Below are 144,179 nucleotides of genomic sequence, written 5' to 3'. Positions count from 1 at the left end.
AAAAAAAAACCCTGACCAAAGCGAATTGCTTAATGCCTGCAAATACTATACAGCTGTAAGGGTCTCAACCTCAAAGAATTTAATGGGCCTGAAAATGTTAACATCAGTGAATGCTACAAAGGATATAATAGGAAATATTAAGGTAACCATTAAAAAAAGTCTCCCTTACTTCCCCTACTTCTCTCACACCGTGATCCCCCAAGAACCTTCCAGGCTCAGATTCCTTCACAGATGAATTCTACCTAATATTTAAGGAATACGTAAAACTAGTTCTTCACAAACTCTCAGACTATAAGACAGGAAGAAATATTTCTCAACTCATTTTATAAGGCCAGAATTATCCTAATCTTAAAACCAAACAAACAGATGATAAGAAAACTACACACCAATATTCTTCATGAAAATAGATGTAAAAATCTTTAACAAAATATTAGCAAATAAAATTCAGCAATATATATAAAGACAATATAATTTGACAGCTGGTGTCTATCCCAGGAATGTAGAATATTAAGAAACTAAAAAAAAAAAAAAAAATCACACGATCATCTTAATAAATACAGAAAAAGGATTTTATAAAATGCAAACTTATTTCTGATTTACAATTCTCACCAAAGAATCAAAGGAAATTTCTTAATGTAACATAATGCTCAATGGTGAAAAATTGAATATTTCGCCCCTAGGATTCCAACAAGGCAAACATATGTACTTTCACTCTTATATTCAACACTATACTCAAAGTCCTAAGCAGTGCAATAAGGTGAGAAAAAGAACTAAATGACCCATAAATTGGAAATGAAGAAATAAAACTGTCATTATTCACAGACACTATGATTGCCTAAAAAATCTTAAACTATCTGCAAAAGAGGTGTTAGAACTAATAAATGAATTTAGCAAGGTTGGAGGATACAAGGTTAATAAAGAAATCAATTATAATCTATTCATTAGCAAAGAACACTTAGAAACTAAAATTTAATTTTAATAACATATGCAATAACATAAAAAACCATGAAAACTTAGGGGTAAATTTAATAATAATGTTCAAGGCAAGTCACACTGAAATCTATAAACCATTGTTAATAAAAAGAAATGAATCCCTAAGTAAATGGGGAGATAGACTATATCCATGGATCAGAAAGTGTAATTTTGTTAAGGTGTCAAGTCCCCCTAAATTGATCTGTAGATTGAATCTCAAAATCCTAGCAGGCTTTTTGTTGCTGAAATTGACAAGCTGATTCTATAACTAATATGGCAATAAAAATGAAGAATAAAGTTGAAGGGCTTTTGCTGGTATAAAGGCAAACATATAGAAAAAAAAAGAACAGACAGAATCCATATATGGGCTCACACACATATGAACAATTGATTTTTGACAAATATTTGGAGGCAACTCAAGAGATTGAGATAAATTTTTCAACAAATGGTGCTGGAACAACTGGATAGCCATATGCAAAAAAAAAAAAAAAAGAACCTTGATTGCTACTTAAAAGCATATACAAAAATTATTGTATCATAAATTAATGTATCATAAATTAAAACATAAAAGCTGAAACTATCACACTTCTAAAAGAAAACATAAGAGAAAATCTGCACAGCATTCGTTTAGGCAAAGATTTCCTACTTAAGATTTGAAAAACACAAACTATAAAAGATTTTAAAAAATCAATAATTTCAACTTCATCAAAATTTTTAAAACCTTTGCTTCTTAAGACATTGGTGAGGTGCCTGGGTAGCTCAGTCAGGCATCTGACTTGGTTTCAGCTCAAGTCATGATCTCAGGGTTGTGAGACTGAGCCCCACATCAGGCTTCATGCTCAGTGCAGAGTCTGCCTGAGGGTCTCTTCTTTTCCCTCTCCACCTCTCCCTCCTCACACCACTGTCTCTCTCTCTCTCTCTTTCGTTCAAATAAATAAGTAAATAAGATCTTCCAAAAATTAAAATTAAAATACATTGGCAAGCTTCTTGTCCAGACAAAACGGCATAGACTCATTTCTCACTACTCCTCAACTATAAACCATACACCTTACAACTATAAACATTGAAATAACACAAGAGGCAACCAAAGGAGAAATCTGGAAGATAGTAAGGGAAACCAGTTTGGGATCCCAGGATTGGAGAATGATGCAGGGGAAGGGCATCTTACCTCTCTTCCTGACCAACAGAAGAAGGCAATCAAGATATGGTGTTTCCCAGCTCCCAACCTAGCAAAAGAAGACAGCCCAAGTGAGCCTTTCCCAAACCAAGACTGAAATGAAGTCTAGATGAGCCTGGTACTACAGATGAAGAGGATAAATTCCAGAGCCCTGTTCATAATAATTGGTCAAGGAAGCACCTTCTTCCCCTCCAGGCCCCAAACTTCTCTTCTATAACTAGGTAAGTCAGAGTAGCAAAGAGCCTCGGCAGGAAGAACCTGCCACAACAAATTGTCCAGGCCTGGAAGCCTCTTTGTCTTGCCGACCTGAGATGCCCTTTTCCTACGAGGAGACATCAGCACCAGTAGAGACCAGTGTGAGTCCCAGATAAACCAGAAAGAACAAAATAACACCACGGAGTGCCGAAAATTGAACTGTCACTGGAACCACAGCCCACGAAAGTAGCCTGTGATCTGGATTCTAAACCCAAAGCCTGCTGAGAGAAAAATCTCAAAGGACATTTTAAAAACACAGAGAATTGAGTGAAAATGCAGCATATCAAATATGTAGAATGCAGCTAAAGCAGTGACGAGAAGGAAATTTGTTCCACTCAATGTTTACATTAGCAATAGGAAAAGGATTCAAATTAATCATCTAAGTTCCTACACAAAGAAACTAGAAAAATGAAAGCAAAATAAACCAAAAGCGAAGGATGGGAATATTAAAGCATGACTAGAAATCAATAGAATTGGCCATAGGAAATGGGCAGAGAAAAATCAATGAAACAAAACGGAGTTCTTTAAAAAATTTCAATAAAATTGATAAACTTCTAGCAAGACTGACAAGAATCAAAAGGGAAAACACAAATTGCCAGTCTCAGTCTCAGGAATGAAACAAGCATTCCACTACAGGTCTTGAAGCTGTTACAAAGCATAGGAAGGGAATACTGCAAGCAACTCTTCTATTCACATATTCACATACTCAAAAACTTAAAAGAAATGGACCAATTTCCTCAAGAATCACAAACTACCAAAGCTCAACCTAGAGGAAATAGTTTAATTTATTTTTGAATCATTAGGTTAATGTATTTGTAATTAAAAGACTTTCAAGAAAAGAACTCTCCAAGCTCAGATGGTTTCACCACAGAATTCTTCCAAACATTTAAAGAATTAACACCAATTTTACATGATTTCTTCCCGAACAGAGAAGAACAGGAAACACCTTCCAGCCTATTTTATGGGCTCAGTATTACCCTACTACCAAAGCCAGACAAAGAGAGTGCAAAACAAACAAACAAACAAACAACTAAGAACTTAAATTTAAAAAAAAAATCCTCATCAAAAAATTAACAAACCAGGGGCATCTGGGTGGTTCTGTGGGTTAAAGCCTCTGCCTTCGGCTCAGTTCATGATCCCAGGGTCCTGGGATCGAGCCCTGCATCGGGCTCTCTGCTCAGCAGGGAGCCTGCTTCCTCCTCTCTCTCTGCCTGCCTCTCTGCCTATTTGTGATCTCTGTCTGTCAAATAAATAAATAAAATATTTAAAAAAATTTAACAAACCAAATACAATAATATATGAAAAAGAGTTATGCGCCATGACTAAACGAAATTTATTTCAGGTATTCAAGCCTGGTTCAATATTCAGAAATCAATTGATGTAATTCATCATATCAACAGTAAGTATCTTTACTTACTATCCTTCCTTAATTATCCAGTTATAGGTAAAGGAGAATTATCTCAACCTGATTGAAAGCATCTACAAAAAAATCAATAGCTAGGGGTGCCTGGGTGGCTCAGTTGGTTGAACTTCCTACTCTTGATTTCAGCTCAGGTAATGATCTCGGGGTCATGAGGTTGAGCCCTGAGTCAGGTTCCATGCTGGGCAGGGAGGGAGTCTTCTTAAGATTCTCTCTCCCTCTCCCTTGCCCCTCCACCAGCTCACACTCTCCCTCTTTCTCTCAAATAAGTAAGTAAATATATGTTTTTTAAAAACCTACAGCTAACAGCTTACTTAATGGTAAAAAACAACACTTGCAGACAAGGCTATGACATTTACTCTTACTACAATATCTTACTCGTTGTACTACTAGAAGTTCTAGTCACTGAAAGAAGACAAAAAGCGGAAATGAAAGACAAACAGAACGGAACACGAGAAATTAAACTATATTTGCAGATAACAGGACTATCTAGAACTAATAAGTGAGTTTATCAAGGTTCTAGGATGCAAGATAAACACACACACACACAAACAAATACATATTTAACATTGAACATGCAAAAACTGTACCACAATACCCTTTATTGTTGCTTCAAAGAAAATGAAACACCTAGGTGTATATTTAAAACATATACAGGATCTGTGTGTTGAAAATTACAAAATGGTGATGAAAGAAATCAAAGACCTAAATAAATAATATATTGTGTTCATGAATTGGATGTCTCAATATAGTGTAGTTTCAATTATCCTCAAAGTGTTCTATAGATTTGATGCAATTCCTATTAATACTAGCACATTTTTCTGTAGACATAGACAAACTTATTCTAAAACTTATATGGAAAGGCACAGGCCCTAGAATTGCTAAAGCAATTTTGACAGAGAAAAATAAAGTGAGAGGAATCATTCTATTCAATATGAAGTTTTACCAATTATCTACAGTAATCAAGATAATGTGTTGGTGGAGGGATAGGCCATAGGTCAATAGAACACAATAGAGAACCCAAAAGTAGACTCACTCAAACATGCTTCACTGATTTTTGGCAAAGACACAAGAACAACTAAATGGAGGAAGGATAAACTTTTCAACAACTAGGCATTCACAGGCAAAAGAAAAAAAAATCTCAAACTAAGCCACATAGCCATACAAAAATTAACTCAAAATGGGTCATCGACTTAAACGTAAAACATAAAACTATAAAACTTTTAGAAAATAAAGGGAAAATCTTTGGAATCTAGCATGAGGCAAGAGTTCTTAGGCTTGACACCAAGGAGCATAATCCATAAAAGGAAAAATCCATAAATTAAACTTTAAGAAAATTTAAAACTTTTGCTTTCTGAAAGACTATGTGAAGAGAAAGAACAGACATGCTGCACAACAGGAAAAAAATATTTGCAAACCACATGTCCAAGAAGTGACTGGCATCTAGAATACATAAAAAAACTACAAAATTTAGCAGTAAATCAATAGCCCAACTAGAAAATAAGCAAATGACATGAACAGACATTTCATTGAAGAGAATGTACAGATGACAATTAACACATGAAAAGGTCTTCAACATTATTAGCTCCCAGGAAGGTGCAAATTAAAACTATATCACTACACACCTATCAGGATGACTAAAATAAAAAATAGTGACAAAACCACATGCTGGTGAGAATGTAGAAAAACCAGACCACCCCACCCATGCACTGGCAAGAATGTAAGGTGGTACAACCATTCTGGAAAGTAGCCTGACCGTTTCTCATAAGACTAAACATGCAATTACCATATAACCCAGCAATTACACTTTTGGTGTTTATCCCAGAGAAATAAAAACTATATCCATATAAAAATCTGTACAGAAATGTTCAAATCAGCTTTCTTTCTTTTCTTTCTTTTTCTTTTTCTTTGACTGGGATTATGACCTGAGTTGAAGGCAGACACTTAACTGACTGAGCCACACAGGCAACCCTCAGATTTATTTCTAATAACCAAAAACTTATTCTAAAGTGTCCTTCAATGGGTGAATGGTTAAAATAACTATGGTATAAGCATTTTATGGGAAAAAACCTCAGCATTTGAAAGAAACAAATTATTGATATATACCAAGCTTTAGAGAATTAGGATGAGTGAAAAATAAATCTCAAAAGGTAACATATTGTATAAACCCATTCATATAACATTTTGAAATGACCAATGTTAGTAGCTGTCAGGGGCTAGGAGGGATGGGTAAGGGCAGGGGCATCTTATAAAAGAGCAACACCAGCAATCTCTATGGTGACAGAAGTACTCTGATCTTTTTTTTTTTTTTTTTTAAGATTTTATTTATTTATTTGAGAGACAGAGAGAGAGCACAAGCAGGTGGGAGGGGTAAAGGGAGAAGCAGACTCACAACCGAGCGGGAAGCCTGATGCTGGGCTTGATCCCAGGACCCTGAGATCATAACCCGAGCTGAAGGCAGATGCTTAACTTCATCAGAGCACCTGAAGTGCTCTGATCTTGACTATGGTAGATATCGGAACCTAGACACAAGAGAACTAAACATTATAGAGTTATCACACACAAATACACACACATGTACACGCATACGCACACAAAAATACATACAGTAAGAAAAGAGAGGAGAAAAGGGTGGGGGGCTAATTTCAAGTCACGGTTTGAAATAAAGTTTGGGATAGAGCCATCTCTTTGTAGGTTAAATAAGAGAGAGAGAACGCTGGGGGGAAAATGGAAAAGGAAGTCATGGAGAGTGAGACAATACTTCCAAAGCAATATCTGATAAGAGATGTATCTAAAATGTATTTCAAAATTGTAATAATGGAAAATAACAAACTCCATTATAAAATGGACAAAGAGGATGAAGGATTAACCAAAGAAGATAACACCTGGTCAGTTCTACATCATAATGCATCATTGAAATGCAAAATAAAACCACAACGAGGGACCATTACACACTCAAAGGAATGGCTAAATTAAAAATGGTTCACAATATGAAATTCTGCCAAAGATGTAGAGCAACTGAAATATTCATACATTTCTGATGAGAATGCAAAATTGTGCATCACTTTTGAAAACAGTTTAGCAGTTTCTTATCAAATTAAACAACACCACATGATCTAGAAATCTCCCTTCCAGGTAGGATCTCATTTCATTACCCAGTGATTTTTTCTTTGCAGTGAAAACTATGTCTCAACGATCTGAATAAGGTACTCAGAGGAAGTAGTAGTTGTGATTGCATACAATGCCAGCAATTGTAGTTTTCACGTTTGGGTGAGCCTGGTGGTGGGTATTACGGAGAGCATGTATTGCATGGAGCATTGGGTGTGCTACGTGAACAACAAATTTTGGAAAACCAAAAAGAAATAAAATAAAATAAAATGAAAAAAAAAACCAGGAAACATTAAATGTGAGATTATTAAAAACCCTGCTTTTGTAAGTTAAAATAATGTATACGTAAATATTTGTGTAATAGTTGAGTAAAATAGAATGGTTAAAACTGTTATTGTGCTCTATTTTTTAAAAAAAAGAAAGAAAGCTGTTGAATAGTGAATTTTACCACATCTTCAAAAAAATTCGTATCAGTGAGAAACAGGTATTAAGAAAAAACACCAGACTGAACAAGATAATAGAGTGACTCTTGAATGGGGCTTCTTTGAATTCAAATGTCTGCTTATTAAAATCTAAGGAATAAAGTTAGCGATCCGTCCATATTACAGTGTTTTGCATACAGTCGATACTCATTTAATGTATATTTGGGGAATTAAACCAAAGTGGTTCAAGCCCCACTCTTTCTTCAAATCCAATTGAATTTCCACTTTTTACATGAGAGTCTTGCTGATTTCTTCCCCTACCACTAACCAGTCCTCTTTTCTTTTGGTGGAAAGAAACTGACTTTCCACCAAACTGACTTCTTACTCCTCTAAATTCCATGATTTCTTGCACTGTTTCACCTATATGGAATTTCATATATAGCATGTATTTATGATCCATTCATACACATGTATCTGGCACATCTCCCCAGCTAGGCTGTAGGTCCAGTATGCCCCATGATGCCTGAAAGAATAAGTTCATCTCTTTCATGCTCCAGGTGCAATCTGATTACCGTAACCAAGGAGACATTTTGTTTGTTTGTTGTTTGTTTTCATATGTACTCATCTTCCATTGATTTTTTTTTTTTAAAGAGAGATCTTTTTTAGGAGGTTTAGATTTACAGAAAAATTAAGAAGATTGTATATGTAGTTCTACTATACCCTTACCCAACTTCCCCCATTATAACATTTTAAATTAGTATGGTACACTTGTTAGAACTGATCAACCAGAGGTACCCGGGAAGCTCAGTTGTTAAGTGTCTGCCTTTGGCTCAGGTCCTGAGTTAAGCATCGGCCTTCAGGGCTCCTGGAATTGAGCTCCGCATTGGGCTCTCTGCTCAGCGGGGAGCCTGCTTCCTCCTTTCTCTCTGCCTGCCTCTCTGCCTACTTGTGATCTCTGTCTGTCAAATAAATAAATAAAAATCTTTTTTAAAAATCTTCTTTAAAATATTGATACATTCTTATTAACTAAAGCCCATAGTTTTTCCAGATTTCTTAATTTTTACTTAATACCTTTTCACTGCTCAAGGATCCCATCCAGAATATCACATTACATATATTTGTCAAATCTCCTAAGGCTCTTCTTTGCTGTGACAGTTTTTTGGACTTCTCCAGGGAAGCCTTTTCAGAAATTTTCATCATGAGGTAACTTTTCTCTTAAGAATCACCCCGGGGCGCCTGGGTAGCTCAAATGGTTAAGCATCTGCTTTTGGCTCAGGTCGTGATCTCCAGGTTCTGGAGCCCCATAGCTGGCTCCCAGCTCAAGGGGGAGTCTGCTTCTTCCTCTGCCTCTTCCCCTGCTTGTCCTCTCTCTGTCATCTCTCTCTCTCTCAAATGAATAAATAAAATCTTTTTTAAAAAGTCACCTAAAACATGTAGTTTCTTTTTGTAGCCTTTTATCTTTGTGGACTGTATCATAATTCTAATGGAGAAAACCAGATAAGAAGTTCACATGGTACATCAAGCTGCCATTTATTACCCTACATAGTCATTCCCCAAAACACATGAGGGCAAAAAAAAACTAGTGCATTGAAACTTACTTCCAGACATGTCTCTTCCAGGCACAGACTTGGCTCTTCCTTCCACTCTTCACTTCCACACTCAAGGTCACTACACGTGGTTGGACAAGCCTGTTTACTGCACAGAGGCACCCAGACAAAGGAGGGGATCAAATCTAAATCTATTCTCCTAAACTATCAACCCAACCCATGCCTTGCCTCTTCCTGTAAGAAATGCTTTTGTCTAATTTTCACAGAGGTGCTGTTCAGGCCAAAGAAGTTTGGGGTGTCCAAGTATAGTAGGTTCTACCACCTATTGTCTCTTAAATTGACCAGTTTTTTAAATTGTCCAGAAAAACTCCAATGGCCAAGTCAGTATCTTTTCATCTCCTACCCAAACTCCTAAAATAGCCTTCTTTTTTAAAAAAACTTTTTAAAATTTTTTATTCACATATAATGTATTATTAGCCCCAGGGGTACAGGTCTGTGACTTAAATAACCTTCTGATTGCAATGCCTTTATACAAATTCTTTAGCATAACAAATAAAATCTTTACTATCTGATCTCAGTTTACCCTACTGGTCCTATCTGCCTTTGCTATCCAACATGCCGGCTGTGATTTAGCCTCACAGGGGTATTTAAACATAACCAGCTCTCCCATGCTTCTAGAAAATAAAGACAAAAGAAGCCCAAGGATGATCTGGAGAATATGAGGTCAAAGGGACCTATGACCCAGTTCCTAGATAAAACCAATGCAAGCATCAAGACACCGGCACAAAAATGAATGTTCGATGTGCCTAATCATATACGGCAGTCCATGTCCTTCCAGGAACAGCACAATGTCTGGGAAGGCAACAGAATAGCTGAGAGAGAGGCAGACATGAAGAAATCCTGTGCGTGGAAATGAGAGCAGATTCATCAGTGACCCGTGGGAGCCAAAGTTCAAAAAACTGACAGAAACAAAATCATGTCCCATATGACTGGGGAAGAACAGCAACTGGGAACGCTGGATAGGGATGGCTCTCACCAGCTAAACCCCAGAGCTCAGACCTAACCGGGCAAGGGGTGCAGGGGCACTAAAGTGACTGAGATCAAGTCTTCATCACCAAACAAAACGGAGGTTTAATATAGACAGTAATTATGTTATAGGAAAGTAAGGTTAGAATTCTTGGATATCTCGGTTTGTAGACTCAACTACAAATAATTCTTAACTAACCTAGAACTTATTAATGTTCTCCGTGTGTAGCAAGTCCTCAGTGAGTGTTTATTGCTAGCGTGAATAAAACTCATAATAATTATTTTAAGCCATCCCCAAGTTCTGAAATTCTTTCAATTTTTTCCCCAAAATGCTCCAGTTACCCACTAGGTGGCGTCCATTAGCTGGAGATCTTTACTTCCTGGCTTGTTAACAGGGTGGTTCTTCCCCGCTGGACCCATGGTTCCTTGTTTGCAGCTGGCAGAGATGTTTCCAAGGACCTTACTAGAGACTTAAACTTTTTCTTCTAATGCAAAACTACTTGGATTTCCCCCTATGATCTTTCCTAGGCCGTCTCTGTAACTGCTGAGGAAAAAGACTGAAGAATCTAGCCACAGCTCATGTAAATACGAGAGCAGCTGTGGAAAACACATCCATTTCGCTATCTTAATTGTGTCCCCCACCCCTCTTTCTCCATGATAAGTAATATTCTATTTTAACTTAAATATATTTGTTAAAGCTTTCTATTTAAAACTGTCTGAATTTGAAAAAGAACATGAGAAAACAGCTATGAGAAATGCCAAAGCAGCTTAGGAAAACTTACTTAGGAAACAAGCTTCTCAAAAAGTAACTTTAAATTTTTGAACATTGGCAGTTTCACCCTCTGAAAAATAAAGAAAAATCTCAGTTACTTGAAGGTGAATAAGTGAGGAACTAGAAAGAGGTGTGAAAGACCCTGGAAAAGGAAGAGTGAAAAACAAAAGCTTTAATATGTTTAATTTTCCTGGCCTGGACTTGGGAGAACACTAAATCATTGTCCATGAGCTTTGGGGAATTGTGTTGTTTTGGGGGGGCATCTTGTCCTCTTTCTGGGCTACTCAGTACAGTGAGGCATCAGCCCAGGCAGATTTATTATCACCCACAGATTCCAGGATGGGAAGGCTATTCCTTGCTGACTTCCAGCCATTTCACCAGACCAGCACTCATTCCCCAGCTACAAGACAACCTAGTGTGTACCTCCACCTCCTGGGGAGCCATAATTCCGTAAGTCCAAAGCTTGCCTCTACCACCACCACCACTGCTCCCTTATAAGCCTTAACGGGACAATGACATCACCATCCATTCAAGACAGACATGGGAATTCCCCTCCAGCCTCCTGATTCATCAATCACGTGGTCCTGTCATTTGGATCTACTCTGCAATTTCCTGTTTCCTTCCTTTCCACTCGATTCCTAATATCCTTCTCTTGGTTTAGCCCTGGTCAGCTCTACTTGGAGTAATGCTTCGAACTCTTAGCACATTTCCCTGCCTTGCCACGCCCCTCAGCTCCTCACTCACCGTGCCCAGATTGGTCTTTCCCCAACACAAGTGTGACCATGCAACTAACTCCTGTTTAAACCCTGTTCTGTCTCTAGAATACAAGTCCAAACTCACTGGAAAGCCCTTCCTCCTTATATGGGGCAGCCCTCGTCTCCTGTAATATCATCCACCACTCCTCCTGACCTGAACCCTGCATTCCAATCTTCTAAACCACTGACGTCCACAAAGGGGCCCTCCTCCTCCGTGCCCCATGCTTTAATTAGTGCTCAGGCTACATCCCTTCTCTGTAATGTCCTTCTACCTCCTCCCTCATTCATCTAGAAAACTCATCATTCTTCAAGACCCAGATCATCCCCCAAATGGATCATTCTTTTCTCTGTCCTGTCTTGGTACCTTGTATATAAATCTATCAGAGGGGTGTTGTCCTTTAATGCCAATACTATGAGTTCCCTAACACCAGGGATTGCTCCTTAGTTTTGTGTTCTTCAGTGATGATTCCTGTGCTTAGCCCTACTGAGTACTCAGCATACCTCGAACAATGAATCAATGAAGAGGCAGGATATTAATGATCAAAATTTACTGACTGCATAATGAGATAAGCACTTTGCTAAACTTTATAAACATCATCTCATTTAATTCAGTAGCTCGATGAAGTAACGTCTATAATTATTCTGGTTGGCAGATGATAAGTTTCAGGAAGTCAAGAAATACATGCAAAAACAATATATGCAAAAGAGGGGCTCAGAGTCTTTGTTTAGTTTGCTTCACCAGAGCTGAATCTCTTCACTCAAATCTATTTTGCTTCCCCAAAAACTGAATATGAGGAAATACTATTCTGACTTTCAAAACATTTTCTTTAAGAAAGGTCATGGATTCTGTAAGCTAATCCCTTGAGAACTTGAATGATTCCAGAAAAAGGGCAAGGGTGACTTTTAAGCCTGGTGTGTGAACACTTAGTGAGGGAGTCTCACTGACACCCCTGGGCATTGCCAGGAAGCAGCATGGTTTTTCTAGGAATAAGCAGTTCTCAACAAGCTTTCTTCCTCTCTGGGAGACAGGATGATGTGAACTTCAATCAGGGAACTAGAGTACGTATGTGGGGGTGTGTGTGACTCCCCAGCATCCTCCCGGGCCCTGTCCTGCTACACAGCAGCCATGCCATGTTCGGCGTTGATGGCATGTCCTGGGCGTTCAGGGGTGAGGACTGTTAGGTATAAATGAGTGTTTCTCCAAGTGGTCTGTACAGCTACCATCTGCACACTTGATAATAATCAATTTCTTGCGGCACCTGCCTATCTCAGTTGGAAGAACACGTGACTCTTGACCTCGGGATCAGGAGTTCAAGCCACACATTGGGTGTAGAGATCCCTTGAATAAATGAAACTAAAAAAAAAAAAAAAAAAAAAAATTCTTTATTTCGGTGCTCAGAGATTCTAAATCAGTAGGTCTAAGTGTCCAGGAATCTTTTCCCAGGGGAATCAATACAGGTAGGCCAGAGCCACAGTCCAGAACTTCAGAAACATGTCTGGAAACCAAACATGAGATCCCACCCCCTTGCTGGGAGCCGCAGTTTACGCCTGTCAGAATCAGATTTTATCCTGGTAATGGTTCCTGGTCTAGGTCTAAGTGTCAGGGTGACCAACTGTCCATGTTTGCTCAGGATTTTCTTGGTTTCTTGGTTTTGGTGCTGAAATTGCACATCCCAGAATACCCCCCATTTCCAAGGAAATCAGGTTTATTGGTCATGTTAGAGGCGATCTAGGAGGTTGTCCCAAACTGAAAAAACAGTTCTTCTGTTCACACTTTCTTCCCTTCTCACCCCCGCTCTGGACACAAACAAGGCAGCATGTTGTCCCTACTGCTGTTGGCAGCCATCTTACAACCACAAGGGAAGCTGGCCCGAGGACAACACACGGGAGAAGGTAGAACAAACTACAAACAGCAGAATAGAGCCACGGTCCTGGTTGTACATGCCTGGGGCCCTCCCTACCTCTGTGCACTAATAAATGTCCTTATTGTTTACTCCAGGTTGATTTAGAGTTCCACCCTTGCATGCAAAAACATTCTAACCAATGCAGTTTGGTAAAACAGGGTGTTGGGAAGAAATATGACAAAGCCTCTTTCAGACAAAATGAAGATGTGGATTAAGAAATAGGACAGTAGAGTAAATCTGTCACTTTTGAATGTGCATAAGAAATTCTTCTGGGTTCTGTCTTATTGAAAGTTATGGGGAAATGTGTAGGAAAACCTGAGCTAATATGTAAAGTATTCTATGAAAGCTGGCATAATGACCTAAATGTAATAAGATGAAATTTAATAACCATAAATGTAAAGCCCTACTTTTAGGCCCAAAACAGTAATTAATTTCACAAGTGCAAGATGGCGGAAGCATTGCTTAAGAGCAGCACGTGTGAAAGATTTAGGGATTTTGGTTGACTATAAACTCAATATAAGCCAACGGTGTGATGTGGTTGCCAAAAATGTTAATGCTATTGTAGGCTGCCTTACTAGAAGTGTAACAAAGATCTCCCTCGGGCCACGTGAGCCATAATAACCTTTTACAAAACAGGATTTTTCTACTTTTACAACCACCTGTGTTCTCCTGTTTAGCCCATGGGAATTCTACATAACCTCCCCCACCAACTCTTCCTGAGAATCCTTTGGAGTCTTATTGTGAGCTTGTCTCTTCACTTTCTTTTTAGAAACTATCTCAACCATGGATTAAGCTAGCTGTCTGCTTTTTTTCCATTCCATATTCAAGCTACCACTGATAAATGACAGCACTACAAACTCGCCGTCATTATCCCAAGCTACGCCCCTCCATACTATTCAACAATCTTTCATTATCCCAAGACAGGACTCTGTCCTCTTCCCCATTTACTTTAACTGGTCTTCTTAAGATCCACACTTCATTTCTCTCTGTAGACCTAACCTCTTTCTTCATGAAAATGTAATCTGAATTAATATAGTCCTTGCCTTCATCTCCCTCAAGAGCTCAGCCTCCTGATTTTCTGGACACCCTCAGGAAGTTTCCACCTCAAACTGAGATATATGTAGAGGCCAACAAACATCTCCAACGGGGCATCCTCAGAGGACCTCCTTGTTTTTCATGAATCCCTTTGGTCCCAAAACCTCAGTCATTGCAGAACAAACAACCAAAATGCCAGGGTCCTCTAGGTGACAGGTAGAACTGTGCTCCATCCAACACTATTACCTAATGCCAGCTGGTGCCTCCACATGTCAAGAAAAACAGATCCTTCAGCTTTTGCTTGTGGAGTCCCTTCAAAGGGGCTGGAAATTAATGTGTCTTCTCTTTTTTATCAAACCTACCTTCATCGCCCCAATCCCACACTCACCCTGAACAACCAAAACCACCTTCTTCATCATTTCACCAAATGATAAAGTTTCCCTGGAAACTGGCATACATAACTGACCACACCACAGGGTCTGTTTCTCAAATTATGCATCATGCCTAGGCATGCCTCAGCCTAGCCAGAAGCACAACCTAGGCCCAAGAGGAATCTCTTCTACGTGGAAAACTAGAGGTCAATGAATAAGAAGTCAAATTCCAACTAAGCACATCTGAGCTTCTCCTCCCTGCCCCCTCCCAAGCCCTCAGAAATGTTCTCTCCCTATTTTCACCACTGCTCTGTGCCTGACACCTCACACCTGTTCAGAGCCCATTTCTCTCCAGAATCTTCGTCCTCTTGTGGGGAGGGTGGGATTTTTCTCTTTGTGCATATATATATGTATATACATATATATATGCAAGTCTTGCCAAACCTCTAAGAAATAATAGAACAAGAAAAAATATTTTCAATCTCTTGACCCAGTGGCATAAACTAATAAAAATGTGTCCTGGAGTAGAATCTGATGTAAATCCTCCTCCATAAATAAGCTCACATCTCTCTTTCTCCTTTGAGTATTAAAAGTAGAATTGACAGCAGTCTTTTTTTTTTTTAAGGGTTTAATGTGAGGAATATAGTAAAGTGAACAGAGATAGAAGCCAACTGCATATTTTTCACCCTCTCCCTCTCCTTCTACAGTATTGGGGTGGAACTACAAAAGAAGAGAATGCAGGGTCAGTTTCCTGAGCCTGAGTGCTCTAGGACTGCAGCTCATGGTGGGCTCTGAGCTGGCCGAGACTGACCAGTCCCTTCTATCTGTTCCAGTGGGGCTTAGCACGGACAGACCTTTGTCCTCTTCAGTTCCAGCTCTCTGGCCTCCTCAGAATGGCCACACCTCCCCAGCAAGTCCCGGATTCACACCAGCTCTACTGTCACTTTGTTTTGCCAACGTTGCCACAATATGGCCCTCATTAGCTTCCCAATGCCTCCACCTCTTTTCTCTTAAGCCAATTTCACATTTCAACTCTTGCCCTCATTTATAGGAACCTCTGTTGCTGGGGTCCCCAATGATGACCTTGTTGCAAATTTCACTAACATTCTCCAATCCCTTTCTTACTTGAATTCTCTACAATATCTGTTGCTGGTTTCTATTGATCTTTTCTTGAATGTTTTCTTCCTTGCCTCCCATGAAATCACTGGTTTTAGTTGTTATTTCTGTCCCCAGGTCATTCAGTCTGTGTCCCTAGTTATCATCTCTTATCTTCTCAAGTATTAGTGTTCCCCAAGATTCTGGTCTTTTTCCTCTCCTCTTCTCTCCTTGCCCCACTTTTGAGAAATTGCATCCCCTCACATGGGGTGTCCAACTAGCCCGTAAAGACTACCAACTTCCAAAGTCATACATTTAGCTCCCATCTCTCTTCTGAGTTCCTAACCAATCCCCTCCCCCAAATATATGTTAGATATCCAGTAAGAGACTTCAAACCCAACATGTTCAAAATTGAACCCCAAATCACACTCCTCCATGCCAACCCCAGGCCTTCTTCCCCTGTGATTTTTTTTTAAAGATTTTTATTTATTTATTTGACAGAGAGAAATCACAAGTAGGCAGAGAGGCAGGCAGAGAGAGAGAGGAGGAAGCAGGCTCCCTGCTGAGCAGAAAGCCCGATGCGGGGCTCGAACCCAGGACCTGGGATCATGACCTGAGCCGAAGGCAGCGGCTTAACCCACTGAGCCACCCAGGCGCCCCTTCCCCTGTGATCTTTACCTCTGTTAATGCTATGTTCACACACCTGGGGGTATCAGGAACTTCTCCCATTCCCTTATTCTCTCACACTTCTTCTATGGGTTAAAACCTTATCCCTTCTCTAGAGGCCCAGTGTCTACTGATTTAGTTCAGGTTTTTATTGTCTGGGTGATGGCAACATCGCTCTAAAAGATCTCTTTCACCTGGGTCCCATGTCCCATCCCCTCCCCACTGCCTGTCTATTCTCCTCACTATTACCAGATAACTGTTTTTTCTAATGATATGATCATCCCATTCCCTTGCTTAATCTTCTTCAGTAGTGCCTTCTGAGAGACTTCACGACAAATGCCAAATTCTTTACCAAGAACTAAGGCCATTATTATTTGCTCCTGCCTTACCAGCCTCTTACCAGCACTCTCCAACTCAGTCCTCATGTGGTAACCACAGGAGTCACAGTCTCAGTCTCGTGAGAATATTCTGCAGCACATAAGACTAAGTATATCAACAAATAGCAGACAGCAATGCCTTTCTTCCCTTAAAAACCATCAGTTTAGTTCCAAACATCATTGTCCATTGTGTACCTATAGGTTTCTCCCCACACTAGATTGTATGGTCCCTAAAGGCAGTAGTGGAATTTTGTTCATATTTTTATTTCTAATGCTTAGCATGGTGCCTGGCCAATTACATCGTTCAATAAATGCTATGGGAGCAAAAACCAAACAGAGAGGGGTAGGAATGAGAGAAAATATAAAGGAAAAGGTGCAAGAGAAAAAAAGAGAAAAGAAAAAGAAACCGAATGAAAATTAAGAAAAGGAAAGGCACGAAGAAAGAAAAGGAAGAGGGGAGGGAGGAACAGAAGTGGGAGGGGAAGAAAGGAGGAAAGATGGAAGGAAGAAGGAGGGAAGGAAGGAAAGAAGGAAGGACGAACTGTCCTTAATGGCACTATTTTACAATCTTTTCAAACCACATTCTGCTCTTGGCCTGTCTCAGTGTGTCTGACAAACACATTGCAGCACCCAAAGCTTACCATATAATTTTTTTTTAAAGATTTTATTTATTTATTTGACAGAGAGAAATCACAAGTAAGCAGAGAGGCAGGCAGAGAGAGAGGAGGAAGCAGGCTCCCCGCTGAGCAGAAAGCCCGATGTGGGGCTCGAACCCAGGACCTAGGATCATGACCTGAGCCGAAGGCAGCGGCTCAACCCACTGAGCCACCCAGGCGCCCCACCATATAATTTTTTAATTAAAAAACCTAATAAAAGAATTTTTATTTGAGACATAGAAAGAATATTTGTCCTAAAGCATCAGAGAATCTTGTTGGAGAGCAAGCATCTAAGCAACTGCAAACAACCGAGGATTTTTTGAAGAAAAGGAGAAATGTTAGGAATTGAACAGAATTATTAACTTGGTGTCTCATTAATATTTAATCCTAGGTATATCTTTAGAAAACAGAAGAGAGAATATTAAAGTTCCACTGTCCTCTAATTGGATATTCTAAGTATCCTCAACTCTCAATGTAGACAAAATCAGGAGCCTGGAGTAATAATAACTCTTCCAAGATTAAATAACATTAAATCCCTCTCTTCCTGTTTTCTAATACATAACTGACACCAAGTGCTAGCCCTTCCCTTCATCTGAAGTGCTCTACCTCTCTCCCAGCAAATATGTGAGACCTAGAATGTCCTGGATAACGGTCCCATCAGGTGAGGCTGGACATGGGGGAAGGGGTTTGTGCTAAGGTATCCAGGAAGCCCCTCCCCGCCATTGCTAAAAACACTGTCATAACAGGCCCACAGCTCATGCAAAGATCAGAGGGACTGCCCAGGACAAATTCACGGGCTAAGGTGAAAAGCCTTGGAATCGAGACAAAGTGTATTCTCTTTTCCAATAGCAGTCATATAATTTGGGAGCCCATGAGCTGATGTTGAGAGGGAAAATATTACATTTTTGACCTTTAAAGCCTTGGCCAGAAATGCATACTTTCAAGGGATTTGATTTCCTGTGTTCCTTATCTCTAGTCTCTGAGGAAGAAATAGAAAGATGAAATTTCATGAATGGCTCCGTGGGCTGTAGTCAGTGTGATGGAAGATGGCTTCAGATTTCATGTCCAAAAATGAGTGACCGAAGTGGAAGAGGCAAAATGTTGTCAGGAGCCAGGCTGTCTTCCCTGGCTGGCTAGGATTTGGGACTTGACTCTGCAGGCAATGAGAAACCATTCATTGAAAGGTTTTAAGCTCAACAGTGAAACAGATCTGGTTTTAGGAAGGAGATGTGGGGGATGCTTGGGTGGCTCAGTTGGTTAAGCATCTACCGTTAGTTTGGGCGATGATCCCCGGGTCCTGGGATGGAGTCTGGCATCAGTCTCCTTGCTCAGTGGGAAGCCTGCTTCTCCCTCTGCCTCCTGCTCCCCCTGCTTGTACCTGATCTCGAGCGCTTTCTCTGACAAATAAATAAAAAAAATCTTTAAAAAAGAAAAAGGAAGGAGATTTGGGCAGCAGGTAGAAGAGAGAAAATAAAGACCTGGTGAACAGTTGGGACATTTTGGCAAACATCCAGAGTAGACACGAGACTCCAAATTTAGGCAGCAGGAAGGAAGGGTTTGGTGGTGAAAAGATCAATGAGAGAAAAGAAGAAACTAAGTAAGAGGAATGGTAGTGGTAGTAGGAGACCTTTCTTCCCTAGTTCACCTGACTCCAACCAGGTGGTCTAAATTCACTAGCTGCTCCCTAACCTGACAAGCACGCAGTGTAGGACATCTTTAATGTGCTCTACACATCCAACCATTTAAAGGAGAACTTCTCACCAGTGTTGTCTCTCAGCAGCATCTACGGAGCTTTTTAGTGTTAATGCCTCATGGGCACCATGCCACACTCTTCCTGCTGTCAGTTCTGTTGGGTACTCTTGGTCAACAAAATCGCCGCTTTCAAATGAAATCACACCATTCAGCAGATGCTCCACACATTAAAAAGATAAGCTTTCCTTAACTCTTCAGAGGCCTCACCACACCATGCATTTCTTATTTCTTTTATTTATTTTTATTACTATTTTTTAAGATTTTATTTATTTATTTGACAAAGGGAGAGAGACAGCAAGAGAGGGAACACAGCAGACGGAGTGTGAGAGGGTGAGGGAGGCTTCCTGCAGAACAGGGAACCCGATGCAGGGCTCAATCCCAGGACCCTGGGATCATGACCTGAGCTGAAGACAGACACATAATGACTGAGCCACCCAGGCACCCCCACACCATGCTTTTTTTTTAAATGTCCAACATAAAAATGAGCAAGCAACCTATTTTCCTGTCCAAATATTTGAAACGTACTTCTTGTTTTATGGCTATTTATAGTGGTCCACTGACTGCTTATGACATGTTTTCTTTGGGATATAATTAAAAGAAGAATTAGCAAAAAGTAATGAAAAACATAAACTTGCCAGATTAATAAAATGATTTCAGATAAAATAATATCCTTGTTCAGTCACCCTCCCACCTGATGTCCATCAGAATTACATCAGGTGGGTGTTGAATACTCACCTTCTGGGGTCTCCCGACATTCTTAGTAAAATTAGAGAAGGAGCTAGAAACTGAATTGTACTTAGCTTCCCCAGGGATTTCATGTAGGTAGTCCAGGAGCCATGCTTTGGGAAACACTCTTTTGTACGTGGTTATTAGTGTATCCAATAAAATGTCTCTGACTTTTGCCTCATCTACCAAGATTTTTCATTCCTTCTTCACTGAATTTAGTTTGGAAATCATGCTTACCAAAACTGTAAAGGAAAATCTTTCGTCGTTTTATTTACTTTGGGGAGAAAATTATGACCTCAAACACTGTGGGTAGAGCTGCAGACTATTAAATTCCAGGAGGTCTTCTGCCCCAGTTGCCTTTGTTATAGCTAACTACCCTGATGGGGACTGGCCCTCCCTACCCATGGCCCTCCTCGCATGAAGGGATTTGCAGAAAGAGTAAACCATGCTTACAGAGGTTACAAGAACGTGGCATTTTCCATCAGATTTAGTGCAGGTTCTAACAGACAAAAAAATGAGATTAGTGAAAAGAGTGGCTTTCAAGTCTGGGGCAGAAGGCTGGGTTAGGAACCAGAAGAAACCGTCAGAAGATACAGACAGTTAAGAGGGAAACCAGGCAGGTGCAAGAGAACTAGAATGGTCTTGAGTGGACTCTAGGATCACCTGCAGGACGCAAACATCAACAACAGCAACAACAAAATGATACTAGTGCACAGGTCCCAGGTGAACTATACTAGTAACTCTGGAAGTGAACCCAAGGACAGGCATTCTAAAAGTTCTCCAGGTGATTCTATGCGAAGCCAACGTTGAGAGCTTCTCCTCTAAATACCTCCTTTCTCTGAACAGTTTGTTGCCCTGACTCATGACATTCATACCTAATTGCAAATGCAAATCATCAAATTCCAGTACCTTTGTTCAGATCTTATTGATCTTTCTAGACACGGCTCCGATATTACATTTGTAATGATGTCTTTCCTGATCCCCACTGAACCTCTTTCATCCTGTACGCTCTGATTTCCTGCATATAAATGGTTTCATCACAGTCCCTGTAAACTCCATGCACTTACCTGTCTCCTTCACGGGGATCCCCAAGGGCATGATTTATATGCCTTCATATCCCCATCCCACTTGGCATATTGTCTGGGAGGGAACAGACTCTCAATAAAAGTTTATTGAATTCTTAAGGACCCAACAAATATTTATTTATTCTTAAATACATATTTAACCACTATATAATTCATTTTCCACATTTATAAAAAAATAAGATTGAACTATATTGTCTCTAAATCTTAATCCCTTTGAGATCCAAAATTCTGTGATTTTTTTTTCTCTTCATATCACATAAAATATACACGTATGATTCCAGAAACAATGCTTTAGGCCTGTATTTCCAGAGGTAATAGGCACTCTACCTACCTGGGATCTTGTTAAAATGCAACTTATAATTGGACAGGTCTGTGATGAGCCCTGAACTTCTGTACTTTTAATAAGCTCCCGGGTAATGTCGTTGTATCTGGTCAAGGAAGAGACTGCGGAGCATGATCTTAGAGGATGGAGGCAGAATCCTAGCCTTCCCTGAGTTCACATCATACACCATAAGGCAGATAAGGTACTCTTTAGCACCAGACTACCTCAGTCAGATCCTGTCGCTGACACTTCTATTAAGACAATGAGTCATATTAACATATTTGTGCCTCTACTTCCTCAACAGTAACAGAAGGGTAACGATAGGGGTTTTTGTGAAATTAACAAGTTAATTCGTGTGCAAGCCTTACAATGGTGTTTCACATATAATAAGCACAATACACATTAACACGATACATATATACACTCCTTCTCAGTTGACTTATTTGAGCAGTGATCAGTTCTATTTGTCAGAAGCACTGATTTTTCTTTTTAAATCTTGAAAACGGTAAAGGGAGGATATTTTTCCTTCTTTAGTCTGAAAAGCAAATACTGGATCCATAGACCAAGAAAACCTCAGAAGAGAGAAAAAATTCAGCTTGTCACTCTCCAGTCCTATCATTCTCTGCTTTTTCATCCCAGCGCTGCTCTATTGCAACATTGAAAATACCTAATGTTACCATGTCAGAAAGAGTAAATTGCAAGGATTAAAACCCACAATAAAAAGAAACTCTGGGGATGCCTGGGTGGCTCAGTGGGTTAAAACCTCTGCCTTCAGCTCAGGTCATGATCCCAGGGTCCTGGGATCGAGCCCCGCGTTGGGCTCTCTGCTCAGCGGGGAGCCTGCTTCCTCCTCTCTCTCTGCCTGCCTCTCTGCCTACTTGTGAGCTCTGTCAAAGAAATAAATAAAATCTTTAAAAAAAAAAAAAAACTCTGGCCAGAATATACAAATTGACAGTGCAGCATAAATATCAGCACAAAATCACACTATTCTTTTAATAATAAGATTCCAAGCTTATTTCCTGACATTAAGATACCAGTTCTTTGGCGAGCTAATTGTTTTTCACTGAGGTGTATCAAAATCTTGGCATATAGTCAGAATGCAAGGAAGATCGCCCTAATCTGAAATAGTTTCATAGCAAGCGCTGGGCTCAGGTTCAAAGAAGGAGGAAGAGAACCAACAGAGAATAGAAAAAAAAACAACACAAACAAACAAACAAAATATGACATTATTAGGAGCCTTGTTTACCTTAAATAGGAGAACAAGACGGGCACCTGGCTGGCTCAGTAGGAAGAGCATGCAACTCTTGATCTCAGGGGTCATGAGTTCAAGTCCCACAATGGGTGTAGAGATTACTTAAATAAACTATTATTTTAACAAAAAAGAAGAAAGGGAGGAGGAGGAAAAAAAAGAAAGAGGTTAAAAAAAAATCATTTTTGAGTCCTTACTACGTGCCAATGGCTTCAACTACATTGGGGTGGTAAACATCCCATAACACTCTCTTCGGAAGGGGTTTTGAATCACACTTTGCAGTTGAGGAACCTGAGAGGGGTGTGGTACTTGCCAGACCCAGACTTGGCAGGCTGGGATTTGCATCTCCTGCCAGTGTACATTGTGTAACTCGTTAGTCCCATCCCCTGAAACAAACTTCCAGAGAACCTCCAGATCCGAGCTTTCTCTCAGGTCATATAATAAATAACAAGCCAAGACAATGAATATATAAAACAGCTGAAGTTGTGCAAAGACTCATTTCACCTTTTCACAGTTTTCATTGAGAGAGTAAATCCTGGGACGCAAACCAGTTAGTTGGGCTTGTTACCGTCCTGCAGGCTCGATTCCAGCCAGCGGCTCTACGGTCTGCTGCCTCCCTTCTTTTGTTTTAAGGTATATTTGGAGAAGAATGCCTGTCCTGCTGGATGATATGAAGTGCAAAACTCACCAATAGCTTGGATTCTGCCCCTGGCTTCTTCTGGACTAAACTCGAGGTTGCTTGGGTTGCCGGTACTGCTTTGATTAGTGGGGAAAATGAGTTCAGGGGCTGGAAAGATGGTTGATTTAACAGTCAGAGTTTAGTTAACCTAAAGTTCAACCTATTTCCTTACTCATGTCTAAGCAAAACAGAAGAGAAAACCCCGCCTGTTGGTTTAATCTCTATCTCATTATGCCGTGAGGCCCTCTTCATGTCCCGATTTATGTAATTCACTGCTTACATTACCTACTTTTAATGCTGAACCTAACATGTTCTCTCAGTTTGGCTACAATGAAAAAAAAATTCTTTATCCCTAGTTACAATTTTTAGAAAGTGTATTTTTCACACTTGGAAAAGTCCCACTATTTCTTATTCGGTTATAAATTCCTGTGTTAGAAGAAAGAAAATCACTAACAATGATAATCTTAAGGGGAACAAATAACTTGACAATGTTTCATCATTTTGGGTTTTCCTAAACAGAAAACTTTTTTTATTTGAACTTTAGGCTTTCCACAGAATATGAATAAGAAAAAACTAAAAGACACATTCTTTAATTAGTATGCCAAGAATTTTCAAAATACTGTAAAGAAGTACGTGAAATGGAAAATGACTGCACATTTCAGGTTTGTTTGTGGTTTGTTTTTTTTTAACATCGTGTAGGAATAAGGTATTCTGATAAATAGGTTATTGTCTATATTATATATAGATTAAATACTTCCAAAGAATTAGAATTTCCTGGACAGTCAAGTGCCTTTGAGAATAATAATTTAATCTTTCTTTGATAAATCAGAAGATATGTTAAAATCTTATACATTTTCAGGTTCACCATAATAAACACCAGTTAATCCAATGTAACTTGTTACTGCCAAAACACAAATGTCATTTTTAAGAGAAATGCCAGATGAATAGAGTGACCAATAAACCATAGTTTATTGTAACACATAACATTTAGGGAGATAGGTCTACTGTTTGTATTTTTATTTAAGTATATATTGAGGAATAACTATGTTAATGTTTGTGAACCTCCACACTCCACAGCTAATCAAAATGCAATTGCATAGGATCTCTTTGCCCCCTGCATACAATCATCACAAAAGTGGGGTTTGGCATGACAAATATTGCCTCATTGGAATCCCATGTAACATTAAGAGCCAAACAGGAGGGGCACCTGGGTGGCTCAGTGGGTTAAAGCCTCTGCCTTTGGCTCAGGTGATGATCCCAGGGTCCTGGGATTGAGTCCCACATGGGGCGGGGCGGGGGAGGGGGCTCCCAGTAGGGAGCCTTCTTTCTCCTCTCTCTCTCTGCCTGCCTCTCTGCCTACTTGTGATCTCTGTCTGTCAAATAAATAAATAAAATCTTAAAAAAAAAAAAAAAAGAGCCAAACAGGAGCAGTGTTTCAAGTATACAAAAGCAAATCTGAGAATTTAATATTTTCTCATAAACTGATTCTCAATCTAAGTAGAGGAAACTTCACATTCAACATAAAATTGGTAAGGAATTAACCAATCATTCTATATAAACTGGAAACAAAAAACATAAACTTTTAAAACTATTTGAGGCCATTTTGAGTCTTGAGAGAAATGTGTTTCTGCAATATTATGAAAGAAAGCTTAACTTTCTCACTTGAAGGATTATGGAGGTTTTATCTGGTAACTAATACTGCTATATCAACTACAAATTACAGCTGTTTTTTCAAGTGTACTGGATTGATGCAATTGGTAGCATTCATTAAGTGCATTAAACATCCAAAAAGCTTTAAAACAGAAATATTGACTGAACCATGTGCATTCATTATGTTGATAATAAAAACAGGCATATTCTTAACATTTCAGTCATAGAGCAATTTCTAAAATGTTAAATTCCTTTGTAATAAAAAAAATAATTAGATGGGAAACTGATTTGAGGGTGGAGAATAATAAGGGCCGCCTGCCCATGAACTAGGGAAAAACTCAAAAAACCACAACTTTGGGGACATCTGGCTGGCTCAGGCAGTAGAGAATGGACTCTTGATCTCAGGGTCCTGAGTTCAAGCCCCACATTGGGCATAGAGATTATTTAAACACACACACACACACACACACACACACAAAACACCTTTTTAATTGTAGAACAATGATGACAAAAATCAAAATTGCCGCAAAATTGTGGAAGAACTTCATGAAACTAGGTTCCTGGGAAGTAGTTTTGTAACTCCGCTTTCAGCAAGTTAAATTAAATTAAAATAATTTAATTACGTTATTTGTGTACTAGTTATAGACAATTCTTGCTATTGTCACATAAGCTACATATTTCTACTGGAGTTTCTCAAAACCTGCCTTCAAAATACATTTTTGTTAAAATATGTTTATAATTTCAAAAACATTATTTTAAGAGAATCATAATGATTATATAATCAACTTGAAGAGATGTATTGGTTAATCAAAAGTTAAAAACAAAACTTATGAGTATTACCATTTTTCTTTTTTTTTTTTGCTCTTCATTTTATTTTTGAATAGGTAATTTATTTACATAGTATGAAATTCAGAAGCTGGTAACATTTTACAAACTTCTATATATTATTGAGACACATGACTATGCCCCAAGCAAGTCCTAAAATTAGCAAACATCCATCAATATCATGTCTTGTCTCTTCCACATCTTGTTAAAATATTTCAGTCCTCTAGTTTTAACTGTGTGTGTAGCTTCGGTATTTTGAGGCATAGCTTTAACCAATATGCAGAATGTCATTATGACATACTTTACAAACTCTGTAGCATTTAAATTTATATTTATAGACTTATGCCATCTCTATTCTAATGTGTCATCGTTTCTAGGCACCAAAATGATGACTAAAATAGGTTGCTTTTCCCTCTCGTTTGGAGAACATGGGTAAGGAGTGTGACATGCATTAGTCGGTGGTGGTTTATTGAGAAAGGTGGGATAATATCAAGGAACATGCCAAGTTTTAAATTCTTATGCTAAAAAAATATGTGTCTTTAAAATCTTATAAACAAAAGCCTTACTTTGAGGAAATAATTAAAGACAAATTTAGAAAGCACTAAATCTAGCATATAGTCTAAACCTACCTTGTTACAGATGAGGAGATTAGGCTCGGAGAAGCGAAGAGGCTTGTTCAATTTCCCAGAACTAATGGATCTGAGACTAGAACCTAGTATCTGTATTCCCAATCCTGATCTCATTTTACTATGAAAATTACTTCTTTTCGGGCCCCTGGGTGGCTCAGTTGATTGTGACTGCCTTCGGCTCAGGTCATGATCCTGGAGTCTCAGGAACAAGTCCTGCATCTGGCTCCCTGCTCAGCGGGGTAGTCTGCTTCTCCCATTCCCTCCCCCATCTCATGCTCTCTCTCTCTCCCTCTCTCTTTTTAAATTCTCTCTCTCTCTCAAATAAATAAAAATCTTAAGAAAAAAAGAAAGAAAATTGCTTCTTTTCATGCACTTTGCCTTTGACTGACCTGCAAGATAGTATATATTCAAATTACAAATAGGGGTTCCCTTATATCTTTGTGGAAATAAATAAATAAATAGGTTTATGAAGGAATTAGATAAATTCAAGGATGATACAGTAACTCCAAGAAGGAAGTAGAGATATTTGCAGGTTACTATTAAAATTGCCCACCCCTACTCTGTTAAAATTGAGCCCTTTTGGGGTACCTGAGTGACTCAGTTGGTTAAGCATCTGCCTTCAGCTCAGATCATGATCCCAGGGTCCTGGGATGGAGTCCCACATTGGGCTCCCTGCTCAGCAGGGAGTGTGCTTCTCCCTCTCCTGCCCCTTCTCTCACTCGTGCTCTCTCTCTCACTCTCTTTCTCTCAAATAAATAAATAAAATCTTAACAAAAATGAACACTTGAAGAAAATTAATTCTACAATTTAGAATTGAAGAAATTTAATTCTACAATTAAAAAAAAATTGAGCTCTCTTGAACAATGGCCTCACTTTACAGTCTATTGATAGCTGTCTTTCAAAGCTGACCAGCTCCATCCCCTGTTCTCTGTGACACTGGCCATCTTTTTGGATTCCTTTCTTGACCTCTCTCCCTCTCTTCTTCTATGTTTATAGCTCTTCCTTTGGGCCCTCCACTGCTCACTTAAACTGCTCTTCCATTATTATCCATCCATGTTTATTATATTTTTCTCTGTAGATGTTTCTCAAATTTCCTTCTCCTGCTCTGTTATTGACCTTCATCCTGGCTTATATTTCCAACTGTCTATGGATAATCACCATTTGAAATTCCTGCAGGTACTTCAAATCCAACTTGTTTAATAATGACTTTTTTTCTCCTTTAAAGAAAGATCTCCTGACTTCCTTGCCTCTGTTGTCCTTCCAATAAATCAGTTCAGACCTTGGAGACTTTGATTCTTTTTTTTTTTTTTATTCCTTCTTCTTCTTCTTCCTCCTCTTCTTCTTCTTCTTCTTCTTTGAGAGAGAGAGAGAGAAAGAGAGAGACAGAGCAATAGCAAGGAGTAGGGGAGGAGCAGAGGGAGAGAGAGAGAATCTTGAAGAGGCTTCACACTCAGTGCTCAGTGTGAAGCCTAACTTGGGGCTCAATTCCATGATCCTGAAACTGAGACCTGAGCCAAAATCAAGAGTCAGATGCTTAAGCAACTGAGCCACTGAGGCACCCCTCTTTGATTCTTTAGCTATCTTTCCAAAAAATATTTCAAACCTAAACTTTATAAACCTTCTCCATAAGTTATCTCATAGTCCTCTTTTTTCTCCCATTCCTGTTGACTATCATCTAATACTTTGACTATTATATAAAACTCTGAAATCTTTGTCTTCCACTTTCTCCCCCTCAACCTTGATTAATAGACCCATTCACATTACCTTCAGGTGAGTCTTTGTATATGGTACTTTAAATCACTTGACATTCCTTTACTCAGACCCTTCAAATTCCCTCAGTCTACATCCAAAGTATTTAATCTGGCATTTAAGGCCATACATTTCCCAATGGTTTCAGCTTCCAGGCGACCTTTGAGCTTTTTAAGGCCTGCTCCACACCACACACTTAATACCCAATAATAGTGAACCTCCAAGTCGCTTAGTCCTGAACCACTTTATCTGACCCATCCCAGATGATTCACTCTAGCCTACTGTGGTCCTTACAGCACTTGTCCTTGCAAATAAACTTCCCTAGAACTGATACTCTTTACCATTCCTCTGTGTTTCAACTCTCCAACCACCTCTCCTCAAGCCTCTTACCTTGATTGCTCCATTTAGCCCCACAAGATGAACGTTCTCCTTATCCTGGAGCAGTAAGCCTGGCCACTCTACTGACATATTCTTTTTCTCCTATCTACTCTTGGGTTTGCTCTGTCTGCTCACAAACTTTACACACCACTACTTCTGGCCATGAGCCCTCACTCCTTGATATGTAGGCAATGTAATATCCCCTGTGTTGGTTCAAGCATCTCTATTTTTGGTTTTAGTTAACACAGGCTGGGACTGTCCTCTCTAACTCTCTTCACTGAGCACATTTTTTTTCTTACTTTATCGTCCATCAAAATTACCAGAGCATTATCCGTAAAGAATACTTTCTTTGAAATCTATAGTAGTTATCAAATAGAAATATGATATCAAATAGAAATATCAAATAGAAATATCACAAATGTAAACCACATCTTTAATTTAAAAAATTGTAGTTGTCAGGGGAGTCTGGGTGGCTCAGTCAGTTGAGCATCCAACTCTTGATTTCAGCTCAGGTCTTGATATCAGGGTCATGAGTTCAAACCCCACATTGGGTTTCATGCTGGGCATAGAGCCTAATTAAAAAAAAAATGTAGTAGCCATATTATAAAAGGAAAAAGAAATAGATGAAATGAATTTTAGATTTTATTTTACCCAACATACCCAAACTGTCATTTAAAGATGAAATATTAAAATGATCATTGAGATGTTTCTACATTCCTTTTTTTTCCATTCCTAAGCCTTTGAATCCAAGGTATATTTATAGTTATAGCATATCCCAATTCAGACTAGCCACACTTCAAATGCTCGATAGCAACATGACTGAAGCCCACAATAATAGGTAGTACAGGTCACCTTTGTTGATTTGTTCAGTATTTGGTGTATGCTAGTTTGAAAAGTTAATTATGTTTCATGAATAGATAACTAGATTGTCAGTTCTTAAGGTATGGGAATTACCACTATTGGAAGGGTTTGCATACAAGAATGAGTGCTCAAACTCTGACAGAAAACAAGCATCATGCATAGAGGTTATTACAAAACATCATCATCAGGGATAAAATAGAAATAGAAGTGGGACACCTGGGTGGCTCAGTTGGTTAAGCAACTGCCTTTGGCTCAGGTCTTGATCCCAGCGTCTTGGGATTGAGTCCCGCATCGGGCTCCTTGCTCCACAGGGAGCCTGCTTCTCCCTCTGCCACTCTGTCTGCCTGTGCTCACTCCCTCTCTGACAAATAAATAAATAAAATCTTTATAAAAAAAAAGAAATAGAAGCATGATGCTCCACGGTTCTCTACACCCTTCCTATAGCTCACAGACCTGCTCCCATTAAGTTGCAACCAAGGAAGAAAGTAAGGTACTAGCCAAATAATTCTAAAGTTATTAATAATTATAAATATGATAAGTAAAGGACATTAAGGAGCCCATAACTGGGAAAAATTCATCTAGCTCACAAATGAAATTCCAAATGAGATCTGAAAGGAATATAGGACAAGAAGGAAAGAAGCATGTTCTAGATAAAAAGAACAGCCTGTGCAAAGGCCCTCAGGCAGGAGTAAGTTGAAAAAGAACTTTGAGAAACTCCCTAGGAACCTAAAGCCTGAGCATGTCTCCTGCACAATACACAGGGCTTTATTTAGAACCTGACGAAGTAAAAAATAATGACGATGTACCCTGTGTCTTATCAGGGAATTCCTGAGAATGACTAAAAAATTAGGGGCTGAGGTCTGACAATGCATCCGGATCCTGTCTGAATGAATTTTCTGGAAGTCTTTTCAATCTCATAATCTTGGGAGATGGGACAGAGATCAAAACTTCCTTATCTCCTCCCTAACAATAGGAATTTAAGAGCCAACATCGGAGGGAGAGCGAGGTCGGTCCCACCTGATCCATGTCTGAGAAGTCAGAGGGGCCATAGCATCATCTTCCATCATGAGCTGTTCCTCCATTAATTCTCTTGATGTTAAGATAAACAAAACAAACCTGAAGGACAGCTTGTTCTAGACCTCAGAAATCCACCTACTAAATATGAACAGGAAGCCTAAGAATAGAACAATGGACAAATAAAGCAGTTACGTCAAAGTCTGAAGTTTTCCAAACTTCTAATTAATTAAATGTGACCCAAAAAGTCAGGGCAATGCTACCACAATTAGCTATTTGTAATTCGTGTCTCCTATGCTCCCCCACATCAATGGAAAAAATCTCTGACAGCTACAAGTGGGGTCATAGCAAAAAACAGTTTCTATTTTTAAAGCCCTGCTTCCAATTACGCAGACACACTTTGGAATTTTTTTCTCCACGATTTATATATTGGTTGTTGCTCCGTTACTTAGCCAGCATTGTGTGATTCTCACGGAGCGTGGCTGTATCTAAGAGGGAAAGGTCAGCAAACTTTGTAAAGCAAATTTCGTACCAGCATGGATCGAGGCTTGCTGGTTGTTTTTCTGGCCAACTGCAGAATTCTACAGATGTTAGAAATGGAGTCATCACGAAATCAAAGTTCCCAGTAAAATTCTCTTTTTATGATGCCAAATCAATAAGATGCAGTCAGTTAATACTGATTCCCAAAGCAATGAATCAATGGAATATTTTGAAGTTATATATTTAATTCCTTGTTCAGTTGTATTGTGAGTTTATCAAAATATTGCATAATCACTCAATTAGCTTACTATTCTGGGTCCAAAACTCCTGGGACACTCTCCAACGTAATTTTCTCTCCCATCAAGATAGTTTATTACTATTAGGTTATGTAAGCTAACAGCCTGCGTGATTACTAAAACAAATGTTTTCTTCATAAAATTTTAAATCTGGCAATATTTAACTTTAAAAAAGAAAAAAGCTTTCTTTTTTTTAAATAAAGACCATAGTCCAGCAGTAGCCACAAACGCAACACAGTTAACAATGACAATAGTGACAAACTTGTGTTGCACATGATTCAAGACCCTCCTACTCAAAAGCCTTTCTCTCGTTCTTCTTTATCAATAAGATTCCATTTTTTGTTTGTTTTTGGCTTGGCAATGAGCCTGAAAGTATACACCTTCTTAGACTCTCTGGCATCTGGGGGAAACCAGGTGACGAGGTTCCAGACAAGAGAATATAGGCTGAAATTTTTGGTATAGTTTCTTGGAAAGCTATTGTTTTCCTGAGTGTTAGAAAGAATGAGAGAGTGAGAGAAAGAAACAAAGAATGAAAGAGAGAGACAGGGAAGATGGAAGGAAAGAAAGAAGAAAGGGAGGAAGGAAGGAAGGGAAAGGAAGAGAGGGGTCCCTGGCTGGTTCAGTCAATGGAGCCTGTGACTCTTGATCTCTGGGTTGTAGTTTCAAGCCCCATGTTGAGTGCAGACATTCCCTAAAAGATAAAATCTTAAAAAGGAAAGGAAGGAAGGAAGGAAAGGAAAGGAAAGGAAAGGAAAGGAAAGGAAAGGAAAGGAAAGGAAAGGAAAGGAAAGGAAAAGAAGGACGAGAGAAAGAAAAAAAACCAACTTCCCCTTCCTGCCTGAGTTCAGAAGTGGTGGCTGGTTGTGAAGCAGCCATTCTGCAACATTGAGGTGAAAACCTCCTACTGCAGAAGGTGGGGCAGGAAACCAGATAATCTGGGTCCTTAGGATTCCTTTTGAGCAGCTGTGCATCCTCCTCCCAGATTTCTTATTATTCGAGAAAAAAGAAACCCTTTGTGTTCAAAGAAGAGTTGGCCAGGATCTGTGACATGTGGCTGAAAGTACTCCTAACTGATAAACCCCTCTCTGAGTCCAGGGCCGCTGTGCCACACGAGTGCAGGGGGTGTCATTTGCTTGTATCCTGCACAACCACGGGGCCCTGCAGTTGCCAGATATGAAGTGAGTTCTGGAGATCCAAATATCTGCAAAGTATGGATTCTGCATATCAGGAGGGTTCCACCTAATGAGACAAATTTGTAGACAGACAGTTCCAGTGTAATGTTATCCGTGAAGCTAGGGTTTCATAAAGGATGCACCCTAGAATGACACTCAAGCTAAAAAATGTTCTGCTGTCATGTAAGTTTGGGAAACTTATTCTATTTTCCCAAATGCATTTCGGCATATTAAAGACTCCAAGGAGCCTTGTAACAAAAAGACTACTAACTTCCTTTGACCTACTGTTCCTTAAAACTAATAATTAAACCTTTTTTCTCTCCCTAGGCAGTACCTCTTAATAGCCTTCAGACTAGTGTTCAAAAAACACACTTGAGGAAATGCTGTACTAAATGATTTAACAAAGTTATAACCTTAGTACTGGGGCAAGTGTTACCCGTGGAAATAATTCAGCTTACTTAAATTATTTATATATGATTCTCTTAAAAAAAAAAAAAAGACACACATGTCTGTATGGTTTGAATTAGGTCCGCCTAAAAGATATGTAGATGTCCTAATAATAAAACCTGTGCATGTGCCCTCATTTGGAAATAGGATCTTCTTCAGAGATGTAATTAAGATGTAAATTAAGACGAGGTCATACTAGATTAGGGTGAACTCTAAACCAAATCCCTAGTGTCCTTAAAAGGAGAACAAAGGATACATAGACAAAAAAGGCAGAAAGCCATGAGAAGACAGGTAGAGACTGCAGGACTGCCTTCACAAAGAAGGAATGTCAAGGATGGCCAGTGACCACTATGAGCTCGGAGAAGCCCATAGGGCAGATTTTCCCCTGAATCTGAGAAAGAATCAACCCTGCTGACACCTTGATTTTTGACTTACAGCCTCCAGAACTCTGAGAGAAAAAAACAAAAACAAAAACAAAAAAACTTTGGTTTTTTTGTTTGTTTTTTTCCTTAAGCCTCCTAGTTTGTGGTAATTTGTTATCTGAATCCAGGGAAACTAGCATGCCATCATGCTTCCTACTGGACTTCCTTCAAGTCTGTTTGTACTTGAAATTTTTCTTTGTACTTTGTCTCTAGCCTAGCAGCTGTGGAATGGAAAAGAAGGGCTCCACATCCAGAAGAGCTTATGCCCTGACTCAGCCTATTTTTAACTCTTTAATTTAGGCAGTTCGCTCAGATGTCCTGAGTCTCAATTCTCTCACCTATAAAATAAGGACAGAAACTTGTATTCATTCTTCAAGCCATCTCTTTGACGAGGCCTGATTGGCCAGTAACTGTGTGCCAAGCACTATGCAAGGCACAGGGACAGAGAGCCCACACGCCATTACTAAATCCTACAAAGGAGAGGCAGGTGTTAAGAGAAGGCATAACCTGACTGCATAAGCCTCTGTTGGAGGTGGTGAGAAGTATGTGAATGTACCTAAAGTTCTGTACATGAAAATACAGACAAAGGTATTATTATAAGTAGGACCAGAGGGATTAATGAGAAAGAATGTCCTTGTTCCCTCTGGTCCAACTGGTAAATATTAGGTAAAAATAAATGAATAAAAGCTCTGCTGAGGTTTCAGAGGACTGGCAAGAGAAACTGTTGGAGGATCCTAAGAGGGAATAGGGAGCTCTAAGACATTTACACATTTATTGATCACTTATTCAAAAGCAGACTCGGTCATGCTTCTCTCGAGGTTTAGCCAAAACTCACCTATCATGTATTATAATTAAGTGAGATGGTTGATAATTATTCCTTTTTTTTTCCTCCAAAGGAGGTAAAATGGATATTTGTGTTGACTTATCAGCTGGTTCATTTAAGAAATATCAATATATCAGGACCCCTTGGTGGCTCAGTCAGTTAAGTGACCAACTGATTTCACCCCAGGTTATGATCTCAGGTCCGGGGATCCAGCCCCACGTCGGGCTCCACGCTCAGCACAGAGAGTCTCCCTGTCCCTCTCCCTCTGCTTTTCCTCCTGCTCTCTCTCAAATAAATAAATACAATCTTTTTTTTTAAAGGAAATATCAATATATTAATAACAGGAAGATAAAGTAGCTATTGGTGTTACACTGGCAAAATGAGTAATAGAACAAGAGAATAAGTTGTCTCAAATATCTCTGAAATCACGCAGCTGAATATTTGAAAGTGCAAGCCACTGGTATCTGTGTGATGAGATACAAAAAATCCTCCTCTGTAAACCTCAGAGGTCATCAACTAAATCCTCTGGAACCACCCAAATGGCTATTTGAAAGACCCCTTCCTTGGCATTCAGAAGACTTGACTTTTCCAGTCTCATAATGTAAGCAGCCAAGAGTTTTCCATGCAAGGGTAAGCACTTTCCTAGGAAAACTTTACAAAGTGACATAATAGAACCCTCTTCTTACAGAAACCAATCATGCAGTATATGTTAAACCACCCTATATTGAAATTCCCCACACAAAGTTTTATTCTGTAAAAGGACTATACTGGAGTACAGAAAGGGTTAGAGATGAAGCTCTGGATATGTGCAACGAGCAGCTCATTCTCCTGGCCCAGGCCAGGCTTCCCAGTTTCATGGGTCAATAACTTACACTCTCACTTTTTCTTCTCAAAAGCTAAAACAAAACAAACAAACAAACAAAAACCATAGGAATAAATACAGAAATAATGATAATATGTGTTTTTATAAATAAATATTAAAAAAACACATTTCCTTGCTCACTTCAAAAAAAAAAAAAAAACAAAAAACAAAAACGGGTTTGGGGGCGCCTGAGTGGCTCAGTCAGTTAAGTGTCTGCCTTCCACTCAGGTCACCATCCCAGGGGTCCTGGGATCCAGCCCTGCCTGGGGCTCATTGTTTGGCAGGAAGCCTGCTTCTCCCTCTGCCCCTCACCCGGGCTCGTGCACATGCACGTGTTCTTTCTCTCTCTCTCTCTCTCTCTCTCTCTCTCTCTCTCTCTCGGTGTCAAATAAATAAATAAAATCTCCTAAAAGATATAAAAAAGGATTTGGGGCTACTTTTAAAATACTGTTATTTTTAAGTATATTAAGTTTTAATATCACATATTAAGGTTTTAATATCACAACTAACATTCTCATGGCATAAATTTCATTTAAAAAACACTTAAATTGGGGATGCCTGGGTGGCTCAGCTGGTTAAGCAGCTGCCTTCGGCTCAGGTCATGATCCCAGCGTCCTGGGATCGAGTCCCACATCGGGCTCCTTGCTCATCAGGGAGCCTGCTTCTCCCTCTGCCTCTGCCTGCCATTCTGTCTGCCTGTGCTTGCTCTCTCTCCCTCTCTCTCTCTGACAAATAAATAAAATCTTAAAAAAAAAAAAAAACACTTAAATTGTATTTTTTAAGTCCATTCAAGATTCAAAGAAAAGTAATCATAGCTCCAAACCTTGCCAGCAATAATTCAAAATAAACTACCTAATCAGCAAAAGGAGATTTATTTCATGCACTCTGAGGGAATTCTGGCAAACAAGGTTCATATGTTTAATGAGCATCAAAAAATTATGGGGAAAATATAGTGGCATGAATAATATTTGAGTTATAATTATATTCACCTAAGTCATGTCAATTATATTCTTTAGTTGTCCTAAGGTCATCTATATTTCTGAAGCTTTTCTGCTGCCATATCCTGATCTCTAGATTCTTTTCTTGAATACCTTCAAGGCAGCTCTCATAGGGTTAACTAGTCCAGCTGAAATTAAAGTGGGCTAATGTGGTTTGAATATGGAAAAGATATGATCGAACAATAAGAGACTATTTTAGGAGTGCCTGGGTGGCTCAGTAGGTTAAGCATCTGCCTTTGACTCATGACATTGATCCCAGATGCTGAGATCAATCCCCACATCTGGCTCCTTGCTAGACAGGGAGCCTGCCTCCCCCTCTGCCTGCTGCTCCCCCTGCTTGTGCTAACTGGCTCACTTGCTCTCTCAAATAAATAAATAAAATCTTTAAAAATAAATAAATAAATAAGAGACAATTTGAGGGCCAATCCATTCTACTCAGAGATGGAGAGGTATGGAGGAGAATATGGACATTTGGAATCATGAGGAATCACAACAGGATTTAGAAGGATCTAGGGACACACACACACATCATTCAGCTAAGAAGAGATGTAAATATGATGTCTGATCATTTATTTCAAACCTACGATTTCAAATATAAAATGTTAGTGCTGAAAAGGGCAGAGAAGATTACCACATTTTTCTCATATTTTGCAGTCATCTCCATCATTTGGGAACGCTATAACAAACTACCATAAATGGAGTGGCTTAAACAGCAAATGTATCTTAGTCCTAGAAGCTGGGATGTCCAAGAGCAAGGTGCTGGCAGATTCATTCCTGATGAGGGCCCACACCTGGTTTGTAGACGGCCATCTTCCGTGTCCTCACATGGCAGAGAGCGAAGCCTCTCATGTGTCTTCCTCTACTAAGGGCACCAATGCTATCGATTCAGGTCCCTACTCCTATGACATGATTTAACCTCCTCATCGGCCTTATCTCTAAATACAACCGTGGGGTAGGGGCACGGGAAGGGCTTCAACATATGAAAGTTGGAGGACACACACATTCAGTTCCTAACAATAGGTATTTAACCAAGTACAGGAGAGGCAAAACTGCTTATTCAGGGTCAGGGAGTGTGCAGACGCCGTTGGAGATGGGCAAGCCAAAACCTGAAGAGCCCAAGGTTAGGACAGAAGCCTAGTGGTAGGTAAGCTTGGAGAGGAAACTGGGCTGGGCAGACTGAGCCCCCAGGGAAAACCCCCCCTCCCTTTCCTTCGCTCTCCTTGTGAACGAAGGCCTGTCACTCAGCAAGTCACAGTCCCTTCCTTCCACTCCACAGGGCTCTTATGGACATCCCCAGGGTTCGTGTTTGCTTTTTCACTGGCAACCAGCATGTCAGCTAACAGCAAATCCCAGAAATCCTTCACTCATCTGTGTACATCAACAATTACAAAGACATGCTCATTTTATTTCTTTGATTGCATGATGAAGAGAGTTTTCATTCAGTTTTTCCTCCCCTCTTGTACATTAAAATTCCACATTCTTCAAGGGGAAATGTAATTGAAAAAGGTAGATGAGGGGCGCCTGGGTGGCTCAGGTGGTTAAGCATCTGCCTTTAGCTCAATCATGATCCCAGGGTCCTGGAAACCAGTACAGAATCAGGCTCTCTGTTTAGCGGGGAGACTGCACTCTCTCTCCCGCTGCCCCTCTCTCTGTTCGTTCTCTCTCTCCCTCTCTCTCTCAAATAAATAAAATCTTAGAAAAGGAAAGAAAGAAAATGTAGATAAAATAAATTTTTGATTTTAAGGCCACAATTAAGGTTTTTTCTATCCACTATCCATCTTTTTAAATTTTTTTAAAGAAGGAATTTTTGGCCTTCATATCATTAATATAATAAAATAAAGACACAGGGACAGCGTGTGCTGTTGCTCCCTGGTCTGCGAAGTGCCTTGTCCTCTTTTTCTCCTGAGGCTGCTGCTTTGAAGAGAACAAAGTAGTTCTGGAGTTTTCTCCTCCTTCCCCAGAGTCATTATTATCTGAAGAGCAAAGAAAATACAGCAGAATGTTGCTTCACCGCAGCACTTCTCAATCTTGCGTGCCTGTTTCATCTTGTGATAGTGATGGCATCGTTCCCAGCTATGGGGAGAATCAGCTTTTACCTGGAGTGCTTAAGCAAAGAGTAATTATTAATACTCACAGAGGAGTCCATAGGAATGAAAAGAAGTAAACAAAAGGAAGAAGCCCTTTAGGCATGCCTGCAACAATAAAGCCACTATTCCCTGTAAGGGCCGCCCAAGGAAACAGCCTTCTCTCTCAGGCCCCTCCCACTCCTGACCACCACCCCACCCTCAACCCCACTCCCATCTCTAACATTTCACACTGTCTACAGCTTTTTTCACAGTCCCAGTTTCCCCTGGTGAACTAGCCTGTCTCTGGTCAGTCACACAGAAGATTAGAATCAGTACTATAGGGTATGTCATTTACTAAACTGTAATCAAATATATGATGGCTCCCTGGAGATGATCAAATGTGAAACTGGTTGAGATTTTCCGTTTGCAATGTAAATTCAGTACAGAATTGCCTATCTGGTGGTTTGTATCTGGTCACTCACCAAGAAGCTATTTTTTCCTCAGGTCTCAGACAATTATTCTTTCTGCATAAAATTTTTTACTTTGACACATTTTAAGTGGAAATCCTTCTAAAGTGCATAACAAGTTTTCATGACTTCACCAGTAGGGCAAAAAATATATAATTTAATTCGTTACCAATCTCAGGATTATTAGAGTGCATCCTGGTTTGTGGATCAGGACTTTTCCTCACCGAAGAGCTGCCCTGCCTCTCTGCCTCTCCTGAGTGAATTGTGGCAAGCCCAGCAGCTACTAGGTAGAAAGGACTCCTGAGTCAAAGGCTGTTGGTTGTCAGATAATTGGCCTCAGGACCTTCAGCTGGGGTCCCGACATGATATGTTCCCAGACATTCTGGGAAAGAGTTGTATCCAACTCCTCAAGAGCAAAGATTTGGCACGCGACTGTAGCTACACCCAGAATGACAGATGGGGCTCTCTCGTGATTCTGTGGGAAGTTTGCTACTTTACTTGGCTTGTGCTGTACAGTATGTCATTTTCTGTCCACAACTTAGGTGAACGAGAACTTTTCTGAGCTCCTCTCCAAGCATACGTGTGCAATGCAAAGCAAGCTTTGTGTAACTTGATAAAGGACAAAGGAGTAAGATTATCCATTCTCCAAAAATACCTTGAGCAATACAACCCAAAGAATGATATCTTCAAGCCTACGCCTATTTCAAGTAAATATAATCATCACCATACTTGAATTAAGTAGATGATAGAAGCTTCTAAACATCCTGTTTTAAAGTCCTAAAAAAGAATTCAAACTCAGTCATAGTGATGATTGTTGTATAATTTGGGCAAACAGTTAATCTTTGAAGACAACAGATACCATAAATAATTAAAATATCTAGAAGAGAGATACTAATTAAAACCTATTCACTTACTTGGATATAGTTTGCTAAAAGGATGTTTTGTTGCCAGATGTTGATAATGATATTTAAGAAAACATTATGAACAAAAAGAGATTTACAAAGGTTACAGTTCATACCATCCAACCCTCCTTTGTCAACTTCCTACATTGCAGACGGACTTCACTTTTCTTTTTTGAATACTAGGTGTATTTTACAACACTTTGATCCTGTTCAAAATCCCGTCCAGGATTTTGGCTCTCCCTTTTTCCTAATGAAGCCCATATTCATTGTCTTAGCATTTTTTACTTTATCCCCTCTTTGACCCGAATTTCTCTTTCCAGTTTAGTTTCTAACCCTCCCTATACAAACCTATACTCTCACATTATTAGACATTTCATCATTCCTTAAGAAAACCTTGCACTGATCTTGTACCATTTCTAATGTCATCTTCTCTGTGAAGCCTCTGTGATCCCTCCAACTAAGAGATTGGTCCTTTATCTGCACTTCTGTAGTCCTTTGTACTTCCCATGTGGCATCCGTCACATAGGTGTTGTATTGTTATCTGTATCCATCTTATCTCTCTTACTACATTGTGAAGTACCTTAAAAGCAGAATGGGAGTTAATTTCTCCTAGGACTATCACTCACAATACTTAACATGGTGTTTTACATATACAAAATGCAAGATGATCAAGTGATATTCCCTGTGTATGCAGCAGGTCACTTTCAGTGGCAAAATAACAGAAACCTAATGCACACAGGCTTAGTTTCTAAAAGAGGAATGTATTGACTCATATAAATGGCCAATCCAGGGGATGCAGCTGACTTCATGCATAAAAGGATTGAGGGGCTCAAAGAATGTCATTACTGTTATCTCTCCTCAACTCTCTGCTTTTTTCTATATCTCTTTGTCTTCATTTTTCAAGGAGATATTTTCCACATGGTTTTCAAGAAAGGCACATACAACCTCAGGTCACATACCCCAGGGAAGAGAACTATTGGCTCTTCCTGGGTTTCATAAAGTTACACCAGATATAGAATGAAAGCATAGTTTTTTTTTTTTTTTAAGATTTTATTTATTTATTTGACAGAGAGAGATCACAAGTAGACGGAGAGGCAGGCAGAGAGAGAGAGAGAGGGAAGCAGGCTTCTTGCTGAGCAGAGAGCCCGATGTGGGACTCGATCCCAGGACCCTGAGATCATGACCCGAGCCAAAGGCAGCGGCTTAACCCACTGAGCCACCCAGGTGCCCCTGAAAGCATAGTTTTTAATGGAACTCAAAGACAAATGATAAGAAAGCACGCTGGACAGTAAAAAACTATAAAATTATATTTAAAAATTACAAATCAACTTGCTAAGAGTCTTACAGAGTAATGTAAAGGTTAGCCTTACCATTTTTAAATTTTAGTGGAAATATCAAATCAGCAAGCATATATTATACAACTGTGTATTATGCTCAATAGACACATACAATATAAATTTTTTTTTTTAAGATTTTATTTATTTGTCAGAGAGAGAGAGAGAGAGAGACAGCGCGGGCGAGCACAGGCAGACAGAGCGGCAGGCAGAGGCAGAGGGAGAAGCAGGCTTCCTGCCAAGCTAGGAGCCCGATGTGGAACTCGATCCCAGGACACTGGGATCATGACCTGAGTCGAAGGCAGCTGCTTAACCAACTGAACCACCCAGGAGTCCCGACACATACAATATAAAAGCCAAACTCAACCACTGAAGAAATGTAGTTCAGTTGGTGGCTAAAAAAAATTTGATGCATGACAAATAAATGAATATAAGACATGGTATTAACCAAATGTTAAAAATTGCAGCACCAGTGGCACCTGGGTGGCTCAGTTGGTTAAGCGTCTACTTTCGGCTCAGGTCATGATCTCAGGGACCAAGGATCAAGCCCAGCATGCAGCTCTCTGCTCAGAAGGGAGTCTGCTTCTCCCTCACTCTCTCCCTCTGTGTTCTCTCTCTCACACTCAAATAAATAAATAAAATCTTTTTTTAAAATTGCAGCACAGATGATAATTTTAATAATAACTCAGAGGGGCACCTGGGTGGCTCAGTCGGTTAATATCCAACTTTGGTTTTGGCTCAGGTCGTGATACTGGGGTTGTGAGCCCCTCATGGGGCTCTTCACTGAGTGTGGAGTCGGCTTAAGGATTCTCTCCCTCTGCCCCTCCCTCAACTCAAGCACCCACTCTCTCGATCACTCAAATAAATAAAATCTTAATGGTAATAATAATAATAGCAACTCTGGAAAGACAGGGTGATTGTTGAATAGAATGCTCTTTGAAGGTTTTATAGAGGTTGGGAAAACTGTTTTGTTCAGTGAAAGATGGATTGTTTTTGAATTGTTGGAAGAGGGTAGGAAGAAATTAGGGTGGAAGGAAAGAAAATTAAATGGTCCAGAGGTAGGCATTCTATTTGTGGAGTCATAATTGTAGACAACAACTCAGATGGAAAATTTGTGTCTAGAATGAGGTGAAATGGTTATAGTGAAGTTAATTTAAAGCAGACTTTGAATAGTGGGACTCTGAGATTAAATTTGACCTAGTTCTAATTTCCACTATATGCAGGTTCGAAGAAGAGCTGAGAGGGAAATCCAGCTACAGGTCATGATAAAATTGGAGTTCAGTCTTTGGTATAATATTTCTACTGTGAAATAGGGGTCAACATTTCCATTTATGTGGGTTGTGAGCTGCACAGCACTAGTGGGCACCAATCACATTGCAGTCTCTTGGGGTTGTGCAGTGCACAACACTTATAACCGTGTATGGCTATTAAAAGTAAACCCACAAGGGGCGCCTGGGTGGCTCAGTGGGTTAAGCCGCTGCCTTCGGCTCAGGTCATGATCTCAGGGTCCTGGGATCGAGTCCCACATAGGGCTCTCTGCTCAGCAAGAAGCCTGCTTCCCTCTCTCTCTCTCTCTGCCTGCCTCTCTGTCTACTTGTGATCTCTCTCTGTCAAATAAATAAATAAAATCTTAAAAAAAAAAAAAAGTAAACCCACAAGCCCAAGATTGAGTTATTTGACCCCAGAACAGCGAATGAGGACTTAACTGCAATTTCAACATCTCCACGAGTAGAATTTTAAGCTAGTCAATTCAGAATTTTGTGGTCAGCACCAATGAGGTAATTCTGTTACATGGGCCCTCTCTATCCCCCAAAGGAAGATGAGGTAATGCACCTAATAAATCCCCCTGCCCTTCCCTGTAAGGGAAGGTGACCTTGCCTAGAACACTCCCTTCTTTTCTTTTGCTAATGACTTATTGTCCCACCCTCTTTCCTAGAAAAACCTTCCATTTTGTACAATTCCCCTGAGCTCCTCTACTTGTTAGGTGGAATGCCTTCTGATACAAGAATCAATTAATAAAGTCAATTAGATCTTTAAATTTACTCCATTGAATTTTTTTTTTTTTAACTTGGCCAATCTGGATAACTTTCAAGAAACAAAAGAATATATCAGTTCGACATTGGTGGAACACAGGTAGGTGTTAAGTAGAACGTAAAGAGAAGGAAAAGTTGGGACTAGATTATGGATTGCCTCAAATTCCAGACTAAAATATGGACTTTGTTCTGTGTTTCATGCAGAGGAGAGATTGGGGAAGCCAGTGAAGGATTTTGGATGGAATAGTGTTTTAGGTGAATTAAATTTAGTCTACAGGTTGGGGATATATACAAGGAGCAGAAATTAGCAAATAGTGAACAATTAAAAAGTCATTCATGTAGTGCAAAGAAAGTGGACCATGAGATTGTTGGGTCCCCCAAAATTGGGTACCCCAATAATGGGTCCGTGATTAAAGGAGCGAGACTGATACAAAGCGAAGGTCAAGCAAAGCTTTATTTCGCGCCAAGCACCAGGAATCAGACTGACCATCAAATAGACCGGTCGGGGCCTCCCCTCCAGAGAGGATGACCCCTCCCTGCTTTCCATACTAACTTTTATAGAGCAAAGGCCAGGTGGTTGGACCTGGCCACACACAGGTGGCCAATGAGATAGTAACACACAGAGGAAACTCCACAGTGATGCTAGGTGACCAACTGAATTACAATTTACCCTAGTAGACATTTGAACCAGCCTATCACACCTTGGTTAGGATTGGTGCCAAAAGGCTCCCAAAGGCCAGGGGCCCATACTCCTTGGTAACTAGGAGACAGTATGTACCCCCACTGATTGAATACCTCCACCTGGCCTGACCCACCCTTGTATATGGACTTTGTTACCTGGGACTGGTTTCCCAGACTTGCTTTTAAATAAGTTCCCCTGGCGGGGGGCAAGGTCAATTTAAGTTTTACAACAAAATGGCAGTTCAACCGGGGTGGGGCTGCTCTGGCTGAATAGGCCCTTACAAGATAGAAACCAAAGGAGATATTTGGGAGGGGTTTTGGTTTGGTTCAGTTTGGTTTTTAAAGAAAAAGAAGGAAATGCAAGAAAGAGGGATTTTATAAATCTTTTATGAAAGAAATATGTGCCCTGGAACCTATTATTATTATTATTTAGGTAGAGAATGAAGGATAAAAATTACATTTCTTTCAGATCACTCCCAGTGACTTTACTACTGGCAGTTGTATAGGTTTTTAAAGTAATTTCAGATATATTTTTCCATATGGATATAGATACTTCTTGAAATCATAAAATTAAACAATGTCCTAAGCTTATATAAAAAAAATCACACCTAAATTATAGAAATTGTGATTCATAACCTACAATAGAGTGCAATGTAGAATTTTCGTGACAACTCTGTTTATTTGGACCAGAAAAGAATGAATGGGCAGTGGCACCAGCATGTCAAAATCAGACTTTTCATGTGTTTTGGATCCCATTATTTTTCTGGATCCCATTCTTCTTCTGAGACCTTATTCCCTATCTTTCCTCTTCCCATCACTGAATTTGCTTTTAGCATTTTAGAAAAACATTCTCTAACCATCCTGGGTCATCTCCTCGCTGTCCATCAGTCCATGCTGCAGGCAGAGCAAGGGTACATTTCATGTCTCTTGTTATTTCTATTGGACAGTTTTCAGTATTTACAATCTTTGACCTCTCTACAGTGGATAATAGTTTTCCTTTCCTTCATTCTTGAAACTCCTGCCTTGGGTTCCAGGTCCCATTCTGTCTGAACTATGTTGCCTCTACACCCTTGAATTTCTCCTGTCCCTTCATGTTAGTAATCCTCTAGGGTTCCATCCTTCACACACTACTCTCTCTCATTATACCTGCTTTATCTGGGGAATTTCATTCACTCCTTCTAAAGCATATACACTGAGAGCTGTCAATTCTATATCTCTAATCCAGATCTAAAGCCATGTATTTATAATTGGATGTTCCATACACGCTCCACAAAACATGCACCACAAAACATGTCCGGCACTGAACTTCTTACTAGTACCTCAGCTCCATTCTTCCTTCCCTATTCTCTTCCAAATGTATGGAATCACCGTTTATGCAAGGAACTATGGTAGAAAACAGCTATCCTTGATTCTTTTCTTCTCCAACCTCCACGTGATTGTTAATTTTAGGTGCCAACATGATTGGGCCACAGGGTACACAGATATTTGATTGAACATTTCTGATCGAGTCTATGAGGGTGTTTCTGGATGAGATTAACATATAAATTGGTAGATGTAATAAAACATATTGCCCTCCCACTCCCCTTATCTAAACCATGAAAGTCCTGAATAAAATAAAAGGCTGAATAAGAAAGAGGTCTTACTTTTTGCCTTAAGGTCTTCAACTTGAAACATCAGTCTTCTACCTTTGGACTCAAAGTTGGGTTGACACATATCAGCTGCCCCCCTGGTTCACAGGCCTTTGAACTTCAATTGGAAATTTGCCCTCAGCTCTTCTGGGTCTCCAGCTTGCTGACCACAGATCTTGAACTTCTCAGTCTCCCTAAGCACATGAGACAATTCTTTGTGGTACAACTCTTTCTATAGAAAGGTGTGTGAAAAAAAAAAAATACACACACACACACACACTTCAGGTTTTCTTTCTCTGGAGAACCCTGACCAGTTCAGATTTTGGTACCAAGAGTGGATCTAGAGGACCACAATTTTAAGGATGAGTTTTCTGAATTAGTTCTGAGGTTTCTGAAATTGGCTCTCTAATCTCATTAGATTGATAGATGGTAATGACCCTATTTCCAATAGTGAAGAGAGCACTGATAGTCCCTTGCAAGATCTGGAATCAGAAATATGCAAAATATCTTCATTAGATATTCTAATCAGCCACTTAAAAGAAGTAAGGAACTTGGTGACTGCAATTGTGACACTTTCAGACATTTTTGGAAATCTAATGAATTTAATGAGGCTGGTTGGTTGATCATGTTGCTGGAGAAAGTGATGAAAGAAAGGATGAGCTCAGGGAATTGAATTTTCAATTCAAGTGTCACATACATGACCTAAACACTTCTGTGTGTGCCCAAAAGGTGACCCTTATCTCCTGCAGCCTCAGGGCTGAGATTCTTGAAAATCAAACACAATTTCATCCTGCAGTTGGCTGAATTACAACACTAGTTGAACTCCCAGCTCCACAGGGTGTTCACTATTCAAATGAGGGCATTGATTGGGAAAGAATAGAATCTTGCCAATTGGAATGGGGACCTGTAAGAAGAGCCTGATGAGGCTGGGGACATTGAGCCTCTAAATTCTGGCTAGTCTTCTTTCCCAGTGGAAGTGGACTCCTTACTCCCAGTAGTATTGGCTTCTCCAATTCCCCCTACTTCCCTTTGGAGGGAATTAATTGTGCATTGCCCAAGGAAACTGTAATGATATGCAATACAAAGCTGATTTTCCTTAGGACCCACATCTACTGCTCCTCTTTACTTCTAGACATGTAACTAGACTCAAATTCCAGAAGATCCCAAGGATGAGATACAAAGCATGACCTATGAGGAGGTATGCTATGCTCAAAAGAATTATGTGAGTTTTCTGATTTATATAGACTAAAATATGGAAAATATGTATGGGAATGAATAATGAGGGTGTGGGATAATGATGTGGGATAATGAAGAAGCAGAGTTGGATCTGGCTGATATTATCAATATGGGCTTACTAAGCAGAGATCCTGGATTTAAAATTGTAGCTCAGGGAGTTGGGAAGGGTTTAACAGTTTTAGTTGATTGGGTAAAACAAGCACCAAAATGGCCTACCGTGAGGAAACTGGAAACACTTGACCTACCTTGCTTAAACGTAGAGGGAGGGATTCGAACGCTTATGAAGTTTGGAATGCAAATTTGTCAAATTAGTGGATTTTTCAGTTAAGACTTACCCACTCTGAGAGTCCAGGTGATATACCAGAGTCTAGAAGACACCTTTCACCACAACTCTGAGAAAAAAATTGTGAATAGTGCCCTAGCATCCTTAAAGAACTCTTTGTAGGCCAGTCTTTACAGTGGGACTACAGTCACTGAATAAGGAAACCTAAATGCAGTGGGAGTAATTGGATCCTGGGTTAGCAAGAGCCAAGTGGCAGCACTCAAACATCAAAGGCAATGGGCATGGTTACCATAATGGATAGCAGTCAAGCGGTAATCAGAATAGTCTGAGTTGCACAAAACTATGGCATTGGGTGGTTCACCATGGTGTTCCAAAAAATGGGATAGGTAGGAAGCCTGCTAAATTCTCCCTTGATCTTCCACAACAGAAAAGTTTTAGATCAAGTAGCAAAAGTCTAATCTGAATCATAAAAATGAGTCATGGCTTCTCAACCAATTCCTGCACTTGATCAGTTTTTAGACCTAGACCCCTTGAGTAGAGAAGACACTGAGCCCCCTCAAGACAGTCCCTGTACACCACCAAAAATTTATAATCTTTATCCAAGCCTTCACTCAAAGGACCTCCAGGCTTTTACCAGGGAAACTGTGCATTGAGAAAATAATGAAAACTTTTAGAGACTACGAGACACTGGCTCTGAACTGACACACTAATTCTAGAAGACCTGAAATATTACTGTGATTCACCAGTTGGAGGAGAGGTTTAGGGAGGTCATGTACTCTGGGGACTTTACCTCAGTTCCCTCTTACAGTGGGTCCGTGGGTCCTTAAACCCATCTGGTGGCTGTTTTTCCAGTTCTGGGATGCATAATTGGAAAAGCTATAATTACCAGCAGGCAGACTCCCCACACTGGCTCCTTGACCTGTGGTGTAAGGATTATTATGGTGGGAAAGGCCAAGTGGGAGCCTCTGGAACTGCCTCTAACTAGGAAAATAGTAAACCAAAGCAATATTGCATTCATGAAGGGACTACAGAGATTGTGCCAATATCAAGGATACAGGTATGGCAACCCCATGACATTTCCATTCAACTCACCTATTGGGTCTATGCTGAAGACAGATGGATCCTGGAGCATAATGGTTGATTTTGTACCTTTAACAAGGTGGTGACTAACTGCAGCTGTTATACCAGCTATGGGTTCAAATTGCTTTGAGCAACTTAACACATCCCCTGATATCAGATATGCAGCTGTTGATTTGCAAATGCTTTTTCTCCATATCTGTTAGTAGGAACAAGCAGAAGCTACCCGTCATGAAATGGATGTTATCTGACCCACCAAGCCATAAGGTTAGCATGTAAAACAGTTCTCCACCAACAAATAGAAATGGTACGTATGTGGTGTGCTTTATATGTACTGAGGCTCATTTATATCTCAGAATATGGTCCATTTTAGTAAATGGTCCATAAGCACTTAAAAAGAATGTGATTCTGTTGTTGAGTGGAATGTTCTCTACATGTCAATTAGGTCTTGTTGGTTCATAATGTTGCTCAGGTCTTTCATATGCTTACAGATTTTCTGGCCACCAGAAGAAAAGTATTGAAGGCTCCAACTGTAGTTGTAGATTGGTCTATTTCTCCTTGTTCTATTAGTTTTTGCTTCATGTATTTAGAAGGCCTACTATTAGGCACATAGTCATTTTGGATTTTTAGGTCCTCTTGATAAATGGACCCCTTTTTCATTATGAAATGATCATCTTTCTACTTGATAATATTTTTTCTCTGAAATTGACTTTCTCTAAAAAGAAAGTAAAATAAAATCTCCTTTCTCTATTATTAACATAGCCACTCCATCTTTATTTTGATTAACATTCTCACGGTCTATGTTTTCCCTTTTTGGGATTTTTAACACTTTTTATTTTGAAGTAATTTTAGACTAACAGAAAAATTGCAAAAATTGTTCTCGTGTACCCTTAACCAACTTTCCCTAATACAGAATATCTCTTCAGTCTCCTGGGGTTGTCTCCTGTTGGAGACATGGCTGCACTTGCCTGGGCTCCTCCTTCTCTGTGTGGCAGCTTTCTGGCCAGACAGTAGTTAGAACAGTCATGCCTCTTTTGTTTCCTCTCTTTCTAGAAGCACTCTTTCTGGATGCCTTATGGCTGAGCCATTGTGTCATATATTTTGTTCATTTTTTTAGTTACCTCAGGCTGTGGTGTAAATCTGGACCCCTTATATAGTATTTTGTACCCTGTTTTTGTTTTTTCATTTAGCATTCATCATATCATGGGGTATTCTTTACGAATACCACTTCAGCAGATATGTTACTGCCCCACGCATATAGGCTGGGAAATTTTTGCCATTTTCCTTCCCCCGGACTTCTGGTGTGCCTCACTGCCGTGGTAGCTAGTACCTGGGCCTCCGGCTGCTGTGGCCACTTGGCTGTTGCACAGAAGACGGGGAAATTTCTGGGACTTTACACCCTTCAACCAAACCCTTAATTAATGACTCCATGGAGCCGTAATATGAATATGGCAGCTCTCTTGCTCCTTAGGGGAACAACTCTGAGTATGATCTACACTTTTTCCAGAGCTCTTCTGAGTGAGCAAAAAAGTTTTTTTGGGATTGCTCATTTGCCATCCTTCCTGCTATCCTGATTTTTCATGAGAATTCTTCCTAATAACCTTCCTCCACGTGAAAGCTTTCTTCAGGGTCTCTTTCTGAGGATTCCAAGCTAAACAACTAGCTTTAATGTCTGCTTAATATTTCTTTTAGAGATTCTGGACCCAATTCCAGCATGGGAGTGTGTTCTTCCCACCCACGACACCAAGCAATTCTTGGACACCAGCAGGCAGTCTGAAAATTCAGCTCAAGTCTAATCCTATCTATCCAGGGGAGTCTGGGTGGCTCAGTTGGTTAAGCGACTGCCTTCAGCTCTGGTCATGATCACAGGGTCCTAGGAGATAGAGCCCCTGGTCGAGTTCCCTGCTCAGCGGAAAGCATGCTTTTTTTGCCTGCCACTCCGCCTGCTTGTGCTCTCTCTCTCTGTCAAATAAATAAATAAAATCTTAAAAAAAAAAAAAAAGTCTGATTCTATCTACCCGAGGTAGCTCATCCCCACAAGACTGTACCCCCACTCCCAACCCCTTCAGACACTTGTCTCAAGCCTCAGACTGTTACCTGTGCTTCTGACCAATCTGTTACAAACTGGAGCTTCCAACAACCTCCTCCTTAAATTTGATTTGCTAGAGTGGCTCACAGAACTCCAGAAAACACTTATTTATGTTTACCAGTTTATTAAAGGATATGATAAAAGATACACATCAACTAAATGAAGAGATCCATGGGGCAAGATATGAGGAAAGTGCGGGGAGCTTCCATGCCCACTCTGGGCTTACCACTCTCCTCAAAGCTCCACCTGTTTACCAATCAGGAAGCTCTCTGAAATAAAGGACCAAAAAGCTATCTCAGGTTTTTCTGGAGGCTTCATTACATAGTCCTAATTGCCTAAGTCATTGCCACTGAGCTGGCCAGGCGCCCATTGTGATAATTATCTTTGTATGCAAAAGTGTTTTCTTGAGTTCTAGACAACTTTCTGTGGATAGATTCCTAGAAGAGAAATTATTGAAAAAAAGGTATAATATTTTATGGTCCTTGATCTGAATTGGCAGTTTGCCTTCCAGAAAATTTATCAATTCATAGCTTCCTTTGCAGGATATCTTTGTTTAAAATATTTTTGAGGGGTGCCCTGGGTGGCTCGGTGATATGGGTGTCTGCCTAGTCTTGGGTCATGATCCCAGAGTCCTGAGATCCCGTGCCGTGTCGGGTTCCTTGCTTGGCGGGAAGCCTGCTTCTCTCTCTGCCTGCCACTCACTCCCTATGCTTGTGTGCTCTATCTCTCTGACAAATAAATTAAATCTTTAAAAAATATTTTTTTGACTACATGAAGCCAATCTTAATGTAAACTTTTAAAAAAAACTTGCTATTGTCACTCGTTATGAGATTATTAGTATTGGTTTCATTTCTTCGATTACTGAGATTGAATACTTCTCACATATTTGCTGGCCATTCACCTGCTTATGAACTATCTGTTTATGAACTCTTTATGAACTATTATCTGTTTATGAACTTTGCAACTTTTTATTATCTTTGTTTTAACCATATACATACAATTATATAAAGTCATTAGATCTATGTAATTTATGCAGTCTATTTAATCTATGCAAATATTCTCTATGTGTCTGCTTTTACATTTTTTAGTATTGTTTGAAGTATGACGATTTTGAATTTCAACTAATCCAATGTATTTATTTCTTTACATTTGTTTGTCCTAAGGCTTCCCTACTTAGAAATTTCACTACATTTAAAATCAGATAAATTTCGTTCTACCTTTTTCCCCAGATTTTTTTCATTCTTTTCTATCTCGCTGTCTTGTAAATTCCCATTATTTATTTTGGTCTTTGTCAGGGAACAAAAATAGATTTCATTGAGTGTTGTTTATTCACTCACTCAATTAAATTGTGCTCAGTGTTTATTAGGTACTAGATAGAGTGCTAGAGACCTTGTTGGTAAAGGCAGATGTTCAGAGGGACACTGAAGTCACATCTAAAGTTGATGCAGGCTGTCTGGGTCCAAGGACCCAGAGGGGTACCATAAGACCAGTCAAGAGGGTCCTTGGCTTCTCACACGCAGGACAGAAATCAGACGTGAGCTGAGAGGAAGTGAGAGCAGAATTTATTAAACATAGAGATTGTAGAGACAGAGCATCTGAGAACCTCAGAAAGGAAAGAAGAGTGAATTTTGTCTTTGCTTGGGGCCTGGGGTTTTAATTGATGGTTGTGTTCCAGGGCGCAGTGTCTTCTCAGTCATCTAGAAACTAAGATGAGGGTCTAGATGCTCTCCATAAGTCACTTATGCCCTGCAGCCAAGGGTCTTGATGAGTCTGAGGTCTCAGGAAACATTCATGACGACCCAACCTAGTCACTCCTTAGATGTGCGGGAAGACTGCAAAAAAAAAAAAAGAAGAAGAAGAAGAAGAAGAAGAAGAAGAAGAAGAAGAAGAAGAAGAAGAAGAAGAAGAAAGAAAGGAAGAAAAAAGAATAGAAAGGAAAGAAAAAAAAAGAAAGAAGTCATTAAATCCTTGACTTTTACGAAGAGGACATACACCATCTGTTTGTTTTTTTTTTAAATTATGTTAAAGATTCTATTTATTTGTCAGAGAGAGAGGGAGAGCATGCACATGCCAGCAAGGGGAGCTGCAGGCAGAGGGAGAGGCAGGCTCCCCTCTGAGCAAGGAGCCCAATGTGGGACTGGATCCCAGGACGCTGGGATCATGACCTGAGCCGAAGGCAGATGCTTAACAGGCTGAGCCACCTAGATGTCTCACACTTTTTTTTTATAAGGTACATGTAATGTAAGGGTGAAGATCCTAGCAAGAATAGAAGCAAGAAAAGGAGCAAAAACAGTTTTTCATGGGGTTGCTTTAGTTTCCCTGTCCCAAAGTCACTAAGTGAAACAGTTTACTTATTTCATTGCTGTTGGTGGAAGAGAGAGAGTGGGAAGATGTGTGTGAAATGGCTGCCCCAAGCTAGGTAGTCTACCCTCCTGTGATACCAACTCACTCTTTATAGAAAAACAGATCTTAGGATTAGGGATATGCTCAACAATGTTAAAACCAACAAATGAGTAGAAAGCATCATTATCCTGAAGAGAATAGATTTTCATAAGTTATTGAAAATATCCATCTTTTCCCCCTCTTTATCTAATTACTTAAAAGTAGCAGTATACAACAAATTATTTTTCTTTAAGCACTTTAACATGATTGCAATAATATCATTTATGCAATTTCACATTCTCCTTTTTGCATTTAATGTTATGAGACATTTGTAAAAGTCATAAACTGCTTAGTAAACATATCTAACAGTTACACACAAAACCTTTTATATACATAAAAGATTTTAAATGGGCCAATTACTGTTACTCAAAGCAGAGTCTGTTTTTCTTCTTAAATAAATACATACCGTTTTACAGATTCTCTATTTGGGATATTATCATACAATCATGCACATTTTGGAGGGTGTGCACATTTAATCAGAGTGAATTAATACAAGTACACACAACCTTAGGCCTCTCAAACAAATTTCTTTTTCAGTTAGCCAGGTAGTCTTTTCAATTTTCTTCCTCTTAATGACTCTTACGACCATTCATTCTATAATTTATTGAGCCTCTAAAATGGAAAATGAACTATAATAGAACATTGCCTTAAGAAGTAACATTCCAGACATTCCAGTGCATTTAATGTGGCCCTTCAAATCTTTAACCTATCCCTCTCCACGAGCTGCTTGAAGAAATTCTTTTGTGTGCTAATCCAAAAATAAAAGCCCCCACAGCAAACTTTCCCTCAACCTCATCGCCTTTTCAAGCTCCACTCAATCTATCTTCCTTTGCAGGCAAATTATCAAAAGCAGAGTTCACCCTACTACTCCTCTCCTTTACTTGTCTGTCGCCCATTTATTCCCCAGCGCACTGTAATCTTCCATTTCACCCCAATCAGATCCTTTCAGGCCTCTTTGCAGGCTTTATCTCAACTTCCTTTGAGTTCTATCAACAAAGCTCAAAGTTCTCTTCTTAATACTTTCGGTTTTCCTGTTACTTCTTTCACACACCTTTTCTTGATTACCAGTTCCTCCTTTTACCTCACTAGTCATTTCAGTGTATGCTAGAATCCCTTAACTCTGTTGAACCAACTCACTGGACGATGGGAGGCTCTCCCCTCTATCAGTCAGTACCTTCCCTGTGCACTTCAGGGCTGAGGACTCCTGGCACTTAAACTAATCTCCGCTTGGCCTGTGTCTGCCTACCGAAATGAATGCCTCACAGAAACCAGTGGGTTGTTATAAAAGCTGCTTATGAAATTGCATTTGCTATTTTAATTATGTAATTTAATCAACTGTTATGTAAACTAATGAAATAGGGGAGTGAAAAAAATAAGAGTTGTTTCTATGAAAATTGAGATAAGTGATTTGGAAAAGCTCCATAATGGCTGGTATCTGAAAGAAAAATTGCAGTCAACTTTGGTGAAAAACAAAACCAAGAAAAGCTCCTTCCAATCTAGACATATTTGCATTGAATGACCTTACCATACAAATATCCTGAAGATCTTGCCCCACTCAGTGAAGCAGAGACTGGAATCTGAACGATGTTCTTTGGCTTCAGCGGCTAAGCTGAGCTCCCACCAACAACAGATCCGCACACAAAACAAAGGCTTTGCCCTGCATCAAAAGAGAATGGAAGCAAAGTGATGTTTCTTTGTTTTGAGGGGTCTATGCATCACTTTTCTTTTTCCCAGCTTGAACTGCCTCTGCTGATTAACCGATCCCATTGCCTAGTCTAACAGGAAATCAGGTTACATCATGAGGCCTCTTGTTCTCTTGCTTTGTTCTCTCCTTGAGTAATTTAATTTCCAGCCAGAGTTTTGATTTGGCCTTTAAATCAACAAATCAAATCCACAAGCTCTTCACTGGAAGGGTCCATGGTTCATTCATCATTATATCCTCCACCTTCCATTTCGCTCCCCGTATTATGCCTTGCACACAATAACTACTTGAGAAAATTGTTGACATAGAAAGCATAATGAAAACCTTAGTCTGTAAATTATAACCGAGGAATTAGAAATCTAGCTTGAATAAGTGGATTACAAAAGTCCCTTGGTTTAAGGTCATAATTCCTCCCTTCTCAACTATTAAAGAAGTTCAATTAATATGATTGGAAAATTATTGTTTTAAACTGGGTATCTGTTTTTTTTTTTTTTTTTTAAATCAACTGTTAGTTTTCCAGAAAAGTATAAATAAATTTAGGTCAACAGTGACAAGTGTCACTACAATTCAATTTTATCTAAGTGAAATCCAAAGTTTGTCTTCTCTCTTGAATCCTGTGGGCTCATTCTCTCTGAAGTGAGGCAGCACAGATAGGATCATCCCTTGCATTTTACAGATAAGAGAATTAAGGTCCTAACTGTTACTGACTTACTGTTGACTTCATAGATAGTTTGTAACTTAAACGGGATTTGTATCCTCGCAGTAGGCATCTTGAGTCACCTTTTGAATGTTTCTGAAGCCCTTTACAATTGGGCAAGAGAATCAGGAACAAAGAAGCAAAAAGTGAAACTCTTCTGTCCTTTATTATGACTCATCTGCTTATCAGCCTATCTAGGATTAGATCATGCCATTAGGGTTCAGTCCTTTGGCTTAACCTATTTTCTCACAAAATTCTTGAGAACAATAATAAGCTAATAATTCATTCGTTAATATCTTCCTGTTAATTAATGGATCCAATTTGCTTTCCTTGGAATAACTGATTACTTGTAGAACAGTAATAGATGTTTTGAGGAAGATTATATTAGATTTTTGTCCTTTGTCTTCAAGAAGGGAAAGATAGTGTGTGTATGTGGGTGGGTGATAGGGAGTGAAGGGCATAGTCCTAGACAAGGATCCTGGGAAACAAAAGATTCCTAGGATGTTGGATGCCAAGATTTAAAGAGCTGCACTAGAGAACAGAATGAGAAGAAGAACGAGGGAAGACATGTGTTTTTACTTCTTAGTTTTAACGTGAGTAGAACTTAATGCTGAGGTAACTTGACTCTTAGGATCTTTTTCTTTTTTTTTTTGAAAGTTTGGTCTATTTTATCTCTAAGTAAAACCATTGATAGTCCCTTTGTTTTGACTCAAAATATTCCTGAAACTAGAGCATAAAAAACATTTATGGAGCAGATTATGATTCCCTTAGGAATAGTTTTGAAATTTAATGTTGAATTTCGGACCCAGGACTTAGCATTGGATACATCATAAGTATGATCAGCCATGTCCCATGACAATTAAGAAATTACTACATGTATCTATCATATAATACTAAAATTCTAATACCGATTCTATAAAATGGTCATGGATAAACCAAGCATGTCTTTTATACAAAGCAATCAACAAACTACACACTTGGGGGGGAACATTAAAAATGTCATATTTCATTGGCTACTGATCTTCCCACAGTCTATTTGTCTGAAGTCTCTGAAGACAGTGAGCTGGTGAAAAGCTGCCTGAATGAGCCAATGGAAGATTTGGAAAGTCCACCTCACCTGAGTCTCACATACGGTCCTTTCCCATATATTCTAATATTCTATGAAACTAACTCTTTCCTAAAAGTGATATGCTAGCTATAATAAACATTAAGCAACAAATTCAAAATATTTCTTATGCCACCTTAGAATCTGGAAGAGTTTATGGTATGCTAGACTGTCCTGCTTTTAGAAAGATGTTAAAGACATTTGAAATAATAGTTCTTATTTCCTTAGTCTAGCTACACATCTACAGATTTAGGGCCTCCTAAATATTTTTCATTTTTTAATTATGAAACAATTTTCATACTTTGTTAATCTGCTAACAATTACCACCAGGTCATTAGCAAAATTTTGTGGAAAATGAGTTTCAAAACACCTCTTACAGAGTCCTCAAAAAAACAGAATACCTTGAATGTAGCGTTCTTTACTTCTCAAAACAGTACATATAAGTGGCAAGCAGGAAGCCGTATGTTAATTAGGTGAAAGCAAATGGGTGAAGTGGCAAAAAGGCAGAGATGGTAAGCATAGTTTTCTACAGAGGAAAAAGGATAGTTGATTTCTGCAAAACTTACATGAAAAGGTTGAAGCTGTGCTTTATTAATACTGAAACACCATTTACAATTTTATTTTTTAATTGATATATAGTTGACATATAACACATTAGTTTCAGGTGTAGGACATAATGATTCAATTTAAATATTTATTGCAAAACGATCACCACAATAATTCTAATTAGCATCCATCACCACACAGTTACAAATTTTTTAAAAAAATTGTTTAATATTCATCCCCTTTTCTTAGGTAGATGTCTCTTGCAAACTGTTGAATTCAATTTGTAGTAAAGAGATTTAATTCAAAAGTTTCACGGACAATGGAAACTACTCAGTCTAGGATGGGTCATCTATTTTTACAAATTATACACCTGCTGTATCCCTCAACTATATATTTCTTGCCTTTCCCTATTTTGAAAATGAACAAATTTTATCGAAATGACAAATTTAGTAAAACTGGAAAGAATGCTAAGATTTCCAAATATTACCTTAGTCCTTCTCAAATGTAAGGCCTTGAATCTTGAAGTTAATTTCTTCCTCCCTTAGAAATAAAATATTTTTTTTTTTTAAGATTTTATTTATTTATTTGACAGACAGAGATCACAAGCAGGCAGAGAGGCAGGCAGAGAGAGAGAGAGGAGGAAGCAGGCTCCCTGCGGAGCAGAGAGCCCGACGTGGGGCCCGATCCCAGGACCCCGGGATCATGACCCGAGCTGAAGGCAGAGGCTTTAACCCACTGAGCCACCCAGGCGCCCCTAGAAATAAAATATTAAACTGGTGAAATACCTCAGGATATATAACTTTTAAAATTATATATATTGTTAAAAATATGGCATATAGAAATGTAAGTATATAATACTATTTTAAAAATGATAAATAAAAATAAAATAGAACTAGCAACGGACCTCACAAGACCATTAGAAATAGCTCATCTGTTACAAGTTCTACCCAAAGGCAATGTTATGTAAATTCAATTTATAGGCCCTGGGTAGTTTCCCCGATGTTGGCCTCTCAAAGGCTTTATACTGATATTTTTAAGAAACTAGCAGCATACTTCACCTTGGAAAAGTAATTTTATAAAGACACTGCCATTAGTGATTTTATATACTTCTACATACCCTTCTTGAATTTGAAATAATGGGTGAGTCCAGGTAATAATTTTTGTCCTCTTTCAAATTTTATGACTAAAATATTGAGTTGTGTTTTATGGCCTACATTTATTATATTCTGTAGAGTCAGCCAGCAGCTTTAGGCAAAGAATACCTTTGGAGTCTGAAATCAGATGCAAAGGAATCAGGGGTTTCAAATGAATAATCATGTATTCCAGAAGCATAAGAATGTTCCAAAAATTCTGAAATACAACTAAATACTGCATACTGTGTAATGTGTGAGTAATAATTTCCCAATCCTCTGTACAATTTCTTCCTTCCTTTCTCTGTCTCTTTCCCTTCCTCCTTCCCTCCTTCCCTTTCTTTTCAGTTAAGATAATTTTGTCTCCTAGTATGGGCCAGGATTATTGCTATAAAACTTCATTTCCTCCAGAATAGTTTTGGTAGTACTTCTGGAGGAAGAGTTTATTTAGCAAATCATACTCTAATAATGGTAAGGACTTTTCATAAGGAATTTTAACAAGGTGCAGGAATTACCCAGTCTCGATTTTTAAGAGTAAAACTGAAAGAGGGAAATTTAAACAGTGGTAGATTGAATAACAATTAAGACTATGTGGTATCTGTACGACAGAAAAAAATTCTAAAACTTCCTTAAATAATTTTCTTTTTAAACCAGGTTCTCATTTTAACGGACCAGACACAGTTTGTTAATATCATTTGTTAAAAAAGAATGAGAACTTGGCTTCCACAGGAAAACAGCAGGATTCTAACCTAGATCTCCTTCTGCTGAACTCCTACATTTCTGCATGTTGTGGGTCCTAGAGCTATCACAGTCCCTTCAATAAACTTTCGTTTCTTTACCAAACTGTGAGGCTGATACTTAATCTGGGTGTGATAAGTGAGATAGTGTTAATTGTAAATGAAAGCATTTGAACAATATAATTACTGTTATAACTTATTATTTATTAGGGAAAAGCAGATGCCTGGCAAACTTAGGTTTCATGATAATATAAATGTCATTAGGCTAGCATTTGTAATGAGGGTTATTTTATGGTTTTAGCATTTCAGAGTCTACCTAAAAAAGTTCTGCACCAGGGACCGACCATCTTTATGTTTAATGTGGCTACGCAGATCTACCCTCATTTTGAGCACTTGTCTATTATTGGTAGTGATAACTAAAGTCTGGTTAGAGTATCATAAAAACTATGCGGCATGAAATAAATTCCATGACACTTCTGAGGCATTTGAGAAATAATTTACTTTCTTAGAAGTTAGGTCAAGAGCAGAAACAAAATTATCATTCACGCCTAACCTGAATTTTCCCTCCTCAAGTACATAAAAAGAACAAAAGCACTGTTTTCTTTGAATTTGATTTTCTTTGAAGAGGTTTGTGATTATTACGTTTTACTTTGTTTTACATAGGGAACCTTTGTTAGCCTTCAAAATGTAATTAAGCAATGTAACTGATGTACTTTTGCAACCAATCAAGCAAATACATATGACAAAATGTATGCATACTTATTTCAGCCTCTGAGATTTGTTTTCAAATTACTCTGTTTGGAGCCCGGGGAAGAATATGAGATCATTTATTTCCCGTCTGCCAAAGGCAAGCTGATTTCCCCAACCCACATGGACAGTTGAGCAGTAAGCTATCGTGTTAGCGTGCCTGAGTCTCCCGACTCCTGTCCTGCCATCCGTGAGCACACAGGCATTCATGCTAGCACGCGGACCGGGCAAAAGTCCACTGGCAAGACCTCTCCCGGTGCGGCTACGCAGATTATGCTGCCGGTATAGCCATCCCGTGTGTCTGCTGCACCTGCCCACTGGCTGGGGAAAGAAAGAAAGGGTATTCGGTAGAGTCCAAGCAGCGGCTTCCACCCACTCTCTCCCACTTACATACACTGTACTCTCTCCCCACGTGCATTCCGAGGGCTGGATCACACACATTCACTTGCACTCTCACACACGTGCGCACCATACCTCGCCCAGCCGCAAGCCGGGACACGTCGCCCGGGCACCCCAACCTCCCCGCCCCAGGCTCGGCGGGCTCTCCCCACCCACCCGCGCTCCACGTGGGCGCACCCCGGCGCCAGGCGGCCGCGCTGCCCACGGAGCCCCTCGCGGGCTCTCGCGGTGGGAGGGAAGGCGCGGCCCCAGGGTCGGACGGACAAAGCGGGCGTCCAATCGAGCCCCGCACTGCCTCCCCGAAGGGAGGGAGCGGCGGCTCTGACGGGCCCAATGAGCGGGGAGCCCGAGTGGGACTTCCTCCCGGAATCCCGTTGGCCAGAATAGCGGGGCCGTGGGTGACACGTAAGTTGGGTGGGAGGCGGCGGCGGCCGAGGTTCGGCAGCCCCGTCAGTGGCACCGGCCCGCTGTCCCCCACACCCGGCCGGGCCAGCCGGTGCCCGCCCATCCACTACCCCGGCCGGCCGCGCGCGGAGGCGCCGCCTGGAGTCCGGTCTCTTTGTTGGGCGCGCACCCCCTCCTTTTGGTGGCCACAAAGTCGCGCAGTGGGAGCCGCCGCGAGGGGGCGGGGAGCGGCCGGGGCGGGACTCTGAGCGCCGCCGGGGGCAGCCGAGCCAAAAAGTGGGGAGGAGGAAAAAAGGCAGACGGCGTCTGGGGACCGGCGCGGGCACAGCCCGCTCGGAAGTATGCGGAGGGCCCCCTCCCGGGCCCGGGCACTCGCGGAGAGCCAGCCTCGCAAAAGTTTGCCGGCCGCTGCCCAGGCGGCGTCGATGGCTGCGCGCCCCGCGGCGCGCGGGGGCTGAGCGGGCGCCACTTCCCCTCGGGCCCCGCTTTTGTGTCTCGCGTCTCCTCCTCATGCTGCGTCCGGCCACCTCTTGCGGCGGCCGCTGCTGAGGCGCTCGCTCCGGCGGAGGGGAGGAAGGGACGGCGGCGGCGGGGGCGGCCGCGGCGCGGGGTCCAGGCGGGACTATGGGAAACGGGATGTGCTCCCGAAAGCAAAAGCGGATTTTCCAGACGCTGCTGCTGCTGACCGTGGTGTTCGGCTTTCTCTACGGCGCGATGCTCTACTACGAGCTGCAAACGCAGCTGCGGAAAGCCGAGGCGGTGGCGCTCAAGTACCAGCAGCACCAGGAGTCCCTTTCCGCCCAGTTACAAGGTACGGTTAACGGGACGCGCGCGGCCGGTGGCCAACTTCGCCCCGCGCCTCCCGCCCCGACTGGAAAAGTGGCTTTGGTGAAACGTTAGCGCTGCGGGTGCCACCTCTGACCATCGCGGACATCAGAGGCGAGCCATGCTGGGCCGCCGGGTCCCCGAAGTGTAAAGGGGGATGACATCTCCACCTCCCACTTCCTCCGGCGGTTACGTTTGAAATTGGTGGCACCAGCCGCGGGTCCCGTAGGGCGTTGGATGGGCCGGCGCCCACTGAGCCTTTTACCCCAGCACTTGTCAGTGGCCCAGCTGTAGTCTGCGCAGGCCGACCAGTAGCCCTTCCTCGGTTTCTGCCAACCCATCTCGGAGGGGCATGGTCTCAGTTGCTGTGTATTCGCTGTGCAGTTGACTTTGTCAGTAACATAAGAAATGGAGAGTTTGGCAGTGATTTCTCAAACCGTGCTGGGGTTTAGCCGTGACCTAGCTGCCCAAACTAATGGCCCATTAGTTTCTGTTAACTTAATAGGGTGACTTTAACGATGTTGGGAGTGTTGGAAAAGTCCACACTGCTACTGTTCACCATCCTGCTGGTATGTTTTGGGGGAGGGTAAAAAAAAGTTTATATTCCTGAGTAACTTTTAGTTTCTCATAGAGGTGGGAGTGTATGTGTGATGTGTATTTTACAGTCAGCCTTGAGAAGCCCAAGAGAAGAAACACAGTTTTTCATTCTATCAGATACAGTGAACACAACTTGAGCCAGACCTGCAGAAAGATTTAAAGTTCCTATCCTTCTATTTTAGAATCTCGTTTAATGTAAATTTCAGAAACATAAATGATGCATGACTGCAAAGTAAGCACCGCGTGGTCTTAAGAGCATAGTCCCCCTATACATATTTTTTGAAAGCTTTTACTTGTGTCTAGTTTTCAACACTCATGCAGTCCTCTCCCCAACCAAAAATAAAAAAATAATACTAGAAAGCTGTGAGTAGTGAAATGTTGACAGTCTTTGCTGATAATGTAAATATACCTTATTTCATATTACTGGGAAGATACAAGCTGGATGGATGTTTGTGTCAGTGTATGTGTATACAAATAGAAAACAGATGCCTTTCGTTGCTTCAGCTATTTTGAGTGTTTTCTAGTAAAAAAAAAAAAAGAGAAAATGACATGCTGCTGATTGCTTGGTCTTATTTTCTCTTCCCAACTTAGAAGAAAGGGAAGTATTTTTAGCTTACTGAAGCTGCATAGCCACAGGCAGTGAAAATATGTGAACTGGGTTTAGTTCTAAAGGAAAACCTGTTTTGATACAGACCTGGGTTAAGAACATTTTTCTTTAAACTTGTTGAAATTTACCCATGGCTTATCGTTTTTATTCAAATTCTGGATATTTATGTATTTACCTATTTACGTAGAAGGCATTAGTGGTTTCCCTATGAAGTTCAGTACAGTTAGACAAAAGGAAAATTTTGTCATCTAATACTGCAAGGGCAGGACTGGATTTTCACACATGTGGCTAGAAGGGGCATGTATGGTGGATTATGTGAGGTTGGTGCCTTAGTGTCTTAGTTTAGGGGACCCATGCAAACAGACACTGTCAAGTTCACCAATACATCCTCAGCACTGCACAGTGCCTGACACTCATGAGGGAATCAATATATATGTATTCACTCAACAAATGAGCTGTTATCCTGAACTGTGGTGAGAAAATAAATCCTGCAGGCTATTGTCTCCTTTCTCAGGTTTCCCTTTCCTGTCTCTGCTTTTTGAAACAAAACAAAACAAAGTAACAACAAAATATTTTGCCCAAGTAGAGCTTCTGCTTCAGGAGCCAGTGCTGGAACTCTTTGAGGCCCTGATTTCTGAGTCACAGCCTGTATTTGCGGTATTTCTTTCCCTCTCTTTCTTTCTTTCCTTCTTTCTTTCTTTCAAATTTATTTTTTTTTCAGTGTTCCAATATTTATGGTATTTCATTTTGAAAACCAATCTCAATTTCTTTTCTCCTTTGATTTGCCGCCTTTGGGTGGTGATGGTGGGGGGAGAGTGGTGGTAAGTGATAATACAAGGCCATTAAAATCTTCAACATTTGTTTTGTTGCAGATGAAAAAATGTAGCTAGTTCAAGTGGCCTTAATGTCCTTTTCTTTTTTTTTTTTTAAATGTCCTTAAAGTATTTTGCCATTTCCTCGAGTTGTGGTGATGCAACAATTATAACATGGTTATGCATGAAGAATTACTTCCTAAGCAGGCTGCAGTTTCTTTGTATTTTTTAATGGATTGATGATTGACTTCTGTAGCATTTATTTTGGATTTCACATCTGCATGCCATTTAATGAGGATTTTTCTGACGGTGTGCCGCTTTTGCTTCCCTTTTCCAATGACAAATGACATTTTACTCAGCAGCGCTGTGTTGTACCACCTGCATAGATTTGTTTTGAAGGCATTAGGCTCTCCATTCTTAGGACTTGTTTAGTTAAGTGAGATCTCTTGACCTGGCTTGGATTAAGATCAGAGTTAATTATGAGTGGCCTTCTTTAGAAAAAAAAATATATGTGACTCTTGAAATGTTTAAGTAGTTTGGCCCTGTAATCTGAAGGTATACATTTGTTAAGTGAGCATTTTTAGGTCATCTTCAGTTTAAGGATGGGTTGTACTCCAGAGATTATTTTGAAAGTAGGTTATGTCTAACTCCCAAGTGCCTTTTGCAGTAGACCCATGCCATAAATAGGAGACAGTGAGGGGTGACCTGGGGAAAGTTCCAAGACTAAGCAGCCCCCTTTCCAGGAAAAACAAATGTCTATGTCTGCCCGGCAATATATCTATTTACTTCTCTATCTCCCACTTCTGCCACATGGAAATTACACTGAGCAGTGGGGCAGAGGTTATATATTGGTGGCAGAGGCAGTAGTTACAATCTTTGACCAGCACAGTGTTTACTTAATCTCTTAAATTTTTTAAAAACTGCTTTCAGGTGGGCCATACCCCACTCCTTGTGTCCATACACAGTGTTTCTTAGCTCCCACTGCCCATTAGAATCAGTGGGCAGCTCCCAAACCAAATCAGTCACCATCTATGGGGGTGAAACCCACATGGTGCCCTCCCCAGGTGATTACAACATGCCTCCAAGGTTGAAAAGTACAACCCTGTAATCTGAAAACTGAGCCACTTGACACATTTACTTTACTTGGACTCAAAGACATTTGAAGGTTTTGTTGTTGCTTTTCCCCCAGCATGTGATTCAAATTCTAGCCCTGCAACTTTCAGTGTGAACTTGGCCCTCATTTTTCTTCTTTATACGATGGAGATTAGAATGATCTATTTCACAGGGATAATGTGAGGATAAAATGATGAATGTGTAGAAGCTCCTAGCACATCCCTGGCACATAGTAGACTGCTCCTTAAAGATGATCTGTTATTATCATCATGGTCCCTGTGTGAGGTAAGGTATTTCACAGCTTTCTCTTCCCACGTTTATCATGGGTAAATGTTTTAAAATTGACAAAATTTGTTTTTATAATTAGCTACCTCCTTTTATTTTACCTGATTGGACATCAGAGGAAACGGGTAAATGGACATAAATCCAGATACTTTCCTCCGGAGAAGGGACCTTCACTGACAATTTAAACTTAAAAAATTAAAGTAGGGTTACTGATTAACTCTCTTTGTCATACCAGATAAGAAGAGGGTGTATCTCCTAGTGGTAGGCAATAACCTTGTGTAACAGGATCTGGAATAGAGATGGAACTATTTAAATTTTTTAAAAGTAGGGGCGAATAGCCCCTCATTTCTGAAACATTTTTGCAGTGCTTTTGGTCTTCCTAGTGATGGCCAGAAACCATTAAGAAAAGGTTTATATAATGTTTTCTGTGCTCCTGTTCCAGATCAATATCTTAGAACTATTTAAAGTAAGAAAAAAAAAAAGGTGGGGGGGCTCTGGGTGGCTCAGTGGGTTAAGCATCTGCCTTTGGCTCAGGTCATGATCCCAGGATCCTGGGATAAGATTACCACTTTGAGCTCTTTGCTTCCCGGGGAGTCTGCTTCTCCTTTTGCCCCTCCCCCTGCTCATGCGCTTATGTTCTCTTAAAAATTTTTTTTAAAAAGTTTGTTGCTTCTAAGGCTCATACTGTTATTTAAGTTAGTTGTCCTTTACATTGTGTTTTCCTAACACAGGATGGCACACTAGCCTGAGCATGAACATATCACATTGGAACTGGTGGCTTGTTTTCAGCCTCCCCTGAATCTGCTTAAAAAAGAATAAAAGTCTCCTTCAGCTCAGGGCCAGGCTTTCTTTCATCTCCAGTGCCTGGTGCCTGGCATATAGTCAGTGCTTAGTAGAGAGTAGGTCTATACCTCTGTGGTGTTTTCTGTCTGCTTATGAATGTGCTTCATAAAGTGGGCGGGGAAATGTGGTGGATACAGGCTGAGGAGTCAGAGCACTTAGGTTTCAAGGCTTTCTGTCTTTTTTTTTTTTTTAAACCAGCTGTATGATCTTGGGCAAGTCACTTCTCTGTGACCCACCTTTATCGTAGGTTATAATCAGAATAATAATGCTTATAATAGGGTGTCATGAGGATCAATCACGTTAGCTGGCATACAGTGCTTAGAAGTATAAGGCTTACATTTTGGACTGTACAACAGAGTGGTTCACAGAACTCAGTGATTTTAGATCCATGAGCATGGGCTGTATGTGGTATTAGGTATTCTCATTTTCAAGTGCAAAATTAGGCCTTGTAGACATCAATGAGATACATACAGTTCATTAGATGAACACTTTCATTTAAAAAACAGAACAGAGGGGCGCCTGGGTGGCTCAGTGGGTTAAGCCGCTGCCTTCGGCTCAGGTCATGATCTCAGGGTCCTGGGATCGAGTCCCACATCGGGCTCTCTGCTCAGCAAGAAGCCTGCTTCCCTCTCTCTCTCTCTGCTTTCCTCTCCGTCTACTTGTGATCTCTCTCTGTCAAATAAATAAATAAAATCTTTAAAAAAAATAAAATAATGGGGCGCCTGGGTGGCTCAGTGGGTTAAGCCGCTGCCTTCGGCTCAGGTCATGATCCCAGGGTCCTGGGATCGAGCCCCGCATTGGGCTCTCTGCTCAGCAGGGAGCCTGCTTCCTCCTCTCTCTTTGCCTGCCTCTCTGCCTACTTGTGATCTCTCTCTGTCAGATAAATAAATAAAATCTTTAAAAAAAATAAAATAAAATAAAATAAAAAACAGAACAGAATTTAAGTTCGATAGTTTTATTTGTATGTAAATCCCTTGCCCTAAAACGCATTCCTTGAATAAAAGATGAAAGCTTCTAGGTACTTTGTGAAAATCTGACTCAGTTAAGCATTCTGTTAAATATATATGATTTGCACAGATTTGTATGATTCTATATATTGTGTCTGCCTAGTCATTCCAGTAAATTGGATTGTGCCCATATTGGTTGACCATATAAGAGAATTTCTCATTATTTGTGAGCCTTTGGTTTAAGTCCCGGATAAAATGGAAGCTTTACTTTGACTTTATTCTCTTCTGCCTTTCTAAGGAGAGTTTCTTATAGGGCTGGGGCACTGGTCAGGTTTCAGGGACTTAAGGAATGGGTGACTTGGAGTTGGAGAACTGATATGCAACAGATTGGAGAGAAACTAAAAGAGGGAAGAGAGGAACAGGGGACTGCTACCATTTTATGACTTTTCAAAGCATTGAGGAATATTCTTGCTCACATGCTTTATGTCTCAAAAAAGAGAAACAGGGAGATTGGTTTTGTCATCAAATACTGTTTGAATACAGCTCTGGTGTTCATGGGTGGAGACCTTGAACAGGCAAGAAATACCTCCGGACTTGAGTTTCTTTATGTTGAACTGGGGATAACAATGTCTATTTTGCACACTTGTGTAGATTGTAAATAATACAAAATGACGAGCATGGATCCTGGAACACATTACTACTGCATTTATTAAGTGACCAGGACTTCTGGGTTAGCATTGGGCTGCTTTTTATTTTGCTCACTGTTTACTGCATCTAGTAGGTACTAGTGTTATTAGTTGTGGCCTAAATGTGGCTCTTTTCAGAGCTAAGTCCCTAACTTGGCTGAAACTTTCATTTAAGACATTCTCACTCTGTCTTTTCTACTGTATTGACCCTTTCTTTTCTTTCTTTCTATTTTTTTTTTTTTTTAAAGAAAGAAAAGGCCTGCATATTCTTAGGTGGTATCAACTAAGAGTTGCTGTTTTTCATTTTGACAAATAAGTGTTTCTATTTTGTCATTGAGGACAAAATGTTTTTGCTACTTTTGCCAGTCAGTGCTTTGTGGAGTTTGTAGCTTTGGAAGTAAAAGTTATATATAATACAACTTTATTATAAGAGAATAGTGACAAGCTGTTTTTCCTTTCAAGCCACTGTTATTTAAAGTGAATGTATTTTGATAGAATTTTGAAAATTTATTTGAAGAAATTAAATTATTTAAAATACGTAACATTTGTTGAATGTCTGCCAGGTTCAGGGGCCCTGTTAAGCACGTTACATGCATTTTTTTCTTCTAACAGTGACATAAGCTTGTTAATGTGAGTGAAAGATCTGAGGCTCAGAGGGGTTAATTAACTTGCCAGTGTCAAGGTTAGATTTAGATCTAATGAAACCGAACTTAGAACCCTAAAGTAACTTCCCAGCTGTGTTCTTTCCACAGTACTCCATTGCCCTCAAAATTATTTTAGTGTGTCTCATGACAGTATTCATGGTTCTGAGAAAGTAGGTTAGGGGGGGGTCGTATGAAGAGTCAAGATAAAATTTAGAATCAGAAGTAACAGAGTGATTATTTGATGAGGCATGTCCAGTATGTAGGACATTTGCTGCTGTTACAAAAGGTAATTTTGGTTGATACGGAGTTGATTTTAGGTGGTATGTAGATGCTGCATTAAATAACATTGAATCATATCTAATAAAAACCTTAAGCCCTTTTGAATTCCCTTTCAGAGTTTTCTTGACAAGTAGAAACTCTCAGTTTGATGTTAGAATCTCTCTCTTAGCTATAGTTACTCATTTGTTTCTCTCAGAGAACTAAATAAGGGCAGCCAACAGTTTGACAGTTAGAATTTAATAATTGTTTGTTGTTTATTGCATTTAAAATTAACAGTCACTATAACCATGAATACCATGTAAGTCACATTTTCCATTTACAAGGTAGTAGTGTACAGGGGTTTTTTAGAAGTTTATTTTAGGGGAAAAAATGAAATTTGGCAACTCACAGTACCTGTACAGTTCATGCGTGAGTACCTGCATGTTTGTAGTTCATGAATGCATTAACTGATTGAATCTGCTACAGACAATGAATTTTACAGTTAAAGAAATAATCCTGAAGCAGAATCATTTATCATGTATCTCAAGTCCACATATCCTGACTTCCAATACAAATAGCATTCCTCTACTGTGCTCTGCTGTCCCTGGAGATCAGCACCCTCTTCTCAGTTCCAGCTGAAACTATTGCTACTTTTAAACAATGCTTTGTATTTCTGAATGGCATATTTGTGTTCTTGTTTTTATTGGCCAGTGAGTGCTTATTCAGGGGACATGCCAGTCATTGCCCTTCACTAATAAACCTCACTAAATAGGCTTTAGCCTGGAGGGATCTAGGCATGAAATAAATTGCTCTTTAAAATAGTATGACATTTTAAAAAATATTGCCTTAACTACTTTTTCATATATGAAATGTCACACTATGATAGATTGTGAATAGAAAAGTAAAAGATGGGCTGTCATTCTGAAAGATAAGGTATCACATTTGAATGACAGTTTCCTTTCTGTTGAGAGTGCATTTAAGAAAAATATATAATCATTTTAGAAGAGTCGAACATTTCCCATTTCACATATCATTTAAACCCCTTCTTTAAGTGGAATTTTTGTTATAAACAACAACAAAAATTCTGCAAATCAGGATATTTTAAGAGAGCTTTGACATTGCTTGTATGATCTCAATAATAGTGATGATGTTGTATAATAGATACTGTGAGCAGATTAAAATTGGGCAGCTGTTAATTACTTATTTACTTAACTTGGTTAGTGTAGGATAGTTTATTAAGTTTTACATTAGTGAGATTTAATCTATAATCCCTCAACCTATTAACACACATTGATTTTTAAAAGAATTTCATATCCTTTTTTAAAGGTTTGATGCTATAAAACATGTTAATTTGCACTGATGTCAAGTGTCGCTTTCATGAGAAGATGAAAAATAGCTTGTCTTCACTATGTAGGTGAGTATCAGCTCTAAATCCAGAAGTCATCTAAGTTTGATCTGGGTGTGGGTGAGGCTCCTTGGGTATAGTTCCTCAAGTATAGTTCCTTGTCATCTGTGAAACTAGAGTCAAGATACTGATCTCAAAACAACCAACGTACAGCAATGAAGCAGACATAAGATACCTACATGTTCTTGTTCAAAAAAGGGTAAGATGCATAATATGTAGGAGTCACTGGTCCATAGCAATTCTGAAATGCAGCTAGGCAGAAATTCCTTGACTGGGTTTCCAGACCTGAGGATAATTCTCCATGCTCTTGATTCTACTCCTTAGGCTATTGGCTCCACTCTGAGTCATTTTTCCTTTTTTCATGAAAGGTAGCGTGTGTTTTGCAGCTGAGTTTTCTCAGCCTGCTTCCTGACAATAGAATTAGGGGGATGTATGGCCTTTTTTCATTTATTACAGTCTCTGGTCCTTTCATTTTCTAAACTGGCAGGGTTTCTGCTCATAAAATCCTCTCAAAACTTTTGTCAGTCTCCTGTGAAACTTGGGGATTTAGTCTGTTAGACAAAAAGCACACTCACATATTTTTTGGAGATAAATTCTTCTCTGACTGGGGCTTCTGCTGAGATAAGGGATAGGCAGTGACCTTTCACTTTCCAAAAGCCTTTTGATAGGATCTCTGTGTCATACCCTTATGCTTTTAGGAGACCTATGGTCTGACTGAATAGCTCTTTAAGAGACCATATTTTGGGGACCCCTGGATGGGTCAGTTGGTTATACCTCTGACTCTTAATTTCAACGCAGGTCATGATCTCAGGGTACTGAGAACAAGCCCTGTGTCAGGCTCCCTGCTGGGTGTGGAGTCTGCTTGGAATTCTCTCTCTCCCTTTGTCCCTCCCAACCCCACTTGCGCATGTGTGCGTTCTCTCTCTCTCAATAAAAGGGGGGGGTGGGCAACATTTCTAAGGTCTTAACAAGGATTTCTGAACAACATCTTTTGTCTCATCTTTAGACTGTACACTCTCTGATAATTTTCTGGAATTGATCTTTGCATGGAAGCTGTTTCCTAACTTAGCATTGTTTGCTGTCTAGAGACGCTGAGAATTTTCAAAACTATCAAGTCCTTCCCCCTTTTTGTTTAGCAGTCCTTCCCTCAGTTTATCTTCTCACAGTTTACTATAATCAGCAGGAAGAAACCAGGTAGCATCTTCAGCACTTTGCTGGAAGATCTCAGCTAAATTACCCAGTTCATTCAGCACTTTTTTTTTTTTTTTTTTTTACTTCTCATGTAACTGCAAGTGACTGCAGGTCATGTAACTGTACATAAATGTGGGTATTGTTAAACCTTTTGCCACTACATAATTTCCAGTTTCCAAAAAAAATTTCCTCATTTTTCTTTATGCCCTTCCTAGCGATCTCTTCAAAGTCCAAAATTCTGTGAACAATATGTTTCAGGCACTTTGTACATTGACTCACCCCCTCTTCTTCTTCTTCTTCTTCTTTTTCTAAAAGATATTATTTATTTATTTGACAGCACAGCAGGGGGAGCAGCAGGCAGAGGGAGAGGGAGAAGCAGGCTTGCAGAGCAGGGAGCCTGATGTAGGGCTCCCTCCCAGGACCCTGGGATCATGACCTGTGCAGAAGGCAGATGCTTAACAACTGAGGCACCTAGGTTCCCTGATTCACACTCTTCTGAAGGCCCATTACACAGTTCGAAAGCTCTTCACCTTTCAGATTTTTGAGATGGCAGCACCCTACTCCAAAATCTATATTGGTTATCCTATTGCATATAGCAAATTATCCCCAAACAACAAATGTTATCTTTTTTTTTTTTTTTTAAAGATTTTATTTATTTGACAGACAGAGATCACAGGTAGGCAGAGAGGCAGGCAGAGAGAGGAAGGGAAGCAGGCTCCCTGCTGAGCAGAGAGCCCGATGCGGAGCCTGATGCGGAGCCTGATGCGGAGCCCAATGCAGGGCTCGATCCCAGGACCCTGGGATCACGACCTGAGCCGAAGGCAGAGGTTTCAACCCACTGAGCCACCCAGGCGCCCCAACAAATGTTATCTTACAGTCACTATGGGAAAGGAATCTGGGCTTAGCTGGGTGATTTATTTTTCAAGATCTCTCATGATGTTGCAGTCAGGCTGCTGAACAGGGTAGTACTAATCTGAAATCTTGCCTGGGATTGAATGATCTGCTTCAGAATTCACTGATGTGCTTGTTGGCAGCCTCAGAAGATCCGCTTTTAATCTCATTCATCTGGGCCTTTCCCTAGGATTTTCTACAGTTCTACCATGGAACTTAAAAAATGAAAGCTGGCTTCCCTCAGGGCAAGAGATCCAAGGGAGAGCTAAAGAGAGAGTGTGCAAGAACCTAAGATGAAAGTGAAAGTATTTTAATAACCTCAGTTTTGAAAGTGATACCCCATCACTTCTGCCATGTTGTGTTCATTAGAATTGAATCACTAAGTTCAGTCGATCCTTAAGGGAAGGGGTTTATGAGAGCATGAATAACAGAAGGTGGGGGCATTGGGGTCATCTTAGTAGCTGCCTACCACAAAGTGGTAGGTAATAATGTCATTACTGTCATTGTTGGCAGAATCCTTACCAAAGTCGTCATCAACTAACATTCATTGAGCACTTGCTCTGCAGCAGGCACTGTTCTGAATTATTTTCTTTGATGATTCAACATAATACTTTTGTTAAAATGCATTACTACATATTTTAATGTGATTTATTATTTCATTTGAGGTATATTAGCAAGAAATGGCATTTGAAATCATGGCACTTTAGAGAGAAATTATCTGGTATTTAAACCATTTGATCTCTAAGGATTGAAGTTAAGAGTTTCAGGTAGTTCTCTGAAATATAAACCCAACGAGTAAGCTGCCAAAGGAAATCCCACAGCAGAAAGCACAAGTCCTTGAGGAGTTTCAAAATCCATTGGCAATATGTGAAAAGTTCTCACTCATACAGTTGACTGTATTTCCTCGGCAAATACATAGGAATGCAGTGCACGGTGTTTGTTCATGTAATATTTTTACTTCTGATTGTTCCTTCTGATTTTATAGACTGCAGTCCTTGGTGAGCACCTTATTTGATGGTCACAAGATAAATTTTGAGGGGAATGAGTTTTACTGGTCTTAGAAAGATAATATCTTTGATTTAAAGAAAGAACATTAATTGCATCCCTGGTGATTTCAACTTGTTCATTGGTCTCTTTGAAAATCAAGTTTAAAACATTGCAATGAACGAGTACACTTTCATGATATTAATAAAAATAGATTATAAGAGAATATTATGAAAAAGTCATTAAATATTTTCTAAACAATAATTATTCCAAATTCATAGTATGACCTCACTCTTCTTAACATATTTTAGTAATTAGAAATATGAAATCAATATTTCTCACAACCCTGAGATCAAGACCTGAGCTGTGATCAAGAGTCAGACGATTAAGCAACTGAGCCAGCCAGACGCCCCAAATATTTCTATTTTCCATTTGACTTCTGTTATACCTTCCTAAGTGAATTTCTATAAGAGGTAGTATTGGGAAGTGGATAGAGAATATCTTGTCAAAATGTGTTTGAGGCCATATTCCACTCAAGAATCGAGGCAAGTTCTCTCCTTGTCAGTGAAAAGTTGCTGTTGAATTTCAGTGAAATTCTGTGAATTGCTTCCTTCTGTGAAGGAGGGTGATTCTCTTCTGCTCCACTGCTACCTGTGTGGGTGCCAGATTGCTGCCATGATACTCACTGATACTTTGGGTTGCTGTGGACATCTTTTCCTTTGTGATATTCACATGGATACCATTAAGTCCTTTGTGAAACGTTGTTGTGTTACAGGATTTCTTTTCCTTTAGTGCCCACTGTTCTTGGTCATGCCACTTTGAAGAATGAGGAGGTAGACCAGACAGAGTGGTGGCACCAAAGCTAAGTTTATTGAGTGATAGTATAATGCTCCCGAAAAAGGGAAGGAACCCAAGAGGGTTGCCACTGGAATTTCTAAGTCTAGCAGGTTTTTGTTGTTGTTGTTGTTTTTAAGATTTTATTTGAGAGAGAATGAGTGAGAGAACACAAGCAGGGGCAGAGGGAGAGAGGGAGAAGCAGGCTTTCCACTGAGCAGGGAGCCTGATGCTGGGCTGGATCCCAGGATGCTGGGATCATGACCCGTGCCAAAGGCAGATGTTTAACTGAACCACCTAGGTATCCCAGTCTTGGGGCTTTTATAGGCTGTTGTCCGTCTGTTTTAATCTGATTAACCCTCCAGGAGCCTGTTACCATTGAGGTTTTTATCATTTATCTGTCACATGGGAAAGGGTGGATTTCTTCTTCCAGGGTGTTGTAAAATCCTTTTAAGCATGGTTTTCCTCTTAGAGTTGAGGTGGGGCTGGGAAGGGCCTTGTTCCTACCTGCCTTTCTTCCATCTGTCCTCATTAGTCTTCCTTCTATGTCCCAAAAAACGAAATATAAAAAAAAAAATTCTCTACATGTTCTACAGTGTAATGTTATGTGCAGTGTGGTTCTTAGGGAGACTTAATAGGTTGCATAGTTTTTTTCCTCATATATCTTTTGCTCTCTTGGTTGATTATTACTCATTTGGATTAAGGTAGAGGATGTACTGTGTTGTTAAACTGTCTAAGGAAGCAATAGCTCCTAACCCAGTTTGCTAGAATGATGCTTTTTGTGAGTGATTATCAGACTCCTTTAGACCCCAAGAAGTCTTCATCTGAGGGTCCCATGGTAGCAGTACTTTGAGTAGAGGCTGAGTCTTTAAAGAAAGACTACTTTGTTTTATTGTAGACCTCCAGCTGTTCTCAAAACTGCCTCCTACCCAGCAACAACTCATTCCTAAGGCCATATTGTGTGTCTCATCTGTGACCCTCTCTTCTTTAAGGATGGCATTTTCTATTTGAGATCCGTGGGGGTCCATGAACTTCCTGAAAATATATGTCAGTTCCATATATGTGTCTTTTTCCAAGACGGAACCCATAGCTTTTTATCAGATTCTCAAAGCATCAGTGACCTAAAAAAGATTATGGCTTAGGGCAAGTTCCTTCTTCTGAGGTCTTTTTAAGTCCATCTTAGAATTTGACCTCCCTTGGTTCTACCCCATGAATCCTCTAGAAAGTGACTGAATTTGTAATGGGGTAGTCAGTGCTCAGTGCTATTTCCCAAAAGCCCTAACCCACTCCACCCCTCTCAAATTTGAGATTTCTGATTAGGCACTTAAATGGCACTTTATAAACTGCATTCCTAGAATCCATTAGTAATTGCTTAGTAAATAATAAAAAATACCTTGTAATTACATGAGAAACTTCTACCTTCCAAATTTATATTCATGATATCATTTGGTCCTGGAAGTAAGATATAGAGAAAAGCAATATGCTATATCATTACAATTTTAAATTTAAGGAAACAGAAGTCACACAGCATGACAGTGACACACTTGGGATTGATGTTCATATTGTTTGAATCCTAACTCAGGGATCTTAGTTATCCTCCATTTCCAAGGTCCCCTCACCCTGAAAATAAAATGAGGTTTTAACAATATTCACAAAACAGAGTTTCTGACTTCACCTCCTCAGAGGGAACTCTTATCCTTTTTAGATTCTGGCAAGCAGTGAAGTATATTCCCAGATGGTGACTCACCTGGACTTGAGAGCTGGTCTCCTTGGAGTCCACCTGTGACCATAAATGAACTGATGAGACTCTGTCCACCTGATACACAGCAAGCCCGTACAGATAGACTCAGGGCTTCTGCAATGAAGAAAGGCTGTTTATTGGTGTCGCCCCACCCAGGAGAATGGGCAGCTAATGCTCAAAAGCCTGGAACTCCCTAATTGCTTGTGTGTGAGGGTTTTTGAGGACAAAATTGGAGACGGAGGTCTTCTGAGAAGGTGGATGTTGTTGAGTGGAGGCCCATGGGGTCATGGTAGCAGATGTTACTTGATAACTTATGGCCCCACTTCATGTGGTCCCCCATGGTCTGTTCCATCACAGGAGACTTGGACTCTGAAAAATACCTTTGTTCCATATGTGAAAGCTTTCATTAGTGCTGATTAATTACGTATCCTACAGGTTCCTTTGAATGATAAGCAAGCATTCCTGTCCCTGGAGCCTAGGCCTGTGTGTTTCTTGATTGTCAGGTCCTTCCTGGGGGTGATATGACCCCCAGTGCTCATTCTTACCTCTGAACTGATAAATTCTAGCTCCACTCCCTGCCCCTTCGTCCCTTTTTGTCCACAGAAGGTACGACTGTCTGCCCAACCTGCTGCTTCCTGCTTCACCACTGCGGCTTTCTGCTGTCTGGCCAGTTTACCTTTTTCCAGTTTGGATCCTACATGCCCTGGAGGATCCAAGCAGGTTCCATAGGGACTGGGCCCCAGGGTGAGAAGAATGATACTGACTGTGATAAACTTGGCTTCATTACCCTTTCCAACCATCTCTGGTACATTGTCCTTGATCCAAAATTAGAGTGTTAGGGGATCCCTTACCTTAATAATAATAATAATAACAATAATAATGTAATTCTTTTTTAGACTCCTCTGAATCTTGGGCTGTAGACAGAGCTTAAGCTCACACTGGGATCCTGCTGACTTTTACCAGAGGCTGTCACCTCCTGATAGCATCTGTAGCTTCACCTTGACTTCACAGGGAGGCTTTGAATCTCACCACTCAACTGATTCTCCAGCTGTGCTTTTTAGCTTCCAGATGTAGAAGTCAAATCACTCCTAAATAAATCATAGATTAGTAGAGCAGGAAAGAATGTTTATAGAACCCAGGTTGCAAAGAATAGCATATGGATATGTTTTGGTTTAGCCCACACAGCGCTCTGAAAAATTTCACGGTAGTTGTCTACATGAAAAAAGAAAGATATTTTATGTAAACATCCAGATTCCTGACTTTATTTGAAAAGTCCAAAGATTCCTGGACACTGGTCTGTATTCCTGCATGGTGAGTGGCACACATCTTGATTGGGTCATGTGGGCTTCAGTTCGCAGAAATTCTCCCTGGGATTTCTGTATCTTAAATAATAACTTTTTAGTTTATCAAGGAAGAAAGTGAAACTTCAAGAGATGGAAAGACTGACACCTGTACTGTCCAACATGGCAGCCCCTGGTCACGAGTGGCAGAAGCATTAAAATGCAGCTGGTATGACTGAGGAACTGAATTTCAAATTTTAACTAAAATTTGTTCAGAAGTTAAAAGTTCAGAAGTTAAAACTAAAGCATAGTTGGGGTGCCGGGGTGACTCAGTTGGTTAAGCATCGGGCTCTTGATTTCTACTCAGATCATGATGATCTCAGTCCTGAGATCAAACGCTGGGTCAGGCTCTACTCTCAGCGTGGAATCAGCCTGAGATTCTCTCTCCTCTGCCTGTCCTCCTCCCCTGCTTGTGTTTGCTCACGTGCACTCGCTCTCTCTCTGAATGAATGAATAAATAAATAAATAATTTTTAAGAAAATCACAAAACTAAAGCACTGTGAACTATTTTTCTGGGAAAATACTGCTTTGTTCTGGTGGCACTACATTTTGGTGACGTGCTGTGTTGCATTAGATGTCATTGGTATATTGCAGTGCACATATACTTCTTTTTAAACTGTGGCTACTAGAAATTTAAAAGTCACAAATGTGATTCACAGTTGGACAGTGCTGATCTGACAGAGTTCACGTAGCTTGCTGGTGGCAGGTTTGGAATTTGTCAGCAGATATCCACAGCTCTAACCATATTTTTTCTCCATTACTAAGGCAGTGTCCATTTTTTTTTTTTCTAATTCTCAAAACCTTTTTTCATTATAATATATTCTCTCACAAATTCCTATGGGAATTTGTTTTTCCTAATTTTTACATGGTACATAATACAGAAGTAATTTTATTACTTATTTATTTATTTATTAAATACTTTATTTGAGAGAGAGAGAGCATGAGAAAGAGAGAGTATGAGCGGGGGTGGAGGGAGAGGCACAGGCAGAGGGAGAAGCAGACATGGAGCAAGGAGTCCATATGGGACTGAATTCCAGGACCCTGGGATCATGACCTGAGCCAAAGGCAAATGCCTAACTGACTTAGCCACCCAGGTGCTCCAGAAGTGATTTTTATATAAAAGAAATTTTAGCTATGTATATTCTCAGCAATTTAATAATAAGCTAACTTTAAATTAACATAATATATAGACTATTTTTAATTTTTTCTCATTGTTAGTGACACTGACATTTTATTGAACTGTGAATTGTAACTTACATACATAAAAGTGCACAGATTGTAAGCTTGCAGCTTCACAAACTTTCACAAACATGTTTGTGTCACCAGTGACCAGATCAAAACACATAACAATATCAGCAGCCTGTGGTTTTGTTGAGCCCCTTCAAGTCGACAACTGCCCCTCCCTCTGTGGATAATCACCACGGATTAATTTGCCTATTTTTTTACCGTGCAACATGAACGAAATCAAACAATATGTACTCTTTTTATTTAAAGATATTATTTATTTATTTGACAGATAGATCACATGTAGGCAGAGAGGCAGGCAGAGGGAGAAGGGGAAGCAGGCTCCCCTCTGAGCAGAGAGCCCGATGTGGGGCTCGATCCCAGGACCCTGAAATCATGACCTGAGCCGAAGGCAGAGGCCCAACACACTGAGCCACCCAGGTGCCCCCAAACAGTATATACTCTTGTGTCTGGCTTCTTTTATTTAACATGGCTTGGGAGATTCTCCAAGGTGTTACATGTAGTTATAGATGGTTCATTTCTATTAGTATGTCATTAGAATTTATTCATTCCTCTACTGATGGACATTTGGGTAGTATCAATTCCGGCTGCTAGGAGTGTTCTGGTTCTTTTGCCTTTTTTAGGACTATCAGCTTCTTGATGTGCTTGCTGACTATTTTGAGTAAGATATGCCACTTAAGGACTATTTTGAGCGTATTTGTAAAATCATTACTGCTGCCCCTCTACTAGTGCTGATTTAATTTAATATTCTTACGCATTGTGTCTACAAGTGCTGGCCTATTATCAGTACATACTTAAAAATATGACCCAAGTAAGAGCTACTATAACTTAATATTCAAGACACAAGCAGTGGTACATTGTTCCGCCAAGTATACACTGCCCACGGGACTGCCTGGATATGAATTGGCTTATCGCTTCTTGTGTTAACCATCATTCATGCTCATTTGGTACCTTTTGTTCCCATTTGTAGTGTGTAAAAGGGTCATTTAAATGTAATTAATTTTTTTTAAAGTAGAAATTACAACAGGCCCAGTTACTGCCTTTTGCTAAATTAATTTACTGAAACACAGTGGCAATTGCACTACTTTGGAAACACTGCCTTTCACTGGAGAGGTCCAGAGTATAACCAAGCATTCCAGAGGAATGGTATGGAGTTAACTCAGGTATCTGGTGGGTTATAGAACTAGCCTTAAGATTCCATCTAAGCTAAAATTTTGTGATTTTTAAATTCTGAGATGCTTAGCTTAAGTGAGTAATAATGAAAATAAGAATTACTTGTAGTGACTCCTCCTTATCAACTTATTAATACACAGTTTTCACAGTATAGCTTTGCTTTATTACATATAAGTGGCAGAAAGGGCAATGACATTCTTGGAATTGATCCATGAAAATCTTATTACTTTTACAGTGTGATAACTGAACTTGTGTTAGGTTATACTTTACCTTAGTTCAAATTATGACAAAAAATTAATAAGATACCCATGTAAACAAAAATCTATCCCATTTTTTAAAACAACAGATTTCTAAATCCTGTAGGAATATGAAAATATACCCTCTTAACCCGAGAAGTAACAAATGATTGATTCCATCCTAGTTTCAGGAAGGCCCCAAAAGTGTTAGTCCTCAAAAGTAATAAAATTGCATATATCAAAAACTTCTTCAAGACTTTGCTAATTCATACTGGCTTCTCCCAGCATGAGTTAGTTCACGTGAGGTTTTGATGAGAAGCTATTCAGAAACTGCTCAAACAAAACAAAACAAAAACCAGGCAGAAAACTTCTACAGTATATCAGACATTCAAGGAGGTGCTTTATGTTCAGTTCACTTGGAGGACTGCTTGTAAATTATAGAAACATCCGAGGTTACAAAATTATAACTTGGATGTCTTAAAATACAGTTTATTTCATATATTATAGTTTATTTCTGGAAATTACACTTCAGTTATAGAACAAATGTCTTTCTGTGATGATCTTTTTCTTAAAAAATTCCTATATTTAAAAAAAATCTGATTTTCTGAAATGGAAGATAGCTCAAAAAAAATGACTATTTGTTTAGAATAGGTAAATTAAGAAGGTCTGATTCAATGCAACTAATGTTACATGAGTCGCCATATAAAGATACTGAGAGTCAGTACACTAGTTTTTGTTTTGTATTGATTTCAAAATCTCAGTGTCTTATAATAACAAACATATTCATGTTCAAGTTCTGCAATTTGGCTGTGGTTTGGCCATTGGGGACTGGGCTTGGCTGGGCCTGACTTGCCTGAACCTAGGCCTGGGCAACAGGTTTTTGGTTTGTTTCAAGTAGACTCTGAATGTCTCCTTTGTACAACCCCCGAAAGGATTCCATCTACCTGGGGGTTCCCTTCTCAGTGCATTACAGGAGCACAAGAGGGTGAGTGTTAACATACAATGCCTCTTAAAGCCTGGGCTAGGCACTGGCCGGCTGTCAGTTTTGTCTACTTCACATTGGCCAGACAAGTCACATGGTCAATCCCAGCGTGAGTGGATTGGGATGCAGAAGAATCCTCTGCCTGTGGCAGAAAGCAGTAAGTGCATAGGAGGGTGTGGCTGTAAAGCCAGAGTAAGGGATGATGGATTTAGGCTAATGACTCCATCTGCCCCATCTATCAATTTCAAAATTGGTACAAAGTGAGATAAAGGAAGAAAGCTCCTTTTATTTGAAGAATCATTTTTGCAGTGATTTGATGTAGACTTTTTAAAAGAGTAACATTAAATAACAATTTTAGTTAAAAGGATATGTTTATAATGAATAAGCACTTAGCAGAAATTCTAGAAATGCAGTAAGTAACTATGTTCTTAAAGCAGCAGACTTTTCCTGAAGCACCTACTGTCCACAGGCTTTCTTGGGGGATATAAATTGGATTATACGGGTGTTGCCATCAAGAGATAGAATGTAAATGAAGTATCCAGTAAAGTTAAAGCCTTTTCTATAGGATTTTTATGACTCTGCTCTTTCATTGACATAGAGTAAGTAGAACTTCTCTACCAAAGCATTTCAACATTTAATATAATGATTTTAGCAGCAAAAGCAGGTATGATAAAATATCGAATTATTTTTATATATTAATTTATGTGGGTTTAAAAACTAAAGCAATTTAGAACATGGGCCCATGAATAGGATTGGGCATTTTAATTCTTTTCATACACTTCTTATGAACATATATGTAATATTAAAAAATTTTTTTTTTGTTGCATAGTCACTGAGATTCTTTTGTTTAAAAAAATGAAAAATATTAAGTTAGTATTTATTTAAAGGTTCTAGCACCCACTATGGTAATTATATATGTTTATACCCAAAGCCTTGGGAAAAAAGTATGGAAAATTCATGCATACAGATGTTCTTTTTATCTGTCTGCCTGTCTTTTAAAGAACTTACCTGGTTTTAAAGATTTCTTTTAAAAAGTTGCATATTCATGAGGTTCCTGGGTGGCTCAGTCAGTTAAGTGTCCAACTTCTGCTTCTGGCTTAGGTGGTGCTCTCAGGGTCGTGAGATCAAGCCCTGAGCACTGTGGGGAGCTATGGGGAGCCCTGTGTCAGGCTCTGTGCTGGGCATAGATCCTGCCTAAGATTCTCTCTCTCCCTTTGCCCCTCCCCCTGCTCTGCTGGCATCTGAGCTTTCTAGCTCTCTCTTAAAAAAAAAAAAAAGTTGCGCATTCTTTTCCATTTAATGTGAGATTGTGTGTGTGTGTATGATTGTATATGTATGTGTGTGCAATTACTTATTATATTGGCCTCTTCAGTAAGCTAATCCTAATAGAAATTTGTTTAGCTTTTAAATTTTTAAAGCTTGATTTATCATTTCTCAGCTTAAGAATATCAGAACTCTGTACTAAGAAAGGTAAGCTGAAGGTTGGTCCCTAGGTACACAAATGTGGCCTTGATTTGGAAATGGATATTTCCTGTGAGTCGTCCTGACATGCTTTTTGTGCACGTAATAGAAGAAGCAGTAAGAAAAGGCAAGGTTTTTTTCTGGCAAGTTCATTTATGTACTTTTTGTGAACATTGCCCACTCAGAAAATTTGCAGAGTAGGAACATGTAGATTCTTGTTAAGCTCTAATAAGTGAAGCTCTAAAGTTCTATGAAACCGTTGAATAGTTTCCAAGGTACTAATGTAAGTATTCTCTAACTTAGATACTTTTCATCATTAACTTTGTTCCTTTGGAACTACATTGATGTGGAAGGAAAATCAGGCTTTATTTTTGGTCTTCATCATCTTCTGTTATTACTTTTTTCTTTTTAACCTCACTAGTTGATTGCTTAAACAAGTTTTTTTTTTAACGGTCTGGTTGGTACCAGTCAGAATAGACACTGAAAAGAACATTTCGATTGACTGCTTAATTCTTTCCGTTCCTCACTGAATTTTAACTCCCAAGAGATTAGCTTTTAACTACCCCCACCTAAAATTATTTCTTGAATTTTGCGTTGTATTTCAAGTGGGTCATATCTCATTTTCCCTCTTTTTGGGGTTGTTCTATTTTATCCATGTCACTCAAAAAACCAGAACCTATTGGCATAGTGTAATCTACATGGAGAAGTTTTTCATATAGTTCTGCTGACTCTTCTTTCAACATATGCATCCTACATTTTGGGGCACCTGGGGATCTCAGTCAGTTGAGCGTCCATCTCTTGGTTTCAGCTCAGGTCATGATCTCAGGAGTTATGGGATCGAGCCCAGCATTGGGCTCTGTGCTCAGTGTGGAGTCAGCTTCAGATTCTCTCTCTTCCTCTGCCCCTTCCTCCTTGTGCTCTCTCTCTCTAAAATGAATAAATAAAATCTTTATATATATATCCTGAATTTTACCAATCTAGAGTATTTCCAGCATCCTAATCTGACCACCGTGTCTTGACTGGACTAGTTGTGGTAGGCTTCCACCTGGTTTTCTTGCCCCACCCTTAGGTCCCACATAGTGGTCCAGGAGTTTACAAAGGTTATTCTTTATAAAATATAAATTAAGTAATGCTATCTTCCATTTCTCTTTAGAGGAAAATTCACCTCTTCTTTTACTACTTTATTGTACTTTAGTAATAAAATTCCAGCCACGTGGGCCTTTTAGCTATTTCAGGTGACACTGCAAGCTCACATTCTAATTCTTTGAGTCCTTATATTTGCTGTTTTCTCTGTCTGGATCATTCTTGCCTGAGATCTCTTCTTCACTAGCTCCTCTTTAATCAGGCTCCAGCTCAGATTTCAACTACTAGAAGGGTAGCTGTATTATCTGTTGCTACATGACAAATTACCCCCAAATTTAGCACCTTCAAGCAACAAACATACAAATATTAACTATTTCACACAGTTTGCCGAGGCTGTGAATGCAGGAGCAGCTTTGCTGGATGGTTCTGGTTCAGGGTCTCTCATGAGCCTGTGACCAGGCTGTTGGCTGGGCTTCAGTCATCTAAGAATCAGCTAGGGGAGGATCTCCTTTCAGGCTCACTCGCGTGGTTGTTGGTAGGTCTTAGTTTCTCTCTATGGAATACCCTTCCTTAGGGAATACCCTTGCACAGGATTGCCTAAGGGATCTTGTGACCCAGCAGCTGGCATCTCACAGGGTGAGGGATCTAAGAGAGGAAGAGCCCAACATGGAAGCCATGCTCTTTCCTAGCCTAATCTTGGAAGTGGGAGAACACGGCTTGTGCTGGATGCTCTTAGTCACACAGACCGACCCACGACAGTGTTAGAAGGGAGTACACAGGGTTTGAGTACCAGGAGGTGGGGAATCACAGGGAACAGTCTGAAAGGCCAGCAACTACTGTAGCCCCGCCACCCGTTGAGATTTCACTGGTTACTTTCAAGAAGGCTGCACCTTTCATATTTCTTGTCTGAGCAATCTATAGAAGTAGTAACTACATCTCCTCCTTGATATAAGGTAGTACCCCATATAAGCAGAAAAATGGTAATAATTCTGCCCAAGTACTCTATCCCATGGTCCTCCATGATTTTCTTATTTATCCTGATGACTATCTGAAATGTATCTCTGGGTTGTCTGTCTTCCTCTTTGTGAGATGATAGGACCTTGAATTCAGAAAACTGGTATTTCATGTCTGCTGTTTTAATCCTTGAGCTTAGAACAGTATCTGAAATGTAATATTTGATACATGAAAAATAGGTTTGCCTTTTCAAGCCCTAGTAAGTTTTTTTTTTTTTTAAGATTTTATTTCTTTATTTGAGAGTGGGAGAGTGAGAGAATGAGCACAAGCAGGGGGAGGGGCAGAAGGATAAGCAGTCTCCCCACTGAACATGGAGCCTGATGTGGGACTTGGTCCCAGGACCTGATCTGAAGTCAGATGCTGAACTGACTGTTCCCCCAGAAGTCCCCAAAGCTCTAGAAGTTGTATGTTAACCATTTTACATGGAAATAGTTTTACATGCCTCCTTATATTATAAAATTGAGTATATTGTGCATAAATTTCCTTAGTTTAATATTTGCTGTGTTTATCTTATGTAGAAGACACTGCGCTAGATACTCTGAAGTTACAAACACAAGTAGACATGGTCCCTGCCCCTACAAGAGTCACATTAGGAAGGAAGAGCAGACTGTGGTGTGGTCATAAACAGAGGAGAGGGAAGAGTTCTAGGGCCCTGGGAACACCACTTGGAGGAGGCTACAGAGTGGAGTGCCCTCCAAAGGTCTCAGGGTCTGTACAGTTATTTTACGTTGTAATACTGTGGTCCTTTTAGCATGTTCAGAAGGTAGGAAGCAAAGAGACCATATGTTTTAAACAGCAACAACAATGACAGGTCGGGAAAATGGAATAACTAGAAATGGTAGATTTATTTAGTTAAATATTTGTAACAGTCCTCTTGCGGAAATGACTAAAAGTATATGGAATTTTGTTTCATTGTCTGTGGCCGTATGTAGAGCAGTGTGCCAGTGCATCTGGTCGCTCAGGGCCAGGGTGTCTGTGGAATTTGTTCTCTGGGTAATGATTATTTTGACAGTGTTCTTTGCTCTTAGTGTGTTCCAATTGTCCTTCTGTCTCCCTCTTCTTTTTAAAGTTGCTTCACCTCATTACTGTGGATTTGAAAGCCCAGTGACCAAACTTGATAGAATTATATAGAAGAAGAATAAATAAGGGTCTTAACGTTTTCTCTTAAGTAAGTTTTCAGGAGGTATTATTTGTAGTTTAACCGTTTGCGGCCCATTTTTACATCTTTCTAGTACTCACCTATTTGAGTGCCACGTCCCCTTATAGATAGGAGGTTATTTTACCTTAGGTTTTTATTAAACTTTTTGTCTCATGCAATACATCAGAGTTGGCTTTAAAGTCAGACTGAATCATAGGTCTGCCAGATTTTAGTTTTATGTCCTTAAGTGAGTGTTGGGTCTTTCTGAGTCTCATTAAAAAAAGAAAGAAAAAAAAAAAGAGAGAGAGAGAGAGAAAGAAAAAGAAAAAAAGTCAGATCTTCCTCAGAGGTTGAGTGAGAAGAGTAAAAGAATAGGGCCAGGCCCGGGAATGTGACCTGGCAGTCGGTTTCCTGCTTTCCTCCTTAGCCAGTTACTTCCCAGCAGGTTGAATGGGCTTCATGGTCTGTCACCTAGTGCTTGGTGACAGAGACCTCGGTAAGCAGCTCCATAATGCATGATCCCTTTGACAGGGATGTCCTGGCTTATCTCTGGCAGCGTAGGGCTGGCCAGGAAGACCAGGCCTGCAGGCAGACGTCTTTGTTTCCTAAGATTGGCAGCGTAAGTAGGAGTGACCCAAGGTTGAGTTTTACTGCAGAGTGGTACCAGTAATTTGGCCCTATAGAAAATACCGGCCAAGACTGGCCATAAATGTAAACACATTCTTTAGGTATCCAGCAGAGATTTGATGCCCACAAGCAGGTTTGACTGCTGTGTGGTTTTCATTCCCTGTCCTGGGTTTATAGCAGTGGAACTCAGAGGCAGCTCAGCCTTTGAGAAGGATAAGACTGTGGAAGTTTCATGGGAGAATGAATCACTCCTTGTACATACTCAAAGTTAACAAAGCTTTCAGAGCAAGGAATTTTTTAATTAAAGTGAGTTAGTTCTACAATATCCTTGTAGTTACTTAAATTTTTCTACTCCCTCGCATGTTTTCTCAGCTTACCCACCCTTATGACTCATACAGTAGCAAAACCAGTGAAATCAGCATTCTCTTCTAGTCATCAAGCAAAAGTGGGTCATCTCCCTGGCCTACTGGATTGTTGGGTATGCCTCAGAGAATCTCATCTCAGCTGGGCCTCTCCTTGCTTCCACGTTTCCTTGCTTTCCACTTGGACTGGCTTCCACCGACCATCAAGAACTTCTCACCATGGCCAGCTCCTTCACTCCAGATTGCTCTTGCCTGAGTGTTGCATGTCCTGTATTCATTTACCTCCATGCCCTGAGAAAACTGCTAAGATTTAGCTTTTTTCTTGTTGTAAATTCAGCTGAAGTTCACTGAGTACTCTTAGGCGTCATACACTGAATTAGGTCCTAATACTTACATTATGGATTAGAAGGATGAGGTTCTGAAAGGTTATGTGTCCCGAATGACAAAGGTGATAAATGTTAGAAGGAATCTGAATGCAAATCTGCTGACTCCAAATGCAGTTTTACTTCTGCTTGAGCACAAGCCCCCTTTCCTCCAGGCCAGTGTTGAGAAACACTGATGATGGGAGCTGGAAGCCTTCATTAGGTCCTGCTTCAGTCTGTACCACTGGCCATCACCTCTTCCCCAACTTGGGTGACTGCTGTAAGCAGCCTGTGTCAGATATGCAGGGGCTAGGTCTGTAGAATGAGGAGAAAGATAACTTCACCACTGATTAAAAAATAATAATAATAAAGATTGGTATTAAAAGTAGATTTAGGGAGCGCCTGGGTGGCTTAGTGGGTTAAGCCACTGCCTTTGGCTCAGGTCATGATCTCAGAGTCCTGGGATCGAGCCCTGCATCGGGCTCTCTGCTCAGCAGGGAGCCTGCTTCCTCCTCTCTCTCTGCCTGCCTCTCTGCCTGCTTGTGATCTATCTGTCAAATAAAAAAAAAAAAAAATCTTAAAAAAAAAAAAAAGTAGATTTAGTAGTTCAAGATAGAAAAACTCCTCTCACTAAGGAGAGTAAACTTACCAGATGTAAAGAAGCTGGGAGAACACCTTGACTTCAGTTTATTTAGAATATGGATTTAATCTTTAATCAGAAAGTAGAAAGGTGTTACCTGTTACATTGAGTAAGCATTCCAAATTTTATTTTATTTTATTTTTTTTTAAATCTTTTTTTTTTTAAAGATTTTATTTATTCATTTGACAGAGAGAGAGAGAGATTACAAGTAGGCAGAGAGGCAGGCAGAGAGAGGAGGAAGCAGGCTCACTGCTGAGCAGAGAGCCCGATGTGGGCCTCGATCCCAGGACCCTGAGATCATGACCTGAGCCGAAGGCAGAGGCTTAACCCACTGAACCACCCAGGTGCCCAGCATTCCAAATTTTAAAGCTATATGCCTCTGTCTAGACTGGTCACAGAGATTGTTTTTTCTTGTTCTTTTTTTTGACTTCTTACATAACCTTAATGAAAATGAAAGTGGTTTCTGTGAGTGGAAAAACAGATAGTTATTGATTAGTTGTATTACTGAAGGGCAGTATTAAAAATAATATATTTTGGGTTTCACAATGTGATTTTAGAGTTTCCTTAGAATCTGTATTTGGTGACATGGAACATTATATCGGAGACTTTAATGAAGCCACAGTGTGAACACCCAACTGAGGAAGATGAGGGAACTATACACTTCCCCAACATTTGGAATGAATGTAAACCTGGGTGGAAATTTGGACTCCATAATTAAATACTTGGATGACCTTTGGCAAGTTACCTAGCCACTTAGCCTGTTTCATTTGCATGTTCAAATAAGAGCTACACTTGCCTGCTTTCTGGAGTTAGGGGTCTGATGAAAGCATCTGTCTTGTGCCTGGTACATGGTAAACATATTGCAAAAGTCCACCATTTTGATTAGTTGATAAATTACAATTACTAGAAAAACAAAGTGTTTGCCTTACTAATGGTGAGTTGGTAATTTCATCTTGAGGGAAAGGTTTCATAGTTCAAAATTTGCTACATTATATCAAAGGTTTTATATAATACTAACTGAGAAGGTGAAAATAGAGTTGGCCTAAAGCTCTAATGACACCCTTTTAAGATTCCCATTAAGGAAAGTAAGTTTAGCATATTATAAGACATGGTGTTTTTAACAGGCATTTTTATTTTTCTCAGGATGTGTATTTTAGAATGATCTTTGAAGGGCTTCCATTTCAATCGTTAATTCATTTTACTCAGAGACTTTGAACATCAAAACAGCAAAACTCAATTAAGTGAAATAGTCAGGAAATAGAATATTCTGGTGAATTTAGTTGTCAGAGTTAAATAGGAAACTTATTACGTTCTCCACTCATATGGTTTCTGGTCTCTGTATTTAAATCATTCTATTCAATTTGAGTTTATACTGAAAGGACTGTGCCAAATTTGTTTGCTTGTTTGTTTTTCTGGACAAAGGAAGGGAAATCAAAGAAAATCATTTTTGATTAATTTATATTACTGAAAAGCATTCCAAAATGCTTTTTTTGGAAAAGTTTAGTGCTTTACTTCATTGGTAAGAAACATCAATTTTCTTCCAGTGCCAGAAATGTAGGTTAGATATAAAGAAGATTCAACTTAAACCAGCATAGTAATGAACTGACTTCTCAGTGGATTTTGATCTTTCCTTTTCTTCTGGAACTCGAGTACAAAAAAAAAAAAAAAAAGAAAGAAAGAAAGAAATCCACTTAACTCAGTTAAGTTATGGTGAAGTGAGCATCAGCACAATTAACTGATAGTATTTCAACTTGGAAGAGTAGCTTATCTTTGTATAGAAATTTGGAAAGTGCAGAAAATTTTTAAGAGGCAAAAGAAAGAAGTCATTGATAATCTCAACAACCAGAGCCATCTTGATATACTACAGTGTTTAGTCGGTTTTGGTTTATTTGTTTTGTTTTGTTTTGTTTTTAGATTTTATTTATTTACTTGAGAGAGAGAGAGCAATAGAGAGAAAGGACATGAGAACTGCGGAAGGGGCAGAAGGAGAAAGAAAAGCAGACTCCCTCTTGAGCCTGATCCTGGAATCATGACCTGAGTCAAAGGCAGGTACTTAACGGACTGAGCCACCCACACACTCCCAGTATTTAGGCTTTATAGAATCAAAGGTAAATGGATATACAGTTTTTTGTTTTTTTTTTAAACAAGTTTAAGTTCTTTTAAGTCAGCTTAAGTTGGCGTTTTGCTTTATGTATTCTTATTTCTGAGTTTTAGAGAAATTGTAAGAAAACATGGATGAAAAGAGCAGAAATAAAGCTCTCCTTTTCATGCTTTAAAAAAAAAAAAACTTAGTCAACACTGCTGTATTTTAATGGGTATACAGAAAAAGATAAATTACTTTCAAAAATTTTTTGTTCTGGGGCAGCTGAGTGGCTCAGTCGGTTAAGTGCCAGGCTCTTGGTTTTAGCTCAGGTCATGATCTCAGGATCGTGAGATCAAGCCCCACATCAGCTCTGAACTCAGCAGGGAGCCTGCTTAAGATTCTCTGTCTCCCTCTCCCTCCGTCTGTCCTGCTCATGCTCACTCTCTCTCAAATAAATAAATAAATGTAAAACTTTCTTGTTCTACAAGAAAGTGGTATGTAAGAAGTAAATCACATGCGCCTTTTAGAATTTAGTAGGAAAAAAAGTTCTAAAAAATAGTAGCATTCAGAACCTAAATTTTGAGTTTGTTTTTCTGGTTTTTTTTTTGTTGTTGTTGGTGGTGTTTTGTTTTTGCCTTATGTTCTTCCTCAGTGTGTTGAATGAGTACTTTCATCGTAGCAGTATTTTTTTGGCTTACTTCCAAGTGTTTTTTTTTTTTTAATGATAGTTGGAAATGTAAGCTTAACAGGAAAATGCATCCATGAACTATCAATATATTTTAACAGATTAATTCCTGATCATTGGCTTTGTGAGGAAAATTTTGTGAAAGTTATTCTATAATTCTGTAATGCAGTATTATCAGATATGTATTTTCACCATATATATATATATATATATATATATATATAGTGATATTTTATAAACCGATTAGATGTAGAATAGAAATTAAGCTTATGGCATCCTTTATTTCTTAGTTCTACAGTTAAGAAATTATAAAATTATTTTTGTATATTCCTAGTGAAATAGCATGCCAGAATATAATATGCTCTGTAAGATTTCATCTGTGTTCTTTTCAGATTCATGGAACTCTGGAAGACAAGATAATAGAAATACTCACTTTCTGCACCTTAGATAAATATCATGTGTATTTCCATATTGATAATATAGAATTGTCCTTTCTGCCTTAAAGGGATCCCCCCGACCCCAGTCCTGGCCCTTTTGTTATTTCTCAGATGGCTGTGTTGTATTCTCTGTTGCATTTAGCATGGGGATGGTTTACCAAATTCTGTCAATACCTTGGAAACTATGTTTCAGATCTGAGGTTGTTTGGTTTTGGTTTTGCTGTGTCACTGTGAGTATGTGTGTGTTTGTGTGTCTGTGTGTGTTTGGCAGCCTTGGAGGAAAATCTAGTAACTATTCTATTTTTTGTTTGCCTACGTATACCTCTAATTATATATATATATATATAAATATATATATATATATATATATATATAAATATATATATATTTAGGTAACAGCTTAATGTGTATTCCTAGGTGTATTCCTAGGTTTATTGCTTTGGATCAAGGGCTAGAATTCTTAATTAATAAATTTGTGGTGCCAAAGGGATAGATTACTTAAAAGTACTGTAGTTCTTACCCTGTCATTGAGTAATAAAATAGGCACACAATTATCCTCATTGAAAGTAGCCCTCAGAAGTGGGTTCTTTAAAATGGTAAGCAAAAAATTTACCTAGTGTGTTATCAAGATTCTAAAGCAAAGATGAGAGAACCAAGCATGACTATTAAGTACAAATTGTCCTTATTTTTCTATGGTGATTCATACTCAGCAGTAATTACAAAAATTTTTTTCTTTTATCTGTATACTTCTATTCATACAGCTTGATGGGGGGCTATGTTGTATAGACGATTTTAAGGTAAATTTATAGATAATAGTCCCTTTTCTTTCTCACATCTCTTGAATAACACCCACAGAATTACCAGAGTAAGTGGATTCTTTTTCTGATGAAGTAACTCTTAAGGAATTCAGAATAATGGAAGAAGACTATACTAAATAACCAAAAAGTTTAGTGCTTTTTAAGTAAATGCATTTTTAAATATTGTGAATGTAAGATGAACTAATAGCTAAAGAAAGGTCACTGTAACTTCTAATGGATAGATGGAAGTAATTTCTAATTAGCACATTGTTCCCTCACAAATTACATGTGAATTGGAAGTAAAAGCTCTGTATATAAACTGTAAAGGACTATAAAAACATAATTTATTATGATTGCTGTGCAAGTAGGTTTTATTAAGGGACCTTTTTCCCCCTGAATATACGAACCCTCATCTACCAGTATTTTTAACCTCTTAGTAACAGGTTTATTCACAGGATGATAAAGAATAGAACTGAGATCTTCAGTGAAATAACTATTTGCTTTTCCTGAGTAATTCTGATTTACACTTTGTCAATGGAGAAATAACATAAAAATCAGAGGCAAAGTGTCTAGTATGCTAATGAATCTTATATTAAGGGCTATGGTTATAATTAGTTTTGTTCTCTGATGCTTGAAAAAAACTGTGCAGCATAATAATAAATCTCAGTTACTTAAGTCCAAATTATTATAAATATTGAATTGGATGAATCTGGAACTAGTGAGGTTATTCTGTGCCTGAACTTCCTGTTTCCACCTACCTCCCAATTACTTGCAGCTGTCAAAATAAGTTTAATCATTTTCAGATACTTTGTAAAAGAAAAGGGCCTTAAGCCCTTCAGCCAAAAAGGTGTTGCCCCTTGTCTTCTCATCTTCCTTTGTAGCCCTGCTGGGTCCCTCTGTTGTAGTCCGGCCAGCATTCTTTCTGAACATCACCATTATGCTCTAAGATCTTAAACATTTATCCAGGTCATTCTACAATTCTGATTCCATGTCCTTGCCTGCTCAACTACATCAGGGAATCGGAATCTTAGAGCTAGGAGAGGCCTTAGTAATCAGTTGGTAAGCCCTCTCATTTTACCAATGATGGAACATATGACATTAAATAAATACTTCTCAGATTAAAAATTAAACTGAAATCTCTGGACTTCTAGCCTTTGACCCCTTGCACCATCCCATGTTGCTTGCAGATACATGTAAGTAGGCATGAGCAGAGGAACATCTAACACTTGCATTCTCCCAGCACTGTGGCCAGGCTGTCAACCAGATATGCCTGGTTATGTCCCAGTGTGTAAGAGTTATTACGGGGATTTTAAAAACGTTATTATGGGGAGAACACATTGAAGCATATATTGGGCAGGGGGAAAATGAGCAAGCACACTTTGGGATTAGAGTAGCATTTGTACCTTGCTGCTTTTATTGTTCATTCAGTGTCAGAAAAGGATAACATGTTTGTATTTTTCACAGCCAAACCTGTAGAAAAGGAGAGCCCCACTATAGGACACCTTAAATATGGTACAGGGGCTTAGCTTGTATATGCGTTTTCAACTTTTTTGAAAATCATGGGAGACAAATCTGCAATCGTATTCTTTTTTTTTTTTTTTTTTAAGATTTTATTTATTTATTTGACAGAGATCACAAGCAGGCAGAGAGGCAGGCAGAGAGAGAGGAGGAAGCAGGCTCCATGCTGAGCAGAGAGCCCGATGCGGGGCTCGATCCCAGGACCCTGAGATCATGACCTGAGCCGAAGGCAGCGGCTTAACCCACTGAGCCACCCGGGCGTCCTGCAATCGTATTCTTCTGTCAAGAGCTTTTTCCTGAAAAAATCAGAGCCTTTCTCAACATACTGCTAAACTGGGTCCTTTCTCACTTGTGTTTAATCCATTGAAAATATGCATTACCAATTTGAAATGATTTATGTATTGTCAGTGTCACCACTCTTGTAGTAATTACTGCAAATACACATGGTTAGAATTTTAGCTCTGGAAGGATCTTGGCCACTCAGCTGTTCAACTGCATTTTATTGCTGAGGAAACAGACGTAGAAAGGTGAAACTTCTTGGTTGTGAGCAAAGAACTGATTAGTGTCAGGCAGCATGGATCTCAGGAATCGGCTCAGGCCAGTGGGATTTTCCCTAAATTATTTGAAAAATCCTCTTTAAATTATCTCTTGTCTCCATCTAATTCTGTTTGTCAGCCTGTCTCCTTTTTCTTTGTTGCTTTTTTCTTTCAGTAGAATTCACCTCAGTCCTACTTAAGTTATTTTCAATGGATTTAATCTGAATTCTAACTATGGAATGAGGTTGAGAAGAAAAATCGGAAGTCTGACTCTAATTAGAATGCTGATACTGTCAAAGATTTTTTCTTTTTTTTCTTTCAGCATCCAGTCCTGCTCCTTTGTACAGATCAGGGCTGTTTATTGATTTTTCTGTGCTTTCAAAAGTCCCTATGTACTTTGTTAATTTAAACAATATAGATATATTGTCTCTACCTTTGATAGAGAAACTTTAGAAGTTGCCAGTGAATTCCCATGCTTCTTTTGGTGCAAGTTGGCTGTATCAAATTTGAACTGTCTTAAAAGAGGACCCTTGGAAGTCCGCCATGATATGTAACCATTAAGGCTTTACATACATATATTTTATGGAACAGTTGATATGCAGAGTCCATTATTAACATCACGTGCAGCCTTTGACCCTGGCATTCATTTGCTTGCATTAGTCCAATTACTTAATAAACATTTAGCAGATACCCGTTTAGTACCAGACCCAGGCTAGTGTGCAAATAGTGAAGAGACCAACTCTCTCATAAGTCATCCACAGCATCATCTGAGTGGCAAACCTATGTATAAAATGCTAATAAGACTGTGGGTAGAGCTCTGCCTAGGGCTCTGTGGGAGGGAGAAGGACACCCACACTGCTCAGGGAGGCCTCCAGGGATCCCAGGGAAGGCAGATGCTCATGAAGGTTGGGTGTTCTGTCATGCGTGATCTTATGTACGTGACCCAGGCCAGTATAAGGGAAGTAGTCCAAGGACTGCTCACTGGAATATGCTTTCACAAAACCCTCTATATCCTTCTTGCATCACACCATCATCAAAAATCTCTCACCATCACCCTCAAGCCCACAGCTCCGGGTACATAGTGTGCCCTTTCTTAAAGGATAAAGAAAGGATAACACTTTTATATTTGACCTTTGAGGGTTTCACCCAGTGGTCCCAGCCTTCTAGTTTAAGGACTTCTACATTATATGCCATGATCATTGACTAAAAGGTAACCCCCTGCCCCGAGCTGGGCAGTGTCCAACGTTTCCGTGCAGGAAATACATCTGATTAGAGCCACATGTGTTCTTAAACCATTAGGAAGGTATTCATTTTCTGTAGCAGAAAGTATAAAGAAATATACTTAACTATATTTTATCCCAAAAGAAAGCTTAAAAATGAATGGCCTCAAGTGCAAAGAGAATTGAGGCTATCAGTAAGAATTCCAGTGAAACTGGTGAAGTAACTTTTAGACATTCCGTGCTGACTTTATTCCCACAGTCTCTCATTTTATTATAATTTTTTTGTTTGTTTGTTTATTCATTTGACAGACAGAGATCAGAAGCAGGCAGAGAGGCAGGCAGAGAGAGAGGAGGAAGCAGGCTCCCTGCTGAGCAGAGAGCCCGATGTGGGGCTCGATCCCAGGACCCTGAGATCATGACCCGAGCCGAAGGCAGAGGCTTAAACCACTGAGCCACTCCGGCACCCCTTATTATTATTTTTTTAAGTTCCTTTCAGTTGTAACCATAAGTATTCAGGCAGTTTGGTGACGGTTGGACGAAGATATGTCAGGAAGAGTACGAGTGGCTGTGGGGAATAGGCTGAGGGTCACCTCAGAGGGTCCTTATGTTGGTCTTAGACCTGGAAGAGGTGGTGAAGGGGCCCTTCCCAGCAAGGATCTTCTTGCTGCCAGCAACACAAGTGTTTCTTAGATTACTCTTTAAGTTTCTCTGTGCTATCTGGATATCCCTGTCAAACATTAAACATGTCCAACAGGGGACACATGATTTGCCCCACCCCAGGCGTCCTTGATCCTGGATCTGTCTTTCACATGGTAGCCTAGATCAAAAATATTTGTACCATCCTTGGATCCACTCTCATAGTGCACTTTGAATCAGTTACTCGGGCATTTTGATTTGATTTCCTTAAATGTATTTGGTTTCTGGGCATTCTTCTCCCTGTGTTAATGATTTTTGCATACACTTGAATATTATAATGCAAGGTTCCCTTCATCCGGCAAAATTACTCCTCGGAAAAAGAGGGAGACTTGTATTGGAGGCAACACAAAGTCTCTGCTATTTCTGGTTGCTTTCCCAACGGATTTATTTTAAACAGCAGAGTACTGTGTGAGGAAGACACATTAGCCCAAAATGACCTCGTTTGATGTGGTTAGATATTTATGGAAGGCACCTGACCAAAAAAAGTTGTGTTTTGTTTTTGTTTTTTTAAGGATGAAATAGCACTTAGAATAGTGTATTTATTCCCAGGAATGTGTCCTCCAGTTGCAAATGCAGAATGTTTTTATAGACTAGCCTTTTTACCACCGGCCCTCCAAAGGAACCCCAGTACATTCGAGTTAGTGATACACAAAGCATGAATATACATACACCTACAGGACAAATGAAACTGGCAACTCTCCTGATTTTTACCAGATGTCTGCAGCTCAGGACATTAACGGTGATAGCCTCAGACAGAGATTCCGCAAATGCTGCATCTCCAGTGAAGATGGGTATGCTTCAGAAAACTCAGAGGACGAAAATCCTGACTTGTGGTACTGTAGACACCGTCGTCAGACACACTGGTGAAGGGTTTGAGTCATGGTGTTTGGAGAGAAGTGGGTCGAAAAAAAGTGACATATCTAAATGTGTTCTTTATTTCACTATGACTTGAACTGAAAACGACAAATACCCTTATCTTTATAAACAAGTATACATTCGGAACAGTAGAGGAATCCTAAGTATAGAGCTCAGTGGATTTTTCACAAAGCAGACAGTGTATCCATCAGTCAGACCAAGAACCGGAGCATTTCCCTCACCCAAAAATGCTGCCTCTTGTTCTCTCCCCGTCACTGGCTGCCCGCCTCCTACTGCCATATGCAAGCTGTGAACAGCATCCCATCTCTGGCGCCGCGGATTCGCTTTGCTTGTGTTTGAACTGCTCATAAGTAGAATTATTTAGTAAGTACCACCTTGCTGTCTGGCTTCTTTCCTCAGCCTTAGGTCTGTGAAATTCATCTATGTTCTTACGGTCCGTTTGTTCACATGGCTGAGCAATACTTAATTTCTTTGAACAACTGCAACCCATTCGTTCTCCTATGATAGATGACTGTGTTACTTCCAGTTTGGGACTATTGTTTCCAGTACTGGGACTTGCTCTTAAGACTCTCCTTTGTGACTTCTGGCAACTAAATTAATATATTTGGTTGGGTACATGCCTAGGCATGGGATTTATTGGTCCCAAGGTCTGCGTTCATCAGCTCTGGTGGGCACTGCCGAACAGTTTTCTAAAATGGCTGCACTGACTCACACATCCATCAGCAATTCTTGCTGACCTTTGGCATTGTCTGTCTTTGAAAATTTTAGCCATTTTGAGGGGAAAATGGTAGTATCACATTATGATTTTAATTTGATTTCCCTGCTGATGAATTTAGTTGATAACTTTTTCATGCCTTTAATCACTGTTAGAATATCTTTAAGTGTCTTTCATCTTCTTTTTCACTTCCTACTCCTGTTCACAGCTCTAAAATTTTGTATATTCCAGTTGGGAAAGCAATCAACTCTTTTAAATTGGATGGTCTTATTGGCATAACTGGAGATCATCTTATAATCGGGCAATATGGAATTGTAACCTTCATGTTCCTTTATTTTAGGTCGTTGCAATGACCTCCTGACTAATCCATCAACCTCTACACTCTCTTTGATTCTCTGTCTTATGTACCACCCATAAATCTTATTTTCTGGCAACGATGCAGATCTGACCAAGTCAGTTGCATCCCTGTCTCACTCATTCTCTCCCCACCCTGCTCACTTTCCTATCATCCCTTTGCTTAACAGTGTTTCCAGAACTCTCTATAAAAGCACATGGGGGGCAGGGAGCAGGTGGGTCACACTTGCTAAATATTCAGATTCTCAGGTATCTTCCCTGGAAATTCTGATTCAGTAGATGCAGGTTGGGCCCCAATCTTTGCTATTAACGAGTTACTCTTACTCAGTTTGAGTAATAGAATAAACAGAATTGTTTTTAAGATTTTATTTGAGAGAGAGAGAAAGCACAAGCCAGGGTAACAGCAGACGGAGAAGAAGAAGCAGGCTCCCCACTGAGCAGGGAGCCCCGTGCGGGACTCAATCCTAGGACCCTGGGATCATGACCTGAGCAGAAGTCAGAGGCTTAACCAACTGAACCACCTAGATGCCCCCAGATTTTTTGGTTTTGCCTCAGTGCTCTTGCATGTTCTTTCTCCACTGTCTGTATTTTTCTGTGTTCTTTCCTCCATCATCATCTCTCAGCATCCACACAAGATGTTACCTATAGGAATCTGTCTTGATTCCTGCAGGCTGTGCAGATCACTGTCATCACTAAATTATTTATTCCAGATCTTCCTCACAAACCTATTCCACTGGTAGCCTTCCCCATCTCAGCTGATAAACATGCACTGGTTTTATCCTCAGTATAAATGCAGAATCTCCCATAGCCTGCACCTTGGTCCTATTCTCCTGTACCTCATGCCTGGATCACTGCAGAAACTTGCTAATAACTGCTCACATCTTACGCCTCTGTAGGCAGAGTGATCATTATTTTAAGATCTAAGTCATCACTCTGTATTCCTGCTCAAACCCTCCAAAAGATTTTGGAGTAAAAGCTAGAGTCTTCACTAGGTTTCCGAGACCCATCCCAATTTGTGGGAAGGTGGCCCTTCCCTACCTTCACCCATTGATCTTCCAGCTCACTCCATCTCAGCTACACTGACTTCCCTGCTCTTCTTAGAACATTCCCAGTATACTTTCCCGGTAGAGCTTTTGCATTGCCCACTCCTTATATCTGGAACATTTTCCCTAGATGTTGGTAGTAGTAACTCTTGCACTTTTTTCAAGTCTTGGCTTAGATATCTTCTCCTCAGTGAGTCCTGCCTTGAATAACCAATTTAGAAATGTGACGCATCCTTCCCATACCTCCAGTCTCTTTTACCCTGTCCCCCTGCCGACACTCATTAGCTCCTGATCATTTATGTATCTGCCAGAATATGAGCTCCCCAAAGGCAAATTTTTTTTTTTTTCACTGTTGTGCTCATAACGTATTCCCAAATATCAGAACCAGTGCCTGGCACCTAGTAAGTGTTCACTGAATACTTATTTGATTTGTTGAATGAGGCATTTAGGATATAATACATATATACCCTTAGATAATATCTTTGTATAAGCCAGATTTTTATGAAACCTTTTCCAAGATATACTGCATGTTTCCACATCTTGAGGTGGAAACATGACAAAGGGAGTTTGGATGAAGATGGGGTTGCTTGTGCCCTGCTATGTTGATTTGAAAGAGAAGTCACTTGTGGCCTGGCTCATCCTGCCCTCCTTTGGTTACGTTCTCTGATGATGCAGGTTTATACAAAGTAGACACCTCTTAGTGGTTGGTACTTGAGTACTTGAGGTGGTTTGTTTCCTCTTTGGTGGAAGTGTCCGTGGAGACAGGTTCCCACGATGAAATCAGATCACTTAGGAAAAGGAAACCTCTTTTCTGGTTGGTTCAGGCACATCGGTTTTGAAAAATATATGCATAAATGCACAGTCCTTTATAAAACCAATGTGCTTTTGCATATTTTAGCCCATCTGAAGGTCATTCTTCTACATCCTTGCATCAGTTTGGGGTGACCAGAAGCCTCTTTCCCTCTTTCTCTTTCTCTCATGCATTATTTCTTAAAACACCACGATGCTGTTCTGCTAAACTCTGACTGCTCGATAAGAAGAATATTACTGTACAGGGTCTATTTATATACATCTAATTTTAGAAAAATTTGCTTTTATTAACTATGAGTCCTTAAGTTTATAATATATATGCATATGTGTATGTAATTTACATATATAATTTTTGCTTTGTAGAGTACAGCATTTTCATGGGACAGGAGGATATTTTTCTTCTCCTTTTATAAAAAGAGTCTGTTTAAAAATCTGCTGGCTCAGCAAGTCATTATGTCAGCTCACCTAGCCTTTGGTGAGCTCTGATTGTCTTCTTACTGTTTTACCTGACTTTGCCTCTTCTCACAGCCCAAATTTATTTATTATAAACTTTTTATAAGAGTCAGTCCTACACTTTTGTGTTTTCCAAGGTGCCTGGAACATTGCTGGGCTATAATATAAGTCTGAGGGGCTAAGAGAAGAATCCTTTCATGAGAAGTGAATAGATTTCATCTAATAATAAGAATGATTATTAGTAGCTCACCACTTGAAAGAAGACTCATATAAAAAAATATATCTTAAGTCAGCTAATGTAATACTCATTTGAAAAAGCCGACTCTCAGATAGTGTCGTGAGGGAAAGCCTGGGGTATAGTTTTATCCAAAATAGAAAAGGCAGTTAAGCACCATTCAAATCACGGTTAAAATTTCCATTTAAACAACTTCATAAACTGTATGCATTAGCAAACTTAAAAATAGACACTTGTGTGAGCTATTAGAGGAACTTTATTGTGCAGCCAAAAAAAGGAAAAACTTCAATTGCCATGCAGTAGAAAAATACCTAATCAAACTGTCCTTTTTTCTCTCAGCATCCTGAAAGCATCTATATTCCAGGGCTATGATTTAACTAATGCTAATCTTATGAGCCTGCACATCAACAGATAAATTTATATTTAATCTCTATTCTGTTACTTCTCTCTTCTCTGCGATATGCAAACCCTAATGAGCCAACAAATGTGGAAATTTAGTTTAAAAGTGCCCGGACATAAAGGATGACAGACAAATGAGCCAAAGTATGAAATATCTTCTAAATGTACTCATTCATTTAACGGCTATGGAATACCACTAGATATTAGGAACTGGGGTATTGAAACGGAAATAGTAATGAAGGTTTGGGATATAGACGAGGAAGATTAAGGAGCTAGCCAATCCCAGCCTTCAAGGCACATATAGTTCATTCATTCATTCATTTATTCATTTATTACCTATCGAATGTCGGCAATCTAATGTGCCAGAGATACAGGAGTGAAAGAAGGCAAACCGGAAATTCTTGCCCTGACTAAACTTATATTCTAGTGGCATAGAAAGGCAATAAATAAGACAAACAAGTAAAAAAAATATATATATATATAAAATATATATTAGACTATTATAATATATAATACCTCATATTAGCAATTACATTACACTACAGGAAAAATGTATTGGCATAGGCTCTTGCTTATCCTTGTTTTGCGAAATTGTTCTAATTACTTGGAAAGCAGTCTTTAAAATAGTTTGATTCTTCCTGTTGGTAGTATTAATCCTTTCATCTAAGCATCCAAGTAACATTTAAATAGAATTGAAAAATATTATAGTATTTATTTTACATCCCTTCCCCACAAAGTTTATGTTTGAATTATATGTACTTGTGAGTTTTTTGGCAATAATTCACAGCTTCCAAAGTGTTGATGGTCATACATTTTTTGAACTTTGTTATGATCCATATCTTAAAGATTCAACTGCAGATTTTACAACCTTTTAATCTACTGAATGCAATTTTCAACAACTGGAGGTCTTACTGTTAAACTGGTTGTAATGAGGCACTAAGATAGGGTAAAAAAAACATTATACATGTAGTGAAGAAAATATTTAAATCCATCTCTTGAACAGAATTAACAAATGGGAACTTCTTTTTCATTTAAAAGGGTTATTTTGAAGTGAAGATGAAAATGTATTCATCTGGATTTTTTTTTTCAAGTTTGAGGAAATAATTTATAGCATATTATACAACAAGGATGTATAGCAGAAATGTGAGAAGTAGTAGTGTATTGAGAGTGTGTATATATATTTATGCCATTCTAAGCCTTCCAGCGTATTTGGCCTTGAGCAGTGCTATCCCAGCAGCCAGTCATTACTTTACTGTAACCCACAAGTATCTTTCTAAGTTTTATGTTCATAGTGAAAGGAATGTTGACTTTGAAATTATGCATTTATATTAATGTCACTATAAACCAATGGGAATAGAAATTTTTACACAAACTTGGTAAATATTGGGAGACTACTAAGTTAATAAATTATATATAGCAATGTAGCTGTTCTCTATAGATGGAGTTTCATAATGGATTTCTGTTGTTTGCTTATTTTCTTAGTGAACATTTGAACTAAGGCAGTGGATGGGATTGGTGATCTGGCTAAGTATTTTGAAATACATTCTGAATAATATGACTTGGTGTTAATGGGGGAAATAAAATACGATGTTTTTTTCTTACTCAAAAAAAATATATAAAATATATATTAGAGTGTTATAATATATAATACACATATAATATATATAAATATATATTTTATATAAATATATAAAATATAATATATATAAAATATATAAAATATACATATATGTTAGAGTGTTACATGCTAAGGAAAAAAATAAAGTAGGAATGGAGACCAAAAGTGTTGAGGGTAGGGACAAGGTTGCAATTTTCACTGGGTTGTCCAGGGAAGGACTTGGTGAGGAAGCATCTTTTTAGTAAAGATCTGCAGGAGATGAGGGAGTCAGTCGTGCAGGTACCTGGAGAGGGAGCAGCAGAGGCTTCAGCAAGAGGCAGTACAAGGTGCTGAGGTGAGAGGGTGCCTGGCCCGTTCAAGGAAGGACAGGCCGGAGCAGGACAAACAGTCGGGTAAAGCCTTGAGGGGGGTTGGGTTTCACTCAGAGCGTGATAGGAAGCCACTGCAAGGTTTTGCCGCCCCGGACCTGGAATGTGAATATGTAATTTAGTAAAGGGAGCTAACCAGAGGAAAAGGTTAATTCATAATTGAATTCAGCTATAAATTGTCAAGCAGACTGGAAAGGTTAAATTGTATATGTGCTGCCGAAGCGAGCACTGGAAAGGTTAAATTGTACTGGAAGATGTAAACTTAGGATGAGTGAGAAGTAAAAGTCGGATATAACTGTGAGAGGTCATAGCGGAGTTAGCAAGATGGTGCAGGAGTTGGAGAGACTTTGTTGAAGGAGCTGGGCTGAGACCGAGATGCTGACAACAGCCTTAGGGTGCCCTTGCCTTCCCTGGGGTCTGGAGGGAGGATCCAGGGAGATCCTCAAAATGTCGCCACGTTTGTGCTTTTACTTAGTTGTTTTATGGGGGTCCTTTTCCAAGGAGATCTCCTCTGTTCTTTCTCAGACTCCTTATGAGGTAAAAATTATGAAGGAAGGAAAGGTAATTGGGAAACTGTATCTATGATGTTGTCTTTCTATTAATTACCAAGTCCTTGTTTTACGGAAGAGGGGGCAGCTGTCCTCCACCCCACATCTGGGGAGTTAGAACCACAACAGAAAACTGTTCTTAAAGGTCGTAATAAATATCTGCTATTTTAGGCCTAAAAACAAAGACAAAACAAATCTTTGAAAGTATTCTGTTCTGGGAACTAAAGTGATTTCAATGTATCTTCCTTTTTGTCACCCCTCTTGCTATTCTACTTAAAAATCTTTAACCACAGGGGCACCTGGGTAGGTCAGTCAGTTAAGTGGATGAGTCTTGATTTTCTGATCAATATGATCATGATCTTGGTGTTGTGAGAGCGAGCCCCACGTCCGGCCCCTCATTCAGCACGAAGTCTGAGTTTCCCTCTCCCTTTCCCTCTTCCCTTCGTTCTCTCTGTCTCTCTCTCTCTCAAATAAATAAATAAAACCTTAAAAAAAAAAAAAAAAGACCTTCAACCACAATTGTCAAAAGCACAGATTTGTTCATTTTAATCTTTATAATCTGTAAAGTGATAAAGGTACTTGCAATTCTCAATGTTTTCACAAGTTGAATTGTGTGACTTTCATACAATTGTTTGTTTTTTTATAAAGTTAAAACCTTATGTTATTGTCAAGGCTGAAAGCAAAATTTTATGGGCTGTTGCTTCTGCCAAAGAAACATTGCCCTCCCTTGGTTTAAGGTGTTAAAACACTTAGCAGTGTTTTCTGTCTAATTTTGGAGTGTTGTTTTTTAATTCTGCATTGGAGCAGTTTGCCCTGAAATGTCATGGATATGTATTTTGCCCATAAGTGGATGTATACAGCTAATTTCTCTTGTGACTTTCAGAGGAAGTCGGAGTTAAAATGGAAAATTGCTGTAGGAAGTTGGCATGATTTTAAACTCTTGAGTGCTTGAAGGAGGAGTAAAACCTCTTTCCATTCTCCACTGCATGGAAAATATTAAACTCCTTTTCAGAAAGCAGGGGAGATGATGAGTATTATGCATTCTCATCTTTTTCTCATGGGTTCTTGTGATTCAAATCCTATCTCCATTGCAGTGTTTTTCTGCATTAAAAATCTTGAATGCCAAGATTAAATCATTATTTCTGTCCTTATTTTTCCTTAAACTTGTCTGGTGCTTTGAGAATATTCATTATGTACCTTTTTTGTTGTAGAGGTTCTAGCAGTATTAGTTCATCTTGACTGAAGCCCTTGACTTCAGAGTATAAATAGAAAAATAGAGATAGGTGAAAAGGATTGATTAGCAATCTTCCTTCTAAGTGAAACAGTAAACCTATCTAGATGAATCACTAGCTCAAAAGCCTGGAGAATGCATGTTAAAAGAATTAAGGGTAGTGTGGGTGTATGTATGTGTTTGTTTAGTTGATAGGGAAATTTTCTAGAAGAGCTACAGGGATACAAATCTCTCTGGTCCGTTTTACTGCCTTTCAGTTTTTATTTAAAAAAAAAAAGGCTTCTGAGTTTTTGGAGCTGTGGGACTGATTATTTACTTCTTTTTTTTTTTTTTTTAAGGAAAATTTATTTTAAGTAAAAGGGAAGCGGGATTAATGTTTTATTACTTTTTCGAGTCCCCTACCCTCTCTCCATATATAACTGTGTGTGTGTGTATCTATCTATCTATCTATAATATGTATAATTACTTCATTATTATTAGGCTTTAATTGTAGAGTTGAAAGGGCTCCGGGAATCCTCTGATTCCTTCTCTGGCAATTTTAAGCCACCACAGACAGGAGAAAACAATATTTTCGGACTTTCGAGTATTTACTCTGTGCCAAGACTTGGCACATATTAACTCATTTAACCCTGACATCCACCCAGAGAGATAGATACTGTCATTATTCCCACATACCATGTCAGGAGACAGAGGTACAGAGAAGTTCAGCAGCGTACCCCATAGGGAATAGATCTGGAATTTGAATCCAGACCCCAGAGTCTGTGCTCTCAAGCATTGTTACTGCCTGCCTCTTTCCCTCTCCCTTTCTTTCTTGAATTTGCAATTCCAAGGGTGAATTTTCACTCTCCCCTTCTCTGATGTGGTGTCCTCAGCTTATCTTTTAAGGCTCCTTTTGGCTTCGTTTTCCTTTTTCGGTCCTTGAGGAAGGAACGGCACTTCTCCCACTTCCCACCTCTGTCAGTCACTGCCAGTCCCTTTTCTCACCTCCCCGTTGCTCATGTTCTTCCACCCTGAAACTCCATTCCTGCATTCTTCAGTTATTTTACGTCAGGACCAGGAACTGGTGCTGTAATAATGGCTTGACCAGTTCTGAGGAAGAGAACATTCATAGTACAGTTACCTCATGGTGTGTATGTATAACCTCTCTTCCCGTTTACCACATCTTTTTCCACTGCCTTTGCAAAACAACATTCTTCATGCCTTAGATCTTGCTACTAGTGATGCCTTCTTATTCATCCGTGAATATCTCAGATTTCTCAAGAACTTTGAATTTTGACTGTAATCCACGAACATGTCCGTCTCTTTGTGGAAACCATGTAGCATCTGTTTAGGTTACTTATGAAAGTTTATAACTGTGTATCCTAGGCTTTTCTGGCTCTTGAGACAACACTGCTATTAATATGTTGAGTGTGTAAATTCCCAAGGAGCATAAAACTGTCAGAGACAGTTGTGTGATTCAGTGTGATAAATGGGTACTTTGGACTGGCTGTTGGCACATTATTTACCTGACTGCATTGCAGGGAAGAGATTAGAGAATGGAGCACTGTCTCCCACCCTCTCATCCCATCCCCTGTAGTCCCTCTCTACTTGGTGTAATCAAGTGGACCCTCCACTTTTACTGAAGATGAAATAATACTGATGAGTTTTCTGCTTCCCAGTGCAAAGACAATCATTACCTGATTACCAAGTCCCATACACGACTGACTTTGCAACAGCAAGTTTGCAGTGATTGCGGCTGTATATTAAGTAAAGAATTTCACCAGATTGTAATGTGCCAACGCAGCGTTCCCCCTCTGTTATTTCCCATCTGTCATTACCATTCCATAATAAGGTTTAATACTCGGAGTCTGAGGTGGCTGGCGATGGTTGGTGAGCAGCCCTGTCCTGTTTGTCTTGTTGACTGTGCTGCTGTCTTTTAAAATCATGGATGTTTCTAGGCTGGAATCATTTCTCTCTAGTGGTCCTGACCTCCTTGGGACCCACCCCACCCCCACTGCTACTTCAGTTCCATTGGAAAAAAGATCTTGACTGTTCTTCCTGTTCCTTTCTTTGAATATTGATGTACGTGCTTGCTGAAATCATCTGTGGTATATCCACTTCGTGCACCAAAATTCCATTTTAACTGGCCTATTTATGTTTCCATGACCCTCCACCAGACCTGGGAACTTTGGCCAGTGGATTAGAGGACAGGGAGTGTATTTCCTCCCAGCGGGAGGGCTCAGGTGTCCCTGTGGCATCCTGTTGTTGCCTCTGGAATATCAGGATGGCATTGTAATATACCTGTTTCCCTGTACATTTTTCCCACCTGACTGAAATTCTCAAAGACTGTGAGCATGCAGTTTAGAGCTTGGCTTAGTGAGATCCTTATAGTGCTAATCTTTTTTTTCCTCCACCTTGTTCCAAACATCATTCCAGATGATACTGTTAGTACCAATTCAAGGAACTCCTTGGTTTTAATAGGCTTTTAGAAATTGGCAGAGGGACTTATATACCATATAGATTTATTTAGAAAAAAATGTAATTTCTCATCAGTGGACTTACAACCAAGCTTTTTGGGGTTCGGCTACCTTCAGCCCAATTTCAGACCTCTGTGCCTTTGCCCTGTGATGGCTTCCAGAAATGCCTTTCTCTTGTGGCACCCTTTTCTATCAAATTGCTCTTCATTCTCTGGCTAAAATTAACAAGTCAGAAAATGACAGATGCTGGCGAGGATGTGGAGAAAGGGGAACCATTCCTCCTATACTGTTGGTGGGAATGCAAGCTGGTGCAGCCACTCTGGAAAACAGCATGGAGGTTCCTCAAAAAGTTGAAAATAGAGCTACCCTATGACCCAGCAATCGCACCACTGGGTATTTACACTAAAGATACAAATGTAGTGATCCGAAGGAGCACATGCACCCGAATGTTTATAGCAGCAATATCCACAATAGCCAAACTATGGAAAGAACCTAGATGTCCATCAACAGATGAATGGATAAAGAAGAGGTGGTATATATATACAATGGAATACTATGCAGCCATCAAAAGAAAGGAAATCTTGCCATTTGTGACAATGTGGATGGAACTAGAGGGTATTATGCTGAGTGAAATAAATCAGTCAGAGAAAGACAATTATCATATGATCTCCCTGATAAGAGGAAGTTGAGAGGTTGAGAGGTAGCGTGGGGGGTTTGAGGGGTAGGAAAAGAATAAATGAAACAAGATGGTATCGGGAGGGAGAGAAACCATAAGAGACTCTTAATCTCATAAAACAAACTGAGGGTTGCTGGAGGGAGCAGGAAGGGAGAGGGTGGTGGGGTTATGGACATTGGGGAGGGTATGTGCTATGGTGAGTGCTGTGAAGTGTGTAAACCTGGCAATTCACAGACCTGTACCCCTGGGGCTAATAATACATTATATGTTTATAAAAAAAAAAGTATTAAAAAATTTGCTCTTCATTCTCAAAGCCAGCCAAGAGATGATTACCTCTGATGATTACCTCACTGTTCTCCCACCCAGAGCTCATCCTTGTCTTTCCTTGGGCTTAAATATACTTGTATTATTCTAAATGTATTCAGCTCTAATTATACAAAAAATTACCTTACCTATCTATTGTGTTAAACTTGAACTGCTTGTGGCTAAGGCCCGTGTCTCTTTTTCCATTTCTGCTCATAATGTGGTTCCAAATACATAGTAGGGGCTCAATAAATGCAGAGTTGCATTGGATCCTTTCTAGTAACAGCACTGGCAGAGGAAGAGGTCGTCTGGCAAAGAAAATAGAACCCAGGTGGAAAAGGGACTGGGGCAGGGATTGTTAGGTTCACTAGTGGGAGGCTAAGGCTGGTGGGGAAGCTGAGACAGGCAGACATGCTGCCAGCGGATGACACCATGCCAGTTTGAGTGGTGGCAGGCATTCTGAGGGGTATGCACAGAGATGTTAGTGAAGTGTGAGTAGAGGTCGGGGCTGTGGTAGCTGTAGAGGGAACCCTGGAAACAGAAGGTTTCTATGGCTTGACAAGATGAGACATGAAGCATGGGGAAAAGGTGGAGGACGCAGGAGATGCTGGGCATGTTGGAAGGAGGACAACAGTAGCTGGTAACTGGCAGCTGTGACCCTGGAGAAAGGGCCAGAGGGATAGGGCATCCCTTCGAGCAGCAAGGAGTTATAGCAGGTGTGAGGGAGGGGAATGGCTATGACCATGGCACTTTGGGAAGGCCAGTAGTGTTAGGCAGTTGGGTGTGTTGTACCTGGTGAGTGAGTGAGTGATGTTTGAATTTTGTCTTAGGTAGCTAAAGGCAGCTGAAGACTGGTAGGAGAACCAAATGAGAGCCTTGGCTTAGTTTGGCCAGGAATGAGATCATATGTGACCATAATGCTGCACAAACAGGACTCAAAGCACACCTCAGAAATTCAGGTTTTTTCCCCCCTTCTTCACCTTTTACAAACCACTCTGTGAGGCTGGGTTTTCTGTCCCTGAAGGAAATATTTACAGTCTTGGATACTTCTCGACTTCTCTCAGATTAGGAAAAAAAAGTATTAATAACTTTTATCCATAAACACAGTCTTGGTCTAGTAAGTATTACATCTGGTCTAGTCCATATGCGTACATTTTATTATATAAATAAAATGCCTATTTTATTATTTTATTCTTTCATTCTTTCAAAGGCAGAGCTTTTCCTACTCTTCCAGCTCCCATTTGCTGTAGATGCGCAGCCTGAGGTGGGGGAGAGAGATCTGATAAGCTCCTCCTCCTCCCTGTTTTCCCCCATGACATCCACACTTCCTCTACGCTCACCAGGCAATACTGGCTTCCTCAGTGTAGACGGGGCCGGTGGGGATAACCGAGGACAGGAAAGTCTGACATGGCATCAGTTTGCCACTGGCATCTTGCCATGGCCGATGTGAACCTGACCTTCGTAGGTTCTCTTTGAGTCCCTCCCCACTTCATTCTGTGGCTCTCTCATGGTGTTTTCCTTCATGTGGAATGCACCATCTCTTTCATGCCAGTAGGGTTGCTGAGGCTTTCTCACGGGTCCAGCAGCCTTAGTTCCGGCTCAGATCATGTGGACTTGGCAGTACTCATGGGATATGTAGGTGGAAAAACCCCGGAGTCTTTAGGAAATGCTGTTCTAATACCTAAGAGAGAGGTGGGAGTTAGAAATATGGATGTGGGGCTGACTGCGGTGCAAAACGGTGGTAGAAGTCAAGAGAGTGGACACATTTGCCCAACAAAAGACATGGAACCTCACAGAGAAGGTTTTGAGAAGGAGCCGGCAAAGAAGGTGGAAGGCGGGAGCATTCTTTCAGCGTATTGCTTCTATGAAGGAGAGGACTGTGCAGAAGTCAGCTCAGACTTGTCATTTGTGGCTGTTTTTACCCAGAATATGGAACTTACAAATGCACGCATTTTTATTTTATTTGTGAAGACTCTAAAGTGTTGTTTCCCCCCGTGTTGAAAATTGATACTAGTTTTACTTTGGAATTTCTAATGATTTGCAGACAAATTTTAACTTTTTTCTTTCAGTTGTGTATGAACACAGATCAAGATTAGAGAAATCCTTGCAAAAGGAGAGACTTGAACATAAGAAAGCAAAGGAAGGTAAATATAAATGCAGTTTGTGTTCTTCGTTTTTTATCATACTCCCCTTTGAAACATTGTGTGCTAGCTTTACTGTTTTGTTGTTGTTGTTAACAAATTTCTCAAATCAACTCTAAGTCACTTTTATAGGTAGACAGAGAAAGTCAAGCACTATGTTATGCATTGTACAACACAGTAATTTCTGCTCAAGACTGGATTCTGAATCTTTCATTCATTGTGCCGCCTTGAGGTAGTTCATGTTACTGGATACACATATTGTATCAGAAATAAACAGCTTTTCATCTGAATATTAACACACATATGTTACTCATGCCTGAAAGTTCTGTCCATAAAGAACCAGGAAGTAACAGCATGTGTTCTCTGGAATATGACAGATTTCATATGTTCATATACACACACACATAGATACATATGTACATACATACAGATATGTGCATTTACAACATAATAAATTGATCACATTGTATGGCGTCTTTTTTTTTTTGGTATGGTATCTTTTAAGTTACGCACTTGTTTTCATCTTGTGAAGGCTTTTATTGGCATAGCTGATTGGTTCCATGTGAGAAATTAGTATCTAGCATAGGCTTTATGTAGCATGTGATTTGAAATGATCCACATTCTTACTTTTATTTATTTGCTCATGTTTTGTGAAATCATGTGAGGAAATATTAATTAGGTATTCTGTTTAATTATGTTGGTGTGGGGTAGAGGGAGGGAAAAGGGGAGGGCAATATGGGTTAAGATGTTTTACTGACCCTTGGATTAAACCTGTATGAAGAACAGGAGTTTAACATCATTAAAATACTTTGATAGGATTTGGATTTTCCTTGTCTTTAAATGCAGAGTGATTTTATAGAGCCATCTAGTGGATAATAAAGCTTTAAGAGCATTAAAGATGGTTTCCATGGTTTAAGGTCTCTTTTCAAGTCCTGAGTGATTTTAGTGTGCCATCTAGTGGATAGCAATAAATCATCTCTGTCTTTAAATGTGCCTTTTTTTTTTTTTTCAATTTCAAGGAGAGTTAATCACAGAGTGCACATTCTAAATTCATTTTTAATTATTTCATTAAAGTGCATATTTTCTTTATTCAAGATATGAATAAGTTAATTACACTCAATTTTCTCCACTTTTTATTTTCAGATTTTCTTGTTTATAAGTTAGAAGCCCAAGAAACACTAAATAAAGGAAGGGTGAGTTTTGGACTTTTTCCTCAATTATTTTATGAAAAGGAGAGGGAAGTAATAATTGTAAAATCTTTTTGTTGTAAAAAAAACTATGTTGATCATTGGGACTGTAGGGATGAAATACACACACACACACACGTATGTATTTATTGCTGCCCAAAAAAATCCTGCAGTGTTACTCTCACAGTCCAAATTAACTGGAGAAAAGCAAATTTTTCTCTTACTCTAAGAAAATATATAACCATTAGTTGAATGAAACACTGACATTTTGGGGGTATTAAAACTGAGAAGAGTCAGTTCCTCTGAGAGCTGGAAGGCTGTCAGCTTTCAACTCTTCCCTCCTCCAAAAACCCCAGCTAAAACTGTATGCTTTCTGTTTGCATTTCATAATGTAGCTTCTTGTTAAAGTAAAAGAGTAAAGCAATAAAATAAAGCAATGGAGCAAAAATGCAGTTCATTTTAGAAATTGTAAAAAATGGAAGAAACAACTGGTTGTGGGTGTGCTTGTGTTGGAGCCAAAGCAGGGGTTATGGCACATCAGGTTGATGACCCAGTGAGGGGAGAAGATGGTTGGGTGTCTTGTGCACAGACTGCTTATGGATTGCCCAGGACTATGGTTGTGTGTGGGGTCTGTGGGGTCCACATTTCAGGATGTTCAGCTGGGACTCACACCTATACCACCGGAGCATGTCTTAGGCTCGTTTCAGTCCTGGCTCTGCTACTAAAGGAAATGTTTGCCCTTGGCTTATTCTTTATCCTTTCTCCATCTCTTCACTCTGTGAAATGGGAGTCTCATTTGGGTAAAGTAATATATGGAGAATTCCTTATCCACTGAAGCACGGGGAAGGGAAAGCACCTTTTCTCCCCCCTTTCTTAAGCCTTGCAAAGCTTGTGGGGCCTGGACCTAGTCAGTTTACCCCCATGTCCCCTCGGAGCACTGGGCATAGTGTATCAGCCATGCACAGTGACTGTCTCAGGACAAGTTCCTTGTGCAAAGAGCCTTAGCTCTGCTCCAGAGGGGAAGTAAATCATTTCAAGGGCCCCTGCTACACTGCTGTTGTATGATCCCATGTCTTGCTTTTTCTTTATTAAACTCTAGCAAGCTTACAGGAATGTTAAGGCTTCATTCCTGCCCCAGAGACATCGTGGTTCAAGCATAGAATTCATCATAGCTTATATAAGTGAAATAAGTGGAATTCTTCTGTTAAGTGCTTTAAGATATGTTTAGCAAGAGAGCTAGATTCGTTATCTTTATGTTAACTATTTTCTTTTCCATTTACAGCAAGATTCCAATAGTAGATACAGTGCGTTGAATGTGCAACATCAGATGTTGAAAGTGAGTAATTTAAAGTTGTTCTTTATGAATGAATTAATGAAAGAGTTAAGTAACTCAAGTGATTAAGGAAAGTTTACAGAAAATTGATTTATGTGGTAGGATGGTACATTAAAGTTATATTTCACTAAAAATGACGTAGAATTGTAATATTCCCTCATCTTACCACCCAATTTCAACAATCTTAGTTAGCTTGTTTTACATTTTCTTGTAAATCAGTCTTTTTGGTCACAGAATTTTTAATTTTATTCTTCTCTTTATCCTTTAAGGCTTTTTTGTTTGTGTTTGCTTGCTCAGTTTCTCACAGTGGTTTTCCTTAGATGTTTCTTTTATTTTAGGCACACTGGAGGCAGTAGAACGATTAAACGCCTCCTTCATGTTACTAATATTGAATGTGTCCTTTTACCTACCAAAGGAACACGATTTATATTTAAAGATTCTCCTTCCTTGGTTCTTGGGTAAAACTCATTATTGTGTGTCAGGAAGTCTTAGAAAGAGAGGGAGAGTGGAAGGGAGAGATTCATGATTTCTGTCAAGATAGAAGAGAGGAGTGGATGCCATCAAGCATGTTGCACAGCAGGCAAACTCTGCCATGATCTCCATGCCTCCAGCCTCCCTCCTTTGCCCGCCTCGCTTTTTGTCTGGTGTTGTCTTTCCTCCTGTATCAGGAGAGCGAATGCTTTTTATTGAAGCCAGAAGCTTTTGTGGTATCAAGAAAGCAGTGCATGGATTAAAACAGACCATCCTTTAACATTAGCATTTGGGGACTGTGGGATATACCTAGATTGTGATTTCAGTGTCGTATTATGACTAGGAGTAAGGTAAATAAGAATCATTCCATAAACAATGTGTATTACTTCCCCCAAAGGGAAAGAAATCTTTTTCTTTTTTTTAAACTAGATTACCAGGAAGCCTGAAAATTAAAGAAAGGAAATAAAAAGTGTTGCTGGGAAAACATCAGATTGAAAGAGGAAGTCTGGAATAGCTGTGGAGGGGTAATTTTTCTGTTAGCTTTACTTTGTCTCCACAGCAATTTGAGCTGCTGGGAGTCTCCCCAATCCTTCCCCTTTCCATCTCCCATGGCTAAGTTCTAACTTCTTGTTTTTACCGACAATCAAAATGAAGGGGAAAATTGGTTTTGGCCATAATCCCAAACCCTTGATTTGAAATGTAAGGGAAATGGAGGGGAGCTGTCCCAATTAAAAGCAACCCAAGGAAAACAGAGCCTCCTGCTTCATCTGTTTTTTCTTGAGAGAGAAAGGCTGTAGATTCTGTGGTATAATTTAGAGAATGTACATCTCTGCTCAGGTTCTCATCTTTGCAGAGTCAACACGAGGAGCTGAAGAAACAGCACAGCGACTTGGAGGAGGAACATCGCAAACAAGGAGAAGACTTCAGTAGGACGTTTAATGACCATAAGCAGAAGTACCTGCAGCTACAGCAAGAGAAAGAACAAGAACTTTCTAAGCTAAAAGGTACTTGGAAGTCTGATTAGCTAGTTTATATGGAAATAACTACTCAGCTTAATGTTTCAATAAAGCAGTAGAATTGGGTTTGTTTGCATGGCGATGGATTCACATTTCCCAGGTGGTGCTTTACCCTCCAAGTGGAGGGTACTTCTTTGTAACATTTCACAATTATCCTTATCCCTTGGGGTTTGTTTAGGAAACAGAATAGAATACTTGGAGTTTCTCAATGGGGCACATTGGCCACACCGGGCAAGACAGTTCTCATTTTACATGTGTTGTAAGATATTTAGTATCTCTGACCCCAACTCACAAAATGCCCTCAGTGCTCTGCATTCAGTGTGATGAGTGATCAAGGTCACCCCATGCATTTCCTGATCTCCAAGGGGCCAAAGAAACTATCTGTTGATCACTAGTAGTAGCTCTGAAAAGCTCAGGATCCAGAGTCAGAGCCTGGTGACCCCTGGCCTCTTCAGTTACTAGTTATATGACATGGACAAATGGTATCACCAGAGGTCATCATCTGTAGAACTGGGATACTCCTAAAAAGTTATCAGCTTTATGGTGAGTGCTGTGAAGTATGTAAACCTGGCGATTCACAGACATGTCCCTCTGGAGCTAATAATACATTATATGTTAATAAAAAAATAAAAAATTATTAAAAAAAATAAATATCCCCCCCAAAAGTTATCAACTTCATAGGGTTGGTGCGAGGATTAAATAATTGATGTAAAGCAGCTAGGACAGTTACTGACACACGATCAGTGTAAGCTTGAGGTATTTTCATAATTTTTTTTTTATAAAGATTTTTTTTTTTTAAGATTTTATTTATTATTTATTTGACAGAGAGAGATCACAAGTAGACAGAGAGGCAGGCAGGTGGAGAGAGAGAGAGAGAGAGGGAAGCAGGCTCCCTGTCAAGCAGAGAGCCCGATGCGGGACTCGATCCCAGGACCCTGAGATCATGACCTGAGCCGAAGGCAGCGGCTTAACCCACTGAGCCACCCAGGCGCCCTATAAAGATTTTTATTTATTTATTTGACAGAGATCACAAGTAGGCAGAGAGGCAGGCAGAGAGAGAGGGGGAAGCAGGCTTCCTGGTGAGCAGAGAGCCCAATGCGGGCTCTATCCCAGGTCTCTGGGATCATGACCTGAGCCGAAGGCAGAGGCTTTAACCCACCAAGCCACCCAGGTGCCCCGAGGTGTTTTCATAGTATTAGGAAACAAATTGTATCACTCTGAGTGTATGCAAATTCTGAAAAATAAAAATACTCTGCAGTCACCTATTCAGGTGCTAAATAGGTTTGAAGTGTGAGAATTGGTTTAAAAAGTCACATGGTGCTTGTGAAAACAACGGTGAAATCCAAGGAAGGTCTGTGGTCCAGTTAATTCTACTGCGCCAAACAATATTTTGATTTTATATATGATATCATCATGGAAGGAAGCTGAGTGACAAGTCCTTTGATCTTCTCTGTACTTTTATGTGCAGTTTTGTCTATAAGTATTTTCAAATAATAAGTTATAACAAAAAGGCACACAAGACTTGAGTAGCCATTGAGGCAGATTACAAAAGGTTAAGGTGGTCTTGAGTGAGTTGGGCCATGTCTACACAAGAGCTGTAGACATGCAGGGATGTTGGTTGGCTGTTGGTGATCTGGCAGACGGTGGGGGTCATTAAGATAACAAACAGAGAAACGTCTTCACAAAGGAAGTATAAAGCATGTTTTCTTATGTCTACTCTATAGTCCTTTCTTTGAAGCAAAGTGCATTTAGAGTAAAATTTTAACAAATTATATATAGAAGTTATAAATCCGAACCATGGAAAATAGGAGAACACAAGTATGTGAGTTCTGCATACTAAAATAATTTAAGCTTCATAACCTGGTCTGAACTTTCCGGCAGCCAGGACAGAAAGGGAAAGGCGCAGTAAGTTATGGGGCTCTTATCATCAGAAAGGGAACATACCTACCCTGTGTGTGGGGCACGGGAGGGAGAAACAGACAAAGGGGAAGAAAGAGAAGAGGCGAGAGAGAAGAGTATTTCTGGTATCAGTTGATTTTTGGAAGAAGTTTCTCAGAGGCCTTAAACAATAGGGTGTGACAATGCTTTTGGTGACAATTTTATGAGCAGTTTCTCCTTTGGCACTTTTGTTTGATTCTGATCTTTGATAAAAGCTTCAGACGGTAAGTTAAACGTGTGATGATGGATGCAGGTCAGTGGTGGCAACTCAGACATATAATCCAGATAGTCTCTGGTCAAGTTTAATGTGATACCAGGAGAGAATTTAGAATTCCTGGGAGATAAACTGGTTGCATAGAAGCTTAGATAATTATTCTTTTCATTTCTGTTATAATAATAGCTGACACTTAACAAATGTTTACCATGTGCTAGTATCAGGTGAAACTCTCATGTAGTTATTTTATTTTAATTCTCATAACAACCTGTAAGCTAGGCATTGTGTTTAGCCTAATTTAACAAAGGGAGAAACTGAGGCTTTATAAAGTTAAATAACTTACTCAAGGCAATACAGTTAAGGCACAGAAGCAACTGCCATTAGGTGTATGATCTGAAACTCTTTAGAAGCTAGCAGTTTGGGTATTTGTGTGTATGTACATGTGTCTGTGTGTATGTGTATGCCCGTGTGTATATGCGTGTGTGGTGTGTGTGCGTCTGTGTGTGAGAAGCCCCATCCAGCCAACAGTACACTGATAGTCCCCTTGGGTTGTCAGTGGTGTCCTATTTTGACCTTTGAGTTAGAACCTTTCCCACCTTATTCTTGACCTCTCCCCTACACCCAGTTAGCCATCCAGAGCTCAGGGGTGAGGCAGGGACAATAAAGGCATAAAAATGGACAGAAAATGTGGTGAGAGACGGCAATGGGCACTTCGCTTCAGTGCTGAGTGCCACACGGGAGAGCTGGTGTTTTGTCTGCAGGAAGTGACTGCCACTCAGGGACAGCTTGCCCAGCACAGTGCAGACTCAGACCTGCTGTCTCAGCATCATTATTAAAAGCCTCCCCTTTCACTTTCAAAGGTGTCTCCCACTGAAAAATGAATTATGTTGTCACCTGCCACCATTCACCTTCTGCTGAGTCTTGTCACGTGAGAATAGCCTCATGTTGCCGGGTCTTAGTAAACCCAGATCCTTGATTTTTAAATGGTGCCAACTGTTCATATGTGGAAAACTCCTCATAGGCACCAACACTGCAGGGGTCAGGGGGGAAAAATGTGAGTTGGATTCAGCCCCAGGACTGTCAGTTTATAACATCTGATGTCCAGATACAGCAAAAGTAAGAAATTCACCAAGAGGGAAGGAGAGGTGGGCCTGGAATCTTTAAGTCACTGAGGCTGTTCCCTGAACAGCTTCTCTTGAGATGAAAGAGATTATAGGACTTTTCTCAGACAGCTACAGCCTCACATCGCTGCCCTGGAAAGAACTGTCCTGTTGCTGTTGGGAGGGAATTTGTATCAGGCAAGAACTCAGTAGTCGGAGAAAGAAAATATATTGAGAATGTTTAAGCAGGTAAATGAGGTTTCTCTCTGTCTCTTTGTTTCTGGAGTTATCTTGGTAATCAAAATACTTTTGGGGTCTCTGGAAATTATTCATGCTATGAGAAATAGGATTTGTACTTTTTGTTAACTTTCTTTTTAATTTGTGGAGAGACTCAAATCTTACTCCATCCCCACCCGTTACATTTTATTTCTGAAGACTTACTTACAGAAATACTTCATTTTTAACTCCTGAGTAACTAGAAATCCTTACTTCTGCACTGTGTGTAGCTTCCTTAAAAGTATTTAAACTGCCGAACCAGATTGCATTAGATTGGCAAGCTGAATCCATGTCACATCCCAAAATAATAGAATTTTTCTTGATTTGGTATTTAATACTGTCAAAGTTCAAAACAAATCCTAAAAATAGTTGTGTGAAGGTTTAGATATGAAAATAATGGAATCAGAAGCCAAAAAAATCTCAAGGCTTTATGCATGATTTTTTCCCCCCACAAATAGAAACCGTGTACAATTTGAGAGAAGAGAATAGACAACTCCGGAAGGCACACCAGGACATGCATACACAGCTTCAAGACGTCAAGGTAAAACAAAACCTGGCATTTGGCTGCTTAGTATTGCCCTGCTTTACTTTGTAGAATAGTTTTATGAGTCATTCCCTAATTGACCTCCATTACAAACCCACATTGCTATTTTGGGCTTTGCATAAACCTGGAGTGTGCCTGCTACTTTTACCACATCTGCCTTAGAAGCTAAAAGATGGTCTGAAAATCCAAACATTTTCATTAGTACCAAAGTGATTCTTTGGCTAGATGGTTGGATTTTAATAAGCTTTTTATTTACAAAGGTTTATTAATAATGAAGTATTTGTTCCTTTAGTTTTGATTTCTTTGTAAAGGATTATGATATTTAGAAAGCTCGTTTTAGATTTCAGAATACTACTTTTATCATATTCTCTCTACAATGATTTTTACACTTAGCAAGTGCTTCAAGAACAGCGAACAAGCAGGCAAGCAAACTGCGTTTGGGTGCTCATACCACTGTCAGCCGAAGAAGAATCTGTCTTAGAATGTTAAATCTGAACATGTAAAATTCTTTTTTGTGTAGCAACAGCATAAGAATTTACTCTCCGAGCATGAACAACTTGTAGTGACTTTGGAAGACCACAAGAGTGCGCTAGCTGCTGCACAGGTTAGAAGGGTAGCAGCCTCTATGGGTTCTCATTACAATCTGCTTAACATTTCCGAATTTCTTTATGCATGTAGTCTCTTACAAGCCAATCTGCAGTGAGTTCTTAGGACAGAGCTCTCCTGATCCTGAGGATCATGCATGCTTTCAAAATTCAATCAAGAGACTATAAAATAAGGTTTTGATTATTTTTTTGCACTGGTAGTGTGGTACCCATAACCGTCTGTCTATACCCTCCACCAGCCCCTACATGCAATGGTCAAATGCTTGTTTAAGTCACAGATATTAATCCATATATATGGTCTTCTGCCACTTTCTGACCTGTGGTGATTCTTATGGGATCTATAGGATTTTATGATGCTAGCTACCAAACAAATTATTGTCAGACTTTTCTTCCATCCCTCCCTCCCTTGCTTCCGTATCCCAACCTACACACACTCTTTTTAGGACTAGCCTTATGTGTTCTTGGCCAAATTACAGAAAATAAGAGATCTCATGTCAGTGGAGAAGGGAAAATGAGATGTAAATTCCGTTTTTCAAAGCCTAGAACACTCCCTGGCACAGAGCAGGCCCTCAGGAGTTATTTATTGAATGTACAAATGAACGATACCATACTGTGTTTTACAGCTTTCTAGAAGAAGTAAACAAACAGGAATGGCTAGCTTAGTCACTAGGTTTGTACTTTTTTTCAGTTGGAGGAATTAAGAGGAAAACCAGCTATCTGTCTTATCGGGAGACTATGTGTAATTTTTTTGTCTTTGTAAAATTATAAAAAGTAGAACACGCTGGGCCCTGACCCATCTCATAGACTGTGTTCGTGGGACTCCTTTTCAAGGTAGCCATTGAGTATCCCTATGAAACTCTAGCTTTGTGGTAATTTTTTACAGGTGTACAAATTAATTGTCTTTAAGAGATCATTTCATTTAAAACCTTCTTTATAAAATTTTTACCAAATATTATTTTATTTGAGGCTGTTTTTCATGCTGAAAAATGCGACAAACCAATTTGAATATTCTGTGTGCTGTCATGGCCTCAAATATTAGACTAAGCAACAGTGTGAAAATCCAGAGAAATGAAAGTAAAATAGTGCATTTAATGACCAAAACCAAATTCCGTAGTAAGCACACTGGCAGTTTTACGGACAGGATTTTGCAATAGGAAAAGATTTTATTAATGTAACTTATGTGTAGTATTCTATTTCTTTAAAAATATTTTCTGCTTCTTTGAGAAGGGGCTCCAGTTGGCCTGCCCACCACCCCCTTTAAATCATTCTGCCAGAACTAGGTGTAGTACTTAATAGTCCCACCTCAGATCCCCGTATTAATACTTTTCCCTGGATCTCCTTAGAAAAGAAATGCTGCTTCAAGTGTCTACATTTCTGATGTAAATCATCTTATGAGATTGTGACTTGACATCCTGATTTTTTTTAAAGATTTATTTATTTATTTGAGAGAGAGTGAGAGAGTGCGCATGCATGGCAGAAGGGGGAGAGGGAGAGAGACAATCTCTAGCAGACTCTGAGCTGAGCACAGAGCCTGACGTGGGCCACAACCTCATGACACCGAGATCGTGACCTGAGCCGAAACCAAGAGTTGAATGTTCAACTGACTGAGCCACCCAGGTGCCTGACAACCCAATTTATAAGTGTAGTTGAGTGAGGGGACAGCAAGAACAGAATACAGGGACGCCCGGGTGGCTCAGTCGGTTAAGCATCTGCCTTCAACTTAGGTCATGATCCCAAGGTTCTCAGATCGAGTCCTACATCTGGATCCTTGCTCCCGGAGGAGCCTGCTTCTCCCTATGCCTGCCCCTTCCCTTGCTTGTGCTCTCTCTCTGACAAATAAATAAAATCTTAAAGAAAAAAAAAAAAAGAACAGAATACAATTTGAGTTTATAGTGTATCAGGGATCATCATAAGAATTTTTTTTTTTTTAAAGATTTTATTTATTTATTTATTTGTCAGAGAGAGAGAGAGAGGGAGAGAGAGCAAGCACAGGCAGACAGAATGGCAGGCAGAGGCAGAGGGAGAAGCAGGCTCCCCGATGAGCAAGGAGCCCGATGTGGGACTCGATCCCAGGACGCTGGGATCATGACCTGAGCCGAAGGCAGCTGCTTAACCAACTGAGCCACCCAGGCGTCCCAATCATAAGAATTTTTTTATACAGAATTTTATTTAATGTTCACAGTCTACTGAGTTATATTACATTGTGTCCTTTTTTTTTTTTTTACATTGTGTCCTTTTTATAACTAAATAAAAGGAGGTCGAGGGGAAATAAAATAGCTGACCCAAGATCAGCGACCAGAACGGAGCTTAGAGTTTAAGTCCTCTTGACATCACGGCCATGTGTACCTCTTCAGTTGGTGTTTTGGAGACTTTCCTGCATCACAGTTACCTGTGTAACTGTGTGGACTTGCCCCACACCTACTGAGTGATCGTTTCTAGGGTGGGGGCCCAGGAGATTGTACTTTTAACACGATCCTTCTGGGATTCTCAGGGCACATTGATATTGGAGTACTGTAGCATAATTGCTTTCAAATATATATCTAGGAGGAGGAGAAAGAAGAAATATTTCTTAAAAGTATCACTATGTGGATGTCTTTTTTAAAAAATTTTCTTTGACCACCAAAGTTGGTTTGCAGATGTTTTGATAGATTTCTGGGATAAGGGCCATTATTAGCCATATGGCATACCTTTATACAAACTGCAAGGATGAATGCCTCTGAGACAGATTTAGCAAGAAAACTACTGCACCTTTGTGTGAATTGGATAAAAAAGTGCCCCCCTTTTGCTGGGGTGGAAGAGTGCACGACTGGGGCGGTGGGAGTACCAGCTGGATTCTAGCTTCCACTCACCACTCTGCTGTGCCCATTGGCTGGGAAACTTGTCCAGAAGAGATTTCTGTTTTTTTCGTATGTGTTTATGTAGGTGTGTCTTTACACACACAGCATTTCTGTTTTAGGATAACAGTGTTGGTGCATATGATGAGCTAAGTATGAGCAGTGTCTATTGATTTTCTTAGTTAAGGTATTTGATTTTTTTTTTCTGTCTTTCTAGCTCCTTGTATTAAAGATATTGTGCATGCACACACACATACATACCACCACCGCACAGACACACCTGGATGAGTTAATTTTACTTCAATACTTACATCAGTGGCTTTATCACCTGAGAAGAAAGGAGGTTCACAATGGAGGAATAAAAATCTAGGCTCGTTTCATACCAATGCTGTTGCTTTCCTAAATCTGCAGAACACAATACCAGAAGCGTTCTGGAAAGTTAGGAACCCTATTCGAGCACAGATTGATGGGGGGTTGGGGGATGGCCTGAGTGGTTTTATAAATAAATAACTAAATATACATAAAGATTTACTTAGTTACTTATTTTAAACTTGTGATTCCTTTTCACTGAAAAACGTTACTCAGACCATATTGGTAAAAGATACCTGCACTTGTATTTATATAATTATGTGAATTTTTAAACAGATTTTTTTAATGCTATAAATCTGATGGCAAACTATCTTTTAATAATGATATTTATACCAGAAAGTTATTTATAAAAATTCTGACTGTTTAACATAGCATGAGAAACTAACATCTGTCTTAGATCTTTTTTTTCCCTCCGTTCCCTTTATATCTAATTCTCATTTGCATGTGCTTAAAAATGGTTAAGCGTGTCCAAGTGAGAATAGCTAATGCATGGAAATAATGTGCATCTTTTTCCTAACTTGTACTTGGGTATAATATTTTAGACTTGTCTTCCAGTGAACCCTAATGTCCATTCATGAACGATATCTCTTTCCCTCCTCAAATTGTACAATTGCGTCCAATTGTGCAATTTACACACAGACACAAGTTGCAGAATATAAACAGTTGAGAGATACTCTGAATAGGATTCCAAGCCTTCGAAACCCAGAGCAAGCAGAGCAGCAGAATGTTACCCAGGTGACACATTCTCCACAAGGTGACAACACAGTGAGGGAGAACGCAGCCGGGGAGCCACAGGAGGTAAGAGGCGTGAACTGGTATTCTGTGATGGGGTCACTTTCCCTGTCAAGCTGTCATCAGGTGAACTGCTCTAAATATTGCCAACTCTTCCTTTAGGACAGTGGTTCTCAAATTTCGGCGTTTATCAGAGTCCCCAGCAGAGCTGTTAGAACACAGAGAGTTGGGCTCTAGCCCAGAATTTCCAGTTCAGTTATTTTGGGATGAAGCCTGAAGATTTCCATTTCTAACTGATTCAGCTGGTCTGGGGAGGACAATCAGAGCTACTGCTACAGTATTTTCTGGGAAAGACTTCACTGGTTTATTTGTTCATGTGGGTTTTTTTTTTTTTTTTTTTTTTTGAAGGGGCTGTTGTGTCTGAATTTTTAAATTTTCTTTTTGTTCCTGTTGTTTGGTTTTTTGGGGGGTAGAGTAAGAAGATTAAATGATCATGAGGCTGTTCTATAAAAGCCCACTCAAGAATTAAAAGTTGGGGGGCGCCTGGGTGGCTCAGTGGGTTAAGCCGCTGCCTTCGGCTCAGGTCATGATCCCAGGTCCTGGGTTCGAGCCCCACATCGGGCTTTCTGCTCAGCAGGGAGCCTGCTTCCTCCTCTCTCTCTGCCTGCCTCTCTGCTTACTTGTGATTTCTCTCTGTCAAATAAATAAATAAAATCTTTAAAAAAAAAAAAAAAAAAGAATTAAAAGTTGGTAGTATAGTTGAACTTGGTGCAGTGCTAGGTCCACACAGAACAAGCCAAAAATTGTATTTAAGTGGCTTTTATAAAACTGTCAAAGATATGGTGCTAGTCTCTTAATCCACTTTTTTTTGTTTGTTTGTAAGTTGAGCCTTGCTTAAGAGTGTCTTCTAAGTGGGACATCAAAAGTAGGGTCACTCCTGTCCTCAATTCTAAAGAAGTTGTTGTTTTAATCACATGCGTAATACAAATGACAAATATGGCTATCTTTCTCCCGGAGAAAGTTGTTTTTGACAACGAATGTTTGAGAAGCTGTGTCCTGAGTTACCATCTTATGGGAATAATTAAGTCTCTACAAGTGGACTTCATAGAAGTCTTCAGTCTGGCAGAGCACTCCTTCACAGGCAAGACCGTCTCTGTCTTCATGGATCCTTCCTTGTTATTATTAGGAAAACATGACCAGATCCCTGGCCTGGGAATTGGTTCTATTCCCTGTCTGAGTCTGACTACCCATTTACTGAATTAATTAATCTTTTAATGACTTATACCTTTAGTTTTTCATCTGTGAGGTGGAGATAGTAGTTATCTTCTATAACCTTTCTCACGGTAATGCTGTGGAGATAAATGGCAGGTATTTGAAAGCACTTAAGGCCCTTTGGAGAAATATTTCATATAAAGACAGAGCAGTATTATGTCAAACCTGACAGGTGTGTGAGGATGTTGGTAAGACATACATCTCCAGAAGTTGTCCTCAGATGTCTGAGAGAGGAATTTTCTTCCTCCATTTATTTTTCATTCGTTCTTTCATTCATTTATTCATTCCAATTTCTCAGTTACAGTTCTGCTAATTTAAGAGGGCTTCACATTTATTTCAATTTGGAGGAACAATCTGACCAAAAATTTTTTCCAATGAATAAGGTTGCAGTGGGGGAAAGAGTGATAAATTTTCTTAATGATATTATGACATCTTTTTTTTTAACCCCTCTTTTCTAATCAATGAAGGTCAAGTGGTAATCTCTGAAACTTTAAATCCAGGAAAACCAATTTAAACCAGAAGAGGAGTTCTCTGTAAAAAGACATGTCTTATGTTGAATTTTATGTGTTAACAATACAGAATATTTACCAAGGATTTCCTCTAATTTGAAGAAATACGACTCTAATATGTTTTTTAAAATATTTTATTGTATCTGGCTTACTGGGCACTATTTTTAGCTAACATGGATGCCTATTAGTAATGGCATTCTTTTTTCTGGGTCAGTAGGAAATAAACCCAACTCATCATCGATTTGATCTTATCCTTCTCTTTTCAAATCATATTTTTTAAAGTTCCATTCATTTAAGTGAGCTCTCTACCCCTCCTGCACCTGTGGGGCTTGAACTCATAACCTGGACATGAAGTCTCATACTCGTGTGACTGAGCCAGCCCAGTGTCCCCCTTTCCAAATCCTTATTGAAAACAAAATTTACATTGAAGAAAATTACATAAACTCTTCATCACTTGAAGGTTGAGGGGTTTTTCCTTTTTGTCTTAAGGGAAAACAGAAGTTAGATGGCTTTTCCTACTAAGATGTGGTCACATATAGGCTTTACTCTTGGGTTATGTACTGTGTTATTCCCGGGATGAAATCGTGCTTATGTTATCTCTATTTTATAGGTGAGATTACAGAGTGAGAAGAGTTAAGTGACTCCACTGCAGCCATACTTTTCAGTCAGGACTGTATTTCTAGGCTCCAGGATTTTGCTTATGTTGTAACCCATAGACATGGTAATAAAGAGCTTTTATCACTGCTTTCAAAATTGAAGAGTGTCATTTCCAGTGATGTGCTTGGCCTAGGTGTCTCGAAATAGTGACGGGTGGCAGACGCATGAAGCAGTTCCTCGAAGAACGGAAGAAACAAAACTTGACCCTCCCACCCAGAAGAAGGCAGAGTTTGAGGCTCTAGCAGAGCTGAAGCCCCGCGGAGCCGAAGCCAGAGAGCCAGAGGAGCGGCAGGTGGAAGAGGAGCACAGAAGGGCCCTCGAGGAGGAAGCGATGGAGCAGGTCGGGCAGGCCGAGCGTCTGGAGGAGGAGCACGACCCGTCCCCTGAGGAACAGGATCGGGAGTGGAGGGAACAGCATGAGCCTGGAGAGGAAGTCAACCTTCTGGGAGGGCATGCTCCTGCCCAGGTACAAGGTCATCTGCTTCCCGTCCACCAGGGTTATGTTTTGGTGGCTGGGACAGGGAGCATGGCTTTGCTTTTAAATATTGAAAAAGCCTCCCCAGAGCTGACACCCTCTCAGACAAAATCTGAGTGAGTTCACTAAATGTTACATGCTCCTAGCATAGCCGATCAGGTAGCTCAGAAAGATGTCTGGGGGAAGAGAGGGTAGTTGGTGAGTGTATTTTCTTTGTCAGTAGCCTCACACGGGAGTCCTTGCTGCCCTCCTTTGAGCAGTGAGAGGAGAGAGGAGTGCCTGACTGGGCACTTCCGGTGCTCAAGTCCCATGGGCGTTGTGAGGCTGAGAAAGATCTCATTTTCTATGATCAAAAGTCTACTTCTCCCCGTTCATTTACTATCAAATGGTAGGTTGGCTTTTGCACATTCATCTTCAAGGTGGTTATTAAGTTGTCACAAGGCTGATCTTATCACTTAAGGATGCCCCACTGGGGGAGGATGTTTACCCAGTCTCTGCTCAGGCTCCCCCTGCAGAGCACTTCCTTCTCACAGAAATATTGTTTTTTCCCTTTAAAAAATCCATTATATTAGAAATCATTCTTGAAAAGAACTTGAAGCAGCACTGAACGAAGAGAGGTATCTTTCTTCCGCTGTCTGTCCGCAGATAACCTGACGGCGGGCTACAGATGCTGATCCCCTTTTACTTATGACTCTGAAGTTGTGTTTGCCCACAGACTTTCTAAGACTTCAAGCTGGTTGAGGCTTTGGGCTGAGTAGATGCAAAGGCCTCAACTGCTTTTCTATATTGTTGCCAACTTAGCATGGAGAAGCCTCTCCCTTTCGTGTGTCCCTCATAGCTTTCTTCAAAAGCAATCCCCACCGTGGGTTTGATTTCCCTTACCCATGTACCTTCTTTCTGTTGGTGAAAGTCATGTGTGCTTATGTTGGTTGGGACAGGGGGTGGCGGAGGAGAGAGTGACGGGTAGCTCAGTGGGCAGCAGAGTTTAAGAATTCCTCTGTCTGTTTTTCCTTTCATTGAAAGGTCTTATGTTCTCACCTATTCTCTTTTTCTTTGAAGAAATCAGTTCTCTGCCTCTCGGCCTTTACCTGAAATTTGGCTGGCTTGCTCCCCCCCCCCCCCCCCCCCCCCCCCCCCCGCTATGGTTAATCTGAGACTGCTTGTGCATTCCTAGAATTAATTGGCATCCCTGCATCTTAAACTCTTCCTGGAAGAGCCTTAGCCACAGCTTCAGCTCACAAATGCCCCAGTTACTGTGAGGTCACCCAAGTGCCCACTTATGCCAGAGCCTTTCAAACCTAACATTTAATGAAGTTCCAAAACTGATTTTGTCTGTGATGCCCTCTTCCACGTGAGAGAGAGCACATGGAAAATCTGCCAGAATGCCAGCAAATCAGGTGCTAAAAGAAGCCGAGGGTGCCTCAGAGGGTTGGGAAGTAGGCGTTCTGGCTCTGGGGGACCTTGGGGTCAGGGTGTAATCACGGTGCACCTGACAGGGATTAATTCAACAAGCCAGCCCTGCCCCCTGACTTGGTCGCGAAGAACAGAGGACGAGAGAATCCAGAGGTCCCGACTGTTCTTGCTTAGCACCCGCTTGTTGTGGCTCAGGTCTATCCGTCGGCCAAGCCGGTGGGCAGAATCCGGTCACCGTATGAGGAGCAGCTGGAACAGCAGCAAGTGGCGGCGCGGCGGGCGGAGGAGGCGCAGCCGCCGAGGGAGCACCAGGAGGCGCTGCACCAGCCGCGGCTGCAGGGACCCTTGTGGAGGCAGCGGCAACGGCAGCAGCAGCAGCAGCTTCTGGCCGGAGAGGTGGCCCGGCACAGGCCGGCCAGCCCCGAGGAGGAGGGGCGGGCGCAGCCCCCCGAACAGCTCCGGTAGCCTCCTCCTGATGGGTGCTCAGAGCCCCTCTTCTTGTTCTCCTTACTTTTATTTATTTATTTTTAAAGATTTTACTTATTTATTGGAGAGAAAGAGCACGAGTGAGAGAGGAGGGCATGAGCCGGGGAAGGGCGGGCGGAGGGAGAAGCAGACTCCGCGCTGAGACGGGAGCCCGTGGTGCGACTTGACTCCAGCACCCCCGGACCATGGCCTCCACCGAAGGCATGCGCTTAACTGAGCCACCCAGGGGCCCTGCGCCTCTTGTTCTTGTTGGTATAAGCAGATGGCAAACAGCTTTGTTACCCATGAGCTTGCGCGTCTCCTATGGCTGGGGCGGAACAGCCGCTTGAGAACTAAATTTCTAAATACTTAATTTTTAAGATAATCAACATTTTTAACCCCTAATTAAAAATGTTAGGGCTCCAAGCTTAGTTTAGGCCTCAAAATAACCTGGCAGGGTTGGGGCTAACTTTATTTTACTTTATCACTTGAAAGGCATTTTCTCTCTTTTAAAGTACTCTTTGAAATTGTGTCTGAAATCTTTATGAAACCTAATAGCACACAGTTTACAAAAAATTTGTTTATGACTTTTTAAAAAATGTTGGAAACTTTGTTTATTGCTACCTTTAAATATAAATGATGTATGGCCAGTTGTGCCACTTAATCTGTCCCTGAATTGATGCTGTTTGTGTCCCTTCCAGGCAGCAAGCTCGTTATGATGCTGTGGATCATGATATTGTTCAGGGAGCCGAGGACCAGGGCATCCAAGAAGAGGAAGGAGGTGGTGAGACTTCTTAGATGATGGATGTGTTAATAAGATTACTTAGTAACATGTGATATCCACTCAGAGTCATGTGCATATCTGAGTACACACAAAGGACGTCTGTGTACCGTGCATATTTTGCTGTTGTTGCTGTTATGTTTTTGGTAATCCTCCCAGACAGTGCATGCCGGTGGTCCAGACAGCTCAAGATCATCTCTTTCCTTTCTGATGTTTTTCCCGTCACTTAAGCTTCTTGTATATTGAAATATTATTTTTGATACATTATCATTGGGCTATTATACTCTGGGAAGTGACTCCATTTTCACCTTACCTTGGAAGCCTTTGGATCATTGCCTTTAAAACTTTTTCAGATTAAGGTAGTAGTAGCTTCCACTTGTGGTGAGCATCTCCTATGTAATTTATCAAATATCACTTACTATATAATAGAACTAGAAAGTAACAGTCTCTCTGGCAACTTTAACACTCAGGTATGTATCCTTTCTTAAAGAATCTAAAAAAGAAGGTGATTACCCAAACTCCCTCTATAGCCTGTTCTGAAATTTTATAGCCCTTCTAGTCATGAAATTGTTTTCCTTATATCCCCCTGTACAGCACTTTAAGCTTTTTTGTTCCATTATCAGTAAGAGGAGAGAACAGTTTGTTCTCTTATTTATTTAATGAATCCCTTGGTGCACTTGAAACCTGATGGTAAGTTACCTTGCATCCCTATTTCCTATGAGCTAAATACTCTCCATGTACTTAACCTTTCCTCTTACATCTTACTTAAAAAGTTGTTTGTTCTTCTCTTTGTATGCTCTTATCTAAATTCCCTTTATGGAAATAATTTTTTCCAAAAGCAGTGAAGAAATGTCTATGCGAGCTGAAATGTGAGCTGTGTCTGTGGGGCGGCAGCCCTCAGCACTGCCATATCAGACGACACGGGGTGGGCCGGCTTTGATCTGAGCTCTGCAGATGGGGCTGTTCTTTATTTCATTTCCTGAGACGTTATCAGTTTCTTCTTTTGTACCTTGCTGCTTCCTCTGATATTACCGAAAGTTAGCTGATAATTTTGGCAGTGTCCAGTTGACTGGGCTTTCTTTTATTGTAAAAGTTTTGGTTATTGTTTTCTGCATAATAAGGGGGAGAATGCAGCTTATGTTACAAACACTGGTTTGAGAAGGTAAGAATGGTGTCACTCACCCAAGCTGTGTCCTTAGACACATGGTCTGGGAAGGGGACATAGTTTTATTCAGAAAAGCTGAGATGTATGCCATATGGTGAATTAATCTCTCTGGAGGAGAGATTGGGTGAAATGGTCTGGAGGAAAGCCCACCAGTGGCTTTTCTTTGAGTGAAAGGGCAAGATCCTTTCTGGTTCATCCACACTGATGTTAGTTCCTTCAATTTGCTAGCCTATGAGAGAGACAACCAGCACCAAGATGAGGCAGAAGAAGACCCAGAGAATGGACATGAGCCTCAAGATCAGGGGCCCCATGAAACTGACCCGGAATCTGAGGCAGATGTAAGTGTCCTTTCTGTTGGTCATGACACTTGGAAACCCCCGGGGTTGGGGTGGGGCAGAGGGAACTTGAAGGTTTGCCTGACACCATGCCTTTGGCTCGAGCCCTGGCTCCAGATGTGTCTGTTATTTCGTCAGTGCAGAAGGAAGGGGACTTGTGTAATGGCATCAGCAATGTTGTTAACTGTAAACTGGGGTACGTGTGGGTGATGAGACTGGTTCAAAAGTTCTGGGAAAACATAGAAGGACTTTCCCTCTGCGTACTTCTAGATTAATAAAATTAAAACTGAGAAAAACGAAATTGAGAGGTATTGAAATATGTAATAATTTTGAAAGATGGCGGGGATGGGGACAAGTGTGGGAGTCAGAGAACCAGGGAAAGGAAATGGACCATCATGGAGCCTGTTGAATAGTCCAATAGAGTGTTCTGTATGTCTTGTGACTCTCATCTCCCAGTAGTCAGGGGCCATTTTCATCAATACATGGGTGGATAAGGATATGTGGCTTGAGAAGTAAAAGAAAAATCTGCTCAGGTGCCAAGGTGCTATAGAAAAATTAGTATATAAATTGGTAGAGACCTACTAACTGGGAATGTTCTTTGTGTTTACCAAGAAAGGACCCAGCCTTTCAATTCATAGCTGTGTGGCCCAGAGCCCGAGGCAAGCAAGGCTCCATGGGGCATGTTCTTGTGCAGACGTGTAAATGAGTTCTACGACTTAATTTAGCTCTCTTGTCATCTTGCTAGTAAATCAACCACCATGTTTATGAAATTCAGTCTGTGCTTTCATATGGTTTCTGTTTGTATGGGAAGGAGGATCCATATCCTTCCTTGAGAATCATAGAAGGAAGGCTTCCTGATAGCTACCTGAAGCCCCTTGGATGGAAATGGCCTTTCTGCTTGTGCAGGGATGTGACAGATACATTTGCCTGTGGCCCCTGGATCAGCACTTGGGAGAGGATGCTCAGGAAAGAGCAGGGGCTCCAGACAGCAGGAGAGCAAGAAGGAGCTAGAGACTGTGAAAGGGCAAAGAGTTTCTTGCGAGAGGAGCAAGGAAGCAGGTGTGCGCCTGACAGGGATGGAGGGGCAGCAAAAGGATGCCTGCTCCAGTCACCCCGCTCTGGGAGGTGCTGTGTACATTGAGTACTTGATTGTGTAACCCTTTACTCTCCCATTAGTGGTTTTCATGTTCTGGATGACACACTGGTGGCTTTCCTCCCCTTCCTTCTTTCAGTGAAAATTGTTAGCCTACTTGTCTCTCTCTTTATCTCATCTATTTTTTTTAATTAAAAAATTTTTGCCCAGCTTCATTGAATCATAACTGATTCATAACTGATCGTCTGTTTTATTTGAATGTAACAACTGTGCCTATTAAACTTGCTACTTGGTTAGAGTTGGACCCAGGGTGTACATTTCATGGGTTTTTGCAAAAGCTTTCTGTACTTTTTTTCTGAAGAGAATGTGTTACATAATTTCCACACGAATTTGTTGGAAATGCACAGAAAGAAATCTATCTAATGAGATTGTGGGGTAATTGGCGTTGTGCAAAGGTGTTGATTTGTCACTCTGGATTCCCAAGAAGAGCGTCATCTGCACTGGCGTGAAGTGTACAAGCAGGGGTGTGCACATCGTAGATCAGCTGAGACAGCGGTATGAACCCTTGACTGCGTTCAAGGCCCTGGAGTAAATTGGAGTCAAGTCCTGTTGTCTGGAGAACAGGAATAGAGACCAAATCTCACTCTGAGGCCTCATCTATTAGAAGCCTTTGCTGCTTCCCTTAAGTGTTCTGTTGGTGACCCTGGAGGCATCGGGAAGTTCCTGTAAGCTTTACCGTCTGCCCAGCTTAGGCTTTAAACTCTGATTCTTTATGAAGACGTGGATTATTTTGAAAGGTGATTTGGGAGTTTGAGTGGAAAATAGAGATAAATCTCAAGTTGATCATGTGAAGGGCATTTGTTGAACATGGTCACTGAGAGCTGCCAGAGAAGGAGTTGGGGGAGAGGTTTTTCATGATACACTGCCAGAGACTGGGTTAGCCCATTCTTGTCTCCTTTAGAGCCCATTTCTTAGGTCCTTTCTGGTGGCGCCTTCTCACTCGTCAAGGGCTGTCCATCCACTTACCATGAAAAATCCCTGGTAGAAGAAAGTTTGCCTGTATAAAAATCAGCATACTCATGGAAGAAGTTACAATTTGCCTATCTAAATCTCATTTTAATGATCTCTCCTAGTTGGTCTTTTAGCTTTTTTCTTTTCTTTTTTTAGATTTTATTTATTTATTTGACAGAGAGACAGTGAGGTGGGCATGAGCGGGTGAGCTCTTGCAAGCACATAGCAGGGGGTGTGGAAGAGGGAGAAGCAGGCTCCCCACTGAGGAGGGGGCCTGATGCGGGGCTCGATCCTAGGACCCCACGATCATGACCTGAGCCGAAGGCAGTCATTTAACCACCTGAGCCAACCAGGCACCCTGTCTTGTAGCTTTTATTAACTGTTTTTCTTGTTTTCTTGTTATCTATTTAGTTATGCTCACACTTCTTGTGATAGAATTCGGAGGACTGTTTTGGAATCACTTGCAGAAAACAAGTGTTGTTTGTACAGCATTCTCATTCATTCAGCCTCTGACGAATAATGCAAGGAGTTTTCTCTTGACAGTGGGATGTGTACTTGTGAGTCTTGGCAAGGATAGATCTGAACATTCTGGTGGAGGACGACTTCATTTTCTGCCAGTATGTGGCCTTTCAAATGAAATTAAATTTGATCCTGGATTTTGAAGTAGTGGTTACTTTTTATTCAAATTTTTCAGAGGGCTGCTGTAGAGGATATAAACCCAGCAGATGACCCTAATAATCAAGGTGAAGATGAATTTGAGGAAGCCGAGCAAGTGAGGGAAGAAAATTTGCCAGATGAAAATGAAGAGCCAAAACAAAGTAATCAAAAGCAAGAGAATGCCGAGGTGGAGGAACATTTGGTGGTAAGCAGACGCTAGTGCAGAGGTGGTTCTAACCTGGGTGTCTTATTAACTGCCTAGGTCTTGGCAAAGGGTCAGTCTAATGCGTGCTGATGGAAGGTTTGCTTCTTTGGTTGGGTTTTAGGCCATTATGTGAAATAATATATCCATACTCAGAGAGAGTAACACACCTCCTAGGTTTTGTTTTCGGAAGGGTTATTCATCATTTTCTGACCACTGATGCATTGAAAGTACATTTTTTATGGCAGCAAGCTTGCTCTTTGTCCCAGCGTACTATGAAACACATCTCCAATGTTCAGTAACCTGAGCTTCCCCTTTTGTTTCAACAGATGGCAGGAAACCCAGACCAGCAGGAGGATAATGTTGACGAGCAGTACCAGGAAGAGGGAGAGGAGGAGGTAGGGAGGCGGAGTGCAGGAAACTGGTCAGGATGCTTGGTGTATCACACTCCCCTTACGTCACGGCATGGGCTTTGACACACCTTCTGTAGACACCTTCAGAAAGACAGAGGTGGGAGGAGAAAAGGTGCTTTCAAGAAGAAATGGACCGTGGAAGTAGAGATGTTTGGTTAGGAGGCAACCAAAACAGGGTCATAGAATCTTTCCTCCTGGTTCTCACTAGAAATTTTGAAATGAAAGAAGACATGTGGCCTTCTAGGAATGGTGGGCCTAGGTCTGTCTGTTTTTTGTAAGAAATATTTTCTCCTGTTTCTTTCCCCCACAAAAGAGAGAACAACAAAGCTTTGCCTCTTGAGGGGTTCTGGAGTGACCCCTGTAACTTGTAGACATTGCCACAGTTCTGCCTCAGGAGGGTACCTCCCAGTATCTGTCAGAATACAGTTAACACCCTCCAAAATAGTTTTAAGTGTCTACTTTTTGCCTCTTCTGTCCTAGGAATTTAGTGTCATAATGAAATTTGATGATAAAGGAAGGGAAAAGTATGTAAGAAGCTCAGCTGAATAAAAAGCATTTGGGTAGAATTTTTTTTTTTTTTTTTTGAAGATTTATTTTAGAGAGAGAGAGAGTGAGCATGGGGTGGGGAGGAGCAGAGGGAGAGAGAGAGGGAATCTCAAACAGACTCCATGTGAGCATATAGCCTGACACAGGCCTCGATCGTACAACCTGAGATCATGACCTGAACCGAAATCTAAGAGATGCTTTAACCAACTGCACCACATAGGCGCCCCATGGGTGGAATTTCTTTCTTTCTTCTTTTTTTAAGAGAGAGAGAGAGCACAAGCAGCAGGAGAGCCAGGCAGAGGGAGAAGCAGACTCCTGCTGAGCAATGGGCCCAATGTGAGACTCGATCCCGGAACACTGGGATCATGACCTGAGCCGAAGGCAGACACTTAACCAACTGAGCCACTCAGGTGTTCCTCCATGGGTGGAATTTCTTAAATTTCATTTTAGTTTCCTTTTTATTGTAAACTTCTGGCAGATGATTGCTGACTAGGTAAAGGGAGTGCCCATCGTGATGGCACACCTATGTAAGTGAAGGACAAGCACGTCTGGTTGGGGCTGGTTAGTCACAGTGCTCTACTGTATGGACCCCTGAAGCTCCACACCTGGGGACATGCTGTGAATGAGCCACAGGCCTCAACAAGTCCCATGTTGAGTCTCTCTCTCTGGCCCAGGAAAGCTCTGGTTCAGAGGGGTTTCTCAGCCAGGCTTCTTGCCAACATGAGGCTTTAGCCCTAAGAGGAACTGCGTGAATGGATGGACAAATGTCAGCCCAGACAGATCCACCCGCCACTGGGGCTCCTGCTCAGAATCCATGTGCTGCTGTACTCGTGTGTGTAGTTCCCTCAACTAGCCCTGCTTTTTCATTTTTGTAACGTTTGTTGTCCACTTCTCAGAGCTAATGTGCTTATACCGGAAAAACAGAAAGGGATGTTGCTCTTTACAGCCATTGGCAACATACAGCTCTACTCATGTGCACTCTGGCTTGATCTTTTTATTCTTTCTCTGTTCTCATCCTGCTGTTCATCCTGATCAAGATCCTGAGCTATGGTATCACAGGAGAGCATTAGAAAAACTAGCAGCCTTGAATATTAAGAGCATTAGAAAAACTAGCAGCCTTGAATATTAAGAAATTTGGCAAGAAAAAAGTATTCATCTGGACTTCTCTTGTAACAGGATCTCTAGACAAATATTATTCTGTCTCATTATGTCCGATGCCAGATATCTTTGAGGGATTAAAAGAGAGGAGGTTCACCTTGACTTTTTTTTAAAATGCAGAAGGGTAAACATAAAATTTTAATCCATATTTACTGATTTTTTTTTTTTAACCTTCATGTTATGTCAGTTAAGGTGGAGAGAGCACTCCAGTGATCCAAGCAGGTTCAAGGATAGGGAAAAAAGAAAGAGACAGGAGGGGAAGAGAGTGGTGACAGGCCAGGGTGAGGACTGCTGCTCTTTGTCCCTTGGGTGCTCTGAGCCCACTGGAGCCCTTTTCTCTCCCTGCAGTGGGCCCGGGTCCTGCTTCTCTTTCTCTGGTTTCCTGCTCTGAATTCCTCTCTGGAGTCTCTGCCCCTCTTGCTGACCCCCTCTTGCATAGGCCTGAAGTCTGAGGTCATGCACCCTCCCATGGAGGAATGCTCTCAGCCTGCCTTTCTCCTTCCCTGGGTGACGCCTCTCTCTGTCCCTGAGGGGCCCTTGCACAGACTGTGGTGCCTTCCTGAGATGGTTAGCTCTTGGATCTTCCCACCTTTTCCCATTGTTCCCAGTTCTTTCCCGGAGGAGGGAGAAGAGTGTTTCCCAAATACCATTTAAGGCTAGTAATAGTCGGAGATGAAGTTCTCACCAGACTGCAGCAAAATGGGAAGGAGAGGAATGCAATATGGGAGAGCCATTTCATGTTTCTAAGTGATGCTTGTGAGACATTTGTGGGATGCTCCAAAAGGGACACTCCATGAAGTGACGTGTCATCTGTGTCCTCCTTCTCTGCATTGAGCCTCAGAGTACACTGACTACAGGGATGTATGGCCCATTGCTTTCGTTGCTTCCCCTCCTACATCACCTGACTTCCATCAGCATTTGCTCCTAGGAATGAAATCCATCTTGCCAGGGCCCTCCCTGCTTAGAGGTTCAGCCCATCAGACTTGTGACTTGAGCTCAGAGAGTGGAACCCAAGACAAAGACAAGTGTGCTTCTTGGAAATCTGCACTATCCCTGCCTTCTTTTAGTGCAATAGTGTTATCCTTCTATGATATAAAAATGATGGTTATGAACACATGTTCATGGATTATTGTTGGGGACATTCATGTGGGGATCCCATCCCTGTGTTGCTTACTTTCCAGACTTTTTATCTACTGATGAGCAAACAAGACAAAGTATGGCATTGCCAAAAGGTGCTATGGTGCTTAAAAGTGATTTAAATGCTCAAAAATATATATAAGTTAAATGACTGCTTGAAAACACTCTCAGTGATCATTTTGTCCAAATATAATCGAACAGAGATGGATCTGTGCACTTGTGGGAGAGCACGCACAGGGTTACTTGGCTACTTTTAGTGGGACTGCCAGCCGGAGTCACCCTAGCACGGAGCTGGCCAGGCAGCACAGCTCCCCTGTTCACCATGACTCCAAGAGTTGCTGGTGCTGAAGGCCTTTCCTTTGTCACATTCCATCCACATCTTTGGATCTTAGCATTCTGATCTACTTCAAGTTCAGCCTTCTGGTTCCTGTCTCATCCCATGACATCTTTGATGTGTAAAGCCAAAGCCCATTTCGGACTCAGTAGATCTGTCTTATTTTGGCGATTAAACTTTGTTACATCACATAGGGACCGTTTCTAAAATGCCTAAAACATTAGATTTCAGTGAATAAAAATGAGTAATGAGGAGCAGTGTTGGGAAATCTCTGACAGAATGTTTGCATCAGCTTTATTAGTGTACTAAAGAGGGTCGAATGTGGAAGACATAATTGGTGTGTCTCCATTATAAAGGAGTAATATTTGGCTTCTGTTATTAGTCTAAGCATATTTGAAAATTAGAAACTCTGTGTATCATTTTGTTCCTTTTCAGTAATGCCTTTTTTTTTTAAATAGTCAATGTTCTTTTTTTTTTTTTAAGATTTTATTTATTTATTTGACAGACCGAGATCACAAGTAGACAGGCAGGCGGGGTGTGGGGGGTAGGGGAGCAGGCTCCCTGCTGAGCAGAGAGCCCGATGTGAGGCTCAATCCCAGGACCTTGGGATCATGACCCGAGCTGAAGGCAGAGGCTTTAACCCACTGAGCCACCCAGGCGCCCCATCAGTAATGCCTTTTAAAACAAGTTTGCATTACTTTTGTTCCAAACACAAAGAAGATATTACCAGAATAAAAATGTCTATCTATAAGTTTGAAAATTACAAAATTTGCATTTGTGGGTTCCATAAATTAAAGAGTAAATTTATGTCAGGGCTTCTTACCTCAGATTCTTTTGACAACTGATAAACAACCCAGATATTCTGTAGTAAATCTCCAGGGAAGAGAAGAAAGTATGTATGCAAGGGCATTTATTTCTCTAGTCAGAGACATTCTTTTTTTTTTTTTTTTAAAGATTTTATTTATTTATTTGACAGAGAGAGATCACAAGTAGATGGAGAGGAAGGCAGAGAGAGAGAGAGGGAAGCAGGCTTCTTGCTGAGCAGAGAGCCCGATGTGGGACTCAATCCCAGGACCCTGAGATCATGACCTGAGCCGAAGGCAGCGGCTTAACCCACTGAGCCACCCAGGCGCCCCTAGTCAGAGACATTCTTAACCCTACACTGCCTGTCACTCAGGCTAGTAGCTCTCAGTCTTTACCATGGCTAAGAATCCCTTTGGAGAGAGTGTGTGAAAGGTACAAACTCCTGGATCGGATTTTACCCTCGGAGATTTTGATCTTAACCTGTGGTGGGGCCTAGGAATCAGAGTTCCAGGAACATGCTGATTGGAGAAGCATTCCTGGAACAGGTGGCCACAGGTGGACTCGGGGAAGTCTGAACCTCCTGAAACTTCTGTGTCAAATGATGTGTATCTGTGCCTATTTGCATACATTTGCATTTCTTCCCAAAGTCTTAAAAGGGTCCATAACCCCCCACACACAGAAAATTAAAAATCACTGATTTTTATCAAACCCTTTTATTTGACAGATAAGAAATTTGACCCTTAGAGAGGTTAGCCAAGTTTCTGAAGATCACATAGCTGGTTATTGTTGGAACCATGATTAGAGCCCATCCATATCTGATTTTATTTTTATTTTTTATCTTTTTATTTTTTTAAAGATTTTTATTTATTTATTTGACAGACAGAGATCACAAGCAGGCAGAGAGAGAAGGAGGGTAAGCAGACTCCCTGCTGAGCAGAGAGCCTGCTGCGGAGCTTGATCCCAGGACCCTGGGATCATGACCTGAGCTGAAGGCAGAGGCTTAACCCACTGAGCCACCCAGGCACCCCCAGATCTGATTTTAGAGGCTATCATAATTAAGTATACCAAGGACAGTAACTAAATAATTGATATGGGCAAGTTCTTCTTGATAGAAGTTAGTGAATGCAGGAGTGATGGAATTAGAAAGTCACCATTTTTGTAGCCTCTAATTAAAACAGGTGACTTAAGAGCCAGTCATCAATGGATGACGTCACTAATGAATGGAAGTTGGGGAATTTTATCGTGGAGGGTTCAGGCAGTTACCTTCTGAGCTCACCAACCAACTTCAGCCTCACAAAAAATGGGGCAAGTGTTATGTGCTTCCTGATGTGATGAAAATACAAAAATCTGCAGCATCACCTTTGAAAAACTCTTGCTTTGCAAATTGAATCTGAATTCACATAAATCTTTAACTTCCTTTTATAAGAAATGTGAGAGCTGGAGGAATGAATTAAGTGAGATGTTAAAGAAGCCAGTGAATCCAGAGTGTGGGTCATTCTACAGGAAAACAATAGCATTAAGGAAAAAAGGGGAGCAGAACCGCTGTTAGGTACGGCCTTTGGATGATGATTAGACCAAACCAACTATAAATGGACAGTTTTGGGGTTTTTTTGTTTTGTTTTTGTTTTGTTTTTTTTTTTTTAAAGATTTTATTTATTTATTTGTCAGAGAGAGAGAGGGAGAGAGAACGAGCACAGGCAGGCAGAATGGCAGGCAGAGGCAGAGGGAGAAGCAGGCTCCCCGCCGAGCAAGGAGCCCGATGCGGGACTCGATCCCAGGACACTGGGATCATGACCTGAGCCGAAGGCAGCTGCTTAACCAACTGAGCCACCCAGGCGTCCCTTGTTTTTGTTTTTTGATTTTTATTTATTTGACAGAGAGAGAGAGAACATGAGTTGGGGGGGGGGGGAGTAGGAGCAGAGGGAAAAGCAGGCTCCCTACTGGGTACTGGGCAGGGATCTCAGGACCTGGGATCATGACCTGAGCGGAAGGCAGATACTTAACCGACTGAGCCACCCAGGTGCCTAACATTTTGAAGATAATCAGGAAAATGTTAAGTCGGAACTAGACATTAGATAATACCATGGAATTATTTCTCAGGTGTGATAATGGTGTTGTGGTTATATAAGAAAAATCCATTGTTTTTAGAGATATGTACTGAGATGGGTAAGAATGAAATTACATGAGATCTAGAATTTTTAAGAATAGGTCATCAAAATAAAGAAAGAAGAAGAAAGAAAGAATGAACGAACAGTGATAGGTGATGCAAGGGTGGCAGCATTGAGCTAACTTTTGAACCTTGGTTATGGCTATAAGGAGTTCCCTAAATTATTTGCTTTATTTTTATGTGCCGGCAAATGTTCATAATAGAAACAAGTGACCTTATTTTTATACAGCCAGCATTTTAGAGCCACAGTTTAAATCCAGGTCTGTCTGAATCTACAGCCTTTGTTAGGATTTGGCAGACTACAGGCCTCAGTCCATTTTGTAAGTCAGGTCTCTTTTGAACATGCCTTTTTGTTTACCTATTGTCCAAAGCTGCTTCTGTACCCCAGCAGTAGGGTTGAGTAGCTGCTCCAGAGACTTTATGGCTGAGCAAGGCTGAATATTTACTAAATCTGGCCTTTTACAAAAAAATTTTGTGGACCCTGATTTATATATACTTTCCCACCACCTTGCAGTTTCAAGGCAGTTCCTTCCCAACCCCAGCTAAACCAAGTTTGGTGTTCGCTAGTGTATTTTTATTATTAAGGCTGCAGAAGACATACCTTTGTTCACTGAAATTGATGGGGATACTTTAGTAATTTAATGATGTTTTAGTTAGTGAGACTTCGAGTATATATGTAGTCTGAAATTTAGTAATTCAGTGTTTTCAATGCAAGGGTTACTATGAGATTGTGTGACAAAGGGCAGAAGAGAGGTTATGGACGACTGTTAAAGAACCTGTAGGTGAGACTAGGGTGTCTTCTCTTTAGCTCTCACCACTGGGACATGTGAGTACAAAAAAAGCCTTATGCCACTGTCCCCAGAATGTATTTATTTAGTTGCATTGTAGTTTAGGGGCTGTGCGTCTGGCTGGCATTGGGCTGTGATTAGAAGAGGTTCCGGAAAGCTGGGATCCATGGATGCCTCTTTGAAGGGTCATCTTTGTTAGCTCTTAACAAGTCAGGTTTCTGCTGGTGGGTTGTGGTTCATTCCTGTCACACCTGGGCTGGACACTGTGAGGTAGCCCTTAACCTGTTCCTCTTTAAGTGTAACATCTGTTTGCTTTCCTACCTTGCCCATTTCTGGGACTTCTAACACCCTCTTCCCTGTCTCTGCCCCCAATCTGGTAATTCTGTGTGTTATTCAGGAAGACCTACTCTTATACCCGTGTCCTAGGACAGCTCAGCTTTTCTTTTAGTCCCAGGATACTACATGATGCTTAATGGATGGGCAGCAAAGTTTTTTTGAAATTCAAGTGACTTCAATCTTTTGGTATACATACACGATTTAAAAGTTTGTTAGAAAGTATTTTACCTTGTATTTTTATGGAATGGAATCAATAAATAGAGATGATTCGGGGCAAATAATCTCTGTTTTGGGGTACTTTCTTTGATTTACATTTTGAAAAAATAATTGGGATCAGTGACAGACATGTAATAGTAATAGTGCACATAAAAGAAAATTTGAAACAGAAGTGTCATAGTAGAACACTGGAGAGATGTAGGGATTTGGGGCAGTTTAGTAACTATTTCATGAAGAAATTGAAATGATGTGTTTTATGTTCTAGGTATTTTAGCCAGAGGAACTTACTCTTCTTAATTACAGGATTATATATACACATTTTCTCTGTTTTCTGCTACCTCAAATATAGGTAATGGTGTCTGTTTTCTGTGCCTTCACAGAGCAGGTGTTTTTTGCATTGATCCACTTATTCATTCATTGACTGATGCATTTCACCAGTATATATTAAGCAATTGCCATGTGCCAGGGACACACCTAGGTATTGAAGACAGTTGAGTAAGACAGATGGTTCCTGTCTTCCTAGAACTTACATTCCATCAGAGCTTTCAGACGTCTGCAGTTCTCCCATTTTGAAATGGGGAATTTTTAATTTTATAAGCTGAATTTCTTTAGGTGTTATACTTGCAGGGTTAATGCTCATTCAGAGAAAGAAACTCAAACAGAAAAGTCCTAGGCTCCAAATCGATGGCATTGATTTTTTTGTAGGAGGTGTATTGTACATCTCTTCATAGCTAATAGACAAGTTAAATCTTTGACTCAAAAAGACTTTTGTCTTTTTTCGAATTTAGTTTTAATTTTAATTTTGTTTCTGCTATTTTTAATGAACTATTTGGAAATCAAAATCTGTTGTTGCAAGTGTTTAAATGATATAAAGGGTCATCTGGTATCTCTGGTTTCTTTCAGGTTCAGGAAGATTTGACTGAAGAGAAAAAAAGGGAATTGGAACATAATGCGGAGGAGACATATGGTGAAAATGAGGAAAACGTAGGTATAGGACAGAGATGACTACTGCGTGTGCGCATGCGTAGGAGACACGTCTGGCTGGTTGGGTAGAGGTACCAGCGGGTACCACTCGGGCACCGAGCAGTTTTAACGGGCCAACCTAGAATTAGGAAACCCTGTGACAACGTGAAGGTTAGGGAAGAACAGCACTGTTGCCTGTCGGAACATATTCCTCCACTCGTTTCCTTCCTCTAAAAATGAGTAACTTCACACTAATTCTTTAAGGAGGGAATTATTTATATCACTAACCCTGTGCCCTATCTGTTCGTTTTCCCTTTTCCTTTTCCTCTTAAGGCCGACGAAAAAAACAATGATGGCGAAGAACAAGAAGCTCGAGATGACCACCGCCCTAAACGCCGAGAGGAACCCTATGAGGAGGAGGAAGAAGAGGAAGAAGACGGGGCTGCGGTTGCGGAGAAATCCCAGCGAAGAGCGGAAATGTAGCGGCGCCGACCGCGTGGACAGTGCTCAGCCGATGGGTTCTTTTCAAGCTGCTCAGAAATAAATCTGCCTACTGAACTCTAGGATATTTAATTACAAAAATTAAGAATTTAGACTTTTTTTTTAACTTTTATATTAGAAATGCTTATACATTTATATGAATATATTTTGATAACCTAGGTTAGAGCTTCTTTTATATTCAAGCTAAACACGAACCGGAAGAAAAACAATAAAGCAAAGCTTAGCCTTTGAATCTCATTTTTCATAGATTATGTGATGTTGAAAAGAGCACCGATTTTGTATATTTCAGCTTGTTACTTTTCTGTCTCCCGGTTTCCAGGTGTTCTGTTGTTTGCCTTTAACAAAATACAGGATTTCAAGTAGGAAATACTGCAAAATGCTGTATAGCCTTTAAGAACAATGGCCAGTTTATTAACTGCTGCCTTTCTAAGGTTCTTGGGTATAGTTGGGATGGAATTTTCACCCCTCTGTCTCTGGAATGAGATCCATGTACAGACTGACATACGATTGGAAAAGCATTTTGTTTATAAAGACACTGTTTTTCAGGCTTTTCGTGTCCGAAAAATGTTTGGCTCTACTTCAAATCACAGCTGTTCATGAAAGGAATTAGATTTTAAAATGAGATGGTACTCAAACTTATGCCACAGTATTCTGGACTTTGATAGTCCAGTATTCAAACAAGGTAGGATGCATCAGTGTATTAACCTTCTTGAAGGACTGAAACCTTGTTTAATAACTAATTTAGTGTGTGTGGGTGGCATTTTCTATGTGAGCACCCATTCAGTTCTTTTTTTTCTGAAATCATCTAGTAACATCCTTGTTTCAATATCTAGTTCTCTACCATAATATATATTTCCCCCATAAACTCTGGTCCTCGATATGTAATCACTTTGATGACAAGTATAAATATGAAGGCATTCCAAATTACACAATTGAATAGGGTTATTTCTTGTAAACTATACAGTAAAATACCCATTATTGATATGATAGACCCTCATGACCTTTCTGTTTGCTGGGATTGGAGCTTGTGTTATGCCCATGTATGGCATTTTAATGACAACAAAAGTCCCCTAAAATAAAAAAATTAAAAATCAAAAATTCTTCTGGGATTAAGACATATTTGTCTCTCTACATAAAGATTTTTAAATATATAGAATTAGGTTATATAATTCATATGTGTGTGGTTTTATAATAATACTCTCAAGTTAATAAAGACATTTAATTTCTACCATTGTTGTATGAATGTAAAGTTAGTTTTTAATACCACACTCACGTATGGTTTTGATTATTATCCCAGTGGAGTGATTATATGTATGCATAGGAATGTTTCATTCAAATATATTTTGGATTTTCAATAATCATAAATCAAATTTTACCTTTATGTATAAAAACCCTTTATGTAATGTAAAATGTATAATATTGTACATAATATTCAGAATACAATTATTTTGGTAAATTAGTTTGTATTTTTAATGTCCCAGTTGCAGTATTTAATTATTTGAACCATATTGAAACTTGGTAATCGTCAATAAACCTATAAAAAGCAAGTGGTAAATCTTGTAAAGGCTGTGATATCTTACTAGTTTCTGATCTTATTCTTCAGTTCTTTTTTATGAAAGGAAAAATTTTAGGAGGTACCAGTATAGATTAATGAATTATAAAATGCCTTTCCAACCTTTTCCTACTTTCCTTATCTCTCTCTCTCTAATTGGATTGGTACTTTATTTTCTTTACCCCTCTCCTAAAGAAAGAGCTAAGAATTATTTTACTTGAGCTAGTTCCTGGGGAAGAAAATAGAAATAGGTACAGAAATGTAAGAGACTGTCATGTGAGCACACATGAAACAAAGAAATACATTTTAAAGCCTCCCTAGGAAAGCAACCGGCACAAACCATTCTACTCTATGGCACCAAGTTCTAGTCCCATCCTAGCTACTGTTTGGAAGAGAACTAATCAATCAGAGTTGAGATACATTAATGAGATGCACAAAAATAAAATGTCACTTGTATTTATCTTGCCAATTAATCTGTGATTTTTGGTGCAGCCAATAAATCAAAGGATTTGGTCCCAGTGACATATTCAGAAGGGGGGAAAAGGCACATTTATTAGGGACAAGTACAGTGAACACACAAAAAAACTACATTAGTACAATGTAATGTCTAGGTATTTGTAAGCGTGACTTTAAAAGATTCTGGAGTAAGGGTATAGTCTGAACCACAGGTATGTCACAGCAACTCACTTTCATAAAGGAAAATTATTGACATTGAATGTCTTCATGATGCATGCAGTGTGTGAATAGGACCCACTTTATCCCCACAGCAATCCTCTTTAAGGTTGATGAAATCCCTCTTCTCATAGCTGAAGAATTTTGCCCTCCTGGAGCATTTGACATTATTTAACTGCTCTGAGTTCTGTTTTGTCTTTAGTCCTCTCATGACATTGTGGTGCATCCACACTGTGGCACATTGCACAGCCATTAAAAAAAAAAAAAAAAGGTTCTGTTTCTCTTTCTGTTCTCAAATCCTCTGTTGTCTTATATTGTAGTATCTTTTCCTACTTTTCTCCTTACCATCCTGGCTACTTCTTCTCAATCTTTTTTTTTTTTTCCCCCAGAATTTTCTTCGTATACATGCCTGTAAATATTAGTATTCTTCAGCTCTTGTCCCAGAGCTTTTTTCCTTACAGCCCTCTCCCATCCATGTCTTAAGACAAGTGTCTCCCAATCCATTGCTTAAACCTAGCTTGCTATGACCCATTCCACCTCAAATTAAATTTTCAAAGCTGAATTTGCTTTTAGGTTCAGTATCTCAGTTCACTAAGCTTCCCAAAACAAAGTTTGCTCTTGATTCTGTCTTCATTCTCTACGGATGCTACCAAAATATTTTTAAACTTGCCCATTTTTTTTTTCCTATCCCTACTATCCTGGTTCAGGCCACTGTTAACCTTTTACCTGTGATGAGGGAACAGAAGGCAAGCTGAGGACAAAACAGAAACTGACACCCACAACCACCAACACCCCCCCCACCCCAGGATACATGTGACATTCCTCACACACTCCTGGCTGCCCTAAAGCTAAGGAAAGGAAAAACAAATCATTATACTTATATAGAGATCACAATCCTGCAAGACCTGAGTCTCCCTCAGTTCACAAGTATCTTAGCAATTTACAAGAACAAAGCATTTCTACCAATAACCTAGCTTCCAGAAGGAAGTGTAGATACAATTAAATGCCCTTCTAACCTGCAGCCCATTGACAGATCCTTGAAGCGGGCACAGTGTAATGTTCCTCCAGGAAGTTCCCAACTATATTCATGTTACTGCCTTGCTAGAGGAGTAAACAACCTTAACTTGACCATGGCAAGGCCTCTGGTATCTTGTAGGTCCTCCCCCTAAAACTTCATCTCCTGGACTATTACAACAGTCCCTTAACTTCTCTCACTTGCTCTTTCCTACCAATCCCTAAAATCTGTGCCAGTGTGACCTTTCTAAAGATAACAATATCAGTCCTCCATTATAAAATTATTTAATAAATAGCTATTCCACATAGGGAAAATTCCAAACTTTTTAATATAACCTACACAATCATGATCTGGCCCCATCTTACCCCTTCAACCTTCCGATTTACATTCTAATACTGAATCATAATAAATCTGGCTCCTTTTTGTGAGGCACATTCCTCTCTTAATATCTTAGTAACGAACCTTTACCAATGCCAAAGCTACTGTGTTGTTAATTTAGGATAGCTGGTGTCCATTTTCTCAGTTGTGTGGAGAAAACAGTCTACAGAAGTAGAGAACAAAGGTAACCCACAAAAAGAAAGCAAAAGCACAGGCAGACATGAGAGTCGTGGCATTTTTTTCTGTCCCTATATCTTGCCATCCTTGATGCCAGCCAAGTCTACCCATAGCTTGATTAATGAGCAGATAAATCCTACTTTTTCATTTGAACTACTTGG

General features: G+C 40.1%; 2 protein-coding genes across 5 annotated transcripts; one reads left to right on the top strand and one right to left on the bottom strand.

Moving 5' to 3' along the window:
• Window positions 1-45,122: 45,122 nt before the first annotated feature.
• On the bottom strand, window positions 45,123-60,195 carry LOC125099824 (serine/arginine repetitive matrix protein 1-like). The gene is made up of 4 exons (XM_047729343.1): window positions 59,354-60,195; window positions 59,150-59,200; window positions 53,741-53,872; window positions 45,123-45,282 (listed from the first exon to the last, which is right to left on the bottom strand). The coding sequence occupies exons 1-4, from the start codon at window positions 60,193-60,195 to the stop codon at window positions 45,192-45,194; spliced, it is 1,116 nt and encodes a 371-aa protein (XP_047585299.1). The 3' UTR covers window positions 45,123-45,191.
• On the top strand, window positions 59,757-141,779 carry GOLIM4 (golgi integral membrane protein 4). Of its 4 annotated transcripts, none has more exons than XM_047729771.1 (16): window positions 59,759-60,494; window positions 108,136-108,210; window positions 109,351-109,400; window positions 110,677-110,730; window positions 112,052-112,202; window positions 116,201-116,283; window positions 116,807-116,890; window positions 120,734-120,892; window positions 123,398-123,730; window positions 125,348-125,613; window positions 126,319-126,398; window positions 127,792-127,901; window positions 130,697-130,864; window positions 131,191-131,259; window positions 139,664-139,744; window positions 140,057-141,779. In XM_047729771.1, the coding sequence occupies exons 1-16, from the start codon at window positions 60,308-60,310 to the stop codon at window positions 140,204-140,206; spliced, it is 2,100 nt and encodes a 699-aa protein (XP_047585727.1). In that variant the 5' UTR covers window positions 59,759-60,307; the 3' UTR covers window positions 140,207-141,779. The 4 variants fall into 4 exon arrangements, with proteins under 4 accessions (XP_047585746.1, XP_047585727.1, XP_047585717.1 ...); XM_047729761.1 differs by having other exon boundaries at window positions 126,319-126,401; XM_047729790.1 differs by lacking the exon at window positions 116,807-116,890 and having other exon boundaries at window positions 59,757-60,494.
• Window positions 141,780-144,179: the final 2,400 nt, after the last annotated feature.

Source organism: Lutra lutra, chromosome 1 (assembly GCF_902655055.1).
Source record: "Lutra lutra chromosome 1, mLutLut1.2, whole genome shotgun sequence".
Classification (NCBI taxonomy): Eukaryota; Metazoa; Chordata; class Mammalia; order Carnivora; family Mustelidae; genus Lutra; species Lutra lutra.
The sequence above is the reverse complement of the archived record's forward strand: the minus strand, read 5'-3'. Positions and strand labels throughout refer to the sequence as shown.

What these genes read in the sequence shown, in the direction of transcription:
- LOC125099824 (XM_047729343.1), bottom strand. Translation starts at nt 60,195, where the DNA reads ATGAGGAGGAGACGCGAGACACAAAAGCGGGGCCCGAGGGGAAGTGGC. An exon ending in CCGGCTTGCGGCTGGGCGAG is followed by an intron (nt 59,201 to 59,353) that starts GTATGGTGCGCA and finishes TTCTTTCCCCAG; the next exon opens with CCAGTGGGCAGGTGCAGCAG. An exon ending in ATCTTCAGGATATTTGTATG is followed by an intron (nt 45,283 to 53,740) that starts GTAAGGTCATTC and finishes TCATGTGCTTAG; the next exon opens with GGAGACTGAGAAGTTCAAGA.
- GOLIM4 (XM_047729761.1), top strand. Translation starts at nt 60,308, where the DNA reads ATGGGAAACGGGATGTGCTCCCGAAAGCAAAAGCGGATTTTCCAGACG. An exon ending in ACATAAGAAAGCAAAGGAAG is followed by an intron (nt 108,211 to 109,350) that starts GTAAATATAAAT and finishes TTTTATTTTCAG; the next exon opens with ATTTTCTTGTTTATAAGTTA. An exon ending in CAGCCGGGGAGCCACAGGAG is followed by an intron (nt 120,893 to 123,397) that starts GTAAGAGGCGTG and finishes TGCTTGGCCTAG; the next exon opens with GTGTCTCGAAATAGTGACGG.